We start from the raw sequence: 128,827 nt of genomic DNA on the forward strand, positions 1-128,827 counted from the left end.
TGCAGACGGGGCCTGGCTGAAGTAGAACGTGTGGGCTGTTTCAGGCCTCGCTGGTCTTTGAGGACGTGGCTGTGAACTTCACCCCGGAGGAGTGGGCTCTGCTGGATGGTGCTCAGAGGAAGCTCTACAGAGACGTGATGCTGGAGACCTGCAGGAACCTGGTCTCCGTGGGTGAGGACGGCTTCACGCCTTCTTAGTCTGTGAGGGAGCAGGTGTTTCTTACACTTGTTCTTTCTTATTGGGGCTATGAAAGGGGAACATGTTTGAAAAAAGAGAGACACAGTCCAAGCCTTCATAGAACCACCTAGAGTCACATAGCTTTTCCACAAAAACAACATTTCATGTATTAAATGGACTTTTTGTTACTTGAACAAAAGTCTAAGATGTCCGAATTTTATAAGCATGAATATCATCTCCAGTGTCACTTTGGGTCAGCTTTATGGTTTCCACCCCTGTGTGTTCCGCTCTGGTTAATACCCAGGTGACATGGTAATCTTGCTACAGTTCACCCCATGCTTATGCATCCTCACTGGCCTTGAAGACCAGAGTATGGGCCTGGCTCATGGACTGTTTGTTGCCCTGCATCATCCTTCATGGTGAGCTCTTCCCTGTGAGCTGTCACCAGCTGCCCTCACCATCTGTCTGCCATGGCAGCTGGGGCAGTGGAGAGAGGATCCATCTGGGGCCTCTGTGTCAGCACCCACTAGAAAGAAACCTTATTTCTGTAAGTGATGGAAAACCTTGGGTTGCCCCAGTAACTTTAGAAGACACACAAAAGCACACAGTGGAGTGAAACCCGGTGAATGTCCTGAGTGTGGGAAGCTTTCTGTTTTCCCTCATCCCTCCAGGAACAGGAGAGAATGCACACTGGGGAGAGACTGCTCTCATGGAGAGCAAGCACCCTCGGGAGGAGCAGGCTCTGGAGGAAGGACTGACGTTTGGACACGTCCCTTAGAAATGGGACTCAGCCACTGTGTGAGAAGGGTCACGTGTAACTTCCCTGGCTTCCCTGCTGACTTTTTGTCCCTCCTGGCCGCCTGGGGAAGACCTTCTGCATCTCTTGTTATACAAGGAGCACGTGGGGATGTGCGTTTGCGCAGTTCCATCCTATTTTGCTTTTATGATCATTCTTATCTCAATGTCACTCTCCATGTGTTTTGCAGTATTTCTTAGTGAACAGACTGCCATTTTGGCTCATTTCCCTTGCTGTTGCCAAAGTGCCAGGTAGCTGAGGTCCTGAGAATTTTTCTTTACTCGCATGTCCGTTCTTCCTCATAAAATTGGTTTACATCTTTGGATCAGTGTATGAAAATAAATCCACATATCGTCTGTTTTCTTTCCTTTATCCCACCATTTCTTTCCCAAGAAATTAAACTATGGCACCAATTGTTGTAGATTGTTGCCCTCAAGTTAAAACCAGTGGATTGAGACTTCAGCAGGGTATATTGGAGAATAAAACAGCCAGCGAAGAGAAAATAGTAAGGTTCATAAGATGTGAGTGCCGGTCTGTTTTTGGCAAAAACTGGACATTTCAGAACATTGGAGATCACCCAGCCCAGGAGAGGCCTGTGAGGTGAGTGGCATTCCCACAGGAGGAAGGGGTCTCAGCAGAGGGTTAGACTCACTTAAAGAAAAAGTAAAATCGTGGCTAAACATTTGTGTCCTGAGACAATTTTCAGAAGATATTTTCATATAAATGTGATGTAGAAATTGAGTGTCTAAAACATAATTCAGTTGCATTTATCAGGTGACACTGTACATAATAAAGACTGAAAGTTATGGCTATATTTGAGGCCTCAGGCAGAGCATTCAGCTTTTCCCCTTTGTACCGAACCAGACAGGGCCAAAGACATTCCTTTTCATTGAAAATGACAAATACATAGTCAAAATTATCATTAATAACTGTCAGTAAGTGATGAGTAAAGAAATCACTTACAATCATCAGTCCCTCACAGTATGCTTCATATTTTGAACAGGAGCCATTTGGTGCAGAGTCTCCGTGGAAGTAATGAAGGTGATGGCTGTGGAGAAACCCTGAACCAGATTACAGACCTTCCAGTGTGTGAGACATATCCGACTGGAGTTAAACCTGGTGAATGCATGAAGTGTGGAAAAGCCCTCAGGGATTGTTCTCTCCTTAAGAATCAGCAAAGACCTCACACTGGACACAAAGCTCATCCATGTGAGGAATGTGGGCGGGCCTGCAGTTGTGTCTCTTGCCTAAGCACTCATGTGGAAACAGACAGTGTAGATAAACCCTGTAAAAGGCGTCAGGATACTGGGAGAGCATCTAAGAGACCTGTGAAGAGGCTCCATAGAAAAAAATCTTTTGAGTGTAAGAAATGTGGACAAGTTTACACTTGCGCCTCATCCTTACAGGAACATGACAGAGGTCACTGTGGAGAGAAAACCCATGCGTGTACAGTTTGTGGGAAATCCTTTATGTATGACTCCTACCTATTACGACATGTGAGAACTCATGCTAGAGACAAACACTACGAATGTAAAGAATGTGGGGAGGCCTTCAGTCGCTTCTCATACTTTCTTGTACATATGCGAAGGCACTTTGGAGGGAAACCCACTGAATGCTGGACTTGTGGGAAAGCCTTCAGTCACGTGGCCTCCCTTCAAGTACATATTAGAACGCACACTGGGGAGAGACCCTATGAGTGTCAGCTGTGTGGGAAAGCTTTCAGTCGTTCGTCCTCCCTGCGAGTACATGTGAGAACACACACTGGTGAGAGACCCCATGAATGTCAGCATTGTGGGAAAGCCTTCTGCTTCCTCTCCTCCCTTCGAAGACATGTGAGGATGCACACTGGAGAGAGACCCTATGTGTGTCAGCACTGTGGGAAAGCTTTCATTTGTTCCTCCTCCTTGCAAGTACATAGGAGAACACACACTGGGGAGAGACCCCACAAGTGTCAGCACTGTGAGAAAGCTTTTGGTCTTCCCTGCTCTTTGCAAGCACATGTGAGAACGCATACTGGGGAGAGACCCTATGAGTGTCAGCACTGTGGGAAAACCTTGAGCTCCCTCTCCTGCCTTCGAGGACATCTGAGGATGCACACTGGGGAGAGACCCTATGAATGTCAGCAGTGTGGGAAAGCCTTTAGACATCGTGCAAACCTTCGAGTGCATGGGAGGACACACAGTGGAGAGAGACCCTATGAATGTCAAGAATGTGGGAAAGTTTACAAGTATTCCAATAACTGGGGAGCACACATGAGGACACACACTGGCAAGACAGGGAATGAATGTCAGCACTGTGGGAAAGCCTTCAAGTATGTCACGTCTCTACAAGTACATGTGAGAACACACACTGGATGGTAACTCTGCATACAAGGACTGAGGGGAAGCCTTCATTCTCCCTTAGAACCTGTTTTAAATGCAAGCAAACACACTGGAGAGACAGGTTAAAAATTGGAAGAATGTGGGAAAACCTTCAAGTGTCGCACTTCATCTATTTTGTACATGGGAACTCAGGGGAGGACAAAAATCCTTTAAATGTTAGAAATGTGATTTTGTCTTTGTGTCTCATCCTTACTTGGGACCCCCAGTGTATTGGTTTCTAGTTCACATTGCTGATATGAAGTCAAGATTAGAATGTCTGTCTATGACCCCACCATCTGTGCTACACATATTTTGTTATCTTGGACTTTAAATAATTGTACTGTTATATGACACTTGTCTATTTTGTGTCACAGTGTCTTTTGGGTCCAGGGATGACAGTGGTTTTTGTTTTTAGGGGTGTTTTTCCATGTGCAACTTGGTATTATTTTGGATGAACTGTGTTTTCTTTCTTTCCATTATGCTCCTGGTATGTGATGATGATGGTATGAGACCTGTATTGTTGAAATTTCTTTTCTGGTCCACTGTTGCAGGGAGTTTTCTGACTTGATATCTACTCTCCCCTGAATTCTTTATTATTGAAAGATGTATCTTCCACTTTTGATTGTTGCTAGTAGATACGTCATCTGTTCCTCACAGAAATTAGTAATTATAGAAAGATCTTGAGAGGACAGTCTCATGGGATTATGTTCAAAATTGGAGTCTGCTCATTCTCCTTGATCTTGGTTGGAAATTTTCATGAAGCCTGGTGTCCAGATGCTTCTATTGAATTGTGCTGTCACCTTGGGGAAGGTGGGAAACCGTGTGTCCCAGAGTCCTTCTGTTTGTGGCTCTGAGTTAAAGTTCACGAGCAGAGGAGGACACATGAGGTTTGGAAAGAAATGAAGAAGCCATGATTCTCAGTTCTCCTGTCCCGTCAGGAGACAAAGGTGCATGGGACCCTAGGGGACCTGCGTCACAGCACACTTTTCTGACTTCTGGCGCTGCCCGTCTGGAACAGCCCCAACCAAACACCATGTTTGACGTCAGTCCCCTCTCAGGCACCAGATCCTGCAGACTTTCCCAGAAGCTCCCCCATTGTGGACCCTCTTTGGTTTGCAGATTCACACAGTTACTTGCAGTTTCATGTAGCTCTGGTGTCCATCAGGTCACTTCTTTAGGTTGTCACACTTAGTTATCTTCTCATTTTTGACACACTTCATCTTCAAGGCTTCTAATTATGTGAATTCTGTGGGGAGCATCTTGTTGTCTAATAGTGGCCCTGTTTCCTGCCTCCACACTGACAAATTTAATTTTGCAGCTGCAAGTGGAGGAAACTTACTTCCTTGGTTGCATAGTTGAGAGCCTGCACTATGCTGCATTTCTTCTTTCTGAATAGTTTCATGATTGAAAGCAGAATTTGTGAACATATTTGGCTGTTTGTGAGAGTTTTCTCTTACATCTGCCTGCTCTGTAAATGATAAATGCACTGTTTACTTTACAGTTTATGTGTGATTACCCCGTGTTTAAGTCTTTCATGTTTTTTTCTGTTCAATGAAAATTGCATTTTCTGTAGAAGATGGTAATCTACATTGTTTCCTCATGAGAGCACATTACCTTTATTTTGAAAACTGTTGTATACTTACAAGTGCTATTCTGTTTTATGTTTCATTAACTGAGAGAATAGGTTAAAATATCCAACTATACATTTTTATTTTTGTAATTATGTCGACTTTTCTGTATATATTCTGGGATAGTAGTACTAAATATGTATACTTCCTGACATTTTTCATTGTGGTGTGTTTTTCTGACCTTCCTACGTAGCTATCAACTTTTTTCATTAAAATGAGTTCTTCATTCCTAATAGTGAAAACGCAAATATTGCTCACTTCAGTGGTCTCCAGCCAGAGATCCCCAGGAGTCAGGCTCCTGCAGATGAGCAGCGTGGGAGGCAGAACTGGACACACATCTTTCCTAGTTCCCTGTGGACAAGTAGAACCACCAGCGTTCTTGGTGAGGTGAGCACTTAGTTGTGGTGGGAATGAGTTAGGAGAGGGAGCTCCAGTTTATAGGCATAACCAACTTGAGTAAAGTCTACTAATTCCTGGAAATGCTGCTTCTAAATGTTTGTTCTCCACAGAGCTCTCAGTGGCTTAACGTGAAAGCAATATCAGAATAGAGACATCTTCTCGGTCGTCTTGTTGCTGGTAGTTGTGCTGAATATCCACGGGCCATTTGCCTACATGACAGATGGGTAATTGATTGCTGATGCTCCTGCCCAGCGATGTTCCCTTGTGTAATTTCCACTGGATGACAAATGGACCATGCTTTCTCTCTTCATTCTGACCACTTACAGTTCTGGTCTGCTCCTGTTGACAGAGGTCAGTTTCTCCCTCTGTGTCAGATGGCCTCCAGGGATCCTTCTCTGGCCCTGGGCATCGATGGATGTCTTGTATTTTGATGGACCTGGTAGGGCTTTATGGGTCAGAGGATGTGTAAGGTGACTAGTCCTCCAGGGACTTGAGAGAGGAAATGGTCAATAAATGTACAGAAAGGTACAGTCTTTCGAGAGAGGATACCTGTACCTAAGGGATTCCAACCAGTGTTAGAATGGACTTTCCTCTGTAGTGTCATCAACTCACCAGGCGATGCCTAGTCATGTGCAGCCACAGAGGCGCAGGAAGACTTAGGAAAACACTACACACAAACCCTAGAGAGACCGTCACTGCAGCCTAAGGAGGGTGACAGCCCTGGACTGCCAGGGTAGGGGTGTGTCTGAGCAGGTTGGGAGCAGAGAGCTTGAGGATCTGTGGGCAAGTGCCTGCACAGCTTACATTAGTGTGGAAAGTAACTCTGTTTTCAGCCTAGAGTGCATGGCATATGAGGGATACTCAATATTTAGCACCAGACAATGAGTACACACTCAGAAAGACAGGCTAGGGTCTCGTCACGATCCTGCATTTCCTTCCCAGCTTGGTGACTTCTGGCAAATCACCTACATTTATAGTTATCTCCTGAGTTAACTCATATAGATGTATAGATAATAAAGTGTCTACCGTCTGGAGTTTCTGAGGAAGAAGTAGATTTATATATGCTAACTCAGCCACTTTATGGAAAACACTTAAAACAGTGCCCCATACATAGAAATATGGATGTCAGTGTTTATTATGTAGTCAATGAGAATGGCAAAGGCAGCCTCAGACACCTGGAAGCTGGCCTGACACTCCCTGCAGGACTGTGGCTTCCTTACATTAAGCAGAAACAATTTCACCAGTTGTCATCAGATGAGGCAAGTCTGTGACAGAGATGGGTCAAGAGAAAAGGAAGAGAACGTTAGAATCATGTCAACAAAAAGTGTAACACTTATGACTCTATTTTAACAAGCGGCTTAAACACTTCCAAAACTATTTTTTGATAATCTTCCCAAAATGAGATGCAAAATGACACATTTTTGACTTGAAACATTACAAAAGATTTACTAGACTCAGGCTTATTTTACATGGTACATTTCATAGGAAACATTGTCAAGTAATAGTAAGCCTTTTGTTGCATTTGCATAGATATATAAATATTCCATAAATTATGTGAAATTGCTAAAAATCTGATAAGTCCTGATGTAACACTGTCTGCCATAACTCTGGTTGTTATCTTAAAATGCTGTCAGAGAAATAACGAGATTTCTGTTAACTGCATTATAATGAGCCATTTTTAAGTCCTTTGTCATTGGTAGTTACTCTGATGCTTCTGCAAAAATGCTTCTTAGAAAGGAAACTCATAAAATGAAACTCCTCAAAGTTGAGGCTCACACTAAAAGGACTGAGCCTGAGCAGCAGGAGAAAGCCCTGGCTGACTTTCACGCAAAGGCAGCAACAGCACAATCCATAAAGATAGTGGCACATGTGGATGAAGTCCTTTCTGCCTCTGCAAAGAACAGCCCCTCGTGGCCAGACTTTTGCCATTGTGATGTGCTTGTAACATGGCAGCAGTCTGCTCCTGAATCAGAGAAATGAAGATGGGAAGTAAATGGCTGTAAATTAAATGAACAGGTGGGGCTCTGCGAAGCTGAAGATGGCCACTTGGTTCTTCCCAGCGACCTGGGAAACCACCATTTTTCAATGTTTGCATTCCATCACCCATGATAGTACATTTAAAGAAACTCTTTCGGCCCCTGGAGGCCTCAGACCTCCACCCACTGAACGCTTGGAGCATCTGCAGCTGGATTTCATACAACTGACACTTAATATGGGTTGCCAACATGTTCTTGTTCCTGGATTATGTTCTCCAGATGGGGTAGAGCCTTCCCCTGCCACCAGGCCGATGCCCTCACAGTGGCAAAAAAACTGTCTGAAAATGTCTTTCCCACGTGGGGTATATCTGCCAGTTTCCGGTGATGGAGCACCCACTTCCCTGGGCAAACCATACGAGCCTTAATGAAAACCTTGAACCCATCTTGCAATTATCACCATCCTTATCCTCCTCAATCATCAGGGAAAGTTGAGAAAACTAACGGGAAAACTGATTCAAGCAGGACAAGTATTAATTCTATGGGATGGCATAAACTGAGGGGATGTGTAATGATTTTTTTTTTTCCCCACAGAATTAAAGAAATCTTTTCTCGGGGCCTGCCCGGTGGTGTAGCGGTAAAGTTCACACGTTGTGCGTCTTGGCAGCGCAGGGTTTGCCCGTCCAAATCCCGGGTGCGGACATGGTACTGCTTGGCATGCCATGCTGTCGTAGGCGTCCCACATAGAAAGTAGAGGAAGATGGGCACGGATGTGAGCTCAGGGCCAGCTTCCTCAGCAAAAGAGGATTACTGGCAGTAGTTAGCTCAGGGCTAATCTTCCTCAAAAAGAAAAGAAAAGAAATCTTTGCTCTTTGGGAAGTTACATTTGTGAATAAAGATAAACCGTTTATGTTCTCTCTACATGATCTCTCCAAAATTCGGAAACTCTCCCTTATGTAAATACTTTAATCAGGCCAAACCTTTAATACAAAGAAGTTAGTTTTATTGTGACTATTTTTGGTAAAACAAAAAGTGGGAGTAATTATAAAGAGAAGAATTATGTTTGCACCTTTTTAGACATTTGAGTCTGGCCCTGTTGCTGGTATTTGAGGTTTTGCTCTATTCCTGCAGACTGGACTCCGGCCTAAGGTATCGCTCTGGGTCTTGCCGACTGTTCGCAGTGCCCCGTTTGGAAAACAAAGTCACCCACAGGAGCTGGTCACCCGCAGAACAATGCCTGTTGGTACATGACCTTCTGCTGATGCCCCATTGTCTCATATGACAGCTACTGTAGGTCTCCAATGTCTTATACTCCAGCCTGTCACCAACAGGTTAAAGGGGCTCTCCCAGATTCCAGTTGAAAGCATCCTGTTGGTCACAGTCTAGAGCCTGGGGACTGGTCATCTGGAAGGTTCCTCAAAGGAAGACGGCCCTCGAGCCCCATTGGAAAGGCCCTCCTGAAGGTCTCCTGACCACTGACTCTGCCTAGAGCTAGAAGGCGCTGAGCCTTGGAGACAATCTCACAGTGAAGAAGTCCCCACCTGGCATCTGGTCCTGTGCACATGCTGAGGCCTCCAAGTCACATGGACCCGGAGGAGAAGCAGCCGACCTCTGATGCTGACAGCCTTCCCAAGATTCAGGACTCGGCAGTATATGTGTACACCCTGCTCTGACCTTATAGCTGATCCTCTTCCTAACAGACCTGTTCTATCACATTGGGAAATTGAGTTGCATGATTATTCAGCATTTTTCCTAAGAAAGTGTCATTCAGTTAGCTGGTGGTCTGGAATATCACTTAACTTCCTTTATGATGATGATTGGAACTTCGCTCTATGTACTTGTATGTAAACTTCCCATGCTACCACTCACTCAGATCTGCTGCAGACTTTCTACAAACACCAAGATGAGAGTCACTCAACATATTGAAATGATAGATCAGGGTTATTTACTTAACTTTCTAGTAACTGGGTGAAATTCCCAGGTGAGGAAACGAAGAGTCATTTCCTGAGCATCTCCTTGTTGCTCAAATTGTGACTGAGCAAGGGCTCCCTACCTACTGCGCACAGAAGCCAATACTGCGGCACCAGCTTTTGAGAAAAGCAGCAGCTTGATTGTGTCATCAACTGGCAAGGAGAAAGGAGGCAGGGCTCAAATCTGGGGCTTGGGGTAAAACGTAAGGGATTAGGGAGGGCAGGCTGGACGCAGGACAAATTCTGATTGGAAGGCCTTTAAGCAAGAGCATTCATGGTAAGCTCTGGAAAGGGGCCTTCACAGTGATCTTCGTGGACAGTGGACCCATCAACTTTGAAAAGGTTCCAACTAGGAAGTTCTGGTCATGTCCTGGTCCTTGGTTCTTTTGGAGGGGGAGGGACTTGAGTGTTTCTAGGTCAAAATCTTCCCCGTCTGCTCGTGACTCCGCTCCAGGACTTGCAGTGTTGGCTCGCTGCCCTTGCGTGATAACTTTGACATTCTGTTATCCATATGATAGGGCCGCTTTGAATGAGTCCCCTGGTTACAAAGTGATTCCTTGGGATAACCATCAGAAAAAAGGGAAAAAAGTTTCTCCCTCATGCGGGTCATGACTTGCTGGGACAGGTCTAGCCCAGCAACACTGGACTAAAACCTATGCTGGACCAGCAGTGCTTTCAGAAAGAAGTCTCCATCGAATGGGTCAAATGTGAAATAGGAAGGAAAACAGGGTCACTTCTGTGGAAGGGCTTTAAAATGGAGCGTGAAGCCGTTAAGGAACGAGTCTCATGCACGTCCTCTTCAGACAGAACATAAACTTTTGAACTGAGTCGAGGTAAATGTTTTGAGAACTCGTCAAGAAAGCGGCAGCTCCTCCCAGTGAGGGCCTACTGCCTCCTTTGAGCTGCCTGAGCCATCAATTAAGATTAGCCAAGACCAGCTTTCTGCCAGCGACTCCAATTAACCTTCTTTGTAATACAAACTTCCATCTTCTGCCTTTATTATTTTGATGAGGAAGATTGGCCCTGAGCTAACATCTGGGACAATCTTCCTCTGTTTCATGTGGGATGCCGCCACAAGATGGTTTGATGAGAGGTGCGAGGTTGGCACCCAGGATCTGAACCTGGGAACCCTGGACCCCAGAATGGGAGCACGTGAGCTTAATCACTGAGCCACCTAATCAGGGCTGGCCCCTCCTCTTTGGTCTTTACGAGCCCCCGCCGCCTCCTCCCCGCAGGACACGATTTGTGTGGCTCCCTCAATCTGTGCGCCCGAAAGGCAGTTCTCTGACCCCAGAGTCACGGCCTCTCTGCGTCTCACTTGGACCCCGTGTAACAGGACTGACCGAGAACCTGACCCGCCATCGACTCCCCGCAGTGAACGCGGCCCTGAGCGTCCTAACGCCTCGCGCTGGACCCGCGGGGGAGGAGCGAGCCTTCCCGGGATGAGGGTGGGCCGGGCGGCGCCCACGGCGGGAGGCGCGAGCATCGTGTCCGGGCTCCTTGGCAGAGCCGCAGGGACGCGGACGCGAGCAACCCGCTGACGGCGCCCCCGCCGCCCCGCGGAGCACCAACCGGACCGACGGCCGGGTTTAGGGTCACGGACTGAACCCCACCGCCCGCGCCACACGGCACCCCCCAGTTCACACGCGCGGCCACGAGGAAACACGCGGGCAGGCGCGCCTGCGCAGACGACGCTGACCCCTCAGCCCCAGGGCCGCAGGCCCCTCCCCCTCCTGCAGCCCCAGGTGGCCCCGCGCTCGTCGCGCCTGTCGCCGTCGGGAGCTGGGACCACGGCGCCCGCGCCGCTCCCTCGCCCGCTGCGCAGCGACAGCCCCGCCTTCTCCCGCGGCGCCGGGCGGAGCGGCGACCCCCGCAGCTCGGTCCCACCGGGGCGGCCGCGACAGTCCTGCGCGCGGGCCCCCTCCCCACGGGGCGGAGGACCCGGACCGCGGGCTGCGGACCCTCAGCCCCAGAGGGGGCCGCTTCAGAGGGCACCGCCACACCCAGCGCCACCCAGCCTCGCCCGCGGGGGCGTCACTGTCAGGGGTCTTTGTTCTTAATCCAGGCCACACACCCACCGGGAGTCCCGCCCTGGGCCGAGCACCCAGGTGACCGCGCCCCCTGTCCCACTGGTCCGAGTCCTGAGGAGGGGCGCTCCAGGGAAACTGAGTCAGGACTGCCCGTCCCGGGAGGAAGGCGAGGAGGGGCTGGTGAGCCTCGGGCAGAGGCAGGAGGTCCCCGCCAGGAGCCTGTGCTCTGTGAACGACAGTCGGGCGGGCGGTCCGCGTCCCAGAGGAGGCAGGGCACCGCCTCCCTCAGCCACGTGACCTCCGCCCCGCCCATCACACGCCGGAACGCTGTCCAATCAGGGACGACGACGCAGGGAGCGAGGCAGCGGTGCTGGGGCGGGACCGGGATCGCGCAATGAAGGCACAGAGGAGGGTCTTGGGGAACTGTCCAATGAGGGCACTGTGACATCATAGGGCAGTGTCCAATCAGACTGCAGGCCAGGATGAGCGCGTGAAATACGGTCCAATCATGTGGAAGGACGCTGGAACACCGTCCAATCAAAGCCGGGGAGGGGCGCGCTCGCAACCGCGTGGGAGTCCGTCTCAGCCCTTGGTGTCCCCGCGCGCACCTGCCTCTCGCGGCCACAGGTGTCCCGTCCCGTCGCTGTCACCTGCTGGGGCCGCGGGGAGGACGCGCGGAGAGTCCAGAGCGGGCGGAGATGGTGAGTGCGTGGTCCGGGCCGAGACCAGGAGCGGCTGGTTCGACTCGGCGGGAACCAGCTGGAAGCAGTCGCGGGCTCGCATCTCCCGGGGTCCCCCCGAGTCCCCATCCTCGCCCGCGGGCTGTGTCCTGGCGTCCCAGCTCCGCGTGGGGGTCCCTCTCCCACCCGAGTCCTTGGACCGGCGGGGTCTGAGGGGTGGGACGACCCCGGCCGGCGGTCAGGGCTGGGGCGGTGGGGCGGCCGCGGGGTGGGCCCGCCCTGACCTGACGCTGAGCCCCGTCCGGACTGGGGGCCGGAGACTCTGATCCGAAGACGGTGGGACGGGGCCGAGGGCGGCTCTCAGGTCCTGCAGCCCCTAACCCCCCAGCAAAGGGCTTTCCTCTGCCGGGCAGGAGGGGAGCAGGAAGACGGGTGTCAGGACCCCCGCCCCGTGGTCGCGCATCGCGGGCTCGGGTCCAGGCCCGTCCGCATCTGAGCGCTCGTTCCGACGGGCGGGGGCCGGGCCTGCGGGGCGCGCGGAGGCCGAGAGCGTCTGGGAAGGAGGGGGCGATGGTGCGCAGGGGTCAGGCGGTGGAGACGAAGCATCCGAGCTCAGTGAGCACACTTTCCTGCCGGAGAGGGACCGCAGGGGCGGGAGGAGGGACGCGCCCGGGGCAGGGGCTCCGCGGGAGGGGGCGCTGTGGCTGGAGGACCCGCAGGAGCTGGGCGGCGTTTGTCTGGAGTGGACGGAGCCGGAGGCCGGGTGTGGGGCTGATGGCAGGTCCCCGAGCGCAGCCCGTCCTCGGAGGGGCCGTCTGCGGGCCCGGGCTGCGGGCGGCCCAGGGCGGGGTCTGCGGAGGAGAGGCTGAAGCAGCGTGGCCGAGACGCATTTGTTTTCCTTCTCAGCGGGGACCAGCAGTCCAGCTAATCATTGCTGAGACACAGAATGGGGATTTGGGGGTCTGTGTCTTACAGGTACAAAGGGGTGTATGCGTGTGATTCTTATCTAAGTCCTTTGAAGAAGGGACTATTTGTTGAGGCGTGCGCGTTTTTAGAACACAAATGGTTGTACGAAGGGGTTCCTTTCAGCTATGATCCATGTTTTCCGGGAGCCCAGGCCTCAGGGAGCTTTCAGCGTTGCCACCTGACCCCGTGGGCTCCCCCTCTGTGACCTCCAGCACTCACAGTGTCTCCCGTTCCTGCCTCAGCTCCAGCAGCGGTGAAGGGACAGGACCTGTTTTCCCTCCTTTCTTCCCCGTTGTGCGGGTGTCAGGGGTCAGGTCTCTGCCTTGTTCTGCTGACTGGTGTTGTTCTGAGACTGAACCAGAGACGCCGCTGGGGACAGTGTGTCCGTGCAGAGCCATGAAACTTGAGTACTCTTGCGCAGATCAGATCATCACTGACCTCATTTCTCCTTACCTCCAGTCACCTATCTTCACACTTCAGACCACCCTGCCCTCTCCATAAATATCCCTGGTCCCCATTTTCAGCGAGGCAGGTTTGAGATTTCTGCTCCCTTCTCTTTGCTTGGCCTCCTTGTGACTAAACCCTTTCTCTGCTGCAAACTACTCTCGGAGATTGGCTTTTCGTGCAATGGGCAAAATGAACCTGGTTCATTAACAGTTTTATCTTCTGTCAGATAGTTTTCAGTTGTTTTCTTATGGCTCGTTCATTTGTGTGTTTACTGACTTCTCATGTTTTCTTTTTCTTTTTTTTTTTTTTTGAGGAAGATTAACCCTGAACTAACTACTGCCAGTCCTCCTTTTTGCTGAGGAAGCTGGCCCTGAGCTCACATCCGTGCCCATCTTCCTCTACTTTATATGTGGGACACCTGCCACAGCATGGCGTGCCAAGCAGTGCCACGTTGGCACCCGCGGTCCGAACCGGCGAACCCCAGGCCGCTAGGAAGCAGAGCGTGTGAACTTAACCGCTGCGCCACCGGGCCGGCCCCTCATGTTTTCTTTACATGGTCTGGACAGTCATCCTTTTTCATTTCTAGGTGGTGCAAATATTTTCTCCTAAGTCATACTTTATTATTTCTCTCTCTGTATTCTACACTGTGATGGCCTCTTCTTAGTTTAATAGACTTGCATTTCTCACTCTCTTCTTTACGTCATACAGGCGTCTCCTGTAACTTCTCATTGTCCTCCTCTCGTCTCCCACAGATAAATCTACAGTGAGCAGGTTATTGTCCTTGAGGTTGATAAGGGAAAACAATACTTTATTCCCCTGTAGATCACCAGTCGTCACTGCCCCATGTGTCACCGTGTCCCCATCTCTCCATCGCCCGGCAGCACCTGCTCTGGGGCAGGTCCACTTGCTGACGTTGGGGGCCTGTTTCAGGGCATCCGTTGTCTCCATTGGTGTCCTTGTCCGTCCCTCTGCCCTAACCCCTGGAGTTTAAAAAGCTTTGATATCTGTTAGGAAAATTCCCACCTCCTTCTATAGGAAATGTCAGATATTCTTAGAAATTTCCCTTTCATTTCAGTTTTTAGAAGTAGTTTTCTGAAGTTCAAACAAACCAGAAACAAAGTCAAAACAAACATGGTTGTAGATTTAATGAAATTTTGTTAAAATTCTTGACCTGTTTGGGAGTTGTCATTTCCCACAAAAGTATGGGGTCAGTAGTCCTAGGAGTTGAGTCCAGGTCCCCGACTGTCCTCCTCCCACACGCCTTGGTGAAGACGGGGCCTGGCTGAAGTAGAACCTATGGGCTGTTTCAGGACTCGCTGGTCTTTGAGGACGTGGCTGTGAACTTCACCCCAGAGAATTCAAGCGCTGCCACATGCTGCCACATGGACGAACCTTGACAACATGCTGAGTGAAAGGGGCCAGGCACAAGGGGCCAGGGAGGGTATGATTCCATTTATGTAAAACACTCAGAACAAGCAAATCCATAGAGGCAGAGAGTATTTTAGTGGTGGCCAGGAGGAAGGGTTATCATGGCTATTATGGCCTTTAAATTTGTTTTTAGAAATGGAGATATAATTCATATGCCATAACATTCACCCCTTGAGTGTAAAACACACTGGCTGTTGTACACTCACAAAGCTGTGTCACCATCACTATATAATATGAAGATGGTAATATAGCCATTTACATTTCAAAATTCTTTGAGTGACTCAAAATCTGATGTGACAGAAATTTCTTTCAAGAAAATGCACATCTGCAAATTCTAACATCTCCCAGCATAGCACATAGCTATGCTGAGACAAGCCCTACACACAGGCTGGGGCTGGAGTCCCACTCGGGTACAAACGTCCTGGGGCCAGAGGTTGCTGACCCCAAGTCCCAGAGGTGGGGAGGGATGGCAGGGCCCCCCTATGTCAAAGGTCACATGTGAAAACAGAGCCAGGTCCTGCCTTGCGCGTGGTGACTTCACTTGATGTCTTTGTTAGTAAACATAGGGCACAGATCACTATGGCCCACTGTGGAAATGAGTCTGACCTTCCCAGTCCAGAAAGAGGATGCAGCAGGAGCCATCGAGGTGCAGGCTGACCCCGTATCTACCCACCTGGACCGGTTCTGCTAAGAGCCCATGTCCCAGGTGAGTGGGTCTGCTGGGTGTCTGGACAGCCTGCCGCTCAAGATGAAGGGGGTTGAGTTCTTGGAGAAGTTTGGTCTGAGGCATCAGCAGCATCGCCCAAGGACCAATAAGGCAATGCACAGAACGGCTGTGGCAAGGCCAGTCAACATCACCAGAAGGGGGAGTGCCAGGAGCACCATCCAGAGCGGGAGGCCTTGAAGCACTAGCCAGTCAGAGCCAGGGGCAGGCGTACTCCCTCCGCTTGGATGTTGCTGTCATCCAGCCGTGACCCCATGTGCACCTGCCCCATGCGGCCCCAGGTGTCCCATCCCTGTTGCTCTCACCTGCCAGGGCCATGGAACCACAGGGAGGATGCCAGAAGAGTCCAAAGTGGGCAGAGATGGTGAATGCATGGGCTGGGCCGAGACTGAGAGGGGCTGGTTGCAAGCCGGTCAGAAGTGGCTGGAAGCGGCCATGGGCCCGGGTCTCCCTGCACCCCCCAGGGTCACACCCTAGTCCCCACCCTTGGCTGTGGAGTGGACCCTGGACTCCTGGCCTGGCCTGCAAAGAGTTGCCAGGGGGTTTAACCTGAGTCGTTGGCCAGTGTGCATCAGAGGAGGGAAGAGATGACCACTGGATCCAGAGCAGGTCGGCAGTGTTTCAGGGGACCCGCCCTGCCCCTGACATCTGTATCCTAGCCCAGCACTAATCGGTCTGCTTTCACTGGGGCCTCAACTTTCAGTAAACACAAAATAATGAATTTTTTCTCTTTTCTTCTGCTTAGTGGGAATAGTAATTTCTAAGGTCAGCTCTGTTGATGCAAATAATCAGTGACCATTCCATAAATCAAAATTGGGATGATTTTTCTGCTATGAGCCAGTATTGAGGACTGCAGCCTGGGAGGACGGCCTTCATCTGGGAAGGGAGTACTTGGGAGCAGCAAGGTGTCCAGTGTGGTTATGCACTATTTTGGAACGGGGAACATGAATGAAATGTGACAGGAATATCTCTTGACTCCTGTGCACAAGCTGTTTTGCTGGCACAGCAGGTCAGTTTGACCCTTAGGTTCAGAGAAGAAATGCTTATCTTCAAAGAGATGCTGATCTGGGGGGAGGCATACATCCCTATCTTTAAAGGCAGGATTCTTTGCTTTGGGTTATTCTCAGTGTTTAAAGCAGATGTCCAGCACATGCTGGACAGGCCAGGTCAGGCCAGATTAGTTTTAAACCAAATGGCTCCCTCATAGATAGACTTCAAGATATTACTGTTTTTTTGTTTTTCACTTTTCATCGTTTTCCCCCTTTGATGATAATTTTGTGACAGAAAGCACTGATGACGAAAACATTGTCCCTTGGCCAAAGGGTGATGGCTGCCTTCCCTGGGTCCACCATGACCCTTGGTGCTAGGCTGTTATTTCATTGATGCCCAGTTATCCATGTTGGGGGAAAACAGTTGGATATAGTGGAAAGTATGGAGATACCTATTAACAGTGGAAGCACGTCATAGTTATGTAATTTTTCAGTAAGTTTTAGATTGTCGCACACACACTGCACATGTGCATTTACATGACTTATGATTACACTGTTGATAACTATACAGTAGAGAAACAATCATGATAGTTTAATAGTTCAAGTGATAAGAGAAATACGTTTTTAGGCATAGTGTTTATCAGGAAAGAAATTCATCGAGGGTTGTAATATCAGTCGACCATCTGGATTCATTGAGCAATCATTACCCTAGCCTGCATGCCAGTCATACAACACTGAGTTAAGAAAACAGTGATTAGTTTGAACCTTATGATTAATATAAGAATTCCAAGGAGTAAATAGAAATAGGAATTGCAATCTGGATCACAAAACAGAACCAATACCTGAAGGGAGCCAACTCAATGAATTGAGGCGAGGTGTAGTCACCTAGGGTACCGACTTGCTTTTTCATGTGCTTTAGCAGAGAGGACACGTTGGAAGACTCCCCAGGTATAAAAACATAGCATTCAGTTTGAATGATTGCACACGTACCACTTTGGGATTCTGTTGGACAATCTAAGGCCATTCTATTTTGAAGGACAGACTTTCTCATTAAAGACACTTGAATATTTAATAAGTCTATTCCTGCTTGACTTGATGAGTAAATTTAGTCAGGGCTTCTATATGTGGTATGACATGTAGCCCCAAAGAAGGAACAGATAAAGCCGCTAGGTGGTTGGTCCTACCAGTAGAAGACTGAAGGAGTCCCTCTGGCCTTAAGGAGAGAAAGACTGGCGATGGTTGTTACTTCAGGTCAAATTTTTCCCTGCATCCACAGGAAGCGTCTGAGCCATCCAGGCAGTAGCCACGGCCAGAGATCAGTTCCCTGAGGAGCCACCCAATAAATGCCTGGCCTTTGAGACCAGTCTTTCCCAAACCAATCACTTTCTTTAAAGATGAGAGTATTCGGACACAAGCCAGGGGATATCCAGCCTATATATAGACTGCAATTCAGTAGATTTTGTTTGCAATGATTTCTTTGTTCTCAACATAAAGATGGTGTTATGCTTAAAGATCCACAGCTAGGAGCAAGCCAGACATATCCATCCCAAATTTGTATAAAACCTCCCTTAGTTCTCACTGGAATATCTGGCTTCTTTTGTTTAATTGCAAATTGCTGGGATAACTGGATGGTCCGAGAAACACAAAAACAGAAAAAGAGCAGCTGTTGCCTGTATCATTAATAGTATGCGCTATTGGCCATGTTTCAGGATCATAATTAGTATGATCAGCTGAACTGTGAACACCAACTAGAACTTTCCATTATAGCAAATTATTTTCAATTGAAAAGCTTTACCGTGAAAGAGAGAAACCCACCAAGGTAACCCAGATGTACTAGAAAGGGGAAGTTGGCCACATGTCCAACAATTGGACTGACTTTTGTGTGAAACAAAGGAATGACCCCATTGGAAAAAGACATTGCCATCCGAGACCCATTCAGATGTGAACTGGGAAAACATATATAGTATCAGGAAAACTTGCAATGGTAATTCTTGTGTTAGTTTAAAATTTTTGTAATTAGGTTGTGATCTATCTTATAGAGTTGGAGGAGAAGAAAATAAACTATTGGGGTAGGTAAGAGGTAAGTCAATCTAGAAATTGACTATTGTAGTAATTATAAAATGGATATAAGGTTTAAGGATTACAAGGGTTTAAATAAGGAGATACAAGGGTGGGAACACAGGCCTGGTCTGGAGTCACTGGAGCCGAGATGTGTTTCCTGGAGGCAGCATACTGTTGGGTCTTGTTCTTTGATCCATCTTGCCACTCTATCTTTTTATTGGAGAATTCAATCTATTCACATTTAGGGCGATTATTGATGTATGAGGGCTTAATGCTTTCATTTAATCACTTGTTTTTCAGTTTTCCTGCACTTCCTGTTTCTCATCCTCTGTGTTTTGGTCAACCCGTTGAATTATGTAGTTTTTTTACGATGTGTTTCTTTGCTTTCTCCTTCTTTATTCTTTGTCTCTCTCTGCTCTGCTTTTTTTAGTGGTTACCATGAGGTTTGTAGTCCGAATGTCATGTATAAGATAGTCCATTTTCTGATGGGCTCTAATTTCCTTAGTCTAAAAAATTCAGTCCCTTTCCTCCTTCCCTCCTAAGTTCTTCTCATCTCTCATTCCATCTTGTGTTGTGAGTTTGTGGTTAAAGTCACAGGCCTGTCTTTGTTTTTGGTGTTTTCCTTCCTTTTACCTCAATGCAATACTTGAGTATTTGCTATCCTATTCTGATTCTGTCTACCTATTTATCTCCTTACTCTGTGTTTTCTGAGCCCTTTCTCTGTTGTTTTCATTTTTCACGTATGAGGGCTTTCCTGAGGCTTTCTTGTTGGGTGGGTCTCGTGGCTATGAAGTCCCTTACCTTTTGTTTTTCTGGGAAAGTTTTTATGTCTCCCTGATATCTGAAGGATATTTTTGTTGGATACAGTATTCCTGATGGAAGATTTTTGTCCTTTAAAGATCTGAATATGTCATTCCATTCTCTCCTAGCCTGTAAGGTTTCTGCAAAGAAATCCACTGAAAGCCTGATAGGGGTCCCTTTGTAGGTTTTCTTCTGCCTTGCTACCCTTGGGTACTGTCATTCATTCTTGCCAGCTTTACTACTATATACCTTGCAGTAGGTCTTTTTGTATTGACAAATCTCGGAGGTCTGGAAGACTCTTCCACAGATTTCCCTCTCTTTCCCTAGATTTGGGAAGTTCTCTGCTATTATTTCCTTGAACATGCTTTCTCCTCCATTATCCTTCTCTTCCCCTTCCAGAATACCTATAATTCTTATCTCACGTTCCCTCACTGAGTTGGATATTTCTCAGAGGCTTTCTTTATTCCTTTTAGTCTTAGTTCTTTCTCCATCTGTGTTTGGAGCATTTCAACATGTCTATCCTCGATTATGCTGATTCACTCCTCTCTGATGTCCACTCGAGCGTTCAGGGACTTTGTATTTTATCTCTTACATTGTGTCTTTCATCTCTAATATTCCTGACTAATTCTTCTTCACAGTTTCAATCTCTTTTGTGAAGTATCTCCTGGACTCGTTGAATTGTTTCCCTACATTCCCTTTTATCTCGTTGAGTTTTTTCATGATAGCTATTTTGAATTGTTTGTCATTTAGATTACATATTTCTGTGGCCTCAGGACTGAATTCTGGACACTTGTCATTTTCTCTCTGGGCTGTAGTTTTGTTTTCTTTTTCTTAAGATTGGCACCTGAGCCAACAACTGTTGCCAATCTTTTTTTCTCCCCAAGTCCTCCCAGTACATCCTTATATATTTTAGTTGTGGGTCCTTCCAGTTGTGGCATGTATAATGCTGCCTCAGCATGGCCTGAAAGGAGATGCCATGTCCATGCCCAGGATCTGAACCAGTGGAACTCTGGGCTGCCAAAGCAGAGCACACAAACTTAACCACTTGGCCATGGGGCTGAGCCCATGTCTTTAGATTTGATGTAGTGTCTGATGTTGTTAGAGGAGGTAGGTCAGGTCTGACACATTCCCTGATTATTTGGTTGCACTTACTACATATTGCCACTGGGTGGGGGTCGAGAGCAGCATATTCCGAGCCCTCCGCCTTTAGCCTAGGTCCCAGGCAGGGGAATGGCGGTGCAGGTGGGACGAGGTGCGCTTTCTCCTCCATGCTCTCCGGATTTCTCGCTCTATCTGGTCTCCTGGGGTGTTGGCTTAATGAGGTCACCTCCTCTGCAAGCTTTCACCCCATTAGAGGGCTTCCCTCTAGGCTGCAAGGAGCCTAGGCAGCCCTTGGTGACCCTGCGAATTCACATCCCCTCCCATTCCTTCCCTCAGAGAACCTCCCATGGTTGCAGGTCACAGTCTTTAGGGGAGGGAGTGAAGATTTCTCTTACGCCATTACAGCTCCTCCAAAGGGGGCTCAAGCTTCTCCACCCTCCATCGTACGTGTCCGTGTCTCTCTGACATTTTCTATGTTGTTAGGATGTCCTCTGTTGCAGTATCGATGCCCCTTTTTCTTCTATGTTGGAGGGGAGAGATTCCCAGGAAAGTTCACTCCACCATGATGCTGACGTCCTTCTCCTGAGATTTGATGAAGAAAATAAGTGAAGTGCTACATCTAAATTTTTTCCGCATTCTTCCAATTTTTAGGGTTTCTCTCCAGTGTGTTTGCTTGCATTTACAACAGGTTTCAAGGGAGAATGACGGCTTTCCTTCAGTCTTTGTGTTCAGAGTTTCTGTGCAGTGTGTGTTCTCACATGTACTTGCAGAGACGTGACATATTTGAAGGCTTTTGACAGTGCTGACATTCATACGGTGTCTTGCCAGTGTGTGCCCTCATGTGTGCTCCCCAGTTTACTGGGATATGTGTAAACTTCCCCACATTCTTCATTTTCATAGGGTCTCTCTCAATTGTGTGTCCTCCTATGCACTCGAAGGTTTGCAGGATGTCTGAAGGCTTTCCCACACCGCTGACATTCAAAGGCTCTCTCCCCACTGTGTATCCTCACATGTGCTCGAACGTAGGAGAGGCAGCTGAAGGCTTTCCCACAGTGCTGACACTCATATGGTCTCTCCCCAGTGTGCGTTCTCACATGTACTCGCAAGGAGCAGAGAAGACTGTAGGCTTTCCCACACTGCTGACATTCATAGGGTCTCTCCCCAGTGTGGGTTCTCACATGTACTTGAAGGGAGGAGGGGAAGCTGAAGGCTTTCCCACAGCACTGACACTCATAGGGTCTCTCACCGGTGTGTGTTCTCACATGTGCTTGCAGGGAGAAGGAACGGCCGAAAGCTTTCCCACAGTGCTGACACTCATAGGGTCTCTCCCCAGTGTGTGTCCTCATATGTACTCGCAGGGAGGAGGAACGGCTGAAAGCCTTCCCACATTCCTTACATTCGTGTTGTCTGTCTCTAGTATGTGTTCTCATATGCCGTGAAAGGTAGGAGTCATACAGAAGTGACTTCCCGCATATGTCACACACATGGGGTTTCTGTCCACAGTGACCTCTTGCATGTTCCTGCAAGGATGACGGACAAGTGAAAGCGTTTCCACATTTCTTACACTCAAAAGACTTTTTACTACGGAGACTCTTGATGTTTCTCATAGATGCTCTCTGAGTATTTGGAAATTCACAGGGTTTCTCTCCAGCATGTGTTCTCACATGTCGTAATAGGTAGGAGTCATACTTAAAGGATTTCCCACAGACTGTACATACACGGAGCTTCTCTCCACGGTGACCTTTTTCATGTTCCCGTAAGGATGAGACGCAAGTGCAAACTTGTCCACATTTCTTACACTCGAAAGGCTTTTTACCATGGAGACTCTTCACGTGTCTCTCAGATGCTCTCCCAGTATCCTGACGTCCTTTACAGGGCTTCTCTACAATGTCTGTTTCCACAGGAGTGCTGAGGCACAAGACACAACTGCAGGCCCGCCCACATTCCTCACATGGATGAGGTTTATGCCCAGTGTGAGATCGTTGCCGATTCTTAAGGAGAGAACAATCCGTGAGGGCTTTTCCACACTTGGTGCATTCACTGGGTTTAACTCCAGCTGGATACCTCTCATGCACAGGAAGGTCTGTAATCTGGTTCAGGGTTTCTCCACAGCCATCACCTTCATTACTTCCATGGAGACTCTCCAGCAAATGGCTCCTGTTCAAAATACGAAGCACACCGTTAGGGCATAATGATTATAAGTGAGTCTTTTATTAATGACTTATTGATAGTTAATGATTCTTTTGACTATGAATTTCTCATTTTCAATGAAAATGAATGTTTTTGGCACTGTCAACATTGTTACAAAGTGGAAAAGCTTAATGCTCTACCTGAGGCCTCAAATATAGTCATAACTTTGAGTCTTTATTACATACAGCGTTTCAGGATAATTGTTTACAATTGAATTATATTTTAGACACTTGGTATATACATCTCATTTATGAAAATATCTTCTGAAAGTTCTCCCAGGACACAATTGTTTAGCAAGGCTTCTACGTTTTCTTTAATTTAAGTGAGTCTAACCCTCTGCTGAGACCCCTTCCTCCTGTGGGAATGCCACTCACCTCACAGGGCTCTCCTGGGCTGGGTGCTGATCTCCAACGTTGTGGAATGTCCAGTTTTGTCCAGAAGCAGACCGGCACTCACATCTTATGAACCTTACTATTTTCTCTTCGTTGGCTGTTTTATTTTCCAATATATGTGGCTGAAGTCTCAATCCACTGGTTCTAACTTGAGTGCAACAATCTACAACAATTGGTACCACAAATTAATTTCTTGGGAAAAAAATGGTAGAATAAAGGAAAGAAAATAAATGATATGTGGATTTCTTTTCATACACTGACCCAAAAATGTAAACAAATATTATGACGAAGAATGGACATGCGAGTAAAGAAAAACTCTCAGACCCTCAGCTATCTGGCACTTTGGCAGGAATAAGGGAAATGACTCAAAATGGCAGTCTGTTCACTAAGAAATACTTCCAAATGGATGCAGAGTAACATTGAGATAACAATTATCATAAAAGCAAAGTAGGAAGGAACTGCGCAAATGCACATCCCCAGATGCTCCTTTTATAAGAGGAGATGCAGAAGGTCTTCCCCAGGCAGCGAGGAGGGACAAAAAGTCAGCAGGGAAGCCAGGGAAGTGACACGTCTGACCCTTCTCACACAGTGACTGAGTCCCATTTCTAAGGGACGTGGCCAAATGTCAGTCCCTCCTCCCAAGGGTGGTTGCTCTCCATGAGAGCAGTCTCTCCACAGTGTGCATTCTCTCCTGTTCCTGGAGGGATGAGGGAAAACAGGAAGCTTCCCACACTCAGGACATTCACCCGGTTTCACTCCACTGTGTGTTTTTGTGTGTCTTCTAAAGTTACTGGGGCAACCCAAGGTTTTCCCACATCACTTACAGAAATAAGGTTTCTTTCTAGTGGGTGCAGACACCGAGACCCCAGATGGAGCCTGTGTCCACTGCTCCAGCTGCCATGGCAGATGGATGGTGAGTGCAGCTGGTGACAGCTCACGAGCAAGAGCTCACCATGAAGGAGGACAGAGGGGGAACAGTCCATGAGCTGAGCCCATACTTTGGTCCTCAAGGCCAGTGAGGATGGATAAGTGCCAGCTTAATGGCAGCAAAATCACCATGCCACCTGTGTATAATACAGTGTAACTGGCACAGGGGTGGAAACCATATAGCTGCCCCAAAGTGACACTAGAGACAATATTCATGATTATAAAGTTAGGACATCTCACAGTTTTGATCAACAGTAACAAAAAGTCTATTTAATACATAAAATGTTTTGTGGAAAAGCTATTTGACTCTAGGTGGTTCCATGAAGGCTTGGACAAGGTCTCTCTTTTTTCGAACATATTCCCCTTTCTTGGCCCCAATAAGAAAGGACAAGTGTGAGAAACACCTGTTCCCTCCCAGTGTTCCCACTCAGTGAAGGCGTGAAGCCGTCCTCACCCACAGAGGCCAGGTTCCTGCAGGTCTCCAGCATCACGTCTCTGTAGAGCTTCCTCTGAGCACCATCCAGCAGAGCCCACTCCTCCGGGGTGAAGTTCACAGCCACGTCCTCAAATACCAGCGAGGCCTGAAACAGCCCACACGTTCTACTTCAGCCAGGCCCCGTCTGCACCAAGGGGTGTGGGAGGGTGACAGCCGGGGACCTGGACTCAGTTCCTAGGACTCCTAAACTCACATGTTCATGGGAAATGACAATAAACAAGCAAGTGGCACACGGTACACTCAGCGATGGTAAGTGCTTGTAAAGCTGCAGCAAAGTGCAACCACAACAATTGATAGACTCATACATGCATGAATCTAAGAATTATGTTTTTCTGAGACAGAGCAGACTCTGATATAAGGTAAAAACTGAAAAATGAAATCATCTTTCGGATCACATGGAAATGGGTACTTGACTTGATCAAAAGTTATGTCCTTGTCAGCTCCAAGAACTGGAACCAGAACGTCAGGATGTTCTGAACCCTGGGACCAGCAATGCGGCTTGAGCTGAACACTCTCTCCTTGGAGGCAACAGTGTAGAGGGCCCTGGACTCCTCCCTAACTGGCAACAGAGGCAGAGACACGACCCCTCCCAGGATGAGGTGGACACTGTGGGCAGAGGTGTGAGCCAGGCCCTGGGACACCAGCTGGATAAGAGGAGAGCCTGTTTCCTGAAGACTCTGGGAAGCTGGAAAACCTCTGAAATAACTAATCAAGTCCCCAGAATTCAAGGAAAATGGTCACACAAACAACAGTCATTGAAGGATGTGAAAGCAATAGAGGCAAATGGGACTTTAACCAAGAGAAAAAATACCTAAATGACTTTAGAATGCTCTGTGATGACACCAGACGCATGGCATAAAAAGCACTACAAAACCTAAAGAAAAAACTCCCAGCTGCATCAGCTACAGAGAAGGTCAGGCCACCTCACCTAGTGCAGCACCTGGGGTTTGCCAACCACACACCTGACAGGAGGCTCGTGTTCTCACCGTGCTTAAAGAACTCAGATCACAACAATAAAAAAGAGACAACAATATAAAGAGAAACGCTATAATTAAATAATGGGCAAGAAATGTGAGCAGACCCGTCTCCAAAGAGGAAATAATGGCCAAGAAGACATGAGCAGAGGCTGGCCCATGGCCAGCAGGGAAATGCAAATCAAGGGTACAAGCAGAGCCCTGTTCATTCACTGCAGAAATGGAGCAAGTGCTGGCGGGACGTGAGCAAGGGGGAAGCTCAGCCATTGCTCACGGGCATGTAAACGGTGCAGCCACTTTGGAAGACAGTCTGATGGGTCCCAAAAATGATGACCACAGAATTCGAATATAACAGCCGCCACTCTCCCTGCACCTCCATCTCTTCACCAACCCGGGAGCTCTGCAAACCCCACACTATTGGGACTTTTACAGAGGCTTCATCACGTACACATGATCGATCATTAAACTCAGTTTCAGGCGTTCTGCCCTCTCAAGACAGTGGGGGCGGGGTTAAAAATCCCAAGCTTCTAGTCATGACTTCATCTTTCCAGTGACAAATCCTCCTCCAGGAGCCCAGCCAGAGTTACCTCATGAGAACAAAGGACGCTCCTATCACCCAGGAAATTCCAAGGGTGTCAGGCACTGAGGGCTGACAACAATGCATGTTTTCTATTATCTCACAAGCCTTTCAACACAACTGGCTCTAAAGGGAATGAATGGCACCCGGACTTGGAGACGAGGAAAGAACGTCCTTTAAAGAGTAAAGTGATTCAAAATCCTTCATGACTGTTTCCTAGTAGGGCGGGGGCTTTCTATGAAACACTATTCTTGGGATGTCTCTCAGGTAAGAAATGCTGTAAGCTGACAGTTCATGGAGAGATGTGGTGTATTGAATTATTTTCACAAACCTGCCTCATAACAGGTGAACATGTGTGTGTGTGTACTTCATGAAGGCTGGTGAGCTTTCAAAATGGACTAATATGAGTAATAATCAGTGTTAACTTTAACACCTTATTCTAGTGTATGTGATAAATTTTAAAGGTGTATGAAGCCCTTTTCAAACTCTCATCCCAAAGGAGCAAAATACTGAGTGAATGATTATTCCAACACACGACCCATAATAATGAACTCTCATCCTAAATCAAGACTTCATCTCGTCTTTCCCTTTATTCCTGAAGCAGAAAATGCCTCAGCGAAATTTAAATCCCAGTACTGGAACTTTATACAAGCTCTGCTTTGTAGTTAGCTTTTATCTTTCAAAGGTGAACTGCTCTTCTTTAGTAAATGTCTACCCGTTTACACGTGTCTCTTGATGGGGACAAGATGTGTGGTCATAAGCTCGCTCAGTGGCATGTGGAAAAGGAGAATATGAAAACAAACCTGCCCAATGAATTTGAGGAGAAGTGCTGGTTCCTACTGGAAACACGTCTCTCTGCTGCATGCACCACGATGAGAGTAAAAGATGCCTGCATTTGTCATTTTAATATTGTGGGCGACCATGAGCTTAAAAAAACTCATATTAAAATAGTTTATACAAAAAAAGAAAAGAAATTCCTCTTAATCTTCTATTCTGTGCTTGTGAGTTTGATAACTAAGGTCTTGTAAATGGTTTAACATAAAACCACATGGACAGTCTTCTTTCTTTTCAGAGTGTTTCCAAGCATCTGTTGCAGAGGTCATCACGAAGACATCATGGGGGTTGAGCCCGGACATAAATCCGGGCCTCTGGAGGCTGCCCACCCTGTCGCTGTGCTTGGAACGATGTTCCACTTGCCTTCCCAACTCCCAGCAGCTGCCCCAAGGTCACAGCCTTGAGAGAGTGAGTCAGTGTTGAGACCATCTGGACTGTGGACGTGACTGAACCCCGTTAAGGCCCCTAGAGAAACTTTTCAGATTTGGCGGGTGGGAGCAGAAACTACTCATCTTTGGGCTGCATAAGACAGTTTCCTGGCTCATTAAAAGTGCCACCTAAAATCTGGAGTGTCCTGGCCCTTTTAGGTCTCTGCCTGCCCTGCACATAAGGGGACCAATTTCAGTTTCCATCTGGGAAGCTCCTGAGGGAGGGACCCAGCAGTAAGCAAATGTGTTCCTCACCATGAGCTCTCTGTAATGACAGACAGAGAAACCTCTCCAGTGCTGAAATGCAGTACAGGCTACTTTTTAAAAATCATTAATCGAGGAAACTAATGGTGTCCTTTTCCGAGGAAAAAATCTTGTAACAAAAGAAAAAATTTCCCTTTACTCATAGCACAATGACTGTGCACGTCACACCCGAAAGGAATATGAAGATAATCATAGAATCAGATGTTTGTTTCCAGAATTCAAAGTCATAAAAATAAATCACATGTATTTTGCATCACTAGAAACAAGCAGGTAAACAGTAAATTTTTAAGATAGACTCTGGTAACAAAGATTTTTAAAACTAATTGCTGTTACAACTAATTTTATTTAAAATATATATAATGTGGGATACAAAACGACTTACTGGGAATATGTCAAATTGTTACTGGATGACACGAGAGTGGAGCGCAACAAATGCAGAGATCTCACACATCCTCAGAAAGGAGGCCATGATGGCAGCTCTCTCAACTGCTCAGGAGTTTTAAGGAAACTCTATTAAACGGTCAACCACGTTTGTCTTGGGTTTGTTTCTGTTTTGTTTGAACTTAAGAAAAGCGACTTCTAGGGGCTGGCCCTGTGACCGAGTGGTTAAGTTCGTGTGCTCCGCTGCAGGCGGCACAGTGTTTCATTAGTTCGAATCCTGGGCGCGGACATGGCACTGCTCATCAAACCACGTTGAGGCAGCGTCCCACATGCCACAACTAGAAGGACCCACAACGAAGAATATACAACTATGTACTGGGGGGCTTTGGGGAGAAAAAGGAAAAAAATACAATCTAAAAAAAAAGAAAAGAAAAGCTACTTCTAAAAACGGGAATGTAAAACAAATTCCTAAGAAAATCTGACATTTTCTGTAGAACAAGGTGGCGGGATTTTCCCTGACAGACATTAAAACTTGTTAAACTGTAGTGATTAGGACAGGATGGCATCACCAGAGGGTCGGACAGGGACACCAATGGAGAAAACGGACCCCCTGAAACAGGCCCCCAAGGTGGGCACGTGGACCTGCCCCAGAGCAGCGCTGCCAGGCAAGAGTGGGATGGAGGCTCTGTGACACGTGAGGTGGGGACAACTGGCATCTACAGAAGAATAAGGGACCGATGTCCTTGTCAACCTCACGGACAATGACCAGCTCACTGCAGATCTAACTGTGAGACACGACAGCAGAACACTTGGAGAAGCCACAGGCAAACGTGTTTATGACTTGAGAGCTGGGAGAGTTTTCCTATTCAAGAGAAAAGAGTCAGCTACAAAGGAAGAGAGTGGGAAATTCAAGTCTATTAAACTAGGACATGCTCATCAAAATGCAGAAGAGAGAAACAATAAACCATGATCTGGGAGAAAATATCTGCAATACCTAGACATGAAAAAGGATGACTGTCCAGACCATGTAAAGAAAACGTGAGAAAGCAGTAAACACACAAATGAATTAAAGGTGAGAAAATAACTGAAAACTATCAGAGAGACCATGAAAGTGTTAATGAACCAGGTTCGTCTTGCCCGTTTCATGAAAGGCAAATCACCAAGACGTGTCTGCGGCAGGGAAAAGGTTTACTCACAAGGCGGACAAGCAAGAAGGGAGAACAAATCTCAAGTCTGCCTCCCCGAAAATGGGGACTAAGGATATTTGGGGGGGGGCGGGGTGGTCTGAAGTGTGGAGACAGGCGATGGGAGGTAAGGAGAAAGCAGGTAATTGACGATCTGCGCAAACCTAGTGAAGCCTCATGGCTCTGCATAGGACGCACGGTCACCAAATGGTGGTCTTAACATGGCCTGAGGGTGTAGTTGTTGGCTCCCTGATTTCAGGAGTTCATGTATTAGACACCTGTGCAGCCCCAACTGGTCGGTTGCTGGTCTCCACCGGCCTTAGCCAGACAGGGGTCGACCCTCAGTTCCTGCAAAATAACTCTGGCTTCTGTTACCATGGTGACCCAAGTTTCAGGGCGATGTCATCTGTGAGGTACCTACAGGAGTCCAATAATAAACTGCCTAAGCAGCAGAGCTAACAATGGGCAGGGGAACAACTAAAAGCTACAACTAATTACTGCTAAAAACCAAAAAGCAAACAAACTGGTCACTAGCTACGTCATCATTAATGGCTAATTGTCCACTGAATTCAAAATGCCACACGACAAACGCTCAACCCCAATGGGAATCAGTGCAAAAAAATATGGCATCAAAAGGAGATCCCATTTCACACACTCAAGATGGACCAAAGTTGGTTAATTCCAAGTGCAGGAAACGATATGAAATAAACACTCATCTGTGACAAAAGACATTGGATCCAGACCCTCCTGCATCAGCATTTCCTAGTCAATTTGAACTTATCCATAATCTAGAACCCTGAAATTTTTCTCCAACACGAAAAACATTGATCACCCATTTGCACTTGAAAATAAAAACAAGGACTCTAGCAGCACTGCCAACAAAGGGGAAACAGAAACGTGAAACAAGCCAGGCCCTGCAAGGAGTGGAGTGGATGAGTTAACCACGTCACCCAAGCCTCACACACCAGGACTTGTGACACAGACTGCGGCTGAGGAAGCACACAGAAGCCTTCTGTGTGACATGGATGCTGTATTCCTGGTAATAGTCACCCACTACAAATTTAGCAGAGGCAGAATCACACAGAACACTGTTTGGTGATGGAAAACAGACATAAATCTGCAAAGAATAACAAAAAGAAGCAAGACTCTGGTCACCCTTGAGGCAGCACTCTGGAAGATTCCACCACCCAACCAAGAAAATAAAAACCTTACACCTTCAAATAACCGAACAAAAGTCTAAGTGCTCCTGCACCGTTCGTGAACCGCTGGGCCCCACCAACGAGCAGAACCAACGCGTGTCGGCCACGCTGCTTCAGCCTCTCCTCCACAGACGCCGCCCTGGGCCGCCCGCAGCCCGGGCCCGCAGACGGCCCCTCCGAGGACGGGCTGCGCTCGGGGACCTGCCATCAGCCCCACACCCGGCCTCCGGCTCCGTCCACTCCTCTCCGCTCCAGACAAACGCCGCCCAGCTCCTGCGGGTCCTCCGGCCACAGCGCCCCCTCGCGCAGAGCCCCTGCCCCGGGCGCGTCCCTCCTCCCGCCCCTGCGGTCCCTCTCCGGCAGGAAAGTGTGCTCACTGAGCTCGGATGCTTCGTCTCCACCGCCTGACCCCTGCGCACCATCGCCCCCTCCTTCCCAGACGCTCTCGGCCTCCGCGCGCCCCGCAGGCCCGACCCCCGCCCGTCGGAACGAGCGCTGAGATGCGGACGGGCCTGGACCCGAGCCCGCGCTGCGCGACCACGGGGCGGGGGTCCTGAGACCCGACTTCCTGCTCCCCTCCTGCCCCGCCTTTTCTGGTGCGTTCTGGGCTGGAGGACCTGAGACCCTCCCTCGGCCCCATCCCACCATCTCCGGATCAGCGTCTCCGGCCCCCAGTCCGGACGAGACCCCATGGTCCTCAGCTCTGACTGCCCAGCTGGGGTCCACCCATCCCCCTCTGACGCCTGCCCAGCCAAGGACTGGGGTGGGACCCAGCGCCCCCGACAAGGGGCTGGGATAAGATGTCAGGACCCACCCCACGACCGACTGATGAGGATTTTAGGCTGCTTAATTTTAAAAACTGCAGATGAGAAGCAGGCTCTGAGGACTGGAATTTGCTTGCCCTTTTGAGAGACATTTGTATTTGTGAAGGAAGCGGGGATGACCTTGTAGGGCCCTGAAATTGGCCACCCCAGGATATGTCTCTTTGGCATCAGGATTGTTTTGGGCTGATTGCTTTCGATAAACTGGGACAGGGAGGGAGGCTCTGAGGAATGGAACTTTCCCTTTGTTAGGACACCTTTACATTTGTAAGGTAAATCTCTATCTGAAAAAGGTGCCTCCCTCTCTGTACCAGGAAGAAGAAGAGAGATGACCTTGTCCCTAGAAACTCTTAATGGGGAAGGCAAGAACTTAAGTTGGTTGCTGTGTGGCAATCTTATGTAACTGATTTAGGGTGGTGGCTTCTAACCTTTCTTACCTTTACTTAATCCGATTTGACTCTTGTCTAAAAGTCATGGGATCACCCAATGCCCAGACCCCACCTGCACTGATACCATTTTAACTTTTTTTCATGTTCTTTCTTTTGTCTTGTAAAGAGATAACTCACATACCCATGCCTTATAAAATTAGCCCTAACCCTCAACTCGGGGCAGCAGGAGTGGCTGCTCCTGCCCATGGGCCCTGTCCCCACGCAGCAGCCTGAGTGCCCCTGGGTCCTGTCCCCATGCTATTCTATTCTCCAAATAAAAGAGCACTACTGCCAGATCTTAAAAGTCTAAGAAATCTTTCTTTCGACTTCTCGGCTCACCGACCCGGCACCACGACCAGGGCGGTGATAAATAAGTGGGGAGCAGTAGGCTATACTGGCGGACACGAGGAAGCCACTTGTAAAACTAATTCGGCCTCACCTTGTTTCCCAAAGCGCCTGCCGTGCCCACGGAGCACGCCCTGTATTTCTGCCCTCACCATCTTCTCCGTCCAGAGACGAGAACAATGCCCTTGAAGATGAAGGAAGATGTAACCTCCCCCTCGGATAAGCGTCTCTCCCCAGGCCAGGAACTGCTTGCTGCGCCCGCCCTGCGACCCCCCAGCTGGAGACCACAGACCTGCTCCCTGCTGTGCGATCGCTCTGCCGGCTGGGCGACCTGGTGACCGCTGTAAAAGGGACATTCCGATCATCTGTGACACCTGCTCTCTGACGTATATGACCACTGTGCACACTCACTTCTTTGGTGTCCGTCCTTAGTGGGGACGCAGGGCCCCAGGCCGGTCCTCAGATCTGGGTGACAAACTCACCCCAGCTTTGATCTACGGATCCCTTACGGATTGTTTGCGCCCACAGTGGGAACTCAGGTGGGACCAGGGCCCCCACGCGGGGCCGCAACAGGACGCCGGGACCCACCGTCCTGCCGAGCTTGGGGACTCGGGGGGACCCCGGGCCGCGCACTGAGACCTGGGCCGGCGGCAGCTTCCAGCCAGTTCCGGCCGGTTTGCACCAGCCCCTCCCGGTCTCCGCCCGGCCCGCGAACTCACCATCTCCGCCAGCTCCGGACCCTCCGGGCGTCCTCCTCGCAGCCCCGCGGCCCCGGCAGGTGAGAGCGACGGAGACGGGACTCCTGGGGCCACGCGGGGCCGGTGCGCGCGCGGACGGCACTGGAGGAGAGCGACAACCAGGAAGACACGAGCTCCCCTGCCCCCGTGTCTTGTGACGCAGCTCCGGGCCCCTGTGTGGTGATTGGATAGTATTTTCGTCACTCATCCTGCCACGCACTCTGATTGGACAGGGTTCTAGCACGCACCGGGTCCTGAATGGACAGATGTCCAAGACCCGCCCCTGTCCCTTGATGGAGCGGCTCCCGGGTCGCGGCAGCGCTCCCCGGTGGTCCCGCCCCCGTCCTCCCTGATTGGACAGCGTTACAACCCAGGGCGTGCCTGACAGGCGCTGGCGCTGGTCACGTGGCAGGGCCGGGCGGAAGCGCGGGCTCTCGGCCTCGGCGGCTTCCTGCCCGGCTTCCTCCCCGGACTGGGACCGCCCGCTCGGGTCCTGGGCTCCGAGCAGAAGCCGCTGCCGGCTGGCGGACCTGGCGTCATCCTGCAGCTCGTCCTTATGTTGGACCGGGAAGTCCTGACTCAGTTTCCCTGGAGTGCCCCCATCTGGAGCTGGGACAGGGGGCCTGGTGAGCTCCGGGGTCAGACGTCCATCAGGGGCTGGAGTCACCGTGGATCGGTGCCCTTTAAAAACAGACGCGCAACAGTGATGTCACCACATACGAGCCTGGGTCGTGCTCGGATTACCTGTGTGACCGCTGACGCTGGGACACCCGCCCCCTACCTGATACTGAGCAACGGGCTCGCTCTGCTCTCCGCGATCTGAGCCAATTAATCCCAATGAGTTAGATAGAGAAAGGAAATTTAGTTAGATTAGATTAGGGGGCTATTCGGAAGACGGGTCACTAAGTCTCAAAGATTCCTCTTCAAGGATTACGGAATCTCGAGGCAGCTGTGTAGGGAAAGGGGGCGGTGAGGAGGGGCTCAGGGATGTGGGCTCCAGGCGAGACAGGCTCCAGGCATCACATTTGATGCGAGCTCAGTGAGCCCAGGAGTCAGGGAGATTTCTGGGACTCTCAAGGTCGGCTGTCATGCTCTTTTATCCAGAGAGTACCATGGGGACAGGCCCCTGGGCAGGGAAGAGCTGCAATGGGTTGAGGATAGGGGTAAATTTATAAGGCACAGGCAAGTGCGTTGTTTTTTACTAGACAAAGGAAACATCATGTTTAAAAAGCTGTTAAAATGGTGTCAGTGCAGGTGGGGTCTGGTTATCGTGTGGTCGTATAACGTTAGATATGAATGAGGTCAGGACGCCCTATACTTCCCAGAGGCTCGTTTCAATTGGCGTGTGGGCCAGGATGCCTTGGGCTTCTCTCCCTGGGGAGCCTTGATCCACATCACAAAATCCCCTTGAATCCATTAGGCCCTGAAATCCTTTGGGGACATGGAGGGTGGTCAGTCTTCTGTGACTACTTCCAGCTGTACGTGATCGCAGAGCTGTCCCTAAATGGGGCCACAGGGGTTCAGGCAGGAAGTTCAGTGGACCGGAAGGTTGTGCCCATGGAGTCTAAGGCAGACAAGGTATGCAGATCCTCTGGAGACGGGAGAATCATTTGATGAGAAGTGCTTCAGGAGGCAAAATTTTGTTGACATGCGCAAGACAAACAATGAAATAGATGACAAATTATGATAAGAAATACAAGCAGTATGATCAGCCCAGTGAATAAGGCTTTGATAGTAGTCCAGGGGCCTGGACCTGACCAGGAGTCCAACCAATGAGGGTGGGGTCGGGCATGGATTTAATTTGGTGGCTCATATCAGATAGGAGGCCAGAGATATTTTGATGGTATTCAGGAATACAGACACAACATTCAGTTTTTATACTGGCATAAGTGCCCCCCAGTGCCATCTGGTTTTGCAGAACCCCCTTACGCATTTGGGATACTTCTAAATCCAGCAGCAGAAGGCTATGTTGTGTATCATTCAATGCCTTCGTGGTAAATTTGTTTAGGGCTTCCATGTGCCGGATGACACTTTCGATTCCTAATTGGGGAGGGAAAATTGAGGCAAGGTGGTCATCCCAGTGGAAGCCAGAGCGGGTCCAGCGCTGTTGCAGGGTGGGTAGGTCAGCAGGGGGATATAGTAAATGGAGTTCTACCTTGCATCCAGACGAAGCCTAGGGTGCATCGTCCAGTCCATCCAGGCAGCACCCAAGGCCATAAGTTGGAGCCACATATCCCCTGAGTGCCGTTAGGGACTAACCAACGTGTGCTGGGCCGTCTGTCCCAGTCGGTCCCAAACCAATCAGTATTTTTTAAGGCTATGATATGAGAACACACATAACGGGGAATTTGTCCCATAGGTCGGGTGCTATTAGCTCAAGTATTACAAGTGTGATTGGTTTGTTCCCAACACAGAGTGGCCTTTTGACTGAGTTGACCACTAGTAGGAGTGAGCCAAATATATTCATCCCAAATTTGCTATAGTCCATCCTGTGTGTATCGATGGGTGGGGGCTTTACCTTAGGTACTCGTCTATGATCCCCCTGCGACCAGGCGAGTCTAGTTAGTATGTGGGCAGTAGAGTTGAAGGAAAAGGTTTGATTGTGACCAGGGAGCTCCCAGGTGACAGAGACGGATGGCAACAAGGAAACAATATGATTAGTAACAGATGAATCTTGTAGAAGAGAAGAGCTAGAAATACCTTGTGTAGTATTATGTAGCACGCCAGTCAGTGCCCAAGAGGGGAGAGACCCACTGGGGGAGGCCGGAGGTCCTAGACAGAGGCAAGGGTCCACAAACCCAACACGTGGTTTGGTTACGGAGCTCAGCATAATGTTGAGCCCATTTTAAAATGTCTCTGTGCAGGTGTTTGAGGACCCAAGGCCCATTTAGTCTCTTTTCTGCATGTGCCTGGGGCTGACTGACTAATGAAGTGATGTTTACACCAGCTCTCCTTTCCGGAGAAGGAGGGTCTACATTAGTGTCTGTTCAAACGGCTTCAGCTAATCTCCCTTGAAAAGGGGCAGGGTTTTCCTCTGTTCCCCGAGTTATTTCCTGGAGTTTGTGAAAATTCACTGGCTTTGTAAATCCCTTCTTCGCCCCCTCTATTAAACAATAATCACGAGATTTCGGTAGGGGCTGTAAGGGCCTTAGGAAGAGGTCTGACAAGGCAGCCATCATCTAATATGTCAGAGGTGGTTTTTTCTACTGTAGTCGGGGAGCCAGACACATGCGACAAGCCGCTCTGAGTCCAGGATCTTCATCTAGGGCTGTGGATGCTTGAATATAAGGGATTTCAGACCATTTTCCCAGGTGGCAGCGAAATAAGTCTAGTTGAAAAATATTATTAAAATTTAGGGTGCCATTCATGGGCCATTTTTCCTCATTCAGAGTATATTGAGGCCAAACAGTATTACAGTAAAAGATGTCTCTTTTTCTTTGGATCTTTTAGATCAAATTTTGCCCAGTTATTTCAAAGGCAACCCCAAGGGGAGTCCTTAAGAATAGAATTAGAAGCTCCCATGGTCCTAGGAAAGAAAAAGACAAAAGAAGAGAGAGGAGAGAAAAGGGTCTGTTACCTTGGAATTCCCCCCGAACCTAGGCCACGTCCTACCCATTGTTCTGCCTGTGGGGTTCCTATAGCAAGGGGCGATGGGGACGTCCCCCGGCATTGCACCCCTTGTATATCTTCCCTATTATGCCTGGCGATAACAGGGGCCTGGTGAATGGTCCCAGAAATGAGAGAAGAATAGAGAAAACACTGAAGAATTTTCCGCCAGTCTGGGGGACATTCTACCCAATTGCATCCTGGAGCCCTTCTCCCAAGAAGGGGTTCCCATACTCAACCAAAGGTTAGAGTTTGGTACTTTCCTTGAACCGGAGTCCCAGTTGGGACTTTCCCGTGGTTCGGAGTGTGGGCAGGACCCACAGGGAGGGATGCCAATCCAGCCTTAGGAAAAGAAACCTGCCACGGGAGTCTTGGAGATTGGCAATTGTCCTAATGACTTGAGTGGTCGACCCGCGCCCATGTAAAATTTATATATTAGAGATAGGATTCAGAAAGAATGGGTTAATTCATTCTTCATCACCCTCAGGCTTAAGTTACTGGTTCTCTTTGGGCCAGATGCCATGGTTTGCCCCATGGAGTAGCCATGGGCAGCAACCGTGGATTCATACAGCTGTCCAAGAAGGTTCCCAATGGAGAAGTGAATTTAGATGCATCCTTGAAAGAGGAAGGCACAAGGAAGAAATGTGCACTTACCAGAACTTGAGGTCACAAGCTGGTAAAGCAAGATTGCCATACAGACCCCCAGAGGAAGTGATGTGGGCTTGGCAGGCCGAGGAGTCAAAAGAAGGATTTCTTGGACTCTCAAGGTCTGGCAATAGTGCTCTTTTATTCAGAGAATAGCATGGGGCATGGGGACAGGACCCATGGGTGGTGAAGAGCTGCAAGCATGGGGACAGGACCCATGGGCAGTGAAGAGCTGCAAGCATGGGGACAGGACCCATGGGCGGTGAAGAGCTGCAATGTGTTCAGGGTAGGGTTAAATTTATAAGGCACAGGTATGTGAGTTATTTTTTACTAGACCAAGGAAAGATCATGTAGAAAGGTCGTTAAAATGGTGTCAGTGCAGGTGCGGTCTGGTTATTGCGTGATCGTGTAACGTTAGACACGAGTCAGGTCAGCGTATCATACACTTCCTGGTGGGTGATGTAGACCGCCTTGGCCTTCTCTCCGGGGCAGCCTTGATCCACGTCAACATTGCTCCATTCTTCTGTCAGCTGGAATGGATCCTTGTAGGTGTGTTTCCCGCGTGTGGTCAGCCCGTTCCAAAGTTTTAATTTATCACGCTATTGGGGAGAACGCACATAAGGGGCCATAAATCAGGAGAGCATGTGGATGTTTTCAGAGTCCGTGCAGAGCAGTGAGCAGTCACACAGGGGAGGGGCTGGGCCATTTAGTGTAACAAGATGGCCGCACTTCTGCTCACTTCCACACCCACCTCCACCTCTGGGCTTTGAGGTCAGCACTTGCGGCTTTGGGTCCTTTGCCCCATGGGAAGTGAGACCCCACGGCCGCAGCCTGCGCACAGGACTCGTCTCAGCACCGCCACGGTGTGAGATGTTAGAATCCTCACATGCACATTTTACTGCAAGGAAATTTATATCAGATCATGGGTTTAGTCAGTCCTGTTAGCTTAAAAATAGTCCAGAGGAGACGCAGAGAGGCATTGAATTTGGGATCAAAGAATTGCTCTTCAGGGCGCACAGATTGAGGGAGCCACACAAACTGTGTCCTGCGGGGAGGAGGCAGCGCGGCCTCGTAAAGACCAGAGAGGGGCCTCTGCATCACAGAATGTTCTCTGGACTTGGCCCCAGAAAGCGGGTCTTGGCTGGTCCTAATCAGTGGCTCAGGCAGCTCCAGGGAGGCAGCAGGCCCTCAGCGGGAGGAGCCGCAGCTTTCTGGCGGAGTTCTCAGAATACTTCTGTCTTCACTCAGCTCAGAGGTCTGTGTCCTGCCTGAGGAGGATGTGCACGACTCTCCTTCCTTAATGGCTCCCGGCTCCATTTTAAAGCCCTTCGACAGAAGTGACCTTGTTTTCTTTCAAATTTAACCCTCTTGATGGAGAATTTTTGCAGAAAGCATTGCTGATCAAGCGTAGATTTGTTTAGTCCCACGTTGCTGGTGTTGATGCAAATAATCCTTAGTCAATCTTTTTTTTTTTTTTTTTGAGGAAGATTAGCCCTGAGCTAACTACTGCTAATCCTCCTCTTTTTGCTGAGGAAGACTGGCCCTGAGCGCACATCCGTGCCCATCTTCCTCTACTTTCTATGTGGGATGCCTACCACAGCATGGCATGCCAAGTGGTGCCATGTCCGCACCTGGGATCCGAACCGGTGAACCCCAGGCCGCCGAGAAGCAGAACGTGTGACCTTAACCACTGTGCCACTGGGCTGCCCCTCTAGAATGTTTTTATCTCATTCATTGTGTTCTTCATTTCAGCAGTTCTGTTTGGTGTGTTTTTTAGAGTTTCTCTCTCTTTTGTGAAGAATTCCTTCTGCTCCTTAATTTCCTTCCTGAGTTCATTGAACTGGCTGGATTTTCTTGTAACTCACTGAGTTTCTCTATAACTATTTGGAATTCTCCATCATTTACATTGAAAACTTCTCTGACTTCAAGATTGGTCTCTGGAGACTTTCCGTTTTCCATCTGGTCCAGAGTGTTAATGTATTTCTTCAGGGTGTTTGATGAAGCGGACCTTTGCTGGCACATAGGGTGTTATCTGGTCACAGATTCCACCTGCCGCCACTGAGAGGGGCAGGAGCTGTGTTTTCTGAACACGCTGAATCTGCTAGAAGTTGTGCCTCTCTGCAGGAAGCTGTGCTGACAGGGCCCATCTGCATCTGCCCACCTGATGCGCTGTGGTGTGGATACACTGCCCTGGCTGACCAGCCAGACTTGGGTGCAAGACAGGAAGGGATAGGAAGGACACCCTCTATCACACACGAGGCTGCTGTGCCCTCACTGGTGGTCCACTTGGGCTGCTGGGCTTGAGGGGGGTCCCATGCAGTGGCTGAGCCACCTCAATGTAGAGCACCCCTGTTGGCTGGGATGTGACCATGAAAGTGACAGCATTCACAAGGAGGCCCACCTGCTCCCCTGCCTCCTCACGGAGTCATGTGCCGGCCATTATGTGTGGACTTGCAACCTAGATCCAAGCCAATGATGAGGAGGACATCCACTCACCTCCTCCCACTGCTTCCTGGGGGTCCAGTACTCCCACCTTCAGACATATGGCTGTGTGCATCTCTCAGACATCCTATTGTGCTGTGTGGGTATCTTCTGTTGCTTAATGTCCTTTTGGTTGTATGCTGGGGAGAGACTAAAGGAGCAGCCCACTTGGCCAAGATGCTGACAGCACTAAGGAGAAGTCTTTTTCATATGAGAAATGTGAATCCATGAGTCTGTGCCTTTTAATTTTGCAGCACATGGGTTGGTGAAAAGTACCTGGTATGGTCCTTTTAATGGAGCTGCAAAGAGTCTTTTATCTGGTGCCTTTTCCAATAAAAGAAATCTCCAGGTTGAAGTCAATGATCCTTAAGGTCTTAACCTCCTGGAGCTCACCGTGAAAAGAATCAGCTACCAACCTTTCATCCCTTTTAAGTGTCTCAATGAGACCCTGACAGTAATGTAAGATGTCTCCTTTAGGCAAAGTCAGTTCATTTATTCCCTCATGTAATTGCATGCGTAGGTTGTGCTGTTATTACTTCAAAAGGAGACAGAGGTTTGCCAAAGGGTACAGATCTAAGATGGAGGAGCACTAGTGGAAGAGCTTTTGGCCATGAGAGATTAAATGCTTCTGAAACTTTCCCCGATTTAGTTTTGAGTGTGCCATTTCTTTCCAGCAATCATGAGGCTTGGGGATGGTAAGCATAGTGGAAATGCTGATAGTTATCAAGCCAAGTTCTGAGGACATGAAACAAGCTTAGTAAGATTTTGCTGGGGGATTTGGTCAATGTTTACAGCTTCCGGGACCATAGTTTTTAAGCGGGGGTGTCAAAGAGTGCCATGCTTGACTCTAGAAATTAAAGGTCCTATTTCTGGTCTTAAAACTGTGGTTCTCAGATCTAGTGCACAAAAAATACACATATTTTGAGAGTCCGAAAGTGTCCCTAAATGGGCACTCTAATTGTGAACTGTCTTTGGTATTGTCAGTCCACTGGGACAAAAATTTACAAGAAAGGACTGGACTTCTCAAACATGAAACCAGTTGGAGCTTCGAGGGTGCAGCCTCAGAAGACTTAGAAAAAGAAATTCCCATAATGACGAAAAGTGTGTAGGCAGAAACAGAGTCCTCACTCACCAAGGAAACCCCTCGAGCATCAAGAGCCGCACCCAGCACGAGGGCAGGTGCACCCCAGCTCCCAAGGAAGGCGAGGACCTCGACCCACAGGAGGGAAGTTGAAGCCTGAGAGGGCTCACAGTCAGGGAGACAGCAGGGAGCACAAAAGGGCTTGCGTGGGCATCTCAGCGATTCTAGGGGATGGCAGTGCGGGATCAACAGGTCATTTCAGATCCTGCTTCTGCCACCAGGAATCTCAACTTCAAAGCAAGAAACGAGTTCAAGAGGAAAAGATTCATTTGGGATCAAAGATTTTCAATTTGGGGTACATAGAATTGGGTGGCAGTCCAAATAGTGCCACACCAGGGAGCAAAAGTCAGGGGATTAAAGATAAAAAGGGAATGTTTGCATAATTTGTTTACAAAGAATCTTGATTGGTGTTGGTGGCAGAAAACGAATGAGGGCTGAAGAGGCTCAGGCCCTCACCAAGCAAAGCTCCATTCCTGCAGCAAGTCGTAGGAGCTCCTGCAGAGTCCTCGGGGGATCTGCAGTGTGGCCCAGCCCAGAAGTTCCTGGTTCCACTCATCAAGTACACTTCCTTCATGGCCTCCCAGCTCCATTTCAGAACCCTTCACAAAAGTGACTCCGTGTTGTTTAACTTTTCACACATCCTTTTTGAATTTTTTTAAATTGTAGTAAAATCTAGTAACATCCTTATACGCCAAGAAATTCTGACGGCTCTAACTTCAGATTATATCATGGCTCCAACCTGGCACATCAGTGTCACAGGTACCAGCCCAGTCTGACCTGCACCTTGAATGACATCATCCCAGTGTCTGTTCTCAAGGTACAGAGGGATCCGGTGAAGCTGCCACATCAGGCCATTTGTAGCCTCAAGTCACTCACAAGCAGCGTCAGTCTCCCATGGCCAGTGAATCATGACATGAGGTGACCACCACCCCATCACGCTCCTCTGCCATTCTCCTCCTCTCTCTGCTCCAGGTGCACTGGCCTCTGGCTGTCCCCCTAATATCCAAGGCCCACGCCCTCCTTAGGAACGGCACTGGTCTGTTCGGAACAAAGTCCACAGACGGGGGACTGAAACAACAGAAACCTGGGTAAGTGTGTAAAGGAAGTAGTATATTCTGCCTGGCTGTGTAGCCCATTGATAAGCTGGAGGGGCCTCAAAGTTCCCCATTGACTCAAGTCTCCTATGCCGGGCTTTTCATTTGTTCTTACTTTTTATTCCAATGCCTCCAAGCTGGGACTTGCTGAAATCAAAGAGAATGTGAGATTTATTCCAGATGTGTGTGTGTATATGCCTATGTGTGTGTTTATATAAATACGTATGTTACTAGTTTCCTAGGGCCACCAATAACAAAGTGCCACAAAGCGGGGGGCTGAAACAACAGGAAGTGATTCCCTCAGGGTTCTGGAGGCGGCATTCTGAAATCAGGTTGTCAGCAGGTTGGCTCCCTCTGGAGGTTCAGAGGGAGCATCTGTTCCAGCCACTCGCAGCTTCTGGTGGTTGCCAAGAATCCTTTACCTTCCTTGATTGTAGGCAGGTCACGCCAACCTCTGCCTCTGTCTTCACATGGTGAAGACATGTCTGCTGTGCAGGCCTCTGTGTCCAGATTTCCCTCTTTTTATAGAGATACTCACCACTAGGTTAGGACCTACTCTAACCTAGCATGAACTCATCTTGACATCTGCAAAGATCTTATTTCCTAATAAGGTCATATTCTGAGGTTCCAGGTGGACATGAAATTTGAGGGGACAATGGCTGAACTCAGTATATGTGTATACAGATATATATTTTGTAATCAATTTAGATATTAACTTCCAGCATTACATAAAAGTTATCCTACTGTTCTAGTATTTCCTGGAATCAGATATATATTTGCACATCCATATAAAAAATCTCCATCTCCCTCTCATCCCCTCACTGTGCTACATTTTCCCATGTTTGATGAAAGGTCAATGAAATCTACAGGTCGATGAGGTTCTGCTGAATGGTGTCATTTCATTGTGGGTAAGGCAGTGAGGTACATGTCCCAGAATCCCTGTCTTCATGATTCTGGGTTAGAATTCACCAATAGCCTCATTCACATCACATTTGAAAGGTGCACCTGAAGCAGCCGTTACTCTCAGGGTTTGGACCATACACATGGAGCAATGCACAGCGGCTTGATGGGCAATAGCTTCCAGCTTATTTTTCTGATCACCGGGCCAGTCAGTCAAGTATGTACCCAAACCAGACACCAAATTTTCCTTTCCATTTTCTTAGAGGCCCTGGCCTCCACACATGTGCTCCTGTTCTCTGCAATTGTGGATCAGATTCTAGGGTCAGAGACCCACAGGTGTGGGCTGTGCAAAGCCCCGGTGTGCCCTCCAGGCCCCTGATGGAGGCTGTCACGGTGGTTGAGCTTGACTGACGCTGACTCCCCTCTCTTCTGGATCTTGCCTTATTTGTACCAGATGTTACTTGTACAGTGAACACCCATTCCCTTTATGTTGAGAAGATCTGGGGTCTAATTCCACGACGGACACAGCAGTGCAGCCAAAGAAAACGGGGGCTTGTTTCCCTGCTGCACCGTTGAGTGGCTGCACTGCCTGTCCTTCCGCGTGAGAAGTGAGCACCTTCCTCATGTGTCAGGGACATGGTGGGAGTGTCCTGAACTCGGGGCTGAGAGCAGGCCCTCAGGATGTGTTCAGTTATCATATTTATGTGTGAATAAAACACTTGTGTACTCAGAAGATTCCACACGTTTCCCAGGAAAGTCCTATTAATGCTGTTTTCAAATCAGTTGTATATTAACAAGTGTCACTCTCTAATTTTCCTGGGCTGAGAGATTATGTTAAAATGTCTGCATTTACGGGTTGTCCAGTCAGAATTGCAATTTTCTCAACTTAATTCTTAGCATTCTCATGCATTCTTAGTCCATACGTATACCACGTGCATATGGATTTAAATATATTTTCAGGCAAGTTTTTTACTCTTATATACACAAAACTTTTGTCATTAAACGAACCTATAATTCATTAATAAGAGTAAGATAATGATTGTGCCAATGCTCACTAGCCAAAGGACAGCAGGATCACACCTGCAGTCACAGATAGTGGGGTGCACTAACTTAGAGCACTGGGGGTGCACACACCGTGCAGGACTGTGGGAGTGTCAGTAGGAGGGAATATGACACATGTGACGTGAGGACATATTTGGACAAGAATCTGTCACACGTTCAGCCTTGTGTGAGATGAGTGGAGTAAGTGTTCCAGCAAGTGTTCCTTCGCTCTGATTTGATGCTGTCAGGAGGTGAAGGTAATGTGGTCACTGGAGATCTCAACAGCTCTTGTGTAGAAAGCAGAAAGAGTGCAGCGCAGCTAAAACTAGCTGATAAACAGGCAGCCATCACATTAGAAGGAAGTGGAGAAAGTTTGGTCACTAGTGTGCTTTGGCTTCCGTTCCACATGTCGCCTTTTTGTGGACCTGATTATAACTTGTTCTTCCTTTTTTTTTCTTTTTCCTAAAGATTGGCACCTGGGCTAACAACTGTTGCCAATCTTTTTTTTTTTTTTTCCTGCTTTGTCTCCCCAAACCGCCTCCCCCACCGTACACAGTTGTATATCGTAGTTGCAGGTCCCTCTAGTTGTGGGATGTGGGACGCCGCGTCAATGTGGCCTGACGAGCGGTGCCATGTCCACACACAGGATTCGAACCCTGGGCCGCTGCATCAGAGTGCGTGAACTTAAACATTCGGCCACGGAGCTGGACCCACTCATTCTTCCTTTTGTCTCAACCCATCACAGTCACAGATTTCCCCCATCTGATGACAGAGACGGTAAAGCTGTTCCTGCTCAATGTGAGGAAGCCACAACCCAGCAGTGTCAGGTCACCTTCCAGGTGTCTGAGGCTGCCTTTGCCATTCTCATTGGCTACGTGAACACTGATATATTTCTTTCTGTGCACGGGGACTGTTTCAAATGTTTTCTGTAAAGTGACTAAGGTAGCATATAAACCTAGTTCCTCCTCAGCAAACTCTATGAGGTAGACACGTTTATTATCTCCCGGGATGAGTTAACTGAGACTATGAACGTAGGTGATTTACCAGAGGCCACCCAGGATCAGATAGGAAGGAAGCTGCCCAGGATCATGACACAAACCCCGCCTTCCTTTCTCACAGTCCATCCTCTTACTCTGGTGCCAAATGTTGAGCATCCCTCATAGCCGCACTCGAGGCTCAAACAGTTAGTCTCTACAGTATTCTAGGCCCTGCAGACACTTGCCCATCTGTCCTCCTGCTCCCTGCCACCTTCGCAGAAGCACCTGCTCCCTTGACACTCCCCCAGTATCTCCCCGTCTTGGGCTGGAGTGGCTCTGCCAGTCTAGGACCTGTGTATAATAAACTACTTTCCTGAGCCTTCCTCTGCCCCCTCTCTGGCCATATATGACAGGCCATCCTCTCAAGGGACAGAGAACAGGTGCAGAGTGACAGCCCAAAAACAACATTCAGTGGGCATCTTGCCAAACTTCAGAGTCAGATCCTGAGAGCACAAGAAACAACAGGACCACAACTTGATGAGGGAAACACTCTCTGGGGGTTTAGAAGGATAACTATCTGCAGGAAATGTTTGATTCAAGAATCTCATGGTTCTGATAGGAAAAGGCAAGAAGAGTCCCATGGAAAATGTCCATTATGAGCTCTGTCCACTGGTGGGGAAATGGCACGGTGTGCTTGTGACCCACACTTTTCGTGCTGGTACCGTTTAGTGCAGCTGTCCTGAGCCTCATCAGTGTGTTGGGGTCCCCATAAGCACTGGTCATGTCGACTGGCGAGTTGATGACACCAGAGAGGAGAGTCCATCCTGACAAGGGTTGGAAGCCCTTAGGTACAGGCTTCCTCTCGGGAAAGGCTGTAAAGATACCTTTACTGATTGTTTCCTAAGTCCCTGGGGGCCTAGTCACCTTATACATCCTCTGAGACACGAACCCCTACAAAGTCCATTCAAACTACAAGACGTCCACCATGCCCAGGGCCAGAGAAGGATCCCTGGAGACCATCTGACACAGGGCGAGAAACTGACCTTTGTTCCTGGAGGCAGAGCAAAAAAATTGTAAGTGGTCAGAATGAAGAGACAACGTATGGTCCATTTCTCATCTAGTGGAAACAACACAAGAGAACATTCCTGGACAGGAGCATCATCAATCAATTACCTACCTGCCAGACAGACAAATGGCCAGCGGATATTCAGCACAATTTCTAAAAACAATAAGACAGGGAGAAGATGTTTCAACTCCAGTATCAACTTTACGTTAAACCACTGAGTTATTTGGAGAACAAACATTTAGAAGCAGCATTTCCAGGAATCAGTGGTTTACTCAAGTTGGTCATATCTGTAAACTGGAGCTCCCTCTCCTAACTCATTCCCATCCCAACTAAGTGCTCACCTCACCAAGAACGCTGGTGGTTCTATTTGTCCACAGAGAACTACGGAAGAGGTGTGTCCAGTTCTGCCTCCCACAGTGCTCATCTGCAGGAGCCTGACTCCTGGGGACCTCTAGCTGGAGACCACTGACATAAGCAATATTTAGGTTTTCACTATTAGGAATGAAGAATTGGTTTTAATGAAAACACGTTGGTAGCTGCATAGGAAGTAAAGAAAGACACACGAAAAAGAAAAATGTCAAAAGGCACACGTACTTAGTACTATTATCCCAGGATATATACAGAAGAACAGGGACAATTACAAGAATAAATTATCCTCCAGAATGGGATTGTTTAACATAACCTCAAATTTAATAAAACATAACACTTGTAAGCATACAACAGACTTGAAAACCGAAGGAATGAGCTTTTGAAGAAACAACGTAGCGAGCCATTAAAAAAAAAATTCACATTGTTGTGCATTTACCTGTTGTAAAGCACACATAAAAAATGAAAAAAGTAAGCACTCGGAAATTACATAGAAAAATGGAAAGAAATTAAACATGCAGAGTTTAACATTTAGTTAGCACTCAGCTATAAGAAAAAACTCACAAACTGTCAAATACATTTGTAAATGCTGTTTTCAATCATGGAAGTATCCAGAAAGAACAAATGCCGGATTATTGCAGCCTTGCAACAATGCAACCAGGGAATTTTATGCTATATGTGGGTACAGCATTGAGTCTGTCACGGTGGAGGCAGGAAACAGATCCACTATTAGAGAACAAGATGCTCCCCACAGAATTCATGTCATCAGGAGAAGCAATGGAGATGGAGGGGTTCAAGAATGAGAGACTGCCACAAAGTGTGACAGCCTGAAGTGGCCTGATGGACACCAAAGAGCTGCAGGAAAATGCAAGTAAATGTGTGAACCTGCAAACCAAAGAGGCTCCATGATGGGGGAGCTTGTGGGCAAATGTGTGGAACCTGCTGTCTAAGAGGGAGCTGATGTCAAACATGGTGTTTGGTTGGGGCTGTTCCAGACAGGCAGCGCCAGAAGTCAGAAAAGTGTGCTGTGAGGCAGGCCTCCTAGGGTCCCAGGCACCTCTGTCTCCTGACGGGACAGGAGAACTGAGAATCATGTCTTCTTCACTTCTGCTTTCCAAACCTCATGCGTCTTCCTCTGCTCGTGAACTTTAACTGAGAACGACAAACAGAAGGACTTTCAGATAGTGCCCCACCTTCCGCAAGGTGACAGCACAATTCAGTAGAAGCCTCTGGACACCAGCTCCATCTTCCTGCCATGAAGTCTCTCATGTGAACTCAAAGCACCATGATAATTTCCAACCAAGATCAAGGACAATGACCACAGGTCAAAGTATGAGCATAATCAAATGGGACTGTCCTCTTCCAAAACCTTTCCATAATACTACTTCGTGCAAGGAACACAGATGTGGTATTCACTAAGAAGGACAAAATGTGGACTATACATCTTTCCATAAGAAAGATTACAGAGGCGAGTAGATATTCAGTCAGAAAAGCTGCAACAGTTGACCAGAAGTGAAATTTCACGAATACAAGTGTCACATCATGAATGTATACTATGAACATAAAGAAAAGTGAGAATCGAAAAACTTTCATCTAAAATTATACCAATTTGCACGACTATACAAAAAACAAAAACCACTTATCCCTGGGTCCAAAACATGTTGTAATATAAATAAGACGAGTGTACACAACTGTACAATTATTTAAGGTCCAAGGTGATGAAATATGTAGTACAGAGGATGCATAAATAGATGGATATTTATTATTTTCAGTGTTCATATCAGCAACATAACCTGCGAATTGGTACACTGGGGGTCCCTAGTAAAGATGAGACACTTATAAAGATGAAGCCACACATAACAATCAAAAGGTCTCTTTCCTGCCCTGAGTTTTCATGAAGAAGATAAGTGAACTGCTACACTTGAACGTTGCCCCACAGTCTTTCCAGTCCTAAGCGATCTCTCCAGTGTGTTTGCTCACATTTACCACGAGGTTTCAAGCAGAATGAAGGCTTTCCCTCACTCCGTGGATTCAGATTTTACTCTCCAGTGTGTTCTCACAGGAATCCAAGATATTTGTGAGCTTTCCCACATTACTGACATTAATACCCCTCTGCCCATCATGGGTTCTGAGATGACGTTGAAACTGTTGAGGCTGCATGAAAGCTTTCCTACATTGCTGACATTCATAGGGTGTCTCCCCACTGTGGGTTCTGGCATGTAGTTGGAGGCCAGTGTGACGACTAAAAGCTTTCCCACATTGTTGACATTCATAAGGTCTCTCCACACTGTGGCTTCTGGCATGTACTTGTAGGTTGGAGTGACGACTGAAGGCTTTCCCACATTGCTGACACTCATAGGGCCTCTCTCCACTGTGGGTTCTGGAGTGTAGTTGAAGGCCAGTGTGACGAGTGAAGGCTTTCCCACATTCCTTGCATGCATAGGGCCTCTCCCCACTGTGCATCCTCACATGCACCTGCAGGGATGAGGAATGTCTGAAGGCTTTGCCACATTCCTTACATTCATAGCGTTTCTCTCCGGTGTGAGTCCTCCCATGGATTCGAAGTGTTGAGGAACAACTAAAGGCTTTCCCGCATTCCTTACATTCATAAGGTTTCATACCACTGTGAATTCTCATATGTCTTTCAAAGTGCTGAGGCTTCTTGAAGGCTTTCCCACATTGCTGACATTCATAGGGTCTCTCCTCACTGTGGCTTCTCTCATGTGCTTGAAGGGAGGAGCGACGACTGTAGGCTTTCCCACATTCCATACATTCATAGGGTTTTACACCACTGTGCATTCTCACATGACTTTGAAAATGTTGATGCCTCTTGAAGGCTTTTCCACATTGCTGACATTCATAGGGTCTCTCCCCACTGTGGATTCTGACATGTACTTGAAGGTTTGCTGGATATCTGAAGGCTCTGCCACACTCCTTGCATTCATAGGGTCTCTCTTTGCTGTGACTTCTCACATGTATCCAAAGTGATGAGGAACAACTGAAGGCTTTCCCACATTCCCTACATACATAGGGTTTCACACCACTGTGCATTCTCACGTGGGCCTGAAAATGTTGAGGCCTCCTGAAGGCTTTCCCACAGTGCTGGCACTCATAGGGTCTCTCCTCTGTGTGTGTTTTCACATGTACTCGAAGGCTAGCCGGATAACTGAAAGCTTTCCCACATGGCTTACATTCATAGGGTCTGTCCCCACTGTGTACCCTCACATGGACTTGAAGGTAGGAGTGATGAATGAAAGTTTTCCCACAGTGCTGACACGCGTAGGGTCTCTCCCCACTGTGCCTTCTCACGTGTACTTCCAAGGACGCAGAATACTTGAAGGCTTTGCCACACTGCTTACACTCATGGGGTTTCTCTTCACTGTGAGTTCTCACATGTCTTCGACGTGAGGAGGAACACCTGAAGGTTTTCCCACACACCTTACATTCATAGGGTTTCTCACCACTGTGAATTCTCATATGCCTTTGAAAACTCTGAGGCATCTTGAAAGCTTTCCCACATTGCTCACATTCATAAGGTCTCTCCTCGGTGTGTGTTCTCATATGTCGTCGGCGGGAGGAGTGACAAGTGAAGGCTTTCCCACAGTGCTGACACTCATAGGGCCTCTCCCCAGTGTGTGTCCTCACATGTTCTCGGAGGGATGAGGAATAACTGAAGGCTTTCCCACATTCCTTACATTCATAGGGTTTCTCACCACTGTGAATTCTCACATGCCTTTGAAAATGCTGAGACTCCTTGAAAGCTTTCCCGCAGTGCTGACATTCATAGGGTCTCTCCCCGGTGTGTGTTCTCATATGTCCTCGAAGGGAGGACTGAAAGGTGAAGGCTTTCCCACACTGCTGGCACTGGAAGGGTCTCTCCCCACTGTGCATCCTCACGTGTGCTCTGAGGGATGAGGAACTAGTGAATGCTTTCCCACACTCCTTACATTCATAGGGTTTCTCTTCACTGTGTGTCCTCTTATGTACTCGAAGGGATGAGGAAAAACGGAAAGCTTTCCCACACTCCGTACATTCGTAGCATTCCACTCCACTGTGCAATTTCATGTGTTTTATAAAGTTACTGGGACAACAGAAGGCTTGCCCACATTGCTCACAGACAGGTTTCTCTGTACTGTGCATTCTCATGTGTCGCTGAAGGCAGGAGTAACAACTGAAGCCTTTCTGACATTCCTTACATTCATAGGGTTTCTCCACAAGGTCCGTTGGCACATGAGTGCTTAGGCACGAGACACAACTACAGGCCTGCCCACATTCCTCACATGGACGAGGTTTGTGTCCAGTGTCAGATCGTTGCTGATTCTTAAGGAAGGAAAAATCCGTGAGGGCTTCTCTACACTCTGTGCACTCTTCCAGTGTAACTCCAGTCGGACACCTCTCAGGCACAGGAAGGTTTGTGATCTGGTTCAGGGTTTCTCCACAGTGACCACCTTCACTGCTTCCGTGGAGACTCTCCAGCAAAGGACTCCTGTTCAAAATAGGAAGCACACTGTGAGGGATTGATGGTTATAACTGATTTCTTAATGATGACATTTACAGTTCTTGATTATTTTGAGTATTTGTCATTTTCAGTAAATACGTATGTTCTCAGCATTGTCTATAGTTTCACAAAGTAACACAGGCTCAATGCCCAGGCTGAGGACTCAAATAAAGCCAGAACTTTCAGTGTCTATTACACTGGGGCTTCCTAATTATTCTTTCATGAGACGGTCAATATATTATTCTTTCATGAGACGCTCAATATCTACATCCCGTTGAGGAAAATCTTGTCTTGTGAAAGTTTTGAGGACACATCTGTCTAGCTAGGTTTCTAATTTTTCCTTAACATCAAGTCAGTCTGACATTGTGCTGAGACCCCTTCCTCCTGCAGGAACGCCACTCACCTCAAACAACTCTCCTGGGTTTGGTGCTGATCTTCAACGCTATGCAATGGCCAGTTTTCTCCAAAACCAGACCAGGAATCACTTCCTCTGAATCTTACTATTTTCTCCTTACTGAATAATTTATGCTTCAAAATATCCTGCTGAGGACTTGATCCGCTGGCTTTAACTTGAGTGAAACAATCTGCAACAATTCGTAGCATAATTTAATCTCTTGGGAAAGGAATGTTGGGATGAAGAAAAGACAAGAGACCATATGTGGAGTTCCTGCCATACAGTGATCCAAAAACCTGACCAAATGTTAGAAGACAGAATGGAGATGTGAAAAAAGAAAAACTCTGAGGACCTCGGATATCAGGGACCTTGGCAGAATAGAGAGGGATATGGAGATAAATATTATCAGAAGAGCAAAGTACGAAGGAACTGGGCAAAGGCAGACCCCCCCCCAGTGCTCCCTGTATAAGAGGAGATACAGAAGGTCTTCCCCGGGGGGCGAGAAGGGATGACAAGTCAGCAGGGAAGCCAGGTAAGTGACAAACGTCACCTGTCTCAAACAGTGCCTGAGTCTCATTTCCAATGGACGTATCCAAACATCATTCCCTCCTCCAGAGCCTGTTCCTCCCGAGGGTGGCTGCTCCCCTGGTGTGCGCAGGCACACGGACCCAGATGGAGCCTGTTTCCACTGCCCCAGCTGCCATGGGAGATGGATGGTGTGTGCAGCTGCTGATGGCTCATGGGGAAGAGCTGACCGTGAGAGAGGACGGAGGGGAACAAATAGCCCATGAGACGGGGCCATACATTGGTCTTCAAGGCCAGTGAGGATGGATAAGTACCAGGTTAACTACAGCAAAATGACCATGTCAACTGTGTATTAACACAGTGTAACTGACACAGGGGTGGAAACCACAGAGCTGCACCAAAGGGACACTGGAGACTATATTTATGCTTATAATATTAGGACACCTCCAACTTTGGTTCAGGAGTAATAAAAAATCCATTTAATCCATGAAACCTTGTCTTTGTGGAAAAGCTATTTGACTCTAGGTGGTTCCATGGAGGCTTGGACAATGTCTCTCGTTTTTTCAAACATATTCTCATTTCCTGGCCCCAATAAAAAAGGACAAGTGCAAGAAACACCTGTTCCCTCCCAGACTCAGTGAAGGCATGAAGCCGTCCTCACCCACGGAGGCCAGGTTCCTGCAGGTCTCCAGCATCACGTCTCTGTAGAGCTTCCTCTGAGCACCATCCAGCAGAGCCCACTCCTCCGGGGTGAAGTTCACAGCCACGTCCTCAAAGACCAGCGAGGCCTGAAACAGCCCACACGTTCTACTTCAGGCAGGCCCCATCTGCACCAAGGGGTGTGGGAGGGTGACAGCCAGGGACCTGGACTCAACTCCTAGGACTCCTGAGCTCACACTCTCGTGGGAAATGACAATGAACGAGCAACTCAAATGCAGCATGCTCAGCGATGGCAAGTGCTGATGGGAAGCTGCAGCAAAGTGCAACCATGACAAGTGATACAGACTTTACAAACTCCTGGTTCTAAGAAGTATTCTTCCTGAGACACAGCGGATTCTGAGGTAAGGTAAAGACTGAAAAATGAAGTCATCTTTCAGATACCATGGAAATGGATAATGGATTGATCACAAGTTACGTCCTTGTCAGCTGCAGAACTGGAACCAGAACGTCAGGATGTTCTGAACCCTGAGACCTGCAGTGCAGCTTGAGCTGAACACTCTCTCCTTGAAGGGAACAGCATTGAGGGGCTTGGACTGCTCCCTACATGGCAACAGAGCCAGAGGCACGACCCCCTCCCAGGATGAGGTGGACACTGTGGGCAGAGATGTGGGCCAGGGCTCAGGGGTTGGCACACTTGTTGGGTAAGAGGAGAGTCTGTTCCTGAGGAATCTGTGAAGTCAGCAGGGGCTCTCAAATAATTCCTCGAGTCTCTAGAATTCAAGGAAAATGGTCACACAAGAGTCACTCAAGGATCGAAAAGCAATAGAGCTAAATGTGCCTTTAACTGAGAGGAAAAAAATACCTATATAACAACTTCAGAACACTACATGCTAACACCACACACATGAAATAAGGAGCACTAAAAAATCTAAAGAAAAAAGTCCCAACTACATCAGCTGCAGAGAAGGCCAGGTCACCTCACCTGGGGTAGCCACTGGGGTTTGCCCCACACACCTGATAGGAGACTCGTATTCTCACGGTATTTAAAAAACTCATATAACAATGAAAAATAAAAACAATATAAATAAAATAATAAATGGGCAAGAAATGTGAGGAGACCCATCTCCAAAGAAGAAATAAAAATGGCCAATAAGACATGAACAGATGCTGGCCCTCAGCCAGCAAGAAAATGTAAAACAAAGCTACAAGCAGACCCCTGTTCACTGACTACAGAAATGGAGCAAGTGCTGGCGGGATGTGAGCAAGGGGGAAGCTCATCCATCGTTCACAGGCATGTAAATGGTGCAGGCACTTTGGAAGACAGTCTGGTGGGTCTCAAAAATGATGAACCCAGAATTCGAATATAACAGCTGCGACTCTCCCTACACCTCCATCTGTTCACCAACCCGGGAGCTCTCCAAACCCCACACTATTGGGACTTTTACGGAGGCTTCATCACGTACACATCATCAATCATTAAACTCAGTTTCAGGTGTTCTCCCCTCTCAAGACAGTGGGGGCGGGACTAAAAATCCCAAGCTTCTACTCATGGCTTCATCTTTCCAGTGACAAATCCTCCTCCAGGAGCCTCATCAGAACAAAGGACGCTCCTATTGCCCAGGAAATTCCAAGGGTGTCAGGAGCTGGGGGCCGACAACAATGCATGTTTTCTATTATCTCACAAGCCTTTCAACACAACTGGCTCTAAAGGGGATGAATGGCGCCCGGACTTGGAGACAAGGAAAGAACGTCCTTTAAAGAGTAAAGTGATTCAAAATCCTTCATGACTGTTTCCTAGTGGGGAGGGGGCTTTCTATGAAACACTACTCTTGGGATGTCTCTCAGGTAAGAAATGCTGTAAGCTGACAGTTCATGGAGAGATGTGGTGTATTGAATTATTTTCACAAACCTACATTCACAAAAGGTGAACATGTTGTGTGTGAGTGTACTTTATGAAGGCTGCTGAGCTCTCAAAATGGACAAACATGAGGAGTAATTGATAATCAGCATTAATTTATAAGACCTTACTCTAGTGCATGTGATAATGTTTCAAGGTGTATGACTCCTCAAATTATCATGCCAATGGAGGAAAATACTGAGTGAATAATTATTCCACTGCATGCCTCATATTAACAGACTTCTCTTCTTAACTCGTCTTCATCTCATCTTTCTCTCTGATACTGAAACAGAAATTGCTTCCTAGACATTTAAATACCTGTACTGGATATTTATACGAAATCCTCCTGGCGTTCCTTCTTATTTTTCAAAGGTGAAAGTTCCTCCTTAGTACACATATATCTGTTTACACTTGTCTCTTGGTGGGGACAAGAGGTGCTTGGTCATAAGCTCTCTCAGTGGCATGTGGAAGAGGAGGATATCGAGATGAATGTGCCCAGTGACTGAGGACAAGTGCTGGCTCCTGTTGGAAAGATGTGTCTCTGCTGCACACACCAGGCTGGGAGGAGAGCATGCCTTCAGGTGTCAGTTTTCTCTTGTTGGAGACAATGAGTTTAATAAATTCCTATTAAAATAGTTTACACATCAAAAAAAGAAAGAAAGAAAAGAAATTCCTAGTAGTCTCCTATTCTGTGTTCTTAGTTGTTTGAGTTTGATAACTAAGGGCTTCTGGATGGTTTAACATAAAAACACATTCAAAGTCTGGTTTCTTTTCAGAGTGTTTTCAACTTTCTGTTGGTGGAGGTCATCAAGGAGACATAATTGGGGCTGACCCTGGACCTAAACCCAGGCACCTAGGGGCTCCCCGCCCCGTCCTCTGTGCTCGGAATGTGTGCTCCACTTCTCTTCCCAGCTCTGGGAAGATGCCCCAAGGACACAGCCTTGGGATACTGATGTGCTCTTGAGACCATCTGGACAGTATATGTGACAGAGCACAGTTAAGGCCTCAAATAAACGTTAAGATTTGGTGGCTGGGAGCAGAAAATTACTCTTTTGGCTGCATAAGACAAGCCTCTTAAGCTTCCACGCTCGTTAAAACTGCCACGTAAAATCTGGAGTGGTCTGCCCCTTTCTTAGGTCTCTCCCCGTCCTACACACATGGGGACCAATTTCAGTTTCTATCTGGGAAGCTCCTGAGGGTGGGACCCTCAGTATGCAAATGTGTTCCTCACCATGAGCTCTCGGCAATGACAGACAGAGAAACCTCTCCAATGCTGACCTGCCGTACAGGCTAGATCTCTAAAAATCATGAACAGAGGAAACTAATGCTGTCGTTTTCCCAGGAAAAAATGTTGTAACAAAGGAAAAACTTCCCCTTTATTCATAGCACAATGACTGTGCATGCCACACCCGAAAGAATATGAAGATAATCACAGAATCAGATGTTGAGAAAGCTTCCAGAATTCAAATTCAGAAAAAGTGTATTTTGAATCCTACAAACAAGCAGTTCAACAGCAACTTTTTAAAATGAACTTTGTAAATATACACTTTTGAAACTAATTATTATTACAACTTATTTAAGCCCTAAAATACATATAATGCAGGATACAAACAGCTTTCATATTTCAGGAGTTCACGTATCAGACATCTATGCAGACCCAACTGGTGGTTTGCTCGTCTCCACCAGCCTTGGCTGGACAGGGGTTGAGTCTTAGTTTCTGAAGAGTAACTCTGGCTTCTGTTACCATGGTGACCCAGGTGTCAGGGAGATGTTATCTGTGGGAAGCTAGTGGGCATCTGATAATAGATTGCCTAAAGGATAATAGACAGAACTAAGGATGGGCAGGCAAACGACTAAAAGCTACAATTAGTAACTGCTAAAAAACCCAAGTCACTGGCTATGTCATCAGTAATGGCTAACTGTCCACTGGTTTCAAAATGTTACATGAGAAATGCTCAGCCCCAATGGGAATCAGTACAAACCAATATGGAATCAAAAGGAGATCGATTTCACAAACTCGAGATGGACAAAAGTTAGTTAACTGCAAATGCTGGGGATGATGTGGAATAAACACGCGTGTCCAACAGTAACACAGTCGATGCACACCCTCCTCCACCAGCATTTCCGAGTGAATGTGAAGTCGTCCATAATCTACAACCCTGAAATTTTTCTGCAACATGTAGACATTTACAACGCATTTGCACTTGGAGATAAAAACAAGGCAGCACTGTGGCAGCACTGCCAACAAGAGGAAAAAATAAACTAGAAATGACCCAGGCCTCACAAGGACTAGAGTGGATAAGGGAACGCAGTGCCTCGAGCCTCGGAACCCTGCTTGGTGAGGGAACACAGACAGAAAGCCACAAAGAGAAGCACAAAGAAGCAGGACGGTGGTCACCCGGGGGGGCAGCACGCTGGGAGATGCCACGACCCAACCAAGAAAATAAAAGCCTTACACCTTCATGTAACAGAACAAAAGTCCAGGCGCTGGGGCGCCCTGGGGTCACAGGGCGCAGACCCCGTCAAGGACACACCGGGAGGAGCAGCGCGGTGGGAGCCAGCGCAGGGCAGCACCTGCTCCACAGCGACAAGGACACGGAAGGCACGAGGTGGAACCTGGTCCTGAGCTGGGCGGGGTCCCCCTGCGGGGAGGTGGGCAGGCGGCCCCTCCCAGGGCAGGAGGGACAGAACCCGGGGCTGCGCTCAGCCCGGCTCCCTCCTCAGGGCGGACGCGCCCCTCCTCCCGGGCCTCCTTCTCAGCAAAGAGGAGCCGCTCCGAGCTCCCGCTCCGCCCCGTATAGACGCTCCTTTCACAGACCCTCTCACCAGCAGGGACCCCCGGGAGCCCGCCCCACGTGTGACCTTCACAGACTCACTCAGCGCGCGGCACACTCGGCTCCACCCACCCCACGCGCGATGCCGCCCGCCCGCCTGCTCCCCTCCTGCCCGGCAGAGAAAAGCCCTTTTCTGGGGGGTTCGGGGCTGGAGGGCCTGAGACCCGCCCTCGGCCCCGTCCCACCGTCTTCGGATCAGAGTCTCCGGCCCCCAGTCCGGACGGGGCTCAGCGTCAGGTCAGGGCGGGCCCACCCCGCGGCCGCCCCGCCGCCCCAGCCCTGACCGCCGGCCGGGGTCGTCCCGCCTCCTCAGACCCCCCCCGGACAAGGACTCGGGTGGGACCGGGACGCCCACGCGGAGCCGGGACCCACCCCGCGGCCGAGTGCGGGGAGTCGGGGGGACCCCGGGGGGCGCAGGGAGACCCGGGCCCGCGGCCGCTTCCAGCCGGTTCCCGCTTTTCGAACCAGCCCCTCCTGGTCTCGGCCCGGCCCGCGCACTCACCATCTCCGCCCGCTCCGACTCTCCGCGCGTCCTCCCCGGGGCCCCGGCAGGTGACAGCGACGGGACGGGACACCTGGGGCCGCGCGGAGCAGTTGCACCCCGGGAGGCCAACTGCAGAGAGCTACTCCCACGCGGTTGCGAGAGTACCCGCCCCGCGCTCTGATTGGGCGGTGCTCCAGCCTGCTGCGTTTTGATTGGGCGGTATTTCAGGCGCTCAACCTGCTGGGAGGTCTGATTGGACAATGTTCTGGCATGTCACAGGGCCCTCATTGGACAGTTCTCCAAGACCCTCCTCTGTGCCTTGATTGAGCGATCCCGGTCCCGCCCCAGCACCGCCTCACTCCGCGCGTCGTCGTCCCTGATTGGACAGCGTTCCCGTCGCTAGCGTGAGTGATGGGCGGGGCGGAGGTCACGTGGCTGAGGGAGGCGGGCACGGCGGTGACGCGCCTCAGCGCTCCCTGCCTGGCCTCCTCAGGGACGCGGAACGCCCGCCCGAGTGGCGCTGTCGGAGCACAGGCTCCTGGCGGGGACCTCCTGCCTCTGCCTGCGGCTCCGCAGCCCCTCCTCCTCCTCCTCCCGGAACGGGCAGTCCTGACTCAGTTTCCCTGGAGCGCCCCTCCTCAGGACTCGGACCAGTGGGACAGGGGGCGCGGTCACCTGGGTGCTCGGCCCAGGGCGGGACTCCCGGTGGGTGTGTGGCCTGGATTGAGAACAAAGACCCCTGACAGTGACGTCCCCGCGGGCGAGGCTGGGTGGCGCTGGGTGTGGCGGTGCCCTCTGAAGCGGCCCCCTCTGGGGCTGAGGGTCCGCAGCCCGCGGTCCGGGTCCTCCGCCCCGTGGGGAGGGGGCCCGCGCGCAGGACTGTCGCGGCCGCCCCGGTGGGACCGAGCTGCGGGGGTCGCTGTCCGGGCTCGTGGTCGCCGCTCCGCCCGGCGCCGCGGGAGAAGGCGGGGCTGTCGCTGCGCAGCGGGCGAGGGAGGGGCGCGGGCGCCGTGGTCCCAGCTCCCGACGGCGACAGGCGCGACGAGCGCGGGGCCACCTGGGGCTGCAGGAGGGGGAGGGGCCTGCGGCCCTGGGGCTGAGGGGTCAGCGTCGTCTGCGCAGGCGCGCCTGCCCGCGTGTTTCCTCGTGGCCGCGCGTGTGAACTGGGGGGCTGCCGTGTGGCGCGGGCGGTGGGGTTCAGTCCGTGACCCTAAAGGCGGCCGTCGGTCCGGTTGGTGCTCCGCGGGGCGGCGGGGGCGCCGTCAGCGGGCTGCTCGCGTCCGCGTCCCTGCGGCTCTGCCAAGGAGCCCGGACACGATGCTCGCGGTGCTCGCGCCTCCCGCCGTGGGCGCCGCCCGGCCCACCCTCATCCCGGGAAGGCTCGCTCCTCCCCCGCGGGTCCAGCGCGAGGCGTTAGGACGCTCAGGGCCGCGTTCACTGCGGGGAGTCGATGGCGGGTCAGGTTCTCAGTCCTGTTACACGGGGTCCAAGTGAGACGCAGAGAGGCCGTGACTCTGGGGTCAGAGAACTGCCGTTCGGGGCGCAGAGATCGAGGGAGCCACACAAACCGTGTCCTGCGGGGGGGAGGAGGCGGGGGCTCGTAAAGACCAGAGAGGGGCCTCTGCATCACAGAATGTTCTCCGGACTTGGCCCCAGAAAGCGGGTCTTGGCTGGTCCGAATCGGTGGCTCAGGCAGCTCCAGGGAGGCAGCAGGCCCTCAGCGGGAGGAGCCGCAGCTTTCTGGCGGAGTTCTCAGAATACTTCTGTCTTCACTCAGCTCAGAGGTCTGTGTCCTGCCTGAGGAGGATGTGCACGACTCTCCTTCCTTAATGGCTCCTGACTCCATTTTAAAGCCCTTGGACAGAAGTGACTGTTTTCTTTCACGTGTCACATTTGACCCATTCGATGGAGAATTCTTTCTGAGAGCATTGCTGGTCCAGCATAGAGTTTAGTCCCGTGTGGCTGGGATGCACCTGTCACAGAGAGTCATGACCCACAGGAGGGAGGAACTGCTTTTTCCCTTTTCCTGATGGTAATTCTGAGGAGTCACTTTGTAACCAAGGGACTGGTTCTAACTGGCCCTATCATATCACTAACAGACTGCGAATTATCTTGCAGGGGCAGCGAGGCGACACTGCCAGTCCTGGAGCTGACGCCTGTGCAGACAGGAGGATTTGGACCTAGAATAACGCTCAGAACCAAAGTCGCTCCCCCAAAACAGATCCAAGGACCAGGACAGGACCAGATGCCAGGTGGGGACTTCTTCACTGTGAGATTTCTCCAAGGCTCAGTGCCTTCTAGCTCTGGGCAGAGTCAGTGGTCAGGAGACCTTCAGGAGGGCCTTTCCAATGGGGCTCGAGGGCCGTCTTCCTTTGAGGAACCTTCCAGATGACCAGTCCCCAGGCTCTAGACTGTGACCAACAGGATGCTTTCAACTGGAATCTGGGAGAGCCCCTTTAACCTGTTGGTGACAGGCTGGAGTATAAGACATTGGAGACCTACAGTAGCTGTCATATGAGACAATGGGGCATCAGCAGAAGGTCATGTACCAACAGGCATTGTTCTGCGGGTGACTAGCTCCTGTGGGTGACTTTGTTTTCCAAACGGGGCACTGCGAACAGTCGGCAAGACCCAGAGCGATACCTTAGGCCGGAGTCCAGTCTGCAGGAATAGAGCAAAACCTCAAATACCAGCAACAGGGCCAGACTCAAATGTCTAAAAAGGTGCAAACATGATTCTCCCTACAATGACTCCCATTTTTCTTTTACCAAAGATAGTCACAGGTAAGGTAACTTCTTTGTATTAAAATTTGGCCTGATTATTTATATAAGGGAGAGTTTCTGAATTTTGGAGAGATCAGGTAGAGAGAAAAATGAAATAGTTTATCTTTGTTCACAAATGTATCTTACTAAAGAGAAAAGATTTCTTTAAATCTGTGGAAAACAAAACAGTATACACCCCCCACCCCTCAGTTTATGCCGTCCCATGGAATTAATACTTGTCTTGCTTGAATCCAGCTTTTCCGTTAGTTTCCTCAACTCTGCCTGACGATTGAGGGGGACAGGGACAGGGATAATTCCAAGGTGGTGTCAAGGTTTTCATTAAGGCTCGTATGATTTGCCCAGTGAAGTGGGTGCTCCATCACTGGAAACTGGCAGATATACCCCACGTGGGAAAGACATTTTCAGACAGTTTCTTTGCCGCTGTGAGGGCATCGGCCTGGTGGCAGGGGAAGGCTCTACCCCATCTGGAGAACATAATCCAGGAACAAGAGCACGTTGACAACCCATATTAAGTCTCAGTTGAATGAAATCCAGCTGCAGATGCTCCAAGGGCTCAGCGGGAGGAGGTCTGAGGCCTCCAGGGCAGGAAGAGCTGTTTTTAATGCACTATAATGGGTGAAGGAATGCAAAAACTGAAAAATGGCGGTTTCCCAGGTCAGCAGGAAGAAACAAGAGGCCGTCTTGAACTTCCAGTAGACCTAACTGTTCATTGAACTTACAGCCAGTGTCTGCCCACCTTCATTTCTCTGATCCAGGAGCAGACTGCTGCCATGGTACAAGGACATCACAATGGCAAAAGTCTGGCCACGAGGGGCTCTTCTTTGCAGAGGCAGAATGGACTTTGTCCACATGTGCCACTATCTTTATAGATTGTGCTGTTGCTGCCTTTGCATGAAAGTCAGCCAGGCTTTCTCCTGCTGCTCAGGCTCAGTCCTTTTAGTGTGAGCCTCAACTTTGCTGAAACTCAGTTTCGTTTTATGAGTTTCCTTTCTAAGAAGCATTTTTGCAAAAGCATCAGAGTAAGTATCAATGGCAAAGGACTTCAAAATGGTGCATTACAATGCAACTGACAAATTTGGTTATTTCTGTGACATGCAACATTTTAAAATATTAACTAGAGTGGTGACTGATAATGTTATATCAAGACATATCAGATTTTTAGGAATTTCAGATAATTTATAGAATATTTATATGCCTGTGCAAACACAACAAGAAGGCGGCTTAATGTTACTTCTTATTTCACAATGTTTCCTATAATATATATATTATTATTTCCTATATATATATTCCATGTCAAATAAGCCGAATTAGTTTAGCAAATCTTTTGGAATGTTCCAACTCAAAAAAGACGTCATTTAGCTTATGGTTTGGGCAAGTCTATCAAAAAAAACTTTTGAAAAAGTATATAAAATACTTGGCCATAAATTTTACCCTTTTGGTGGACATGATTATAATGTGCTGTTTCTTTTCTCTTGACCCATCGCAGTCACAGATTTGCCTCATCGGATGACAGAGCTGGTGAAAGTGTTTCTGCTCAACGTGAGGAAGCCCCAGCCCAGCAGTGAGTGTCAGGCCAGCTTCCAGGTGTCTGGGGCTGCCTTTGCCATTCTCATTGGCTATGTAAACACTGACATATTTCTCACTATGTATGGGGCACTGTTTGAAGTGTTTTCCATACAGTGACTAAGTTACCATATATAAATCAATTTCTTCCTCAGCAAACTTTATGAGGTAGCCACTTTATCATTTCCTTGGGTGAGTTAACTCAAACTGTGAATACAGGTGATTTGCCAGAGGTCACCAAGCTAGGAAAGAACCAACCCAGGATCGTGACAAAACCCTACCCTCTCTGAGTCCATACTCATTGTCTGGTGCCAAATATTGAGTATCCCTCATATGTCATGCACTCTAGGCTCAAAACAGAGTTACTTTCCACACTAATGTAAGCTGTGCAGGCACTTGCCCACACATCCTCAAGCTCTCTGCTCCCAACCTGCTCAGACACACCCCTACCCTGGCAGTCCACCGGTGTCATCCCTTCTTAGGGTGCAGTGATGGTCTCTCTAGGATTTAGGTATAATAACTGTTTTCCTAAGTCTTCCTGTGGCTGCACATGACTAGCGATCCCCTGCTGAGTCAATGACACTTGAGAGGCAAGTCCATCCTGACACTGGTTGGAATCCCTTAGGTACAGGCATCATCTCTGGAAAGGCTGTACAGACACCTTTACTGATCGTTTCCTCTCTAAGTGCCTGGGGGCCTAGTCACCTTATACATCCTCTGAGACATGAACCCCTACAAGGTCCACTCAAAATACAACAAGACGTCCACCATGGCCAGGGCCAGAGAAGGATCCCTAGAGGCCATCTGACACAGAGGGAGAAAGTGACCTTTGTCAATGGAGGCAGAGCAACAGAACTGTAAGTGGTCAGAATGAAGAGAAAAAGCAGGGTCCACTGTCATACAGTGGAAACAACACAAGGGAACATCGCTGGGCAGGAGCATCAGCAATCAGTTACCCATCTGTAGGCAAATGGCCCATGGATATTCAGCACAATTACTAGCAACAAGAAGACTGAGAAGATGTCTCTATTCTGGTATTGCTTTCACATTAAGCCACTGAAAGCTCTGTGGAGAACAAACATTTAGAAGCAGCATTTCCAGGAATCAGTAGTTCACTCAAGTTGGTTATGTCTGTAAACTGGAGCTCCCTCTCCTAACTCATTCCCACCGCAACTAAGTGCTCACATCACCAAGAACGCTGGTGGTTCTGCTTGTCCACAGAGAACTAGGGAAGATGTGTGTCCAATTCTGCCTCCCACGCTGCTCGTCTGCAGGAGCCTGACTCCTGGGGATCTCTGCCTGGAGACTACTGACGTGAGGAACATTTAGGTTTTCGCTATTAGGAATGAATAAGACAATGTAATGAAAAAAAGTTTGTAGCTGCATAGGAAGTTAAGAAAAACATACCAGAACAAAAAAAGTTCAAAAGTTATATATTTAGTACTATTATCCCAGAATATATATAGAAAATTTGACACAATTACAAAAATAACAATTTTATAACCAATCCTCCATTAATGAAACATAAAACAGAACAGCACTTTCTGAGTTTGTGGGTGGCATCCCACATAAAGTACAGAAGACTGGCACAGATGTTAGCTCAGGTACAATCTTTATCCCACAAAAATGTCAAAGACCTAAACACTGGGTAATCACATATAAAAATGGAAAGAAACTAAACATACTGCATTTATCATTTAGAGAGCAGTCAGATGTAAGAGAAAACGCTCACAAATTGCCAGATACATTCACAAATGCTGCTTTCAATCATGGAAATATCCAGAAAGAAGGAGTGGAAGATTACTGCAGCCTTGCAACAATGCAACCAGGGAAGGAAGTTTCCTGCATTTGTGGCTGCAGCATTAAATCTGTGAGGGTGGAGGCAGGAAACCGATCCACTAGTAGAGAACAAGATACTCCCTACAGAATTCATGTCATTAGGAGAAGCAATGGAGATGGAGGGGGGTCAAGGATGAGAGAAGGTCACTATGTGTGACAGCATGAACAAGTGGCCTGATTCACCAAAGAGCTTCAGGAAAATGCAAGGAATTGTGTGAACCTGCAAACGAAAGAGGATCAATGATTGGGGAGCTTGTGGAAAAGTCTGTGGAACCTACTGCTTAGGAGGGAACTGACATCAAACATGGTGCTTGACTGGGGGCTGTTCCAGATGGGCAGAGCCAGGAGTCAGAAAAGTGTGCTGTGACACAGGCCCCTAGGTTCCCACACACCTCTGTCTCCTGATGGGACAGGAGAACTGAGAATCATGGCTTCTCCACTTCCGCTTTCCAAACCTCATGTGTCTTCCTCTACTCGGGCACTTTAACTCAGAGCCACAAACAGAAGGACTCTGGGATACATGGTTTCCCACCTTCCCCAAGGTGACAGCGCAGTTCAGTAGAAGCATCTGGACTCCAGCTCCATCTTCATGCCACAACTCTCTCTTCTGAACTCAAAGCATCGTGACAATTTCCAACCAAGATCAAGGACAATGAGCAGAGTCCAATTATGAACATAACCAGATGGCACTTTCCAGATCTTTCCCCAATTACTAATGTCTGTGAGAAACAGAGATGTGGTACCCACTAGCAACAAACAAGTGTAGAGACACATCTTTCAATAAAGACTACAAGGGAAGGTGGATATGGAGTTGGAAGATTCCAGTATTTGCCACAGTGGACCAGAAAAGAAATTTCAACAATACAGGTCTCACATCATCACCACATAGTAGGATCATAATGGAAAGAATCAAAACTTTTTATCTAAAATTATATCAAGTTGCACACAGAAAAAAAAAAAGCAAAACACTTATTACCCCTGGGTCCAAAAGATGTTGTACTAGAAAGGAGACAAGTGTTAGAGTAAGTGTACAATTATTTATAGTCTGAGATAAAATATATGTCTTTATATTGAGAGTTTCTCTCCAGTGTGTGTTCTTACATGTGCGCGCAGGGACCCAAGGTGACGGAAACCTTTCCCACAGTGCTGACACACATAGGGTGTCTCCTCACTGTGCGTTCTCATGTGTCCTCGCAGAGAGACAAGATGCCTGAAAGCTTTCCCACAGTCCTGACATTCATAGGGCTTCTCCCCACTGTGTGTTCGCTCATGTCCTCGCAGGGACGAGAGGTACTTAAAGGCTTTCCCACAATGCTGACACTCATAAGGCTTCTCCTCACTGTGCATTCTCACATGCTCTCGAAGGGATGAGGAACAAATGAAGGCTTTCCCACATTCCGTACATTCATAGGGTTTCACTCCACTGTGCGTTTTCACGTGTTTTTTACAGTATTTAGGACAACTGAAGGCTTTCCCGCATAGATTACAGACGAAAGGTTTCTCTCCAGTGTGCTTTCTCATGTGTCCTCGCAGGCATTTGAGATACCTGAAGGCCTTCCCACACTGCCTGCATTCATAGGGTTTGTCTCCACTGTGCGTTCTTGTGTGTTCTCGAAGGTATGAGTACCAACGGAAAGCTTTCCCGCAGTGCTCACACTCATAGGGCTTCTCTCCAGTGTGCAGTCGCACATGCTCTCTAAAGTATGAGGGGCGACTGAAGGCCTTCCCACACTCCTGACATTGATAGGGTTTCTCTCCAGTGTGCGTTCTCATGTGTCGTGTCAGGTAGGAGTAATAAATAAAGGCTTTCCCACACACTTTACATGTGTGGCTTTTTTCTCCAGTGTGAACTCTCAGATGTCCCCAGAAAGATGAGGCACAAGTGTAAACTTTCCCACATTCATTACACTCGAAAGATTTTTTACCACGGAGACACTTCACATGTCTCTTAGATGCTCTCCCAGTATCCTGACGTCCTTTACAGGGCTTCTCTACAATGTCTGTTTCCACATGAGTGCTTAGGCACGAGACACAACTGCAGGCCCGCCCACATTCCTCACATGGATGAGGTTTGTGTCCAGTGTGAGGTCTTTGCTGATTCTTAAGGAGAGAACAATCCCTGAGGGCTTTTCCACACTTCGTGCATTCACCAGGTTTAACTCCAGCTGGACACCTCTCATGCACAGGAAGGTCTGTAATCTGCTTTAGGGTTTCTCCACACAGATCACCTTCATTACATCCATGGAGACTCTCCAGCAAATGGCTCCTGTTCAAAATGGGAGGCACACTGTGAGGGATTGATTATAAGTGATTTCTTTATTAATGACTTTACTTACAGTTGATTATTTTGAGTATTTCTCATTTTCAGTGAATGGGTATGTTCTCAGTATTGTCTGTATTTTAACAAAGTAAAACAGGCTCAATGCTCAGGCTGACAACTCAAATATAGCCATAGCTTTCAGTATCTTACGCATGGGGTTTCCTGATTATTGTTTCACGAGACGCTCCATATCTACATCACATTGATGAAAATCTTATCTTGTGAAAATTCTCTGGGGACACAACTTTTTAGCTAGGTTTCTAATTTTTCCGTAACTTCAAGTCAGTCTGTCTCCTCCGATCCCTTCCTCCTGCGGGAATGCCACTCACCTCAAACAACTCTCCTGGGTTTGGCACTGATCTTCAATGCTATGAAATGCCCAGTTTTCTCCAAAAACAGACCAGGGATCACTTCTTGTGAACATTACTATTTTCTCTTTACTGAATATTTTATTCTTGAAAACATCCTGCTGAGGACTTGATCCGTTGGTTTTAACTTGAGTGCAACAATCTGCAAGAATTGGTAAAATAATTTAATTTCTTGGGAAAGAAATGGTGGGATAAAGGCAAAAAATAAGAGCATACGTGGATTTCTTTTCATACGCTCATCCAAAAATATGAACAAATGTTTCAAGGAAAAATGGAGATGAGAAAAAAGAGCAACAGTAAGGACCTCAGCTACCTGGTACCTTGGCAGAGTAGGGAAATGAGTCAAAAAATGGCGGACTGTACACTAAGAAATACCTCAAAACAATTGGAGAGGGATGTGGAGATTAAATATCAGAAAAGCAAAGTACGAAGGAATTGGGCAAAGGCAGACCCCCAAATGCTCCCTTAGTAAGAGGAGATACAGAAGGTCTTCCCAGGGGGCGAGGAGCGATGAAAAGTCAGCAGGGAAGCCCGGTAAGTGACAAACGTCACCCGTCTCAAACAGTGACAGAGTCACGTTTCTAATGGACGTGTCCAAACATCATTCCCTCCTCCAGAGCCTGTTCCTCCTGAGGGTGGCTGCTTTCCTGGTGTGTGCAAGCACACGGACCCAGATGGAGCCTGTGTCTACTGCCCCGACTGCCATGGGAGATGGATGGCGTGTGCGGCTGCTGACAGCTCATGGGAAAGAGCTAACCGTGAGGGAGGATGGAGGGGAACAAACAGCCCATGAGACGGGGCCATACTTTGGTCTTCAAAGCCAGTGAGGATGGATGAGTGTGGGGCTAGTTACAGCAAAACCACCATGTCACCTGTGTATTAACCAGTGTAACTGGCACAGGGGTGGAAACCATAAAGCTGCCCTCACTGCCCCAAAGGGACACTGGAGCTGATGCTCACACCTAGAAAATTAGGGGGACTTTTGTTCAAAAGAAATAAAAAGTCCATTTAATCCATGAAATTTTGTTTTTCTGGAAAAGCTATTTGACTGTGGGTGATTCCATGGAGGCTTGGACTGCGTCTCTCTTTTTTCAAACATATTCCCCTTTCTTGGCCCCAATAAGAAAGGACAAGTGCAAGAAACACCTGTTCCCTCCCAGACTCAGTGAAGGCGTGAAGCCGTCCTCACCCACGGAGGCCAGGTTCCTGCAGGTCTCCAGCATCACGTCTCTGTAGAGCTTCCTCTGAGCACCATCCAGCAGAGCCCACTCCTCCGGGGTGAAGTTCACAGCCACGTCCTCAAAGACCAGCGAGTCCTGAAACAGCCCACACGTTCTACTTCAGGCAGGCCCCGTCTGCACCAAGGGGTGTGGGAGGGTGACAGTTGGGAACCTGGACTCAACTCCTAGGACTCCTGAGCTCACACTCTCGTGGGAAATGACAATGAACGAGCAACTCAAATGCAGTCTGCTCAGTGGTGGTAAGTGCCCGTGAAGCTGCAGCAAAGTGCGCCCACAACAACTGATGTCAACCCATCCACACCCATGGTTATGAGAGTATTTCCTGAGACAGAGCAGACTCTGAGGTAAGGTGAAGACTGAAAAGTGAAATCACCTTTCAGAGAACGTGGAAATGGATATGTGGCTTGATCAAAAGTCATGTCCCTGTCAGCTCCAAGAACTGGAACCAGAACGTCAGCATGTTGTCAACACTGTGATTTCCAGTGCTGCCTGAGCTGAGCCATCTCTCCTTAGAGGCAACGGTTTCAAGGAGCCTGGACTTGTCCGTACATTCACACAAAGGCAGAGACGAGCCTGGACTTGTCCGTACATTCGCACAAAGGCAGAGACACGACCTCCTCCCAGGATGAGGTGGACACTGTGGGCACAGACATGGGCCCAGAGCCTGGGACATATGACAGCTAAGAGGAGAGCCTGGCGCCTGAGGAATTTGTGAAGCCGGCAGAGCCTCTCAAATAAATAACCAAGTGCCAGAAATTAGAGCAACATGGGCCCCACGGAGAAGAGATGCTGAAGGATATGACGGTGATAGAGCCAAAAGTGCCTTTTACAGAGGGAAAAGAAGCATACCTATTTAATATCTTTAGAGAAATATGTATGACACCACACCAATGCAATAAAGAGCAAACAATTATGAAAATAAATCAGAGATTGCTTAAACAAAAAATATGTTCTCAAAACCTAAAACAAAAAAATCCCAACTACATCTGCTACAGAGAAGGTCAGGCCATGTCACCTGGGACAGCAACTGAGGTTTGCCAACCACACACCTGATAGGGGACTCGTATTCTCACCTATTTAAAAAGTCAGGTGACAACGATAAAAAGTGCCAGCCAGCCATATAAAGACAAATAATAGAATTAAATAATGAGCACAGAATGTGAGTAGACATGACTCCAAGAAAGAAATACAGGTGGCCAACAACCCCATGAAAAGATGCTCAACATCACTTATCAAGAGATCCACATACAAAATTCAGTATTGGGGAGACACTTGCCAACCCATTCTACGAGGCTGGTATTACCCTGGCCTCTTATCAGAACCAGACAAAGACATCACAACTAAAGAGATCTAGAGACCAATATCCTTCATAAACATAGACAAGAAATTCCCTAACAAAATCGTAGGAAACCAAACCCAGTGAAATATATGTAAAAGGATTCTACACCATGACCAAGGGGGATTCATCCCAAGAATAAAAAAAGGTTGGTTCAGCAAACGAAATATCCATGTCATGTACCTTATTATTAGAATAAGAACAAAAAACACAGATCACCTCAAAACACAAGAAAAAATCTCCTGAAAAAACCCAATGCCCATTCACGATAAAAATACTCAGCAAACTGGGAACTTCCCCAACCAGATAAAGGGCATCCAGGAAAACCCCACACCTAACATTACAACAGAGAGACCACCAAAGAAGAAATACAAGTGACCATGAGCACATGAAAAGATGCCAGACATCACTCACCAGGGAAATGCAAATCAAAACCACAAGCAGACCCTCCTCATGCCCTCCAGGATGGCTATAAGATGGACAAACAAGCACTGGTGGGATGTGAGGAAGGTGGAAGCTCATCCATTGCTGATGGGAATGTAAACGGTGCAGCCACTTTGGAAGATAGTCTGGCGGGTCCTCAAGGATGAACACAGAGCTACCACATAACACAGCAATTCCATGCTAGGTATCCATCTCCCCAAGAGAAGCAACAACAAACATCAACATAAAAACTAATACAAAGATATTTGCAGCAGCATCAGTCATAATAGCCAAAACGTGAGAAAAACTCAAAAGTCCATCGAGTGATTGTATAAGCAAACTGTGGAATATTGATACAACGGAGCATGATGTGGCAATAAGAGGAATGAAGTACTGGCCCATGGCACCAAATCAGTGAACGTTGAGAACATGAACAGGCTTCAGAAAAGACCACACAGAGCATGTCGTCATGTACATGAAATGTACAGAATAAACCAACGTATACAGATAGAAAGTACAGTAATAAATTGTCTATAATCCAGGGAGGGGGTGGACTGGAATGCAGAGTGACTGGCAATAGGTGCAGTTTTCTTTTGGGGTGATAAAAATGTTCCAGAATCTCTAGAATCAGAATAGCTGATGGCGGCTTAGGAAGATCCTGAACTCACCTGCTCCCACAGAAACAACAAATCTACAGCTCCATGTGGAATGGTTCACTCGGAAAACACCTCAAAACCCACTGCACAGCTCCTCCACAAGAAAGGAGAAAAGGGCCAATGCAGATGTTAAAGAGGAAGAGACGGGATCTTTCCAGAAGCCCACCCCCTGCGTGGTGGCCCATCATCAGGAGGCAAACAGTAAAATTTTCAGGAGGGATCTGGAAAATACAGAGCTTCTCCCCAAGGAGCAAGGGTGGTACCCCACATCAGGCACCCCAATCCTTGAGACCTGCAATGGAGAGATGAGCCCTCAAAATGTTTGGATTTGGAAACCTATGGGGCTGACGTCCAGGAGAACTGCAACGCTGTAGGGAATGAAGATTCCAGTCTTAAAGGGCTCATGTGCAGACTCACTGGCCCCAGGACCAGCACAAAAGCAGCAGTGTGAAAAGTGCCCAGACCACATGTGAAGGATGATCATTTACTCATCTTAAAGCATCTGCCAGAAGAGCAGGAGTCGGCTGGGACTCTCTGGAGAAGGAGGTGCTGGAGGGCACCATTTTCACATTCTCCCTCTATCCCACTAGCACAGGTGGGCATGTCCCTTCATGATTCCCCCAGCCCTCCAAAGCCAGCTGACCAGCACAGCCCACACAGGGAACACCCCTTGAGCACCTGTATCCAGTGGGGAGGGGCGATTGTGTCTCTGGGTACTATGGATCTGGAACAATCAGCCAGTTCTTGGTGGGCTACTGTCCACTGGGCACTGCACAGTGGACTGAAACACACTCCCAGTCTTCTTGTGAAAAAGGCCTCACTGCTTGTCGCGGAGCTTCAGCCTGAGGAGCAGCTTCAGGTTCATCTCACGTCTAGAGGCTGTGTATGTGATCTCAGGGAACAGGCCAAGGGACAGACCTTTGCACTCTCCCTTGGCCTCAGCACAGCTCACCAGTGCCTCCTAGAAGGAGCCCATGCACTCATCTGGGGCCCTGAATTGTTTGCAACTACTGCCAGTGGGGACGGCTCCAGATCCCCTGGTCTGGAGGCCAGCAGGCTCTACAACGGCAGGCCCGGAGGACTGTCTATATTTGCATTCCTTACAAGCTGCTGCCTGAGGGTCTGGCTCCCATCAGCCTGAACCCAGGAGCTGGCTGAGATCCCTCCCCCGGAACACTCACAGGTCTCAGCAGACCCCACCAGCTGGGACCCACTGAGGACACATCGGGCTGCTCTGACAACCACCAAGGTCCCAGAGACAACCAAGAGCTAGGACAGGTCAAGTGATAAGGCTCATCTCCCACAGAAGGCCACTCCTTCCAGACTGGGAGACAAAGCTTTTCACCTAATACATAGAAACAAACACAGAGTCAAGCAAAATGAGGAAATAATGGAATATGTATCCAAAAAAAAATGATAAAACCCTAGAAAGAGGCCATAATAAAATGGAGACAAGTAATTTACCCGATAAAGAGGTCAAGCTAATGGTCATAAAGATGCTCAATGAACTCAGGAGGAGATTGGATGCACATAGAGATAACTTCAACAAAGAGATGCAAAATATAAGAAAATACCAAAAAAAGAGAGCTGAAGAATACAATAACTGAAGTGAAAAAATACACCAGACAGATTCAACAGCAGACCAGATGGAGCAGAAGAAACAGTGATCTGGAAGAAAGGGCAGAGGAAGTCACCCAAACAGAGCTGCAAAAAGGAAAATAAATTTTAAGTGAAGATGGCTCAAGGACTTAGGGAACAACATCAAGCAGAATAATATTCACATTGTAGGGGTCCCAGAAGGAGGAGAGAGAGAAAAGGGGCCAGAAAACTTACCTGAAGAACTAATGGCTGAAAACTTTTCTATCCTGTGGAAGGAAAAAATAGTATCAAGATGCAGGAAGCCTACAGAGTTCCAAAGAAGATGAACCCAAAGAGATCCAGATGAAGACACATTACAATTAAAGTGTCAAAAGTTAAAGAGAGAATGTTAAATGTAGCAAGAGAAAACCAACCTGGTCCATACAAGGGAACCCCCATAAGACTATCAGCAGATTTCTCAGCAGAAACTTTGCAGGCCAGAAGGGAATGGCATGATACAGTCAAAGTGCTGACAGGAAAAGACTTCCAACCAAGAATGCCCTACCTAGAAGTCATTCAGAATACAAGGAAAAGTAAAGAGTTTTCCAGACAAGCAAAAGCTAAAAGACTTCACCACCACTAAACTGACCTTATAAGAAATATTAAAGGAACTTCTTTAAGCTGAAAAGAAAGAATGCTAATTAATAACAGGAAAACATATGAAAGTAAGAATCTCATTAGAAAAGATAAATATGTAATAAAAATAAATTAATCACTTAAAAGCTAGTATGAAGATTAAAGACAAATGTAGGAAAAAGAAAATAACTAAAATAATTAGTTAAGGGATATACCAAATAAAACAATGTAAAACATGACATCAAAACCATAAAACATGGGGCCGGCCCCATGGCCAAGTGGTTAAGTTCGCACACTCTGCTGCAGTGGCCCAGGGTTTCACCAGTTCAGATCCTGGGCGTGGACACGGCACCACTCATCAACCCACATTCAGGCGGCATGCCACATGCCACGACTAGAAGGACCCACAACTAAAAAAAAAAAAAAAAAAAAAAAAACACAACTATGTATTGGGGGGTTTTGGGGAAAAAAGGGAAAAATTAAAAAAAAAAATTTAAACCATAAAACATGGAGGGTAAAACTGTAGAGATTTAGAATCTGTTTAAACTTAACTTGCTATCAACTTAAAATAGACTGATAAACATACACATATAAGCTGTTATACGTGAGCCTCATGGTAACCACAAAGCAAACACCTAAAGTAGATACACAAAAGATAATGAGAAAGAAAGCTAAGTATACCCCTACAGAAAGTCATCAAACACAAGGGAAGAAAGCGAGAGAAGAAGAGAGAAACAGAGAACTGCAAAAAAGCCAGAAAATTAACAAAATGACAATAAGTACAGCCTATCAATAATTGCTTTAAATGTAAATGAACTAAATTCTCTGATCAAAAGACAGAGTGGCTGAGTAAATAACAAAACATCTATATGCTGCCTATAGGATACTGACTTCAGATGTGAGGACACACACAATGAAGGTGAAGGAATGAAAAAAGATGTTTCATACAAATGGAAACCAAAAGAAACCTGGGGTAGCTATTTTCATATCACACAAAATAGACTTTAAAACAAAGACTGTAGAAAGAGACAAAGAGATTCATCATTACATATGATAAAAGGGTCAATCTAAGAAGATATAACATCTCTAAGTATTTATGTTCCCAACAGAGGAGCTCATAAATACATCAAACATCTATTAAGAGGGAAAGTGACAGCAATACAATACTAGCTGGGGACTTTAATACCCCCACTTACATCGATGGATAAAGCATCCACACAGAAAAGCAATAAGGACACACTGGCCTTAAATGACATATTAGAATAGATGGACTTAGTAGATATATATAGCACGTTCCATCCAAAAGCAGCAGAACACACAGTCTTCTCATGTGCACATGGAACATTCTCCAGGACAGACCATATGTTAGGCCACAAAACAAGTCTCAATAAATTTAAGAAACTTAAAATCATATCAAGCATCTTCTCTACCCATAACTGTATGAAACCAGAAATGAATTACAGGAAGAAAAATGGAAAAATCACAAATATGTGGAGATTAAACAGCATGCTACCGAAAAACCAATGGGTGAAAGAAGAAATCAGAAAAATAAATACAAAATACATGGAGACAAATGAAAATGGAAATATGACATACCATAATCTATGAGGTGCAGCAGAAGCAGTTCTAAAAGGGAAGATGATGGCCATACAGGTAAACCTGAAGGAACAAGAAAAATCGCAAACAATCCAATTTTACACCTAAAGGAACTAGAAAAAAGAAGAACAAATGAGGCCCAGAGTTAGTAGACAGAAGGAAATAATAAAGGTCAGAGTGGAAACAAATCATAGAGAGACTAAAATGACAATAGAAATCAGCAATGAAACTAAGAGTTGGCTCTTTGAAAAGATGAACAAAATTGATTAACCTTTAGCTAGACTAGAAAAAAAGGGAGGAGGGCTCAAATAAATAAAATCAGGAATGAAAGAGAAGTTACAACTGAAACCAATGAAATACAAAGGATGACAACAGACTACTCTGAACAACTGTATGTCAACAAATTGGGTAACTGAGAAGAAATGGCTAAATTCCTAGAAACATACAGCCTACCAAAACTGAATCATGAAGAAACAGAAAATCTGATTAGACAGGTTACTAGAAAGGAGATTGAATTAGTAATCAAAAAACCCTCAACAAACAAAAGTCCAAGATCAGATGCCTTCCCTGGTGAATTCTACACTCAAAGAAAATGTAATACTTATCCTTCTCAAACTCTTCCAAAAAATTCAAAAGGTGGGAACCCTTCTACACTCATTTTATGAGGCCAGCATTACCCTGATACCAAAACCAGACAAGGACACCACAAAAAAAGAAAACTACAGGCTAATATCCCTGATGAATATAGATATAAAAATCCTTAAAAAATATTAGCAAACCAAATGCAACAACACTTTACAGGATCACACATCACGGTCAAGGGGGACTTATCCTAGGGACGCAAAGATGGTTCAACACCTGCAAATCAATCCATGTGATAGACCACATTGACAACACGAAAGACAGAAATCATATGATCATCTCAACAGATGCAGAGAAAGCATTTGATAAAATTCAACATCCCACATTTATGATAAAATCTCTCAACAAAGTGGGTACAGAGGGAACATACCCCAACATAATAAAGGCCACATATGAGAAGCCCACATCATCCTCAACAGTGAAAAGCTGGAAGCTTCTCCTCTAGGATCAGGAACAAGACAAGGATGCCCACTCTCACCACATTCAACCTAGTATTGGAAGTCGTAGACAGAGCAATTAACCAGGAAAAAAAAATAAAAGGCCTCCAAACTGGAGAGGATTTTGGATGACGGTTAGTGGATGACTTCATTTTATATCTAGAAACCCTAAACAATCCACTAAAAAACTGAAGTGATATATTCAGTAAGGTCGCAGGGTACAAAATCAATATACAAAAACTGGTTGCGTTTTTATACGCTAACGACAAACTATCAGAGAAATTAAGAAAACAATCCCATTTGTAATGGTGTGAGAAAGGATAAAATACCTAGGAACAAATTTAACCAAGGAGGTGAAACACCCGTACGCTGAAAACTCTAAGACATTGATGAAAGAAACTGAAGAAGACACAAATAAATGGAAAGCTAGTCCATGCTCGTGGAGTGCAAGAATTAATACTGTTAAAATGAACATAGTACCTAAAGCAATCTACAGATTCACTCAGTGCAATCCCTATCAAAACACCAATGACAATGCTCACAGAAACAGAACAAACAATCCTAAAATTTGTATGGAACCACAGAAGATCCCATATAGCCAAAGCAATCTTGAGAAAGGAGAACAAAGAGGCATCGTGCTCCCTGATTTCAAACTATATTAGAAAGCTAAAGTAATCAAAACAATATAGTATTGGCATAAAAACACATAGATCAATGGAACAGAATAGAGAGCCCAGAAATAAACCCCCATGACAAGGAGGCAAAAACATACAATGGGGAAAGGACAGTCTCTTCAATAAATGGTGTTGGGAAAACTAGACAGCCACATGCAAGAGAATGAAACTGGCCCACTGTTACACCATACACAAAAATTAACTCAAAATGGATTGAAGACTTGAATGTAAGACCTGAAACCATAAACCTCCGAGATGAAAATGTAAGCAGTAAGTTCCTTGACATGGGTCTTGGCGATGATTTCTTGGATCTGACTCCAAAGGCAAGGGCCACAAAAGCAAAAATAAACAAATGGGCCTACGCCAGACTAAAAAGCCCCTGCACAGTGAAGGAAACCATGAACATGAAGAGAGAACCTACTGAACGGGAGAAGATATTTCCTAATCATATATACAGTACAGGGTTAACATCCACAATATATAAAGATCTCAAACAACTCAATAACAAAAAAAATCCAATTAAAAGGTGGGCAGAGGATCTGAAGAGACATTTTTTTGCAAAGAAGTCATACAGATGGCCAACAGGCACATGAAAGGATGCTCAGCATCACTCATCATCAGGGAAATGCAAGTCAAAACCACAGTGAGACACCACCTCACACCTGTTAGAATGGCCATCATCAAAAAGACAAGAAGTAAGTGTTGGCGAGGATGTGAAGACAGGGAAACCCTCCTGCACTGTTGGTGGGAATGTAAACTGGTGCAGCCACTGTGGAAAACAGTATAGAGTTTCTTCAAAAAAGTAAAACTAGAACTCCCATATGATCCAGCTATCCCACTTCTGGGTATTTATCCAACAAAAATGAAACAGTATAGCATTATTTACAATGGACAAGATATGGAAACATGTCCATCGATGGATGAATGGATAGAGAAAATGTAGTACACACACACACACACGCAGTGGAATCTACTCAGCCATAAAAATGGAGGAAATCTTTCCATTTCCGACAACAAGGATGGACCTTGAGAGCATTATGTTACGTGAAGTAAGTCAGACAAAGACAAATACTGTATGATCTCACTTATATGTGGAATCTAAAAAACAGAACAAACAAAAAATAAAACCAAGCTCATAGATACAGAGAACAGATTAGTGGCTGCCAGAGGAGAGGGCGATAGGGGGTGGGCAAAATGGGGAACGGGGACCAAGAGGTACCAAGTCCCAGTTATAAAAGAAGAAAGTCACAGAGATAGAATGTGCAGCATGGTGTCTACAGCCAATAATCCATCAGGGCCTCCAGCAGCAGGACGCAGATGGCCTGTCCCATTCCCAGCTCCCCAAGGAAACCTGTGCCTCCTCCACAGTCCAGTCCGGAAAGGATCTGGGGCCAGATCGCCCCAGGTGAGGCCCCAGGTGGAGCTCACTGTTCATTGGTCCTCCAGAAAGCAACAGAAGGTGACAGCCCTAGGGGACACTGGAAGCGGTAAGCTTGCCACTCCCATGAAGGGGGTCACTGTCCAACAAGATAAATGGCCTGGGGGCCCAGGAGGCAGGAGAAACCATCCAGAACTGCACCGAGTGGATCCTGTGCGCCCCGCCCGGTGCCTTCAACAGCCCGGGATGGCACCTAGAAGCCAGATAACTCATGGCGGATGACGGCGGACTGCGGAGACTCAGGGTGGTTCCCATCCCCGTGGCTGTGCCCAACAGCGCCACCCTCTTGGAGACCTTGGCCACGGGCCTAGGAGGGTACCATGCTTTCTTCAGGACCCCCAGCCACTGAGCCCCCACGTCCATTTGCCTTCACGTGCCAGGGGCAACAACGGACCTTTCGAGTGCTTCCCCAAGGCTCCCTGCCCAGCCCACCACGGGTCACGGGATGGAAGCCCAATACCTGTCCCTCCTCTGTTCCCCGAGTCAGTAAAATGGGCCCGTCTCATTGAGGAGACCGTGCTGCCACGTGGAGACGGCCTCGCTGCAGGACACTGTGCAGGCTCTGCTGGGTCATCTCGAGGGAGATGACAGGAGGTGCACCCGCTGGAAGCTCACGGTCCCGGCCCCGCAGTAAGGTTTGTGGAGTCAGGAAAGATGTGCCTTGTCCCAGAAGCTGTGACTGCCCACCCAACTGAGAATGTGAGAGGGGCGGGTCCTGGAGGGCTTGGGGTGGGGGGACTTCTACTGCCCTCCTGGCACGGCCTACGCTCTCAAACCACTTGGTAAACAAAGGCAGGTGTGGGGCGGGGCTCAGAGTGCAGGGTGCCACAGAGAAGCGAAGACACTAACGTAACAGAGGAGACCTCAGCGCGGCCCCAAGCTGGCGGTGATGTGTCTCTGACCCCAGAGAATGGGGGGCAGGCCTGGGGGCAGCACAGGAGGAGAGAGGAACTGCTCCAGGCAGTGTACACAGTGCTCCCCCGAGGAGGGCCTCTCACACCCCAGCCAGCGGGCTGAACTCCGAGCGGTCGGACTGGAGGTCACTCATGAGCCCGGACGTCAACCCTCTGCACCGACGGGCCAGGTGGGCTGTTCCAAAGGGATGAACCTGTGGCTCGGACAACGGGAAGCCGAGGGTGGATGATGACGATGAGTGGGCCCTGTGGGCTCAGGACGGGACGTTGGGGATGTTGGGTTCACCTGTGAGAGCCTGAGGCGGTCCTCACTGTCTTCCACATCCGGGCTCCTAAGACACTCACCCCCCACCCCCCCACCCGGCAATCAGGAAGCCAATGCCCCAGCCCGGGTGCAGCCCCACCAACTGCCCCTTCAGGAGACACAGCAGATCGGGTGCCCAGGAAGAGCGGCCACCGCTGTGCCGGGTGGCATGGCACACTGCCAAGGATGCCGGATTGCCCTTGAAGTACAGTGACTTGGTTAATGCAGCCACAGCGTGTCCTGTGTGTTCTAAACCACGCCCAGGGCAGCTGCCAAAGGAATCCCGGGGCCATTCACCGGAGGTCCCACCAGTGGCAGATTCGCACATCCTTTCTATTGGCCCCTCCCCGGAGGGCGGCTCTAAATAGGCCCTGGTCTGTGCGGACACTGCGTCTGGCCTAACCCAGGCTTTCCTGTCACCATGCAAACCAGGCTGCCACCATTATGCACTCAGAGAAGCTGAGCACATATACAGGTGCCCTGGTTGAATACACAGTGATTGGGGTCACATTTCAAAGGTCACGATGTGCAAGACTGGGCAAAAGAACATGACACTGGGTGGAGGTCCCACGGGCTGCAGCGTGGGGACAAAAGAAAAGTGGAAGTTCAAGCAGCAGATTAAATTATTAACAGGTGGAACCACCTGGGCCGGGTGCACTGAGGGCCTGTCCTGGGCTTTAACAGACTCGAATCATCGACCAGTAGGGCCTGCTGCCCCGGTGCCAGACTGCGGACCCCTGCTGAAACACCCCTCTGTAAAGGTACAGAAGTCGAGGGACGCAGCCACGGCCCTGACTCTCACTGTGGATCCACGCGCTGCGCTGCCAGAACCCCAAGCCCCTCCGGCCTGGGGGAGGCCTCATCTCCCGGAACGTGCAGTGGGACACCCCCTGGGAAGGCTGTGACATTGCGCCCCTGGGTGAGGGGTACTCCTCAGCCTCCACTGAGACGGCACTCTCCTGCTGCCGGCTGGACCTGTGGACACTCGCTCCCCCTGGACTGGGACACGCACACAGAGAGGGGAGGAGGCGGGTCCTGCGCTGGCACATCTGCCCCCAGTCCCGCTCCTCACCCAGGCAGTGCTGCCTCCCCGGCCAGCATGTGCGGTGTGACAGCCCGGTCGAGTCCCTGAAGCCGCCCACCTCCCTATCCTCAAGGCCAGGCGGGCACGTCCTTCTCCCACTGGGACCATCATCTGGCCACCATCTTTGTCCCCTCCGGTGGCCTAAAGGAGGTTATAGCACATAGACAGTGCTCACTAAACTCAGCCAACAAGCTTAAGTGACAGCCAGGAAAGCCTGTCCTCACTGACAGCAGACAGGTCACTGAGAAAGGCTGTCCCAGGGCGACGCTGGACAGCATCACTGCCTCCCAGGAGGCGCCAGCACGAGGACCCCAACAGCAGGCTGTGTGCTCACCCCTGAGGAGCCTGCTAATGTGGCACTTTCACTAACTCACCCGAGGACACACGGGAGCACCCCCGCACTCCAACACCGGCCCAGGGGACCTGAGCCATCGGGGGTTCGGATCCCGGGCTCTTTGGGAGAAAGCTGTCACTGACTTTGCGAGTCGCTGTCTTAAGCTGTGTTTCCTCCTGCATGGAGCTGTGCTGTTGCTGTGACAGTGGCCTCCGATGCAGCCAGACGGCCACCTCCAGGCCAGGGAACCCCTCTGTGACGGCTCATGCACATTCGGGAAGAGGGGGCGTGTGGGACTGTAAGAGCCACTCAGGAGGGTGGAGTGTAGCAGGAGGTCATCCAGACGATGGGACCGCCCCTTGACCCCTGAGCTAGACCCGGGCAACTGTGGGAGCCAGCTCAGAGCAGCACCTGCTCCACAGCGACAAGGACACGGAAGGCACGAGGTGGAACCTGGTCCTGAGCTGGGCGGGGTCGCCCTGCGGGGAGGTGGGCAGGCGGCCCCTCCCAGGGCAGGAGGGACAGAACCCGGGGCTGCGCTCAGCCCGGCTCCCTCCTCAGGGCGGACGCGCCCCTCCTCCCGGGCCTCCTTCTCAGCAAAGAGGAGCCGCTCCGAGCTCCCGCTCCGCCCCGTATAGACGCTCCTTTCACAGACCCTCTCACCAGCAGGGACCCCCGGGAGCCCGCCCCACGTGTGACCTTCACAGACTTACTCAGCGCGCAGCACACTCAGCTCCACCCACTCCATGCACGATGCCGCGCCGACCCCCAGGAAGCAGCCCCAGGGCCGCCCCACGCCCCCAGCACACCCGCAGGGGCATCTCCCCACCCTGCTCTGTGGCTCCTCTCAGCATCTGCAGCTCCTCCAGCCCTGAGTCTGGGGCTGGAGTCACCGCAGGGGGACATCCCGCTGCTCCCTCCGTCCCCTCCCACGCAGGCCCAGCTTTAGGCCAGCGTGTCCCCAGCCCAGGACACGCACCTGCTCCCAGCACCGTGGGACTTTCAAATGGGACCGAGACCCCCGTCCCAGTGTGTGAACGGGAACCGCAGAGTCACTGCTCCCCTGCGTCAAGCACAAAGCAGGGGAGGGAAACTCCGGGGCACTTTATGGTTTAAGTAACTGGTCACTGCTCATCCCTCTCAGAGAACAGACACGAGGTCACTATCGTCCTCATGACGACAAACTTTAAGTCAAGGAATCAGCACTCAACACGTCTTGGTCACAGGTCACATGTCACAGAATCTGCATTAACCTCTGACGACCAGCTATTAACAGGAAGTGAGACAGGATCACAGTGTCACAAACTGCCCCCTGCATGGCAGTTTCTGTACGATTTTCATGAACCTCTTTACCCCGTGACTCCACCGCCCACAGGAAGGAGAGGAACTGCATGCACTGTCCCCGCAGTTCTCCTGGAAGAGAGGACGCGCTCTGCACGAACACACTGTCCCCAGCGGTGTCTCTGGTTCAGTCTCAGAACAACACAAGTCAGCAAAACAGGGCAGAGACCTGACCCCTGACACCCACACGACAGGGAAGAAAGGAGGGAAAACGGGTCCAGTCCCTTCACCGCTGCTGGAGCTGAGGCAGGAACGGGAGAAACTGTGGATGCTGGAGGGTCACAGAGGGGGAGCCCACGGGGTCAGGTGGCAACGCTGAATCCTCCCGGAGCCATCAGAAAATATCCCTCAAAGGTGAATGGAACCCCATCCCCCACCCTTTTGTGTTCTGAAAACTCACATGCTGCCTGCAGGAAACCCTTCTTCCCCATGGGACTTCCATGAGATGCACAGGACGCCCCCGTTTATCCCGGACAAGACCAAACAAGGACTCGCCCGAGATCCCCACTCTGGGCCTCAGCAATGATGAGCCCCATGGCTCGTCCCCACCGACGAGCAGAACCAACGCGTGTCGGCCACGCTGCTTCAGCCTCTCCTCCGCAGACCCCGCCCTGGGCCGCCCGCAGCCCGGGCCCGCAGACGGCCCCTCCGAGGACGGGCTGCGCTCGGGGACCTGCCATCAGCACCACACCCGGCCTCCCGCTCCGTCCACTCCAGACAAACGCCGCCCAGCTCCTGCGGGTCCTCCGGCCACAGCGCCCCCTCCCGCCCCTGCGGTCCCTCTCCGGCAGGAAAGTGTGCTCACTGAGCTCGGATGCTTCGTCTCCACCGCCTGACCCCTGCGCACCATCGCCCCTCCTTCCCAGACGCTCTAGGCCTCCGCGCGCCCCGCAGGCCCGACCCCCGCCGGTCGGAACGAGCGCTGAGATGCGGACGGGCCTGGACCCGAGCCCGCGCTGCGCGACCACGGGGCGGGGGTCCTGAGACCCGTCTTCCTGCTCCCCTTCTGCCCGGCAGAAAAAAGCCCTTTTCCGGTGAGTTCCGAGCTGCGGCATCTGAGACCCGCCCTCGGCCCCGTCCCACCGTCTCCGGCCCCCAGTCCGGACGGAACCCCACGATCCTCGGCCCTGACTGCCCAGCTGGGGTCCACCCATCCCCCTCTGACGCCTGCCCAGCCAAGGACTGGGGTGGGACCCAGCGCCCCCGACAAGGAGCTGGGATAAGATGTCAGGATCCACCCCACGACCAGGGCGGTGATAAATAAGTGGGGAACAGTAGGCTATACTGGCGGACACGAGGAAGCCACTTGTAAAACTAATTCGGCCTCACCTTGTTTCCCAAAGCGCCTGCCGTGCCCACGGAGCACGCCCTGTATTTCTGCCCTCACCATCTTCTCCGTCCAGAGACGAGAACAATGCCCTTGAAGATGAAGGAAGATGTAACCTCCCCCTCGGATAAGCGTCTCTCCCCAGGCCAGGAACTGCTTGCTGCGCCCGCCCTGCGACCCCCCAGCTGGAGACCACAGACCTGCTCCCTGCTGTGCGATCGCTCTGCCGGCTGGGCGACCTGGTGACCGTTGTAAAAGGGACATTCCGATCATCTGTGACACCTGCTCTCTGACGTATATGACCACTGTGCACACTCACTTCTTTGGTGTCCGTCCTTCGTGGGGACGCAGGGCCCCAGGCCGGTCCTCAGATCTGGGTGACAAACTCACGCCAGCTTTGATCTATGGATCCGTTACGGATTGTTTGCGCCGAAAGTGGGGACTCAGGTGGGACCAGGACCCCCACGTGGGGCCGCATCAGGCCGCCGGGACCTACCGTGCGGCCCGAGCTTGGGGACTCGGGGGGACCCCGGGCCGCGCACGGAGACCTGAGCCGGCGGCAGCTTCCAGCCAGTTCCGGCCGGTTAGGACCTGCCCCTCCTGGTCTCCGCCCGGCCCGCGAACTCACCATCTCCGCCCGCTCCGGACCCTCCGGGTGTCCTCCTCGCGGCCCCGCGGCCCCAGCAGGTGAGAGCGGAGACGAGACTCCTGGCGCCACGCGGGGCCGGTGCGCGCGCGGACGGCACTGGAAGAGAGCGACAACCAGGAAGACACGAGCTCCCCCGCCCACATGTCACGTGGACGCAGCTCCAGGCTCCTTTGTGGTGATTGGATGGTATTTTCGTCACTCATCCTGCCACGCACTCTGATTGGACAGGGTTCTGGCACGCACCGGGTCCTGAATGGACAGATGTCCAAGACCCTGTCCCTTGATGGAGCGGCTCCCGGGTCGCGGCAGCGCTCCCGATGGTCCCGCCCCCGTCCTCCCTGATTGGACAGCGTTACAATCCAGGGCGTGCCTGACAGGCGCTGGCGCTGGTCACGTGGTAGGGCCGGGCGGAAGCCTGGGCTCTCGGCCTCGGCGGCTTCCTGCCCGGCTTCCTCCCCGGACTGGGACCGCCCGCTCGGGTCGTGGGCTCCCAGCAGAAGCCGCTGCCGGCTGGCGGACCTGGCGTCATCCTGCAGCTCATCCTTATGTTGGACCGGGAAGTCCTGACTCAGTTTCCCTGGAGTGCCCCCATCTGGAGCTGGGACAGGGGGCCTGGTGAGCTCCGGGGTCAGACGTCCATCTGGGGCTGGAGTCACCGTGGATCGGTGCCATTTAAAAACAGACGCGCAACAGTGATGTCACCACATACGAGCCTGGGTCGTGCTCGCATTGCCTGTGTGACCGCTGACGCTGGGACACCCGCCCCCTACCTGATACTGAGCAACGGGCTGGCTCTGCTCTCCGCGATCTGAGCCAATTAATCCCAATGAGTTAGATGGAGAAACGAAGTTTAGTTAGATTAGATTAGATTAGAGGGCTATTCGGAAGACGGGTCACTAAGTCTCAAAGATTCCTCTTCAAGGATTACAGAATCTCGAGGCAGCTGTGTAGGGAAAGGGGGCGGTGAGGAGGGGCTCAGGGATGTGGGCTCCAGGCGAGACAGGCTCCAGGCATCACGTTTGATGCGAGCTCAGTGAGCCCAGGAGTCAGAAGAAAGATTTCTTAGACTCTCAAGGTCTGGTGTCATGCTCTTTTACCCAGAGAGTACCATGGGGACAGGCCCCTGGGCAGGGAAGAGCTGCAATGGGTTGAGGATAGGAGTAAATTTATAAGGCACAGGCATGTGAGTTATTTTTTACTAAAAAAAGTAAAGACCATGTTTAAAAAGCTGTTAATATGGTGTCAGTGCAGGTGGGGTCTGGTTATCCTGTGGTCGTATAACGTTAGATACGAATCAGCTCAGGCCGTCCTACACTTCCCAGAGGGTCGCTTAGATCGGCATGTGGGCCTGGACGCCGTGGGCTTCTCTCCCTGGGGAGCCTTGATCCACATCATAAAATTCCCCTTGAGCCCATTTGCCCCTGAAATCTTTTGGGGACAGAGAGGGTGGTCAGTCTTCTGTGACTACTTCCAGCTGTACGTGATCGCAGAGCTGTCCCTAAATGGGGCCACAGGGGTTCAGGCAGGAAGTTCAGTGGACCGGAAGGTTGTGCCCATGGAGTCTAAGGCAGACAAGGTATGCAGATCCTCTGGAGACGGAAGAATCATTTGATGAGAAGTGCTTCAGGAGGCGAAATTTTGTTGACATGCACAAGACAAACAATGAAATAGAAAACAAATTATGATAAGAAATACAAGCAGTATGATCAACCCAGTGAATAAGGCTTTGATAGTAGTCCAGGGGCCTGGACCTGACCAGGAGTCCAACCAATCGTTTGGGGATGGGGTGGGGTCGGGCATGGATTTAATTTGGTGGCTCATCTCAGATAGGAAGCCAGAGATATTTTGATGGTACTCAGGGATATAGACAACATTCGATTTTTATAATGGCACAAGTGCCCCCCTGTGCTGCTGTCAAGACCTCCAGTGCCATTGGGTTTTGCAGGACCCCCTTACGCATTTGGGATACTTCTAAATCGAGCAGCGAAGGGCTATGTTGTGTATCATTCAATGCCTTCGTGGTAAATTTGTTTAGGGCTTCCAGGTGCCAGATGACACTTTTGATTCCTAATTGGGGAAGGAAAATTGAGGCAACGTGGTCATCCCACTGGAAGCCAGAGCGGGTCCAGCGCTGTTGCAGGGTGGGTAGGTCAGCAGGGGAGATATAGTAAATGGAGTTCTTCCTTGCATCCAGACAAAGCCTAGGGTGCATCGTCCAGTCCATCCAGGAGGCAGCCAAGGCCATAAGTTGGAGCCACATAACCACCGAGTGCCGTTAGGGGGTAGCCAACGTGTGCTGGGCCGTTCTGTCCCAGTCGGTCCCAAACCAATCAGCATTTTTTAAGGCTATGATATGAGAATACACATAACGGGGAATTTGTCCCATAGGTCGGGTGCTATTACACGAAGTATCACAAGTCTGATTGGTTTGTTCCCAACATAGAGTGGCCTTTTGACTGAGGTGACCACTAGTAAGAGTGAGCCAAGTATATTCATCCCAAATTTGCTATAGTCCATCCTGTGTGTATCGATGGGTGGGGGCTTTACCTTCGGAACTCGTCTATGATCCCCCTGCGACCAGGCAAGTCTAGTTAGTATGTGGGCAGTAGAGTTGAAGGAAAAGGTTTGATTGTGGCCAGGGAGCTCCCAGGTGACAGAGACGGATGGCCCCAAGGAGACATTATGTTTAGTAACAGATGAATCTTGTAGAAGAGAAGAGCTAGAAATACCTTGTGTAGTGAAGAGAAGCATTGCACGCCAGTCAGTGCCCTGGAGGGGAGAGACCCACCAGGGGAGGCCAGAAGCCCTAGACAGAGGCAAGGGTCTGCAAACCCAACACGTGGTTTGGCTACGGAGCTCAGCATAATGTTGAGCCCGTTTTTAAAGAGAATTGTCTGTCATTACAAAAGGAGATAAGAGGAAAATAATCGAGATAGGGCTCGTTTTGTTCTAAAAAGTAGTTCTAAATCACCGGTTTTTTCACAAGAGTAATCCAGTTGAACAGCAGGATCTGGATCAGCTTTGTCCTCTAAAGAAGTCATATTGGGAAATATGAGTCCAAGAAGTATGCTCTGTTAACTCTACAGCTGTGAGGGTCCTTAGAATGACTTGAGGTGCCCGCCGGCAGCCAAGCGGTTGAGTTACGCACTGTGCTTTGGAGGCCCAGGGTTTCGCCAGTTCGGATCCTGGGTGTGCACATGGCACCACCCGTCAGGCCATGCTGAGGTGGCGTCCCACATGCCACAACTAGAAGGACCCACAACTAAACATTTACAACTATGTGCCAGGGGACTTGGGGGAGAGAAAGGAAAAGTAAAATCGTAAAAAAAATAAAACGTTAAAAAAAAAGAAGGATTTGATAAGGTCCTTTCCATTTTGGGTTCAGCCCATCAGCATGTGTTTTCCAATCCTTTAAATACACCATGTCTCTAATACCGGCTCAACACAAGGTTGACATGAGGGAAGCCATATTGTAGAAAAGAAACCATATTGTAACTTTAACGGACCTCTGACTCACTAGCCCAGATGTGCTCTGTAGATTTGGTGGCACCTCCCAGTGGCTTTAAGATAACTTTGTTCTTTTGAGCTCTCTGGGAATGTCATGACCTCTGGGCAGAGAGCCATGCTGATAGCCATCATCAATGACAACTGAAAGAGCAGAGTATAGGGCAGTTGCTCCACTCTCTGCTGCAAATCCGGAGAAACAAAGGACTCTCAGGAACTGGGACCAGATGTCTGCCCCACCCAGGGACCAGCCACCTCCCCCTCCTGGAGACCAGCCCCGTATATAACTCACCTGGAGTCTCTGTTCTGGGAGATGGTTATTTTGGACATGAGTCAGCCATCTTCCTTCTTGCTAGTGTAGGGGAGGAAGACATTCCCTCTTCCCAAATGGGGGTTCGTCTGGCCGGAGAACGAATTAGATTCACATGAGAAAATTAAATATTTATGAGGAACCATGGCCCGGGGCCTTTCTTCCTGAAGGAAGAAAGGGCACCAAAGAAGTGGGGTGCACATAGTGGTTATATACCCCCAAACAGGGTGTTTCACATGTGATTGAAATGTCCCTCCCACAATAGTCACAAGATTGCCCCGTCAGCACAGTGCTTGATGGACACAGCAGGTAGTGGTCTGCTGTCTCGGTGGGCGTAGCAGGAGGCAAGTTGATTGTCTGGAGGTGGGCGGTCACAGGTGAGCGCAGCAATCAGTTCCTAGCCTAAGAAAAGATGCTTAATCCTTAAAGAAATGCCAAGGTTGGGAGGGGGAGGGAAGTCAGTTACAGGAGGTTACCAGACTAGCACAATAAAATGCAGATTTAAGTCCTTGCCTTTGGTATTGATTAAGAGTTTCTAGAGAGAAGATCATCTCCTTTCTTCTTCCTGGTACAGAGAGGGAGGCAATTTACAGATAGAGATTTACCTTACAAATGTAAATGTGTCCTAACAAAGGGCAAGTTCCATTCCTCAAAGCCTCCTTTCCTGTTCCAGTTTATCAAAAGCAATCAGCCTCAAAAAATCCTGATGCCAAAGAGACATATCTTGGGGTGGCCAATTTCAGGTCCCTACACTAGCAAGCCGTAATGAAGTCCTCTCTGTCCTGCCACCTTGCCTCCTGACTATTGTCGTGTCTTGCGGTGAGCAGACGAGCCCACTTGGCTGGTAACATCTCCAGGACTTACCTGGCACGGTCTATCGGCTGACTGGTTCCGCCTTGGGTACATGATTATCAACACACTCATCCAGTTCCTTTCGTATGAGGCCGGCCTCAGTGGAATATCAGGCCAGCTGGTGGTAATCAGAGTCCAATACTATGTCGGTGGATGGGAAGGATTTCCTAAGGACCTAACCCCAACCTGTTCTGAGGGGCCGTTCTCGTCCGTGGGAGGCCAGTAGGTCAGAGTGTAATCCAAGTTTCCCGGGTTTCGAGACTTAGTTTGGAGAGATGTCGTTTAGAGTGTGGTTTGCCTTCTCCACTTTCCCAGAGGATTGTGGGTGCCAGCCCAAATGCAGGAGTATTTAATTTGTAAGGCTGAAGAGACGCGTTGTGTTATTTGAGCTACAAAGAGGGACGTTGTCACTCTGTAAGGTCTGGGGGAAGGCAAAGCGTGGGACGATCTCCCTCAGAAGGGCCTTTGTTACTGTGATTGCCCGTTCACTTCGACAAGGAAAGGCCTCAGTCCAGCCTGTAAAGGTATCGACACACACCGAAAGATGTTTATGGCCATGACGTGGAGGCACTTGAGTAAAGTCCACTTGCCAGTCTTGCCCGGATAGGGGCCCCGGCGTCGTACAGGCCGTAACAGAGGAGGTGCTCTAGCTGCCCGCTCTGGATTGACTTGAGCAGAAGTGGCGCAAGAGCGGCAGAGCTGCCTAATGGTGGCCTGGAGAGTATGGCCATCGAAGGATTTGGAAAGTGGTTGAGTCAAAGATCGTTTGCGGAAATGGGCAGCCTGATGAATTCCATTAACTGATGTCCACTGGAGGCTTGTAGGTGAGAAAATTTACCCTGATCGTTAATTAGCCAAGACTGCTTTGTTTCCTGGGTGTTTCCCTTTTCTTGAGCCAGGGTTATTTCTCGATTTGTACAAATAGGACTAATGAGGCCCAAAGCAGGGGGAATGGGGAGTCAGCTTAAAAGACTACTTTGTTTAGCTGCCTGTTTAGTTTCCCAGTCAGTGAAGTTATTCCCCTTGCTCTCAAGGGCTAAGTCCTTCTGGTGTCCCCAGCAATGGACAGAGCCACTTGCTTTGGAAGAAGCACAGAGTTTAAAAGAGCCAAAGGGCTGGCCCCGTGGTGGAGTGGTTAAGTTAGCACGCTCTGCTGCAGGCGGCCCAGTGTTTCGTTAGTTCGAATCCTGGGCGCGGACATGGCACTGCTCATCAAACCACGCTGAGGCAGCGTCCCACATGCCACAACTAGAAGGACCCACAACGAAGAATATACAACTATGTACCAGGGGGCTTTGGGGAGAAAAAGGAAAAACATAAAATCTTTATAAAAAATAAAAAGAAATAAAAGAGCCGAGACCTCTGCTCCGTGTTCGATAGGGGAGGTCTTTGCGTTGAGTAAACCCCTTTCCTTCCATGTGGCCCCGTGTGCATGCAACACCAAGAAGGCATGTTGTGAGTCAGTGTAAATATTAAGAACCATGTCCTTCGCCAGGCGAAGAGCTCGGGTGAGAGCAGTGAGTTCAGCCTCTTGGGCGGACGTATTCGCCGGAAGGGCTTGTGCCTCGAGGACACGAAGGCGTTTACTATGGCGCAGCCCGCCTCGTGGATGCCCTGTTCTGTGAAGCTACTGCTGTCTACACAGCAGGTGTCATCCACGTTATCCACAGGGGAGTCCAGCAGTCAGGCCTGCTAGGACCCTTGTCCTATGACTTCAGAGCATGTGCTTGAATCCTGGGCTGGGTAATCAGGACCGGGCACAATGTCTGCCAGATTAATCTTGACAGACCCTGAGGATGGCATCAGGGGAGTCTAGGAGGATGGCCCGATATTTAGTTAGACGTCCTCCAGTCATCCATTGATGTCCCTTAGTTTGTAAGACAGCTTGTACCTGATGGGGAGTCATGACTGTTCAAGCTTGTCCCATAGTTAATTGAGAGGCCTCCTCAACTAACGGAGCTGTAGCTGCCACAGCCCTGAAGCAGGCTGGCCATCCCAAAGCCACGGAGTCTCGAGTTCTTGAGAAATAGCCAACAATTCGGGTCTCTAGGCCTGGTCCTTGAGTGAGGGTACCGAGGGCCTGGCCCTGCTTTTCACTAGGCAGAGCTGGGGCTGGGGTAGAAGACGGTTGTTGAACGGACCAAAAGGCCTTGTCCTCCTTTCATGTCCATTCCAGAGGTTCCCTATCAGCTCCCCTGGTTGATTCATGTAAGGACTTTGCTGTTACCTTGAACTGAGGAAGCCATGAACGAGAGAGTCCTGCCACACCCAGGAAAGTGCCAAGTTGTCTTGTTGTCTTTGGTGGTCCGAGTTCGAGGATAGTCGTTTTCCTATTTACAGAAAGTGCCCCATGTGCTGGGGTTAAATCGTAGCCCAAATAGGACACCTGCTGTTGTGAAATTTGTGCGTTTCGTGGGGACACTCGATATCCCCGTTGGGCTAAGAAATTAAGGACAAGGACAGTGTTGTGACCAGAATCCTCCTTTGCGGGACTACAAACAAGAACACCATCAACATATTGTATGAAGCCAGCAACAGGGAGTTCAGCATCCCGCAGCTCCTTGCCTGGGGCACTTCCGAACAAATGGGGGCCACCCCGAAAACCTTGCCGGAGGGCTGTCCTGTCAATTGGGTGGGAAGAGCTTCATTAGGAAACTTCCATTCAAAGGCGAATAAAGGTTGGGAAGTTGCATCCAGAGGAATCCAGAGGAAAGCATCCTTTAAGTCCAGGACTTAAAGCAATCAGAGTTTTCCGGGAGCTGGGAAAGTGTAGTATCTGGGTTAGGCTTGATGGGGGGACAGGAACAGTGGCCTCATTCATTATGCGGAGGTCCTGGACCAAACGATAATCTCCACTTGGCTTCTTCACAGGCAAGACAGGAGTATTACAGGGAGATTGAAGTCATTGAAGGAGGCCGTGACTGAGGAATTTTAATAAGAGGGGTTGTGATCCTTCGATTGCCTCTGGTTTTAAAGGGTGTTGTTTCTTCTGGGGAGAAGAGAAGAGTCCCGCAGAGTGACAGAGACCAGCTGTGCTGTTAGAGCCCTTCCTGGAAGGGAGCAGTCCCAAACCTGGGGGTCAGCTGCTTCCCATATATGGGGTGCAATATCAGAGGGGATCTGGGAAACAACAGAGCTGAAACACACTCCCAGTCTTCTTGTGAAAAAGGCCTCACTGCTTGTCACAAAGCTTCAGCCTGAGGGGCAGCTTCAGGTTCATCTCACGTCTAGAGGCTGCGTACGTGATCTCAGGGAACAGGCCATGGGACACACCTTTGCACTCTCCCTTGGACTCAGCACAGCTCACCAGTGCCTCCCAGAAGCAGCCCATGCACTCATCTGGGGCCCTGAATTGTTTGCAACTACTGCCAGTGGGGACGGCTCCAGATCCCCTGGTCTGGAGGCCAGTAGGCTCTACAACGGCAGGCCCGGAGGACTGTCTATATTTGCATTCCTTACAAGCTGCTGCCTGAGGGTCTGGCTCCCATCAGCCTGAACCCAGGAGCTGGCTGAGATCCCTCCCCCGGAACACTCACAGGTCTCAGCAGACCCCACCAGCTGGGACCCACTGAGGACACATCGGGCTGCTCTGACAACCACCAAGGTCCCAGAGACAACCAAGAGCTAGGACAGGTCAAGTGATAAGGCTCATCTCCCACAGAAGGCCACTCCTTCCAGACTGGGAGACAAAGCTTTTCACCTAATACATAGAAACAGACACAGAGTCAAGCAAAATGAGGAAAGAAAGGAATATGTATAACACAAAATAACAGGATAAAACCCTAGAAAGAGGCCACAATAAAATGGAGACAAGTAATTTACCCGATAAAGAGATCAAGCTAATGGTCATAACGATGCTCAATGAACTCAGGAGGAGATTGGATGCACGGACAGGACATCAACAAGGAGATGGGAACTGTAAGAAAGTACCAAATAGAAGTGACAGAGCTGAAGAATACAATGCAAGGACTAAAAAAACACGAGCAGGGTTCAACGGCAGAGCAGATGGAGCAGAGGAAACAGTGATCTGGAAGACAGGGCAGAGGAGATCACCCACACGGAGCTGCAAAAAAACAACAATAAATCTTTTGAAGTGATGATAGCTTAAGGGACTTATGGAACATCAAGTGCAATAATATTCACATTGTTTGGGTCCCAGACGGGGAAGAGACACAGAAGGGGGAAGAAAACTTATCTGAGGAAATAATGGTTGAAAACTTTTCTAACCTGTGGAAGGAAAGAAATCCAGATCCAGGAAGCCCAGAGAGTTCTAAACAAGATGAACCCAAAGAGATCCATACCAAGACACATTACAATTAAAGTGTCAAAAGTTAAAGAGAGAATCTTAAACACAGCTAGAGAAAATAACTTGTTATGTACAAGGCAACCCCCATAAGACCATCAGCAGATTTCTCAGCAGAAACCTTGCAGGCCAGAAGGGAATGGCATGACATATTCAAAGTGCTGAAAGGAAAGAACTTCCAAGCAAGAATACTCTATCTAGCAAAGTTACTCGGAATTGAAGGAGAGATTTCCAGATGAGCAGAAGCTAAAGGATGTCATCACTAGATAACCGGGTTACAAGAAACGTTAAAGGGACTTCTTTAAGCTGAAAAGAAAGGACACTAATTGGTAACTGAAAGACATACGAAAGTAAGAAGCTCACTGGTAAAGATAAGTATACAGTAAAAATAGTGGGTTAACCATTTACAAAGCTACTATGAAGTGTAAAAGACAAAAATAGTAAAGAAAAATACAATAGTTATGGGATACAAAAATGAAATGATGTAAAATGTGACATCAAAAACATAAGACGTGGGGAGATAAAAATGTAGAGATTTAAAAATTATGATTACCACATTATGTTAGATGATAAGGGAATAAGAGACAAGAAAAACAAAAACATTTGGTTAATATATATACAAACATATAAAATAAGGAAGAAATATTCAAAAAAAGTAGAGATTTATAATGTATTTAAACTTAACTTGCTATCAACTTAATATAAACTGATCCATATATTGGCTGCTATACGTGAGCCTCGTGGTAACCACAGAGCAACCACCTATCGTAGATACACAGAAAATAATGAGAGGGGCCGGCTCCGTGGCCGAATGGTTAAGTTCACACGCTCCACTGCTGCGGCCCAGGGTTCGGATCCTGGGCACAGACATGGCACCACTCATCAGGCCACGTTGAGGCAGCGTCCCACATCCCACAACTAGAAGGACCTGCAACTAAGATATACAACTATGTATCGGGAGGTTTGGGAAATAAAGCAGAAAAAAAAAAAACGATTGGCAACAGTTGTTAGCCTAGGTGCCAATCTTAAAAAAAAAGAAAAGTATAAAAAAAAAAAGAGAGAAAGAAAATAATGAGAAAGGAATCGCAGCATCCCACTACAGAAATTCATCAAAGCGCAAGAGAGGGAGAAAGGAACAACCCTCTGCACCGATGGGCGAGGTGGGCTGTTCTAAAGGGATGAACCTGTGGCTCGGACAACGGGAAGCCGAGGGTGGATGATGACGAGTGGGCCCTGTGGGCTCAGGACGGGACGTGGGGGACGTTGGGATCACCTATGAGAGCCTGAGGCGGTCCTCACTGTCTTTTACATCCGGGCTCCTAAGACACTAACCCCCGACCCCGCAATCAGGAAGCCGATGCCCCAGCCCGGGTGCAGCCCCACCAACTGCCCCTTCAGGAGACACAGCAGATTGGGTGCCCAGGAAGAGCGGCCACCGCTGTGCCGGGTGAGATGATACATTGCCAAGGATGCCGGATTGCCCTTGAAGTACAGTGACTTGGTTAATGCAGCCACAGCGTGTCTTGTGTGTTCTAAACCACACCCAGGGCAGCTGCCAAAGGAATCCGGGGGCCATTCACCGGAGGTCCCAGCAGTGGATTCGCACATCCATTCATTTGGCCCGTCCCCTGGAGGGCGGCTCTAACTAGGCCCTGGTCTGTGCAGACACTGGTCTGGCCCAACCCAGGCTTTCCTGTCACCATGCAAACGCGGCTGCCACCATTATGCACTCAGAGAAACTGAGCACATGTACAGGTGCTCTGGTTGAATACACAGTGATTGGGGTCACATTTCAAAGGTCACGATGTGCAAGACTGGGGAGAAGAACATGACACTGGGTGGAGGAGATACAAGGGTGGGAATACAGGCCTGGTCTGGGGTCTTGGGACCACTGTCTAGAACAGATGCCACCTTCTTCTCATCCTGGTTTGCAGATATTTGCATTGGTCAAAGTTGGTTGTCAGACATGTGAGTTGAAAGTCACTGAGGTGAAGAAGGCTTTTGTTAGAAAGTTACTTTATTGAGGTCATAATGGTTTATAACATTATGAAATTTCAGGTGTACATTATTATTTATCACTTTCTGTATAGACACTGTCATGCTCACTACCAATAGCCTAATTTTTACCTATCACTGTACATATGTGTCCCTTTACTATTTTCGCCCACCCTCCAACCAACCCCCTTGCCCTCTGGTAACCACTAGTCTGTTCTCTTTGGCCTTGTGTTTGTTTATCACCAACATACGAATGAAATCACGTGGTGTTTGTCTCTCTCTGTCTGGCTTATTTTGCTTAACATAATACGCTCAAGGTCCATCCATGTTGTTGCAAATGGGACAGGTTCACCTTTTTCTTTGGCTGAGTAGTATTCCATTGTGTGTACACCACATCATCTTTATCCAATCATCAGTTGATGGGCACTTGGGTTGCTTCCATGTCTTGGCTATTGTGAATAGTGCCACAGTGAACATAGGGGTGCCTAAATCTCTTTGAATTGTTGATCTGGAGTTCTTTGTATAAATACCTAGTAGCTGGATAGGTGGGTCACATGGTATTTCTATTTTTCATTTTTTTGGAAATCTCCATACTGTTTTCCATAGTACCTGCACCAGTTTGCACTCCCACCAGCAGTGTATGAGGGTTCCCTTTTCTCCACACCCTCTCCAACACTTGTCACTTCTTGTCTTGGTCATTATAGCCATTCTAACAGGCGTAAGGTGATAGTGTTTTGATTTGCATTTCCCTAATTACTGATGTTGAGCATTTTTCCATGTGCCCGTTGCCCATCTGTGTATGTTCTTTGGAAAAATGTCTGTTCATATCCTTTGCCCATTTTTTGATCGAGTTGTCTTTCTGCTTTTGAGTTATATGAGTTCTTTATATACTTTGGAGATTAACCCCTTGTCGGATATATGATTTGCAAATATCTTCTTCCGGTTGGTGGGTTTTCTTTTGGTTTTGCTCTGGTTTCCTTTGCCTTGCAAAAGCTCTTTAGTCTGATGTAGTCCCATTTGTTTATTTTTACTTTTCTTTCCCTTGCCTGAGTAGACATGGTCTTCAAAAGATGCTGCTAAGACTGATGTCGAAGAGTGCCCTGCCTATATTTTCTTCTAGGAATTTTATGTCTTCAGGTCTTATCTTCAAGTCTTTAATCCATTTTGAGTTAATTTTTGTGTATGGTGTAAGAAAATGTTCTACTTTCATTCTTTTGCATGTGGCTGTCCAGTTTTCCCAACACCATTTAGTGAAGAGACTTTCCTTTCTCAATTGAAAGTTCTTGGCTCCTTTGTCAAAGGTTAGCTGTCCATACATGTGTGGTTTTACTTCTGGCTTTCACTTATGTTCCATTGATCCGTGTGTCTGTTTTTGTGCCAAGACCATGCTGTTTTGATTACCATAGCTTTGTAGTATATTATGAATTCAGCAATTTTTATACTTCCAGTTTTATTCTTTTTTCTCAGGACTGATTTTGCTATTTGGGGTCGTCTGTGGTTCCATATAAATTTTAGGATTCTTTGCTCTATTTCCATGAAGAATGTCATTGGGATTCTGATTGGGATTGCATTGAATCTGTAGATTGCTTTAGGTACTATGGACATTTTAACTATATTTATTCTTCCAATCCATGAGCGTGGAACATCTTTCCATTTCTTTATATCTTCTTCAATTTTTTTCAATAATGTCTTATAGTTTTCAGTGTATAGGTCTTTCATCTCCTTGGTTAGATTTGTGCCTAGATATTTTGTTCTCTTTGTTTTGATGGTAAATATAATTGTATTCTTGAGTTCTATTTCTGCTAGTTCGTTATTAGTGTATAGAAATGCAACTGATTTTTGTAAGTTGATTTTGTACCCAGCCACTTTCCTGTAGTTGTTACTATTTCTAATAGTTTTCTGATGGATTCTTTAGGGTTTTCTATCTACTGACTCATGTCATCTGCAAACAGTGAGTGTTTCATTTCTTTCTTTCCAACTTCAATACCTTTTGTTTCTTTTTCTTGCTTAATTGCTCTGGCCAAAACCTTCAGGACTATGTTGAATAAGAGTAGCAAGAGTGGACACCCTTGTCTTTTCCCTGTTCTCAGAAGGATGGCTTTCAGTTTTTCCCCGTTGAGCATGATGTTAGCTCTGGGCTTGCCATATATGCGCTTCATTATGTTAAGGTACTTTCCTTCTATAATGATTTTATTGAGAGTTTTTATCATAAATGGATGTTGGATCTTGTCAAATGCTTTCTCTGCATCTATTGAGATGATCATATGGTTTTTATTCCTCCTTTTCTTGATGTGGTGTATCACATTGATTGATTTGTGGATGTTGATCCATCTCTGTGTCCCTGGTAAAAACCCCACTTCATCCTGGTGCATGATCCTTTTAATGTGTTGCTGTATTTGGTTCGCCAATATGTTGTAGAGGATTTTTGCATCTATGTTCATCAGCAATATTGGCATGTAATTTTCCTTCTTTGTGTTTTTCTTGTCTGGATTTGGGATCAGGGTGATGTTGGCCTCATAAAATGAGTTAGCAAGCGTACCCTCTTCTTGAATTTTCTGGAATAGTTTGAGGATAGCTATTAAATCTCCTTCGAATGTTTGGTAGAATTCTCCAGAGAAGCCATCTGGTCCCAGGCTTCTGTTTTTTGTAAAGTTTTTGATTACTGTTTCAATCTCTTTACTTGTGATTGGTCTATTCAGATTCTCTATTTCTCCTTGATTCCACTTTGGGAAGTTGTATGAGTCTAAGAATGTCTCCATTTCCTGTAGATTGTCCAATTTGTTGGTATATAGTTTTTCATACTCTTCTCTTATAATCCTATTTCTATGGTATCCACTGTAATTTCTCCTCTTTCATTTCTAATTTTATTGAATTGAGCCTTCTCTCTTTTTTCCTTAATAAGCCTGGCTAAGGCTTTGTCAGTTTTGTTTACCTTCTCAAAGAACCAGAACTTAGTTTCTCTTTGGATGATCTATCCATTGATGTAAGTGGGGTGTTGAGGTCTCCTACTATTATTGTGTTGCCGTTAATTTCCTGGTTGATGTCTGTTAATATTTCTTTATGTACCTTGGTGCTCCTGTGTTAAGTGCATATATATTCATAAGTGTTATGTCCTCTTGGTGGAATGTCCCTTTTATCGTTATCTCCTGCCCTTCTTTGTCTCTCACTGCCTTTTTATCTTGAAGCCTGCATTGTCTGATATAAGTATGGCAACACCTGCTTTATTTGATTGCCATTTACTTGGGAGTATCACCTTCCATCCCTTCCCTCTGAGCCTGTGTTTCTCTTTAGAGCTGAGATGTGTTTCCTGGAGGCAGCGTATTTTGGGGGGTCTTTTTAATCCAGCCAGCCACTCTGTGTCTTTTGATTGGAGAATTCAATCCAGTTACATTTAGAGTGATTATTGATATATGAGGGCCTAATACTGCCATTTTATGTCTTGTTTTCCAGTTGTTCAGTATTTCCCTTATTTCTCATCCCAAGTATTTCTGATTGCCATTTCAGTTTGGTGATTTTCTCTGATGGTTTTCTCATTATTTATCAGGTTGTGCTGTTATTATTACATTTCTCCTAGTGTTCAATGTAACTTTAAATTATCCCTGGCCATCTTAGTCCTGTAACAAGATTTTACAGGACCTAGGGCCATAATTTTTAAATATAAACCCAGCTGGGGTAACGGAAGCTGGGTGATCAGCAGAAGCTGTCCTTGAACGTGGATTTTCCACGTTGAGCTTGGGTGAAGTTGATCTTTCACAATGGGAACTTGCCACTGAAAAACCTTACTTGCTGCGACAAGAATAGGAATAGGTGGTGGGCGTCCAGACAACCGGATTGGACTCCTCAACCCTTTAGTGAGGGACCCCTCAGGAAAAGGCTTTCCCAGACTCTGCCTGAAAGCGCGGGAAGTCCTGGATCTGGGAAGACTGGTACACATGTCTCTCAACACCGTCGAGGAGCAACTGAGCTCAAGGGCTCCTGCAGGTGGTGAGGTGTTGGTCCTGGACGGTGCAGGAAATGGTCCCTGAGTCACTTCAGATCCCAGTTCTGATACCATGGAATGTAGACAGAAATATCTGCAAAGAGCAACTTCATCAAAGGAAGGCTTTATTGCATTTGCATGGAGAGTTTGCAAACTGGGAGATGCAGTGTTTGGGGCAAATGGAAAGCACGCCCTGAAGAGGGGGAGGCACCGTGAGGGTTTTCAAAGCTGAAACGGGTGAAGCCACAGGCCCATTCAGCAGTTCCTATGCTGGCTCAGCCTCACCCGGAAACCATGTCCTGTGCTCACTGGCTGCTGGGTTAAGGGGAGGCTGTACTGGGCTGAGTGACCCAGATACAGAAGGAAACACTGGGTTTCAGCACAACTTGATGTTTTCCTGAGAACAGAACATTTGACTGCACCTCCTGGAATGGCCACTTGACTCTGTTTTGTTTTTAGGTCCCAGTTAGCCACACAGAATCCATTTCATTTCTCTGGATTGTTGTTTCTGGAGGTTTCTGATTTTACCTCATTACACACACTGTAGCTACAAGTGGAGTTCAGCCCGCATTTCTGTCCGGCCATATTTTGGGGCCCCAACCTGACAGTTATCAAGCCAAGCTCTCAGGACATGAAACAAGCTTAGTAAGATTTTGCTGGGGTTTTTGGTCAATGTTTACAGCTTCCGGGACCATAGTTTTTAAGCGGGGGTGTCAGAGTGCCATGCTTGACTCTTTAGAAATTAAAGTCCTATGTCTGGTCTTAAAACTGTGGTTCTCAGATCCAGTGCACAAAAAATACACATATTTTGAGAGTCCGAAAGTGTCCCTAAATGGGCACTCTAATTCTGAACTGTCTTTGGTATTGTCAGTCCACCGGGACAAAAATTTACAAGAAAGGACTGGACTCCTCAAACATAAAACCGGTTGGAGCCTCGAGGGTGCAGCCTCAGAAGACTTAGAAAAAGAAATTCCCATAATGACGAAAAGTGTGTAGGCAGAAAGAGTCCTCACCCACCAAGGAAACCCCTCGAGCATCAAGAGCCGCACCCAGCACCAGGGCAGGTGCACCCCAGCTCCCAAGGAAGGCGAGGACCTCGACCCACAGGAGGGAAGTCAAAGCCTGAGAGGGCTCACAGTCAGGGAGACAGCAGGGCGCACAAAAGGGCTCGCATGGGCATCTCAGCAATTCCAGGGGACGGCAGTGTGGGATCACGAGGTCATTTCAGATCCCGTTTCTGGCACCAGGAATCTCAACCTCAAAGGAAGAAACCAGTTCAAGAGGAAAAGATTAATTTGGGATCAAAGATTTTCAATTTGGGGTACATAGAATTGGGTGGCAGTCCAAATAGTGCCACACCAGGGAGCAAAAGTCAGGGGATTTTAAGACAAAAAGGGGATGTTTGCATAATTTGTTTACAAAGAATCTTGATTGGTGTTGGCGGCAGAAAACGAATGAGGGCTGAAGACGCTCAGGCCCTCACCAAGCAAAGCTCTGTTCCTGCCGCAAGTTCCTGCACCTTGAATGACGGCATCATCCCCGTGTCTGTTCTCAAGGTACAGAGGATCCGGTGAAGCTGCCTCATCAGGCCACTATTAGGCCAGTGTCAGTCTCCTGTGGCCAGCGAATCATGGCAGGACATGACCACCACCCCATCACGCTCCTCTGCTGTTCTCCTCCTCTCTCTGATCCAGGCACAGGGGCCTCTGGCTATCCTCCTAATATCCAAGGCCCACGCCCTCCTTAGGAACGGCACTGGTCTGCTCAGAAACAACAGGAAGTGATTCCCTCACGGTTCCGGAGGCGGCATTCTGAAATCAGGTTGTCAGCAGGCTGGTTCCCTCTGGAGGTTCAGAGGGAGCATCTGTTCCAGCCACTCGCAGCTTCTGGTGGTTGCCAAGAATCCTTTACCTTCCTTGACTGTAGGCAGGTCACGCCAACCTCTGCCTCTGTCTTCACATGGTGAACACATGTCTGCTGTGCAGCCCTCTGTGTCCAGATTTCCCTCTTTTTAATGGGATACTCACCATTGGGTTAAGACCTGCTCTAATCTACTATGAACGCATCTTGACATCTGCAAAGATCTTATTTCCTAATAAGGTCATATTCTGAGGTTCCAGGTGGACATGAAATTCGAAGGGATGCTGCTGAACTCAGTATATGTGTATACAGGTATATATTTTATAATCAATTTAGATATTAACTTCCAGCATTAGATAAAATAATTATCTCACTGTTCTATTTCCTGGAATCAGATATATATCTCCATACCCATTAAAAAATCTCCATCTCCATCTCCCTCTCACCTCCTCACTGTGCTACTTTTCCCATGTTCGATGAAAGGTCAATGAAATCTACAGGTCAATGAGGTTCTGCTGAATGGTGTCATTTCATTGTGGGTAAGGCAGTGAGGTACATGTCCCAGAATCCCTGTCTTCATGATTCTGGGTTGGAATTCACCAATAGCCTCATTCACATCACATTTGAAAGGTGCACATGAAGCAGCCATTACTCTCAGGGTTTGGACCATAGACATGGAGCAATGCACAGCGGCTTGATGGGCAATAGCTTCCAGCTTATTTTTCTGATCACCAGCCCAGACACTCAAACATGTACCCAAACCACACACCGAATTCCCCTTTCCATTTTCTTAGAGGCCCTGGCCTCCACACATGTGCTCCTGTTCTCTGCAATTGTGGATCAGATTCTAGGGTCAGAGACCCACAGGTGTGGGCTGTGCAAAGCCCCGGTGTGCCCTCCAGGCCCCTGATGGAGGCTGTCACGGTGGTTGAGCTTGACTGACGCTGACTCCCCTCTCTTCTGGATCTTGCCTTATTTGTACCAGATGTTACTTGTACAGTGAACACCCATTCCCTTTATGTTGAGAAGATCTGGGGTCTAATTCCACGACGGACACAGCAGTGCAGCCAAAGAAAACGGGGGCTTGTTTCCCTGCTGCACCGTTGAGTGGCTGCACTGCCTGTCCTTCCACGTGAGAAGTGAGCACCTTCCTCATGTGTCAGGGACATGGTGGGAGTGTCCTGAACTCGGGGCTGAGAGCCCTCAGGATGTGTTCAGTTATCATATTTATGTGTGAATAAAACACTTGTGTACTCAGAAGATTCCACACGTTTCCCAGGAAAGTCCTATTAACGCTGTTTTCAAATCAGTTGTATATTAACAAGTGTCATTCTCTGCTTTTCCTGGGCTGAGAGATTATGTTAAAATGTCTGCATTTATGGGTTGTCCAGTCAGAATAGCAATTTTCTCAACTTAATTCTTAGCATTCTCATGCATTCTTAGTCCATACGTATACCACGTGCATATGGATTTAAATATATTTTCAGGCAAATTTTTTGCTCTTATATACCTAAAACTTTTGTCATTAAACTAACCTATAATTCATTAATAAGAGTAAGATAATGATTGTGCCAATGCTCACTAGCCAAAGAACAGCAGGATCACACCTGCAGTCACAGAAAGTGGGGTGCACTGACTTAGAGAACTGGGGGTGCACACACCGTGCAGGACTGTGGAGTGTCAGTAGGAGGGAATATGACACATGTGACCTGAGGACATATTTGGACAGGAATCTATCACACATTCAGCCTTGTGTGAGATGAGTGGAGTAAGTGTTCCAGCAAGAGTTCCTTTGCTCTGATTCGATGCTGTCAGGAGGTGAAGGTAATGTGGTCACTGGAGATCTCAAGAGTTCTTGTCTAGAAAGCAGAAGGAGTGGAGCGCAGCTAAAACTAGTTGGTGAACAGGCAGCCGTCACATTAGAAGGAAGTGGAGAAAGTTTGGTCAGTAGCGTGGTTTGGCTTCCGTTCCATTTGTCGCCTTTTTGTGGACCTGATTATAACTTGTTCTTCCTTTTGTCTCAACCCATTACAGTCACAGATTTCCCCCATCTGATGACAGAGACGGTGAAACTTTCTGCTCAATGTGAGGAAGCCACAGCCCAGCAGTGTCAGGCCAGCTTCCAGGTGTCTGAGGCTGCCTTTGCCATTCTCATTGGCTACGTGAACACTGATATATTTCTTTCTGTGCACGGGGACTGTTTCAAATGTCTTCTGTAAAGTGACTAAGGTAGCATATAAACCTAGTTCCTCCTCAGCAAACTCTATGAGGTAGACACGTTTATTATCTCCCGGGATGAGTTAACTGAGACTATGAACGTAGGTGATTTATCAGAGGCCACCCAGGATCAGATAGGAAGGAAGCTGCCCAGGATCATGACGCAAACCCCACCTTCCTTTCTCACAGTCCATCCTCTTACTCTGGTGCTAAATGTTGAGCATCCCTCATAGCCACACACGCGAGTCTCAAAACAGTTAGTCTCTACACTAACCTGGGCACTGCAGGCACTTGCCCATCTGTCTTCCTGCTCTATGCCACCTTCTCAGAAGCACCTGCTCCCTTGACACTCCCCCAGTGTCACCCCGCCCTGGGCTGGAGTGACTCTGCCAGTCTAGGACCTGCGTATGATAAACTACTTTCCTGAGCCTTCCTCTGCCCCCTCTCTGGCCATACATGACAGGCCATCCTCTCAAGGAACAGAGAACAGGTGCAGAGTGACAGCCCACAAACAGCATTCAGTGGGCATCCTGCCAAACTTCAGAGTCAGATCCTGAGAGCACAAGAAACAACAGGACCACAACTTGATGAGGGAAACACTCTCTGGGTATTCAGAAGGATAACTATCTGCAGGAAATGTTTGATTCGAGAATCTCATGGTTCTGATAGGAAAAGGCAAGAGTCCCATGGAAAATGTCAAGTATGAGCTCTGTCCACTGGTGGGGAAATGGCACAGTGTGCTTGTGACCCACACTTTTCATGCTGGTACCTTTTAGTGCAGCTGTCCTGAGCCTCATCAGTGTGTTGGGGTCCCCATAAGCACTGATCATGTCGAGTGGTGAGTTGATGACACCAGAGAGGAGAGTCCATCCTGACACTGGTTGGAAGCCCTTAGGTACAGGCTTCCTCTCTGGAAAGGCTGTAAAGATACCTTTACTGACCATTTCCTCTCTCAGGTCCCTGGAGGACTAGTCACCTTAAACATCCTCTGAGACATAAAGCCCCAGCCAGGTCCGCACAAAATACAGGATATCCACCATGCCCAGGGCCAGAGAAGGATCTCTGGAGACCATCTGACTCAGGAGAAACTGACCTTTGTCCCTGGAGGCAGAGCAACAAAATTGTAAGTGGTCAGAATGAAGAGAAAACGCATGGCCCATTTCTCATCTAGTGGGAACAACACAAGAGAACATTCCTGGGCAGGAGCATCATCAATCAATTACCCACCTGTCAGACAGACAAACGGCCAGCAGATACTCAGCACAATTTCTAAAAACAATAAGACAGGAAGAAGATGTTTCCACTCCAGTATCAACTACCATTAAACCACTGAGTTATTTGGAGAACAAACATTTAGAAGCAGCATTTCCAGGAATTAGTAGTTTACTCAAGTTGGTTATGCCCATAAACTGGAGGTCCCTCTCCTAACTCATTCCCACCCAAACTAAGTGCTCACCTCACCAAGAACGCTGGTGGTTCCACTTGTCCACAGACAACTAGGGAAGATGTGTGTTCAGTTCTGCCTCCCACACTGCTCATCTGCAGGAGCCTGACTCCTGGGGACCTCTGGCTGGAGACCACTGACATGAGGAACATTTGGGTTTTCACCATTAGGAATGAAGAAATGATTTTAATGAAAAGACGTTGGTAGCAGCATACGAAGTTAAGAAAAACAAACCAAAAAGAAAAATATCAAAAGGCATATGTATTTAGCACTATTATCCCAGGATATACACAGAAGAACAGGCACAATTACAAGAATACATTATCCTCCAGAATGGGATAGTTTAACATAACCTCAAATTTAATAAAACATAACACTTGTAAGCATACAACAGACTTGAAAACCTAGGGAATGAGCTTTCGAAGAAACAACGTAGAGAGCTATTTTCACAAAAAATGCACATTGTGCATTTTCCTGTTGTAAGTCACATATAAAAAACGAAAAAAGTAAGCACTCGGAAATTACATAGAAAAATGGAAAGAAATTAAACATACAGGGTTTAACATTTAGATAGCAGTCAGCTGTAAGAGAAACTCACAAATTCAAATACATTTGCAAATGCTGCTTTCAATCATGGAAGTATCCAGAAAGAAGACATGCCGGATTACTGAAGCCTTCCAACAATGCAACCAGGGAAGTAACTTTATGCTATATGTGGCTACAGCATTGAATCTGTGAGGATGGAGGCAGGAAACAGATCCACTATTAGAGAACAAGATGCTTCCCACAGAATTCATGTCATCAGGAGAAGCATTGGAGATGGAGGGGGTCAAGAATGAGAGACTGCCACAAAGTGTGACAGCCTGAAGTGGCCTGATGGACACCAAAGAGCTGCAGGAAAATGCAAGTAAATGTGTGAACCTGCAAACCAAAGAGGCTCCATGATGGGGGAGCTTGTTGGAAAGTCTGTGGAACCTGCTGCCTAAGAGGGAGCTGATGTCAAACATGGTGTTTGGTTGGGGCTGTTCCAGACGGGCAGAGCCAGAAGTCAGAAAAGTGTGCTGTGAGGCAGGCCTCCTAGGGTCCCAGGCACCTCTGTCTCCTGACAGGACAGGAGAACTGAGACTCACGGATTCTCCACTTCTGCTATCCAAACCTCATGCGTCTTCCTCTGCTCATGAACTTTAACTCAGAGCCACACACAGAAGGACTTTCAGATAGTTTCCCACCTTCCGCAAGGTGACAGCACAGTTCAGTAGAAGCCTCTGGACACCAGCTCCATCTTCATGCCACAAGTTTCTCTTCTGAACTCAGTTTATCATGTCCATTTCCAAACAAGTTCATGAACAATGGGCAAAGTCATATTATGAACATAATCACATGGGACTGTCCCCTTCCAAGAGCTTTCCACAATACTACTTCATGTTAGAAACAGATGTGGTAGTCACTAACGAGAATGAAATGTGGACTATACATCTTTCCATAAGAAAGATTGCAGAGCCAAACAGATATTCAGTCAGAAAAGCTGCAACAGTTGACCAGACGTGAAATTTCAAGAATACAAGTGTAGCATCATGAATATACACTAGGAACACAAAGAAAAGTGAGAATTGAAAAATTTTCCTCTAAAATTATATCAAATTGCACATGACTATACAAAAAACAAAAACCACTTATCCCTGGGTCCAAAACATGTTGTAATATAAATAAGACGAGTGTACACAACTGTACAATTATTTAAGGTCCAAGGTGATGAAATATGTAGTAAGATGATGCATAAATAGATGGATATTTATTATCTTCAGTGTTCATATCAGCAACATGACCTGCGAATTGGTACACTGGGGGTCCCTAGTAAAGATGAGACACTTATAAAGATGAAGCCACACATAACAATCAAAAGTTCTCTTTCCTGCCCTGAGTTTTCATGAAGAAGATAAGTGAACTGCTACACTTGAACGCTGCCCCACAGTCTTTCCAGTCCTAAGCGATCTCTCCAGTGTGTTTGCTCACATTTACCACGAGGTTTCAAGCAGAATAAAGGCTTTCTCTCAGTCCGTGGATTCAGATTTTACTCTCCAGTGTGTTCTCACAGGAATCCAGGATATGTGTGAGCTTTCCCACATTACTGACATTAATACCCCTCTGCCCATCGTGGGTTCTCAGATGACAGTGAAAATGTTGAGGCTGCATGAAAGCCTTCCCACAGGGCTCACATTTATAAGGTCACTCCACACTGTGGCTTCTGGCATGCTCTTGAAGGTAGTAGTGACGACTGAAGGCTTTCCCACATTGCTGACACTCATAGGGCCGCTCCCCACTGTGGGTTCTGGCGTGTCGTTGAAGGTCAGCGTGACGAGTGAAGGCTGTCTCACATTCCTTACATGCATAGGGCCTCTCCCCACTGTGCCTTCTCACGTGTACGTGCAGGGACGCAGAATCCTTGAAGGCTTTGCCACACTGCTTACACTCATAGGGTTTCTCTTCACTGTGAGTTCTCACATGTCTTCGACGTGAGGAGGAACACCTGAAGGCTTTCCCACACACCTTGCATTCATAGGGTTTCTCACCACTGTGAATTCTCACATGCGTTTGAAAAGTTTCAAGCAGCTTGAAAGCTTTGCCACATGGCTCACACTCATAGGGTCTCTCCTCGGTGTGTGTTCTCATATGTCGTCGGCAGGAGGAGTGAGAGGAGAAGGCTTTCCCACACTGCTGACACTCATAGGGCCTCTCCCCAGTGTGTGTCTTCACATGTTCTTGGAGGGATAAGGTATAACTGAAGGCTTTCCCACATTCCTTACATTCATAGGGTTTCTCACCACTGTGAATTCTCAGATGCCTTTGAAAATGGTGAGGCTCCTTGAAAGCTTTCCCACAGTGCTGACATTCATAGGGTCTCTCCCCGGTGTGTGTTCTCTTATGTCCTCGAAGGGAGGACCGAAAAGTGAAGGATTTCCCACACTGCTGGCACTGGAAGGGTCTCTCCCCACTGTGCAACCTTGCATGTGCTCGGCGGGAAGAGGAACTAGTGAATGTTTTCCCACATTCCTTACATTCATAGGGTTTCTCCACAACGGCTGTTGGCACATGAGTGCTTAGGCACGAGACACAACTGCGGGCCTGCCCACATTCCTCACAGGGATGAGGTTTGTGTCCAGTGTCAGATCGTTGCTGATTCTTAAGGAAGGATAAATCCGTGAGGGCATCTCCACACCCTGTGCATTCATCAGGTGTAACTCCAGTCGGACACCTCTCAGGCACAGGAAGGTTTGTAATCTGGTTCAGGGTTTCTCCACAGTGACCACCTTCACTGCTTCCGTGGAGACTCTCCAGCAAAGGACTCCTGTTCAAAATAGGAAGCACACTGTGAGGGATTGATGGTTATAACTGATTTCTTAATGATGACTTATTTACAGTTCTCGATTACTTTGACTATTTGTCATTTTCAGTAAACGTGCATGTTCTCAGAATTGTCTATAGTTTCACAAAGTAACACAGGCTCAATGCCCAGGCTGAGGACTCAAATAAAGCCAGAACTTTCAGTGGCTATTACACCTGGGGCTTCCTGATTATTCTTTCTTTCATGAGACGCTCAATATCTACATCCCGTTGAGGAAAATCTTGTCTTGTGAAAGTTTTGAGGACACAACTGTCTAGCTAGGCTTCTAGTTTTTCCTTAACATCAAGTCAGTCTGACATTGTGCTGAGACCCCTTCCTCCTGCAGGAACGCCACTCACCTCAAACAACTCTCCTGGGTTTGGTGCTGATCTTCAACGCTATGCAATGGCCAGTTTTCTCCAAAACCAGACCAGGAATCACTTCCTCTGAATCTTACTATTTTCTCCTTACTGAATAATTTATGCTTCAGAATATCCTGCTGAGGACTTGATCCGCTGGCTTTAACTTGAGTGAAACAATCTGCAACAATTCGTAGCATAATTTAATCTCTTGGGAAATGAATGTTGGGATGAAGAAAAGACAAGAGACCATATGTGGAGTTCCTGCCATACAGTGATCCAAAAACGTGACCAAATGTTATAAGGAAGAATGGAGAGGTGAAAAAAGAAAAACTCTGAGGACCTCGGATATCAGGGACCTTGGCAGAGTAGAGAAATGAGTCAAAATGGCGGACTGTTCACTAAGAAATACTTCAAAACAAATGGAGAGGGATATGGAGATAAATATTATCAGAAGAGCAAAGTACGAAGGAACTGGGCAAAGGCAGACCCCCCAATGCTCCCTGTATAAGAGGAGATACAGCAGGTCTTCCCAGGGGGCGAGGAGGGATGACAAGTCAGCAGGGAAGCCAGGTAAGTGACAAACGTCACCCTTCTCAAACAGTGGCTGAGTCCCATTTCTAATGGACATGTCCAAATGTCATTCCCTCCTCCAGAGCCTGTTTGTCCCGAGGGTGGCTGCTCCCCTGGTGTGCGTAGGCACACAGACCCAAATGGAGCCTGTGTCCACTGCCTCAGCTGCCATGGGAGATGGATGGTGTGTGCAGCTGCTGACGGCTCACGGGGAAGAGCTGACCGAGAGAGAGGACGGAGGGGAACAAACAGCCCATGAGACGGGGCCATATGTTGGTCTTCAAGGCCAGTGAGGATGGATAAGTGCCAGGTTAATTGCAGCAAAATGACCGTGTCAACTGTGTATTAACACAGTGTAACTGGCACAGGGGTGGAAACCATAGAGCTGCACCAAAGGGACACTGGAGACTATATTCATGCTTATAATATTAGGACACCTCCAACTTTTGTTCAGGAGTAATAAAAAATCCATTTAATCCATGAAACCTTGTATTTGTGGAAAAGCTATTTGACTCTAGGTGGTTCCATGGAGGCTTGGACAATGTCTCTCTTTTTTCCAACATGTTCCCATTTCCTGGCCCCAATAAAAAAGGACAAGTGCAAGAAACACCTGTTCCCTCCCAGACTCAGTGAAGGCGTGAAGCCGTCCTCACCCACGGAGGCCAGGTTCCTGCAGGTCTCCAGCATCACGTCTCTGTAGAGCTTCCTCTGAGCACCATCCAGCAGAGCCCACTCCTCCGGGGTGAAGTTCACAGCCACGTCCTCAAAGACCAGAGAGTCCTGAAACAGCCCACACGTTCTACTTCAGGCAGGCCCCGTCTGCACCAAGGGGTGTGGGAGGGTGACAGCCGGGGACCTGGACTCAACTCCTAGGACCCCTGAGCTCTCACTCTCGTTGGAAATGACAATAAAAATGTAAGTGGCACGCAGTACACTCAGCGACGGTAAGTGCTTGGAAAGCTGCAGCAAAGTGCAACCACAACAACTGACAGAGACTCATACATGCACGAATCTAAGAATTAAGAATTATGTGTTCTTTTTTTTTATTTTTTTAAAGATTTTATTTTTTTCCTTTTTCTCCCCAAAGTCCCCCAGTACATAGTTGTATATTCATCATTGTGGGTCCTTCTAGTTGTGGCATGTGGGACGCTGCCTCAGCGTGGTTTGATGAGCAGTGCCATGTCCGCGCCCAGGATTCGAACCAACGAAACACTGGGCAGTGTGCAGAGGAGCGCGTGAACTTAACCACTCAGCCACGGGGCCAGTCCCAAGAATTATGTTTTCTGAGATGGAATAGACTCTGAGGTAAGGTAAAGACTGAAAAATGAAATCATCTTTCAGGTAAAATGGAATTGGTTTCGTGGCTTGATCAAAGTTACATCCTTGTCAGCTCCAGAACTGGAATGAGAATGTCGATGTTCTGAACCCTGGGACCTGCAGTGCAGCTTGAGCCGAACAATCTCTCCTTGGAGGCAACAGTGTTGAGGGGCCTGGACTCCTCCCTACATGGCAACGGAGGCAGAGACATGACCCCTCCCAGGACGAGGTGGACACTGGGCAGAGGTGTGAGCCAGGCCCTGGGACACCTGCTGGATAAGAGGAGAGCCTGTTTCCTGAAGACTCTGGGAAGATGGAAAACCTCTCAAATAACTAATCAAGTCCCCAGAATTCCAGGAAAATGGTCACACAAACAACAGTCATTGAAGGATGTGAAAGCAATAGAGGCAAATGGGACTTTAGCCAAGAGAAAAAATACCTAAATGACTTTAGAATGCTCTGTGATGACACCACACACATGGCATAAAGAGCACTACGAAATCTAAAGATAAAACGCCCAGCTGCATCAGCTGCAGAGAAGGTCAGGCCACCTCATCTAGCGCAGCACCTGGGGTTTGCCAACCACACACCTGACAGGAGGCTCGTGTTCTCACCGTGCTTAAAGAACTCAGATCACAACCATAAAAAAGAGACAACAATATAAAGAGAAACGCTATAATTAAATAATGGGCAAGAAATGTGAGCAGACCCGTCTCCAAAGAAGAAACAAGAATGGCCAAGAAGACATGAGCAGAGGCTGGCCCTCAGCCAGCAGGGAAATGCAAATCAAAGCTACAAGCAGACCCCTGTTCATTCACTGCAGAAATGGAGCAAGTGCTGGCGGGACGTGAGCAAGGGGGAAGCTCAGCCATTGCTCACGGGCATGTAAACGGTGCAGCCACTTTGGAAGACAGTCCGGCGGGTCCTCAGGGATGAACGTCTGATAAAGCCATGCATTCCCTCTATTTCCATACCCAATACTTGGACGTTAGTTACATTGCAACAGCTTTCAGGAAATATCAATTGGATACGTCCTTTTCTGGCATCCCGACACATTCTCTGAGTCACTTGTTTTCCTTGCTACGTGGTGACTCTTCCCCTTCTTTTACATGCACTCTTACCCCTGAGTCAAAACAAGAACTAAGCCTGGTAAACAAGGCTCTAACCTCCCAATTTTTAAATTGCTTTGATCCAGAAATTCCCTTATGCCTTTATGTGATAAACACACCTAAAAGTCCTACTGGTATCATCTTTCAAAAAGCGGGCAAGGTTATAAAATGCTTGGAATGGATATGCTTGCCCCACACACCTCCTAAGGGACTCTACACATATTTTGATGGAGAGGCGGAACTTATCCAAAAGGGACGTTTACGATGTTTACAATTACGAGGCGCTGATCCTCAGGTTATCTTTTTACCTTGCACGTCTTCTCAATTTGATCATGTTATGATGACCAGTTCACAAATACAGATGGCTTTGCAATCTTATATGGGTGAGATTTCTTTTAAATCCCTGTCCCATCCGCTCTTTCGTTTTTGTACACAAACTCCGCTTACCTTCTCCTTGGTTATCTCTTCCCAACCTATTCCTGATGCCTTAACCGTGTTCGCTGACGGCTCCAGAAAAAACAGAAAAGCTGGTGTAGCTTGGTTTGCTAATAACGACTGGCAGACCAAAGTCTCAAATTGCAGAACTGGCAGCTGTGTATCTAGCCCTGTGCACCTTTCCTTCTGTTCCTTTGAATATTCTTACAGATTCCGCTTATGTAGCTAATGCTGTCCCACTTTTGCCCTCCGTTTTAAACTTTCATCCATAAAACTGGCATCCCCTATAATTCTACGGGACAAGCTATTATTGAGCGATGTCATAGAACGCTAAATGCTGGTCTACAAAAAATGAAAGGGCGAAATGAGTATTATAAGGATGATCCGCAAGGTATTCTCAATCATGCCTTATTTATTTTAAATTTTTTGAATCTAGCAGAGGATGGTATATCAGCTGCAGAAAGATATGTGGGTCAAACTCAGAACCACATGGCCCAACAAAGGCCAGCATTACACACATCTGTTTCGACACAAAATCTTGGCAAAGTGTGGATTAAACGTCCTTATACGGATATCTGGGAGGGCCCTTTTATGGTTAAATGTGGGAAGAGAGGAGCTCTTCGTGTTTTGATGGATAAAGGCATTGAGTGGATTCCATCAAAACGTGCACGGCCTGCTCTGGAATAACCGGAAAATGGACAAATGGATAAGTAAATCCGTTTTTTTCTTTTTCCTCTTTTCTTCTCTAATGCATGTTGAGGTGATTTCAGAGTATGAGAATCTCACATATTGGGCCTTTATTCCTAATCCTCCTTTCTTTACTCCGGTTACTTGGTGGCATGCCCCCTTTGTCCTCTAACGAGTCTGAGTGGACAGGAGGAACCGGAGTACCCCGACAACAGCATACAGGCCTGCACCAAAAGGAAGAAGAACCTCTGGTGATGTATGCTAACGATTCACCTTTTTGTATGGTTTATCAAAACAAAAGTACAGCATGTGTCACTCTTCAGGAACAAATGTATTTGTATTACCAACCTAAGAAAGGACAACAGGCAGCCAATCTGACGTACATTACTGCTATATCAACATCTTACAAAGACAAAAGTAACGTCACACAAGTTCCTTTTGTCCCAATTTGCCGTCCAAAAACTGATTGGCGTTACAAACATTACTCAGTACTGTGGTCCCCTTGTCGTACAGCATATCCAAGGCGGGGCAACATCTTTGGGGCCAACACGCTGGATCGGGACCTCATGGACGTCTTTTGAGTGACAATCATACTTGGGCCTTCAACAGATCAAGTCAGAAACCTATAACATGGAGCGAACATGGCCTATCTGGACCCCTTTTACAACTATCTCACAGTGAGACAGTGTGCAGCCCCTTCACAAAGGAATATGGAGGGTCGGGTTGCCTTTTATATCACGACAATTGTCCCATGGTAAATATGAGAATGCAACTGGTGATTATTCACTGACCCTGATTCGAAATGTTTCTGATACTGTTATGATCTGTACCACCCATCTTTATGTGTTATTATGGGGAAAAAATGTCCCCACTATCGAAGAATCTTCTAGTATGTATGTAGTTAATATTTCTCCCCCATATTGGTATCCTGATTGTTTAGCACATTATAATGTAACCTCGTTAAATGTGACTTATGTAATGGTGTTAAAAAGAAGAGCACACATTTGGTTACCTATTTCTTTGAATAGAACGTGGTCTGAAGAACATGCTTTACATATTCTCCTTGAATCCATGAAGAAATTACACCATAAGCAGTTTCTGGCTACACTAATTGCGTTCATTGTGTCCGCGGAGATTATCATTACATCGGCCGCTATCGCGACTACTGCCTTGGTTAACAGTGTTCAAACAGCCCATAAGGTGGAGTCCGTCTTGGTAAATGTCACTCAAGAATTATAGACACAGGCGGATATTGATAAAGGGCTAATGTCACGATTGCAGGCATTAGAGACAGCAGTCAAGTGGCTGGGAGAGCAGCAAAATGCATTAAATATGCGTATGAAACTAAAATGTGACTGGCAATTTACCATGCCATGCGTTACCCCCCTACCATCTAATAGCTCGCTGACATCTTGGCAAGAAATAAGAAAACATTTACGGGGGCATTTAATACCTCCCTGGCCAATGACATCACTGGGCTACAAGCTCGGTTAGAGAGGCAGTTACAAGAAGTACATAAGGTGTTCCCTCAACAAATATTTCAAGGCACTGAAAATGGGTTACACTGGCTAGAGCCCTCCAATTGGTTCTCGGGCCTCAATTTATGCATATTTGTTAATGCTGGTGTGATTTTGATATTATCCATGTTAATAGTTTATGTTTTACGTCTGCCGTGCTCCCTGAAAAAACAACAAAGTCAACAAGAGCAAGCATTGGTTATGATGGGCCTTCTGGCCTCAGCACGACATGATGCCTTCCTTCCTTTAAAAAACAAAAAAGGGGGAAATGTAACCACCCCTGACGGAGGAAGGGTTAATAATCACTGGAAAAGGCTTGCCAACAAACTGTGACCTGGAGGTGAGAAGGCTGGTTAGCCAAAGACGGGTAAGATCTCCAAACTGAGGCAAGCTAAGACAGGCACAGCCGCCCAGAGCACAGATGGAGACAGGATACCGGGAGCAGGAGGGGCCGTTGCCTAGGAGACCTTGCATGCTCCGAGATAAGAACGTAGGAGCACAGCAAAAACGTGATAATATCAAAACAGAGGCCGAGGGAGGGCTCCTTGAGAAATCACTAAGAATTCTTGGCATCCGCTAATTACTTTGTCCAGAACACATGTGTATGTTTAACAGATGTAAGCTGAGTATATGTGGAAACGCTGGTTATAATAACCTCAGAGTGGCCATCAGCCCTCTCCGCATCTATTCTGGTGTGCACATTGGATCGCGACACCGACACCCGAGGGCAGCACGCTGGGAGATGCCACCACCCAACCAAGAAAATAAAAGCCTTACACCTTCATGTAACAGAACAAAAGTCCAGGCGCTCGGGCGCCCTGGGGTCACAGGGCGCAGACCCGGTCAAGGACACACCGGGAGGAGCAGCGCGGTGGGAGCAGCGCAGAGCAGCACCTGCTCCACAGCGACAGGGACACGGAAGGCACGAGGTGGAACCTGGTCCTGAGCTGGGCGGGGTCGCCCTGCGGGGAGGTGGGCAGGCGGCCCCTCCCAGGGCAGGAGGGACAGAACCCGGGGCTGCGCTCAGCCCGGCTCCCTCCTCAGGGCGGACGCGCCCCTCCTCCCGGGCCTCCTTCTCAGCAAAGAGGAGCCGCTCCGAGCTCCCGCTCCGCCCCGTATAGACGCTCCTTTCACAGACCCTCTCACCAGCAGGGACCCCCGGGAGCCCGCCCCACGTGTGACCTTCACAGACTCACTCAGCGCGCGGCACACTCGGCTCCACCCACCCCACGCGCGATGCCGCCCGCCCGCCTGCTCCCCTCCTGCCCGGCAGAGGAAAGCCCTTTGCTGGGGGGTTCGGGGCTGGAGGACCTGAGAGGCGCCCTCGGCCCCGTCCCACCGTCTTCGGATCAGAGTCTCCGGCCCCCAGTCCGGACGGGGCTCAGCGTCAGGTCAGGGCGGGCCCACCCCGCGGCCGCCCCGCCGCCCCAGCCCTGACCGCCGGCCGGGGTCGTCCCGCCCCCTCGGACCCCGCCCGGACAAGGACTCGGGTGGGACCGGGACGCCCACGCGGAGCCGGGACTGGACACCGGGACCCACCCCGCGGCCGAGGGCGGGGAGTCGGGGGACCCCGGGGGGCGCAGGGAGACCCGGGCCCGCGGCCGCTTCCAGCCGGTTCCCGCCGGTTTGAACCAGCCGCTCCGGGTCCCGGCCCGGCCCGCGCACTCACCATCTCCGCCCGCTCCGACCCTCCGCGCGTCCTCCCCGCGGCCCCGGCAGGTGACAGCGACGGGACGGGACACCTGGGGCAGCGCAGGGCAGGTGTGGGCGGGGACGCGGCCGGACGAGAGCGACGTCCACGGGGATACGAGCGCGCCCGCCCCCCGGCCTGATTGGACGGAGCTCCGGCAGCCCGCGCCCTGATTGGGCGGTGCTTTGGGCCGTCCCACAGCCTCGGCTCCTTATTGGCCGGTTTCCCGAGACCCTCCACCTCGGGCAGGGAGGCCCCTCCTCCTCCTGGACTCGGAAGTCCTGACTCAGTTTCCGCAGCTGGCGCGCGGCGTCTGGAGCTAAAACTGGACAAACGGGGGTGGGTCGGTCTGGTGACGTCCGGGGTCAGGAGTCGGCTCCTGGGGAAGTCACCGTTCGTCTGTGCCCTTTAAGAACACAGACAATGACCTGAGCAGGACAGTGTCCGGGTCGGTTTTGACATACGACCTTTAACACCGGAGGCCCCGCCCATCCTCCCCGCCCCCACGTGGGGGCCTGAGGTCACACCGGGGGCTCCGGGTCCTCTGTCCTGTGGGAAGGGGGACCCCGCGGGCCCAGCCTGCGCGCAGGACTGTCCCGGCCCCGCCACCGTCGGGGACGTTAGAATCCTCACGTGTGCGTTTACTGCCAGGAAACGTTCTTTAGATCCGTTTGTGTGTGTCTGGTCTCGGGAACATAGAAAGGAAAAATTCACTATAATTTAAACAGCAGGTACTTGGGCAATTAGAATTATAACTCGGGAGACACGGATTCAGGTAGAAACCTGTCCACGAAAATAATCCATAACCAATCTATAGATGAAAATTTGGGTGAGTTTATTCTGAGCCACAATGTGAGGACCGTGACCCAGGGCCTTTCTTCCCAAAGGAAGAAAGGGCACCAAAGAAGTGGGGTGCACAGAGTGGTTATGTACCCCCAGAGAGCATGTTTCACATAGGATTGAAATGTCCCTTTTGCAACAGTCACGAGACTGCTCTGTGGGCACAGCAGGTGGCAGGTCTGCTGTCTCCAGCTGGGTGGTCACAGGTGAGCACACCTGTGTTCCTAGCCCGAGGAAAGATGCTTATCCTTAAGGAAATGCCAATGTGGGGGGACGTTGCACCTTTATCTTAAGGGCCTGTGTTCTTGGCTTTGGGACACAGCAAATATTTAAGCAGAAATACCGTGGGTGCTCAACGGCCATGTCAAGCCCTTTTGGAAAAACAAGTCAGGCAGAATTAGGTTTCCACCGAATGGCTTCCTCATAGACTCCAATATATGCTATTGCTCGCCGTTTCTATTTGTCAGGTTAAAGAGTTCTAATATGTGTGATTAAAGCTACCAGAAATTAATAAGGAAAACATATTTGTATTCCAGGAAAGTAAGGTGTAAGTTTTCAGTAAAGAAGCTAGAAAGAATGGACATATTTTGTTTGGTTGGTTAAGAAAAATAAAATTTGTCCTAAAGTTCTAGCAGGGAAAAAGAAAGGCAGGGGACAAATTCTGAATGTAAAAGAAAGTTCTAGAAGGTTTGTGAAAGAGAAATTCTGAAAAGAGTTTTACGCATGGTCAAGCTGGCTAAGATTGAAATGAATCTAATTAAGTAAATGGGTTTTAGGATGAAAAAGTAAACTGGTACCAAAGTTAGAATTTTACTTTCTCTTAAAAGGATAATTTTCTTAAATTCTTAGTCTGCTCTTGATAAGGAGGTTATAAAAGGTTTTTCCTTCTAAGTTTACCTAAAGGACAGAAGATCGATGTTTTGGTAAGATAATTTCCTATGTGCAAAAAGACAGAGGTCTCTATTAAGGTTTTTGCCGTTTCTGTTGTCACTTTTGTTAAATATTATTCAAAGCATTGTTTCAGTGACCCTTGTTTCACCATGACAAGATCAGCAACCCCTTGATCTTGTTTCAATAAATGTTTTAAAACCTTTTGACATTTTTGACAAGCTTCTCCCTCAAAAAAAAAAATTCAAGTCCTGAATAAAGGCTTTCCTTTGACTTTGGAGGAAGGAAGAGAATTTCTCTGAGGATTCTCAGAGGGCCCCTGGGACTTCTCAGAGAAATTTGCTCTCTCTTCCTATGAAGGAGGGATACTCATTAGGCTTGTTTGGTGCTAAATTGCATGAGAAGCATTGTCAAGTAAGTGATGACAAACCTTAGTATTACTCACTATTTTAACCCTGCTACATTGCTTCCAACATCACAAGGGGAGAAGACCACGCCTGCATTCTATTGTTTAATTTGGTTTACAGATGGGTCTTACTTAAACCATAAGCAGGGATGTTATCAAGCTGGAGATGCTGTCCAGCCTTGAATGCCTGCTACTTTCTGATGTGGGGTTGGTGAGCCGAGGAGTCGAAAGAAAGATTTCTTAGACTCTTAAGATCTGGCAGTAGTGCTCTTTTATTTAGAGAATAGTGTGGAATAGCATGGGGACAGGACCCATGGGCAGTCAGAGCTCCTGCTGCTGCCCTATGAAGACATTAAATGATACGCAACATAGCCTTTTGCTGCTCGATTTAGAAGTGTCCCAAATGCGTAAGGCAGTCCTCCAAAACAGAATGGCACTGGAGGTCTTGACAGCAGCACAGGGGGGCACTTGTGCCATTATAAAAACTGAATGTTGTGTTTATATTCCTGACTACCATCAAAATATCTCAGGCTTCCTATCTGATATGAGCCACCAAATTAAATCCATGTCTGACCCTACCCTGTCTCTAAACGATTGGTTGAACTCCTGGTCAGGACCAGGTTTCTGGACTACTATCAAAACCTTAGTCATTGGGTTAATCATATTGCTCGTATTTCTTATTATAATTTGTTGTCTATTTCATTGTTTGTCTTCCGCATGTCAACAAAGTCTCACCTCCTGGACCACCTCTCGTCAAATGATTCTCTCGTCTCCAGAGGCTCTGGATGCCTTGTCAGCCTTGGACTCCACGGGCACGGCCTTCCGGTCTGCTGAACCTCCTACCTATACCTATGGCCCCATTTAGGGACAGCTTTGTGACCTCGTACAGCCGGAAGTAGTTACAGAAGAGTGACCATCGTCCATATCCCCAAAAGATTTCGGGGCCAAATGAGTTCAGGGGGGGTTTATGATGTGGATTAAGGCTGCCCCAGCTAGAGAAGCCCAAGGTGACCTGACCTACATGCCAAACTATATGACCCAGTGGACTTTTTTTATGGTATGAATTAGGGCTGCCCCAGGGAGAGAAGCCCAGGGCATCCTCACCTACAAGCCGATCTATGTGACCAGATTCGTATCTAAAGTTATATGACCGCACAATAACCAGACCCCATCTGCACTGAAATCATTTAATGACTTTTTACATCATCTTTTCTCTTTCCAGTAAAAATAAGTCACGTCCCCATGCCTTATAAAATTAGCCCTAACCCTCAACTCGGGGCAGCAGCAGGAGCTCTGACTGCCCATGGGTCCTGTCCCCATGCTATTCCACATTATTCTCTAAATAAAAGAGCACCACCGCCAGACCTTGAGAGTCCAAGAAACTTTCTTTCGACTCCTCGGCTCACCGACCCCGCATCACTTTCTATTAACTACACTAACCCAGTAAAAGATTTCCTTCTATAGGCTCAGAAAATTGCTATGGAAGAAAAATAAAACAAGTTAAAATATATATAGGTTCAACAAAAGGTAAAAAACAGTACTTTTGGAAACTTTCTCCCAGTGGCTCATATGGCCTCTACTTGTGCTATGTGCCCAAATCCAGAGAAGCCACTTCATGAGTCACAAGGCCACTTTCCCTTCCTAAGGGACCTTTTGAGGTATGACAATTGGACTTTGTCCAAATGCCACCATCTCAAGGATAAATATATCTTATAATGATCATTGTTTTGAGGCTTTTCCTGGAAGAAGAGTGATGGCTTTCAGTAAATTATTATTGAAAAGGATAATTGCTGTTTGAGGAATTCCTCCCGAGTTACACAGTGACTGGGAAACTCATTTCACTGGGTAAATAATTGAATCTATTTGTAACCTTTGGCATATATTGCAGCATTTCCACTGTGCTTACCATCCTCGATCCTCAGGATTGGTAAAACAACTAATGGCACAACCAAAACTTAGCTGGCAAAGCTTTCCTAAGCCTTTACTCTCTGATGGCCAAAAGCTCTTGTGCTCGTGCTCCTTAATCTGAGATCTACACTTTTTGTAAACATCGGCTGTCTCCTTTTGAAATAATAAAACAGCCTGTGCAATTAGATGAAGAAATATATGAACCAGCTTTGCTTAAGGGATATATTACATTGTTGTCATGGTCTTATTGATGTGCTGAACAGAATTGAAAGACTGGTAGCTGATTCTTTCACAGAGCTCCCAGAACTTAAGGATCTTGGACCATAACCTGGAGAATTTGTTTATTGAAAGAGACATCAAATAAAAGACTCTTTGCAGGCCAGTTGGAAAGGACCACACCAGGAGGAGAAGAAGACGGCATCTGTTGTAGACAGCTGTCCCAACACTCCGGACCAGGCCTGTATTGCCAACCTTCTATCTCCTCATTTAAACATTTGTTGTGCCTAAGTTGTGTTACCTATTTACAATTTGTTTGGAATGCTATCATACTTACAGTGACTAATTTGGAACAGACTGAACTTGAAGGCCAGGCATTTATGGAGTGAGTCCTAACGGAACTCAGTGGTCATGTGGAACAAATCTCTTGCCTTGGCTACTGCCTGGATGGCTAAGACCCTGCAACCTGAGTTTCCTTTAAAAGCAGGGAAGGAGTCAGGCTGAGTTAAAACCTGTTGCCAATCTCCCTCTCTTTAAGGCCGGATGGGCTTGTTCAGTGTTCCACTGGTATGGTTATATTTGCAGCTATATTTGCTGCTTCTTTGGGGCTAAAAGATGTCATTATTACATATGGAAGATCTGACTAAATTTACTCAAGAAGCCCTTAATGATAGTCAAGCAGGAATAGTCTCATTAAATACTGAAATGCCTTTAATGAGAAGGGCTGTCATTCAAAACAGAATGGCTTTAGATATTCTTACTGCATCCCAAGGTGGTACATATACAGCCATTCAGACTGGATGCTGTGCTTTTATACCTGATGAGTCTTCCAACGTGTCATCTCTGCTAAAGCACACGAAGAAGCAGGTGGATGCCTTATGTGATCCGACACCCAGTTTGATTTGTTTGGTTGGCTCCCTTTCAGTATCGGTTCCCTTTTTCGATCTGGATTGCAATTCCTATTTCTATTACTTCTTGGAATTCTTGTGCTAGTCATACTATTCAAACTAATTGTTGTTTTCTTTAATCAGTGCTGTAAAAATAGCATACAAACTACAGTAATGGTTGCTTGGTGCCTCCAGATGGTTGGCCTATCTTATAACCCTGGACAAATTGCGTTTTCTGATAAAAACTATGCGTAAGAACTCATTTTATTTTTTTTTTAAAGATTTTATTTTTTTCCTTTTTCTCCCCAAAGCCCCCCAGTACATAGTTGTATATCCTTCGTTGTGGGTCCTTCTAGTTGTGGCATGTGGGACGCTGCCTCAGCGTGGTCTGATGAGCAGTGCCATGTCCGCGCCCAGGATTCGAACCAACGAAACCCTGGGCCGCCTGCAGCGGAGCGCGCGAACTTAACCACGCGGCCACGGGGCCAACCCCAGAACTCATTTTAAACTGTTTTCAAATATGTTGAAGTCTTATCATTCTTACTGTGCTTGTTCTATGATCATATGCAACGTAAACGTGAAGAGTCATAGAGAAGCATATACACAATGTCTATGCAACAATCTAAAATTAATTGGAAATTACATGACCTATGAGATGCTTCCTCTGTTAATATATACCTCTATGCTTATCCTCTATTTCCCTCCGGACCTGCATGATTGGGCAAATAAATGAGATGAAAGCCTAGCACCGAGGGACACGATGGACCCAGGGCAGGCAGCAACCACCCTGGCGCCGAGGGACAATATTTTGATCATCAATGCTTTCTATCGAAAGATTAGAGATCAAAAGGGAGAGATGACAAATAGAAATGGCAAGCCATAGGATATATTGGAGCCGGGCCCGCCCTGTCTGGTGGGGCTACGAGCCGCCTGGAGGCCGGCTGAGGAGCACCCCCACCCTAGGTGTGCCATGCGGCGCGGGCCTGGGGCGGGGGGCCGCGCGCGCGGGGCGCCGGGGGGCGGGCCGGGGGCGGGTCGGGTCAGGTCGTGGGCGGGGCCGGGGACCCCCAGGGCTGCAGGCCGGGCCCAGCCAGGTCCCAGCGTGGGGCCTCGGCCAGAAGGGTCAGCCCCGGCCTCCGAGGGGGGCGCGCCGGGCTGGGGCGGACGGCGAGGGTCGCGAGGGCTGGAGGGCTCGAGTGGAGCGGGCCGGGGCCGGGGCTCGAGGTCGGCGTGGGGTTCGGGCCCGGGGCCCGGGGTCCGGGGTGAGGCGCGGGTCCCCACCTCCCCAGGCGGCGGTGGCAGGGTCGGGGGAGAGCCCGGGCCCCTCGGGCTGGCGGAGGAGGGTTGCCATATGGACAGAGGCGCCGAGGTCCCCCCGCCGTGTGCCGGCCACACTGGGGAGGCCTGTCCGTCCTTCCCTGTTCCCGCGGAGCAGCTTTGCTGAGACGTCACTGACTGCTGCAAAGTGCGCACACCGTCTGTCAAGACCGTTCCGGGCAGGGAGTCACGGCTGCTTGGCGTCAGCATCCCAGAAACAGCTGGGCGCTCCGCGTGGCAGTCTCCGCGGCCGTGTGGGGTCCCACAGCCTCATTAGGAGGGCCGCGGTTTCCAGGTGGAGTCCTCCCGGCTTTCGGCGTCCCGGAGAGGCGGATGTGCAGGCCGCCCGCCCAGTGCGCCTCTTTGTAGACTTGGCTCTCTCCGTGTCTGTCCCTTTTGCTGCTTCTGCACCCCCGGTGGTGTGACTAGGAGAGAGCCTTGACCCTGAGGCCGTGGTCAGCCTTGCACAACAGCCATGACGCTGTGGTCTGAGGCTGCCAGGCCAAACTGCCAGGAGAGGGCCCGGCAGGGTGGGTGTGCAGGCCTGCACCCTGCAGTGGTGGTCAGTGTGGGGACCCAGCACTGGGCAGCATCCAGGTTCCAGGACAGTCAACCAGGTGTGATGGACAAGGAGCCTTTAGGGGCTCCAGCTCAGATGCAAGTTGGCATCTGATCCCAGACTTAGCCACAGCTCCATGAAGCAGGTCCTGCCAGACCCGGGGGGGGGGGGGGGGTCTCCGTGGTCAAGGGTACCCAGGCTTCAGAAGAGGGCATGCAGGGGATGTCAGGGATTTGGCCCCACCCTGCTGCCCCACAGCCGGTCATTTCCTTCTGCAGCTGGCTGATGTGTCCAGTTTGGGACCCTTGGCTTTCTGAGCAGGCCCTGTGGGTTGGTTGGGAGGTAAGGATTTTTATGGGAACTCTATTCAGTGCTGGTCAGTTCTTGGTCAGCACTAGGAAGCCAGGCTGGGGTCTGAGAGGCAACTTTGAGAGCGGTGAGTGGGAGAGGATGGGTGTCTCAGTCTACGCTGCCACCGTAGCGTAGGATGACAGACTGGGCAGCCTGAACAACAGATTGTTTTCTCCCAGTTCTGGAGGCTGGAAGTCCAAGATCAAGGTGCCAGCTGATTTGTCTGTGGTAAGGGCTCTTTCCTCCTGGCTTGCAGGCGGCTGCCTCCTCACTGTGTCCTCACGTGGTGGAAAGAGTGCTCTCTGGTGTCTCTTCTCATAAGGGCACTGATCCTAAGATGAGGCACTGCCCTCGTGGCCTCATCCAAACCTAATCACCTCCCAAACGCCCCCCTCCAAATACCATGGGAGTTAGGGCTTCAGTCTATGAATTTGGGGGGACCCAACTCAGTCCACAGCAATGGGACCCAGGAGAGGGGACAGCTGCCTATGCTGGGCAGGCACGAACCTGCGGCCTGCCACTCACACTGTGAACTGTCTGCTGTGCTCAGGCTCTGTCCTGAAACAGACACCCAGCACGACATTTTCAGATGCTGATAACCTCGTGCCACACAGAACCGCTAACAGGGCTGCCCACCTCGGGAATCCCTAAGACCAGTGGGGCTTTTCCTGCCCTTCGAACTGGGCATCTTCTCTGCTGCTCTCGACAGGATGGGTCCTCTCAGAGCTGTCAGGAGTTCCCACACGTTTGGAGTTTGTTTTCCTGGAAGTATGTGGGTGATTCTGCTGCTGTCATCTGCGTGGAGGGTTATAATTTCCGAACCCAGATAATGGTGTTGTCCCTTGCCACACACAAGGAGACAGCCTAGGGGAACCCGTCTTGCGGTGTCTCCTGAAACCAGGCCACTGGTTGTTTGCGTGCCCCTTGGGTTTTGCCTCTGCCCTCCATCTTGGGGACAGGAGACCATGATCCCCTGAGGGAAGCCCAGAGGGGTCTAGAGGCCGTGGGCTGAAGTGGCATCTGAGTGTGGCACCTGTTTTGCAGCTGGGAGAGGGCCTACTGTGTGCGGACAGCCCAGGTGGCTGGGTGGCTACTCTAACCACCTCTGCCTTGGAGGCAGGAGCTAAGAGTCCTCGTGGGTTGAAGCATCTTGCCCACGGCCACGCAGCGCTAAGTGGCCCGTCTGAGATCTGGCCAGCCCCATGGCCATCTCCTGCAGCACGGTTGCTGGCAAACCAGCTGGCCTGTTTGCCAGATGGCCTGGCCTTAGGTGGCCTTGCTCACGAGGCATCTTCCAGCTCTTGTGCCCAGCACCTTGCCCAGGCCATGATCCATGGACAGTCCTTGGCCATGACTGCTGTTGGAGGGGACTGAGGCGTCGCTGGATGTGGCAGAAGTGTCCTGCTTTGTCCGGGCTTCCTGGCGAGGGCTGGGCCCTGGAGACTGGGTTAGGAGGGGGCACATTTATCCCCCTGACAAATAAAAATGGCAAGCAATAGGATATATTGGAGTACATGAGGAAGCCATTTGGTATAAACCTAATTCGGCCTGACTTTTTTTTTTCCTCCAAAAGGGCCCGACTGGCTATTGAGCACGCATTGCATATCTACTTAGACATTTCCTATGGCCAGAACAAAGGCCCTTGAGATAAAGGTGCAACTTTCCCCCACATTAGCATTTCCTTAGGGATAAGCATTTTTCCTTAGGCTAGGAACTGATTGCTGCACTCACCTCCCAGCTCACCTGTGACCACCCAGCTGGAGACAACAGACTGCCACCCTGCTGTGTGCACCGAGACAGCAGGCCTATCTGCTGTTTCCATCAAGCGCTGTGCCCACAGAGCAGCCTTGTCACTATTGTAAAAGGGACGTTTCAATCATATGTGAAACATCCTGTTTGGGGGTGTATAACCACTCTGTGCACCCCACTTCTTCAGTGCCCTTGCTTCTTTTGGGAGGAAAGACCCTGGGCCATGGTTCTCACATTTTAGCTCAGAATAAACTCTCCCAAATTTTCATTTATAGATTGGTTATGGGTTATTTTCGTTGATGCAACCAATATATATTTATTTTATTTTATTTTATTTTTCTTCCGTAGCAATTTCCTGAGCTTATTCAAGGAAATCTTTTTACTGGGTTAGCAGAGTTAACAGAAAGTAGCAGGCATTCAAGGCTGGACAGCATCTCCAGCTTGATAACATCCTTGCTTATGGTTTAAGTAAGACCCATCTGTAAACCAAATTAAACAATAGAATGCAGGCGTGGTCTTCTCCCCTTGTGATGTTGGAAGCAACGTAGCAGGGTTAAAATAGTGAGTAATATTTACCTGCACAATAGAACCTAAGGTTTGTCATCACTTACTTGACAATGCTTCTCATGCAGTTTAGCACCAAACGAACCTAACGAGTATCCGTCCTTCACAGGAAGAGAGAACAAACTTCTCTGAGAAGTCCCAGGGGCCCTCTGAAAATCCTCAGAGAAATTCTCTTCCTTCCTCCGGGTCAAAGGAAAGCCTTTATTCAGGACTTGAATTTTTTTTGAGAGAGAGAAGCTTGTCAAAAATATCAAAAGGTCTTAAAACACTTATTGAAACAAGAGCAAGAGGTTGCTGATCTTGTCATGGTGAAACAAGGGTCACTGAAACAATGCTTTGAATAATATTTAAACAAAGTGACAAGAGAAACGGCAAAAACCTTAATAGAGAAACCTCTGTCTTTTTGTACACAGGAAATTATCTTACCAAAACATCAATCTTCTGTCCTTTAGGTAAACTTAGAAGGAAAAACTTTTTTTCTTTAATTTTTTTTTTTTGGATGTACATCATATTTCAAATTCTGGATACATTACATCATGGAAAAACCTTTTATAACCTCCTTATCAAGAGCAGACTAAGAATTTAAGAAAATGATCCTTTTAAGAGAGAAAGTGAAATTCTAACTTTGGTATCAGTTTACTTTTTCATCTTAAAACCCATTTAGTTAATTAGATTCATTTCAATCTTAGCCAGCTTGACTATGCGTAAAACTCTTTTCAGAATTTCTCTTTCACCAACCTTCCAGAACTTTCTTTTACATTCAGAATTTGTCCCCTGCCTTTCTTTTCCCCTGCAAATACTTTAGGACAAATTTTATTTTTCTTAACCAACCAAACAAAACATGTCCGTTCTTTATACCTCCTTTACTGAAAACTTACACCTTACTTTCCTCAAATACAAATATGTTTTCCTTATTAATTTCTGGTAGCTTTAATCACACATATTAGAACTCTTTGCCCTTTAACAGACCCTAGTAAACACTAAAAAGGTAGGCAATTGTAAGCTGTCTTTTATCTCAGCATTCTAAACACTCTTCATAATTTCCAGAAACATGCCACTTTACAGTAAAAAAAACAAACTCTTTTAGCTTTTCTGCAATAAGAAACCAAAAGTGGATAAACTTACATTTAATAATTAATGTCCAATACTCTATCTTCTTTAGAGATCATCTGGGTACTTAAGGAATCTTCATCATTTAAATTAACCTAGCAAAACTTCAAAATTTCAAGTTATCAAAGAGATTTTGACAGTTATTTTCAATACACATGCCATAAACTATAATTATTGTGAAAAGTTTGTCTATAAACTCTTATTTTATTTATATCTAAATCATTTGTTCCCAGTAGTGATGTTTAGATTGCCCTCAAAACTTCACGAGACATTAGGCAAAGTTGGCTACCATTCTAAGTTATTATGCTGACAAATTTGTAACAGGGATAACATGAGCTTTTTTTTGGTTTTTTCCCCCCTAACTAGTAAACCCAGGCCGCATGCTTGCATCATACCCAGGGCTAACTCTCGAGGACATGTCTTTTCAATCAAACCAACAAATTTAAATAAGCTTTCAGTTACCAAAGATTAATTTATATCATGTTAACTTAAAAGACGTTTGGATTAGTTCTAGTTAGAAAAACTTTTTGTAAGTGCTTACGTTAAGTGAAGGGAATAGAGCTCTTTAGAAATTGTACCACCCGGAGGTAAAATGCCACACATTTGTAACGTGCATATAGACACACACAGACACATACGACAAAGATTTTCCTTAGATTTCTGAGTTAGGTGTGCTCATAGCAGACCACGGTGGAAAAACTTGTTTTCCCAGTTTTTTCCTCTTTCTCTCTTTCATTTGGTCTTAGCAATCTGGCTTGGGATCCCCCTTTGTTAAGCAATTGCAATCACAGCATAAAGCCAACTGGAGTCCGGAGGAAAGGCTGCCCATTCAGGAACTGACCAGGCTGTTTTAGAAGCTCAATTTCCCACTTCTCTTTTATTTTGTTATAAAGTCCGAACAACTTCTAAGGACAATGTAATGGGTCAGAAGTGTGCTGCTTGTGAGTGTTACTCCCTATAGAAAGGTCGTAAACACTCTCTTACATGCCTCAGTTTCTCCCGCTGGCAGTTTAACCCCGCCGTGGGAGCTCGGAGCGTGCGTGACCAGCCCTTATGTGCGCGTCCCCAGACGAGCCTGTAATTAATTACCGTGAATGAGAGTGGAGTTCCCTATGGGACTGCTGCACGTCGCGAGGATTGATCCTCTGACACTCCCGCTGAGGTCCTTAGTCACCTAAGGGTGCCTTTTGGTAAAGGCCGGGAGGAGCTAGTGTCCCTTTTCTTCAGAGCTGAACACGTTCAGTCTCTCATTTCTCTATCAAGCAGTTTGTTCAGACTTGATAAACACAATTCTTTCCAATTTAAAGCCAAATTAAAAAGGTCAGCCTTCCCCATTCGCTCCAAGGTCCCTCTAGGCTCCTCTGGCCTAGGGTGCCTACCGGTACCCCCTGGGGGCCAGGCTTGTAAAGGCACAAAGAGATGAATCACTGTCCATATGATGAGGATTATTTTAGGCTGGTTACTGTTAAAAACTGCAGACGGGAAGGAGGCTCTGAGGAGTGGAGTTTGCTTGCCCTTTGATGAGAGATATTTGCATTTGTGAAGGAAGTCTCCATCTGTGGGGGTGTCTCCCTCCCTGCACCAGGAGGAAGGGGGGACGACCTTATCTCTGGAAACTCTTAATGGGGACGGCAAGGACTTAAGTCTTGTTTATTGTGCTTGTCTGGTGACCTCATGTAGCTGACTCCCCCCACCACCAACATCCTCCTTTGTCTCTAGCTGAAGATAATATTTAAGGTGGTGGCTTCTGCCATTTACTTAATCTGGTTTGATTCTTATCTAAAAGTTATAAGACCATCCAATAACCAGACCCCACCTGTACTGATACCATTTTAAGAACTTTTTTTGACATATTCTTTCCTTTGTCTTGTAAAGAGACAACTCACATACCTATGCCTTAAATTTAGCCCTACCCTCAACCCATGTTTGCAGCAGCAGCTCCTCCTGCCCATGACTCCTGTCCCCATGCAGCAGCTCTGACTGCCCATGGGTCCTGTCCCCATGCTGTTCCACACTATTTTCTAAATAAAAGAGCACTACTGCCAGACCTTGAGAGTCCAAGAAATTTTTCTTTCGACTCCTCAGCTCACTGACCCCGCATCACATAGAGACATCTGGAATAGAGGAATTTAGTTAGGAAAGCTTTATTGCTCTGTCGACGAAAATAATCCATAACCAACTTATAAATCAAAATTGGGGTGAGTTTATTATGAGCCAGATCTGAAGGCCAGGCTAGCCCGGGGCCCTCCTTCCCCACAAAAGGAAGGGCACCAAAAAAGTGGATGTGCAGAGCAGTCATATGCAGTGTTGGAACAAAGAGCACCCATCGCATGTGACTGGAATGTCCCTTTTACAAAAGTCACGAGGTCGCTGAGCCGGCACAGCACAGCTGTTCACACAGCAGGCGGCAGGTCTGCTGTCTGGATGGACACAGCCAGGTGGGCACAGCGGGCCATTCCCAGCCTGGGAGAGATGTTTATCCTTAAGGAAATGCCAACGAGGGGGAGGCTGCATCTTTCTTTATCTTAAGAGCATTGTTCTCATCTTTGGGGCACAGCAAATGCTTAAAGCAGATCCACAATGCATGCTCACTGGCGACATCAGGCCCTTTTGGAAAAACCAGGTCAGGCCGAATTAGGTTTACACCACATGGCTCCCTCACACCCCAGGACAGCCTATTGTCTGCCGTTGGTTTATCAGCTCACACCCTTTGCAAACCAGACTGGGGAGACGCGACCTTCAGAACAAATGGAAAGTCCGCTCCGGGAGGGCGGGGCTCATGAAGGCAGAAACCACTGACCACACAGGATGATCTGCAAGCCGCCCGATTCCTTGGTTTCCCTGACAGATCCTGGTGTCCTAGAATCACCTCCCTCAGGCTTCTGGCCGTCTGTCAGGAGGGAACGCTCAGGTCCAGGTCCAAGCCATGGTTTTCTGAGCACAGACTATGTGACTGCACACGGCCCTGGCATGGCCACTTGACTCTGTTTTACTTTAGGTCCCAGTTGGCCACACAGAGTCCATTTTGCCTTTCTCTTTCAGGGGTCCTCTCTCTTTTGTCTGACTCCACATTACACAGGTTGCTTGGCAAGGTTTGCAATTGGTGCTGACAACAACTGCTACTTCTTGGTTCTACGTGATTGGTTGCCCAGGCCATTTCTAAGGCAAAAGTTTTTTTTTTTTTTTTTTTTTTGCTGAGGAAGATTCAGTCTGAGCTAACATCTGTTGCCGATCTCCCTCTCTTTTTAGTTGAGGGAGATGAGCCCTAAGCTAACATCTGTGCCACTCTTCCTCTATTTCTTATGTGGGTCATCGCCACAGCATGGCTGATGAGCGGTGTAGACCCGTGCCCGAGATCCAAACCTGTGAACCCGGGCTGCTGAAGTGGAGCGTGCCAAATTTAACCACCACCCCACGGGGCTGACCCCAGAGCGTTCTTACCTATAGGAGGAAGCATATTTCTTGAAAGGAGATCAACACGACAACATCAAAGCCCAGTTCAAAAGTGACATCACCCACCTGGGTAGAGACAGTGTGTGGTGTGTGTGGACAAACCCATTTCCTTAATGACCTCGCATTTCTCCGGGGTCTTCGAATTGCAATTAGGGGAACACAGGTTCCAGCAGCAGCCAGAAAAGTGTCCTCTTGAGCATTAAAAGCCAGTCATCTTTACATAAAGAGATGGAAAGACATTCCAGGC

At 48.3% G+C, this 128,827-nt stretch overlaps 3 protein-coding genes, 4 long non-coding RNA genes and 1 pseudogene across 14 annotated transcripts in view; 4 read left to right on the top strand and 4 right to left on the bottom strand.

The window, feature by feature from the left end:
- Positions 1 to 5,187, top strand: part of LOC106847653 (uncharacterized) — a 12,673-nt gene extending 7,486 nt beyond the window's left edge. Inside the window, exons 2-4 of one of the 2 annotated variants that reach the window (XR_011496095.1) lie at positions 45 to 200; positions 1,396 to 1,573; positions 1,977 to 5,187. This is a non-coding gene — a long non-coding RNA (uncharacterized lncRNA). Of the gene's footprint in view, positions 1 to 44; positions 201 to 1,366; positions 1,574 to 1,976 lie in introns of both variants that reach the window. The other variant, XR_011496094.1, reaches the window with a different exon arrangement.
- A 12,001-nt stretch (positions 5,188 to 17,188) lies between these two features.
- On the bottom strand, positions 17,189 to 32,875 carry LOC106847667 (zinc finger protein 77-like; annotated as a pseudogene).
- LOC106847639 (zinc finger protein 709-like) lies at positions 17,189 to 82,902 on the bottom strand. Of its 3 annotated transcripts, none has more exons than XM_070491684.1 (7): positions 82,779 to 82,902; positions 52,103 to 52,229; positions 50,926 to 51,106; positions 32,690 to 50,510; positions 24,498 to 24,620; positions 23,095 to 23,275; positions 17,189 to 22,687 (listed from the first exon to the last, which is right to left on the bottom strand). In XM_070491684.1, the coding sequence occupies exons 1-4, from the start codon at positions 82,779 to 82,781 to the stop codon at positions 48,056 to 48,058; spliced, it is 2,766 nt and encodes a 921-aa protein (XP_070347785.1). In that variant the 5' UTR covers positions 82,782 to 82,902; the 3' UTR covers positions 17,189 to 22,687; positions 23,095 to 23,275; positions 24,498 to 24,620; positions 32,690 to 48,055. The 3 variants fall into 3 exon arrangements, with proteins under 3 accessions (XP_070347785.1, XP_070347784.1, XP_014722520.3); XM_070491683.1 differs by having other exon boundaries at positions 24,494 to 24,620; XM_014867034.3 differs by lacking the exon at positions 82,779 to 82,902 and adding an exon at positions 57,335 to 57,563 and having other exon boundaries at positions 24,494 to 24,620.
- LOC139041267 (uncharacterized) lies at positions 57,704 to 67,305 on the top strand. Of its 2 annotated transcripts, XR_011496092.1 has the most exons (4): positions 57,744 to 58,021; positions 59,435 to 59,568; positions 61,586 to 61,660; positions 66,807 to 67,305. It is a non-coding gene; the product is annotated as an uncharacterized lncRNA (long non-coding RNA). The 2 variants fall into 2 exon arrangements; XR_011496093.1 differs by lacking the exon at positions 66,807 to 67,305 and having other exon boundaries at positions 57,704 to 58,021; positions 61,586 to 63,111.
- LOC106847678 (zinc finger protein 77-like) lies at positions 63,080 to 82,911 on the bottom strand. Of its 4 annotated transcripts, none has more exons than XM_070491690.1 (4): positions 82,779 to 82,911; positions 67,379 to 67,505; positions 66,151 to 66,331; positions 63,080 to 65,767 (listed from the first exon to the last, which is right to left on the bottom strand). In XM_070491690.1, the coding sequence occupies exons 1-4, from the start codon at positions 82,779 to 82,781 to the stop codon at positions 64,567 to 64,569; spliced, it is 1,512 nt and encodes a 503-aa protein (XP_070347791.1). In that variant the 5' UTR covers positions 82,782 to 82,911; the 3' UTR covers positions 63,080 to 64,566. The 4 variants fall into 4 exon arrangements, with proteins under 4 accessions (XP_070347791.1, XP_044608011.1, XP_070347793.1 ...); XM_044752076.2 differs by lacking the exon at positions 82,779 to 82,911 and adding an exon at positions 82,470 to 82,756; XM_070491692.1 differs by lacking the exon at positions 82,779 to 82,911 and adding an exon at positions 82,351 to 82,371 and having other exon boundaries at positions 67,336 to 67,505.
- Positions 82,912 to 83,278: 367 nt separating this feature from the next.
- On the top strand, positions 83,279 to 105,046 carry LOC139041268 (uncharacterized). Its single transcript, XR_011496096.1, has 2 exons — positions 83,279 to 83,414; positions 101,637 to 105,046. It is a non-coding gene; the product is annotated as an uncharacterized lncRNA (long non-coding RNA).
- LOC139041266 (zinc finger protein 77-like) lies at positions 102,499 to 114,437 on the bottom strand. The gene is given in 4 exon segments (XM_070491689.1): positions 102,499 to 106,609; positions 107,005 to 107,185; positions 108,231 to 108,357; positions 114,312 to 114,437. Coding segments are annotated over 4 exon segments (1,593 nt in total). The 5' UTR covers positions 114,315 to 114,437; the 3' UTR covers positions 102,499 to 105,327.
- A 236-nt stretch (positions 114,438 to 114,673) lies between these two features.
- Positions 114,674 to 120,916, top strand: LOC139041269 (uncharacterized). Its single transcript, XR_011496097.1, has 2 exons — positions 114,674 to 115,063; positions 117,196 to 120,916. It is a non-coding gene; the product is annotated as an uncharacterized lncRNA (long non-coding RNA).
- Positions 120,917 to 128,827: the final 7,911 nt, after the last annotated feature.

Source organism: Equus asinus, chromosome 20, assembly GCF_041296235.1.
Source record: "Equus asinus isolate D_3611 breed Donkey chromosome 20, EquAss-T2T_v2, whole genome shotgun sequence".
Taxonomy (NCBI): Eukaryota; Metazoa; Chordata; class Mammalia; order Perissodactyla; family Equidae; genus Equus; species Equus asinus.

What these genes read in the sequence shown, in the direction of transcription:
- LOC106847639 (XM_070491684.1), bottom strand. An exon ending in CAGGAACCTGGCCTCCGTGG is followed by an intron (nt 51,107 to 52,102) that starts GTGAGGACGGCT and finishes GAATTGTTGCAG; the next exon opens with ATTGTTTCACTCAAGTTAAA. An exon ending in ACCCAGGAGAGTTGTTTGAG is followed by an intron (nt 50,511 to 50,925) that starts GTGAGTGGCGTT and finishes TATTTTGAACAG; the next exon opens with GAGTCCTTTGCTGGAGAGTC.
- LOC106847678 (XM_070491690.1), bottom strand. An exon ending in CAGGAACCTGGCCTCCGTGG is followed by an intron (nt 66,332 to 67,378) that starts GTGAGGACGGCT and finishes CAATTCTTGCAG; the next exon opens with ATTGTTGCACTCAAGTTAAA. An exon ending in ACCCAGGAGAGTTGTTTGAG is followed by an intron (nt 65,768 to 66,150) that starts GTGAGTGGCATT and finishes CATTTTGAACAG; the next exon opens with GAGCCATTTGCTGGAGAGTC.